The sequence below is a fragment of the Leptosomus discolor genome, chromosome 21 (assembly GCF_034619465.1).
Source record: "Leptosomus discolor isolate bLepDis1 chromosome 21, bLepDis1.hap2, whole genome shotgun sequence".
NCBI lineage: Eukaryota > Metazoa > Chordata > Aves > Leptosomiformes > Leptosomidae > Leptosomus > Leptosomus discolor.
The window spans coordinates 2,094,528-2,197,732 of NC_141411.1; the positions used below are offsets into that span (position 1 = coordinate 2,094,528).

The 103,205-nt window shown below is 49.9% G+C and overlaps 7 protein-coding genes across 7 annotated transcripts; all 7 read right to left on the reverse strand.

The window, feature by feature from the left end:
• Nucleotides 1-18,588: 18,588 nt before the first annotated feature.
• CD46 (CD46 molecule) lies at nt 18,589-29,765 on the reverse strand. Its single transcript, XM_086476553.1, has 13 exons — nt 29,576-29,765; nt 28,303-28,494; nt 27,992-28,088; nt 27,194-27,279; nt 26,547-26,753; nt 25,562-25,748; nt 24,961-24,971; nt 24,397-24,570; nt 23,587-23,778; nt 23,241-23,267; nt 22,502-22,568; nt 20,551-20,656; nt 18,589-18,625 (listed from the first exon to the last, which is right to left on the reverse strand). Exons 1-12 carry the CDS (start codon nt 29,763-29,765, stop codon nt 20,566-20,568), a joined length of 1,521 nt encoding a protein of 506 aa, XP_086332679.1. The 3' UTR covers nt 18,589-18,625; nt 20,551-20,565.
• Nucleotides 29,766-31,409: 1,644 nt separating this feature from the next.
• On the reverse strand, nt 31,410-50,763 carry CR1 (complement C3b/C4b receptor 1 (Knops blood group)). Its single transcript, XM_086476733.1, has 37 exons — nt 50,691-50,763; nt 50,298-50,314; nt 49,348-49,414; nt 48,636-48,818; nt 47,740-47,922; nt 47,392-47,568; nt 47,017-47,199; nt 46,486-46,550; nt 46,173-46,353; nt 45,825-46,001; nt 45,450-45,632; nt 45,010-45,234; nt 44,519-44,710; nt 44,165-44,264; nt 43,755-43,840; nt 42,597-42,791; nt 41,726-41,917; nt 41,458-41,557; nt 41,199-41,284; nt 40,436-40,630; nt 40,006-40,188; nt 39,485-39,664; nt 38,763-38,945; nt 38,430-38,612; nt 38,063-38,245; nt 37,619-37,801; nt 37,194-37,385; nt 36,851-36,950; nt 36,202-36,287; nt 35,278-35,457; nt 34,827-34,874; nt 34,538-34,660; nt 34,075-34,257; nt 32,247-32,426; nt 31,984-32,013; nt 31,744-31,819; nt 31,410-31,473 (listed from the first exon to the last, which is right to left on the reverse strand). Exons 1-37 carry the CDS (start codon nt 50,761-50,763, stop codon nt 31,410-31,412), a joined length of 5,217 nt encoding a protein of 1,738 aa, XP_086332859.1.
• A 2,096-nt stretch (nt 50,764-52,859) lies between these two features.
• LOC147413975 (C4b-binding protein alpha chain-like) lies at nt 52,860-60,043 on the reverse strand. Its single transcript, XM_086476734.1, has 10 exons — nt 59,989-60,043; nt 59,155-59,340; nt 58,442-58,538; nt 57,644-57,726; nt 57,037-57,228; nt 56,417-56,599; nt 55,760-55,945; nt 54,749-55,180; nt 54,335-54,358; nt 52,860-54,082 (listed from the first exon to the last, which is right to left on the reverse strand). The coding sequence occupies exons 1-10, from the start codon at nt 60,041-60,043 to the stop codon at nt 54,039-54,041; spliced, it is 1,482 nt and encodes a 493-aa protein (XP_086332860.1). The 3' UTR covers nt 52,860-54,038.
• A 1,722-nt stretch (nt 60,044-61,765) lies between these two features.
• On the reverse strand, nt 61,766-69,991 carry LOC147413976 (uncharacterized). The gene is made up of 15 exons (XM_086476555.1): nt 69,922-69,991; nt 69,297-69,488; nt 68,459-68,650; nt 68,057-68,153; nt 67,815-67,900; nt 67,192-67,386; nt 66,540-66,611; nt 65,972-65,998; nt 65,217-65,280; nt 64,928-65,038; nt 64,483-64,674; nt 64,117-64,212; nt 63,357-63,462; nt 62,258-62,450; nt 61,766-62,098 (listed from the first exon to the last, which is right to left on the reverse strand). The coding sequence occupies exons 1-15, from the start codon at nt 69,989-69,991 to the stop codon at nt 62,094-62,096; spliced, it is 1,698 nt and encodes a 565-aa protein (XP_086332681.1). The 3' UTR covers nt 61,766-62,093.
• Nucleotides 69,992-74,264: 4,273 nt separating this feature from the next.
• On the reverse strand, nt 74,265-80,043 carry LOC104348526 (complement decay-accelerating factor). Its single transcript, XM_009953830.2, has 10 exons — nt 79,908-80,043; nt 79,467-79,655; nt 78,723-78,914; nt 78,020-78,119; nt 76,262-76,344; nt 75,564-75,758; nt 75,303-75,362; nt 75,055-75,180; nt 74,757-74,945; nt 74,265-74,421 (listed from the first exon to the last, which is right to left on the reverse strand). The coding sequence occupies exons 1-10, from the start codon at nt 80,041-80,043 to the stop codon at nt 74,330-74,332; spliced, it is 1,362 nt and encodes a 453-aa protein (XP_009952132.2). The 3' UTR covers nt 74,265-74,329.
• A 1,977-nt stretch (nt 80,044-82,020) lies between these two features.
• LOC147413977 (zona pellucida sperm-binding protein 3 receptor-like) lies at nt 82,021-87,850 on the reverse strand. The gene is made up of 8 exons (XM_086476735.1): nt 87,775-87,850; nt 85,800-85,979; nt 85,106-85,285; nt 84,430-84,612; nt 83,660-83,848; nt 83,169-83,348; nt 82,436-82,635; nt 82,021-82,191 (listed from the first exon to the last, which is right to left on the reverse strand). Exons 1-8 carry the CDS (start codon nt 87,848-87,850, stop codon nt 82,021-82,023), a joined length of 1,359 nt encoding a protein of 452 aa, XP_086332861.1.
• Nucleotides 87,851-88,429: 579 nt separating this feature from the next.
• On the reverse strand, nt 88,430-96,737 carry LOC104346306 (complement component receptor 1-like protein). The gene is made up of 13 exons (XM_086476554.1): nt 96,650-96,737; nt 95,948-96,139; nt 95,310-95,409; nt 94,760-94,845; nt 94,134-94,346; nt 93,453-93,635; nt 92,708-92,896; nt 92,032-92,229; nt 90,813-90,995; nt 90,293-90,481; nt 89,756-89,935; nt 89,427-89,596; nt 88,430-89,238 (listed from the first exon to the last, which is right to left on the reverse strand). The coding sequence occupies exons 1-13, from the start codon at nt 96,735-96,737 to the stop codon at nt 89,083-89,085; spliced, it is 2,127 nt and encodes a 708-aa protein (XP_086332680.1). The 3' UTR covers nt 88,430-89,082.
• Between the last annotated feature and the right edge of the window lie 6,468 nt (nt 96,738-103,205).

Here is a 103,205-nt window from a genome sequence, read left to right on the forward strand (position 1 = left end):
CCTTGTGCTGCGCGCTCTTACTGTTAACGTTCACGTTCCCCTGCCCACCTCTGCCTGCTTCTTTCCTTCTTCCGTTTATTACCAACCGCTCCCCGAGGTGATGTGCCAAGACGTCATTTACACGGATATTGAGGTCGAGGGGTTATAGATTTACAGCTGCACAGACTTGCTACGTCTTGGGCAGGAATTTGTTTGGCATAGTCAAGGCCTCTGGATTATTTGATCTCAGCCTTTTAGTTGAACAGGAACATGCCCCGATTTTAACAATCGCAGTTTCCTGCAGTCGGAGGAAGGTGCGGCCGATGGCATTTAAACCGAAACCTGAGCCAAGGCTTCACCAGCAGGAAGCTGAAAGTGCGGGTAGGACCACGAGGGTTTCGTTTGTCATTAAAAAGACCAAGGCCCTTCCTCAGCGGAGGGCCGAGGCTGTTTTATCACCCACAATACCAATAACGACACACATGAGGGTTAGGTTTTTCTAACACCAAGCTTCACGTGTTATTGCTGTTAAGGTCACTGTAGCACGACCGCAGAAAACAGCCTGGGAGATGCCAGAGAGCTCAGGATGCACCTTCACGTACAGTTCGGCCCCTAAGCAGTGGCCAGCCCACACCTCTTCTGCTCCTTGATGAATTGCTCCCTGGTCCCTGCACGATGCTGAGGGCAACTCAACTGACAGCGGACTTGGCAGTGATGGCTGAGGGGTCAATCCCTCCCAAAGTCCTGAAGAAATAAATTTTTTTTCCCCTGTAACATCCAGCCTGAAGCAAAGTTTTGCCTCCTGCTTTTAGACAGAGTTTGGAGAGAAAAAAAAAAAACAAAACAAAAAAAACCCAAATAAACCCAACCCCCCAAAACCCCAGTAACAAAATACGTACATGGGCTCCACTTAAAACAGAAAAACAGCCTAGATTTTTATTCCGTGGAATCCTGGCCTCTATTTCCTTACTCAGAAAATGCTGACCAATAGTGTGAGAAGACAACTTTCCTTTGGGGGGGCCTCGTTATTCAGTTCTGTGTGCTGAAGCTTTCCATTGTACTTAGTTTTCTCAGTGCCGTGCGGCTGAGTCTTCTTGGGAGCCTGAGTGCCACCATGAAGTAAATACTTACAGTCAGGTAAAGGTGGAAACGTTCCACGGCTGGTGATTTTCAAATGAAAGTAAACCATAAAGTAAATGCCGCCTTTCCCCTGAAAGCAACCAAAAAGATACAATTTGAAATAAATCAAAGCTCCATTTTACTTTCTTAGGATACCGCCAAGACTGACAAAGTCGCTGTGAGCTAAAAGCACCAGTCAGCTGTCCCATTTCTGACGCTCCGAGTCTTTTATCTCGCTCCGGCGCCGCACGCCGTCACGTTCAGAGCTTTGCTGGGTCTCGCGGGCCCAGCGAGATGGCCCCTGTCTCGCCTGCACAGCGCTGGTGTGCTGTAAATCAGCCGCACGCCGATGGGGAAAATGGGGAATGCGGAAAATCCCCTCTGACCCCGCATGCTGGAGCTTCTGAGATAAGTCAGGGGTAACTGAAACCAGCACAGACAGCTTAACATCACATAAAACACTGGCCTACTTCAGCGAGTATCACTGCTGGGTGACTCATTTAAGTAGTCGTAGCGCTCTCACAATTTTACCTTCATTAGCTGAAGTAGTTAACGCTTGCAGCTTTGGCCACAAAGCATGTATGCGAGGCTTGAAGTCCCATGAGTTTGATTGCATAAGAAACCATGTCTTGTGGCATTCAGTTGATCAAGCACTACTTCTTCTGGTCACGTGGAGGTTTGATTTCCCCTTGCATCAGCTACAACAGACCTTTTCCATTTTTTTTTTTTGCCCTGGCATCCGACTGTTCAGTTCGCAAGGGTCATCCCCTTCACCCCACCCTGAGAGCCTGTGCTGCTCTCCCAGTCCTCAGCTCATCGGATCTTTTTCTTTTTTTTTTTTTTTTTTTCTGTAGAATCGTATCTGAAAACCCGGGAGCTTGCAAATCTTCTCATTTGTGTCTGTGCGTAACAGGTGTCATTTTCAGTGTAGTACAGACAAATCCCAAAATAGCTCAGGCTCTTCAGACGCTGCGAAGAGAAGAAATAGTGGTTACTTCAGCTTGGGTTGTAGTGAAAAACGCAAAGCTCGCAGCCAGCTCTGAAGTCCGGAATTAAAATGGCAGATGTAGCTGTGTAGTAGTGCTCGCTCGCTCTCGGCTCTGTGTTTTTCAAATGGACTGCTGGCTCTCTCGCTCGCTCTTTTGTATATGCAGACTGACACATGAACTCCCTCACACCGCGCTGCCTCTCCATTAGCTGCTCTTTGATGCCCAGATGCTGTAGCTACCACTGATCCTCCTCCACATTTTCCGGTTTTTGAGGCTACAAGACGGGAGAGCGCTGCTTCCCCTGCCTGGTGCCGGAGGTGACTGAAGGCACCGGCGTCGACTGAAGGCACCGGCGTTAATGCCAGGGGCGGTCTTGGGGGGCAGAGGCAAGGGGAGAGCGTTCAGCTGCAAAACTTTTCTTGCCTGGTGAAGCCTGCTGTGCTGAAATACATAGCTGTTTGTGGACCTTCTTTGACAGAGATTACTGGATTCTGGTGACTCCAGGAAGGCAGTTGTTAGTTCCCCTGCCTACGCTGAGCATTTTGAATCTGTGTGTGTGGTTACAGTTATTAACACAGCGCAGACTAAGGAGAGCCTATCGCTTTCTAGCGCTTTCAGTACCTTATCTTACACCACGCACCTGCCCAGCGGCTGGACCGCATTCAGATCGATGTCTTGTGGCCGCCACAGCAGGGTCTTGTGGGTCCAGCAGTAGCCTCATGCTTTCATGCCCAGAAGACCTGTGTGCGTTCCCAGAAGCAGTGCCTTCTCAGTTGTCTTGTGCTTCAGGGAAACTGCCTGCCGAGGGTGTGCAAAACGTAGGCCTAAAATACTTTATTTTAGAAAGTCAAGTAGTGGCTCCTGTCACCGAAACAGTTAATCAAAAAGCACTAACTCTCGACTGGAACGTGTGTGTGTGTGCGTGTGTGTTTTTGTTTTTTAGAGCCAAGAAGATTTGCTTTGGTTTTTTAAAGCAGAAACCACCACAAAGTTGGCTGTGGTTTCAGCTGCGCTTGTTCGAGATTTGTATTGCTGACTACCAATCCTAAAAGAGTTAACCTAGTAAGTATGACTCAGAAGCAGAGAAGGAGATGCGAGGCTGAGAGCCTTGGAGGAAGTACAGAAACAGAGGTGAGGAACATAATAATTACCAAAAAAAGGTGCAGAGTCCAGGAGCGACGTTCCCCTCGGTTTGCCTGGCCCTGGCACCGCTGGCACGGGCTCCCTGGAAAGCTGCAGTTCCGCTCTTATAACACAGGGAGCAGGCTGGAGAATTTAGAGCTGCGTCACAGAGCTCAGCGAGAGAGTGAGAGAGCAAGCTCCGTCGATAGGTCTACCAGCAACAGCCCTGCTGCAGCAAGAGGGGAGAGAGGCAGCAAGAGAGGCAGAGAGGGCTCCAGAAAGAGAAGTAACACCAACATCAGGGACTGGGCTCCTGCCACCATCCGGTGTCATTTAAAGATGGTATTTGGGCTCGGTTGGCGTAGGAGGTTTCACCCATTGACGATGCTGGAGACCCGGCGCGCTTAATCCCGCGGGGAGGGAGAGTGGGCAGACACCGAAAGGGTTAACGGAAGGGAAATTTCTGGAACCTTCTATTCTGCGGCGCTACACAGCGAGCGGAGGGCTGAGGACTGCGCAGATGGTGCACGGGCAGAGCTCTTCGGTCCGGTTCGTCTTTCCCACGTACGTACCCTTTGATCAGGATGGGGCTTGAGCTGCATCTACGTATTTTAATTATTTGCAGGGCATCCCTTTCCCCCGGCGTCCCTAAGTTCGGATCCCAAAGTGCCTTTCTTATTATTTTGGCTGGGTATGATTGCTCTGTTCTGCGTCAGAGCTGTTTTCTCAATGGAACGACAGCACAGGTTGTACTAATGTGACTCTTGCCGGCATTGCTGTACTGCAGAGGAGGGTAGTAGTCGTGGGGGAGAGATGACAACTTTGCAAAGACTGCTGTTTGCATGTTTTGTTCGGGCTTTTTATTCCCCCCTGCCTCCCTAAAGGCTGGCGTGTTGGCGAGGGTTTGGTGGAGGGGTTAACAGGCGCTCTGCGTTTCAGGGCTTGGAGGTTTGTCACTGCGTAGTTCGGAAAGTGGTAAACGGTGACGCAGTGATCATTGCAGGGCATGTCGTCCAGTTTTTAAAAGCACTGGGGACAGGTAGACGGTGCCTTCCAGACGCTTCCACCCCAGCTGAAAGGGGTTAAGGATGAGTCGAGACGGGAAGCTAGCATTTAGGGATTAAATGTCATCATTTTGGCGTTGGAAAGTTGTTTACCTTGCTCTCTCCGTGTCTCCATGTTGGCAGCCTTCCAGCTCACATGTGATAGTCTTCCCTGTACTGCTGCATCATTAACTAAGTGGCAGAGCCGGCTCCCCATTGGCCGGGGAGGGCTCTCAGCCCAAAGGCGCCGTCTGATTGGCGGAGGAGGTGATGGCAGGTGAAAAGCCCTCCCGGATTGGTCGGGGACTGGGTGTCAAATCTCAACGTTGATTTCACTTGCTTCAAAGTGCCGGCAGCTCCCTGCCCGCTCCCTGCCCGCTCCCTGCCCGCTCCCTGCCCGCTCCCTGCCCGCTCCCTGCCCGCTCCCGGGGCTGCTGGGTGCCCGCGGGCAGGGGCAGCAGGCAGGGGAGGGGCCGTTTGCTCCTCGGTGCGCCGGGCGCCGGACCTCGCACCCCTGGGTGCCCCGCCGGGGTGCCGGGGAGGTTTCGTTTCGCCGTGTGGTTGTGACGATGACGTGTCCGAGCTGCAAACCACGGGGAAGGGGAAAGTACTGGGGTCTGGGGCTTTTCTCCTTGCTTGCTCCCTTTCTTCCTCCTCCTTTAGAAGGTGGTGAAGCGTTGGCAGGACCGTAAACTGCTTGGGGCAGGGCTGGCACCTGGAAACGATGTTGTGGGAATCATTAAAGACGTGAAAAAGACTCTTGCCCAAACTCGGCTTTTGTTTGCATTAAGCGTGAGTTTGCCGCAGGCGCGGTAGCAGCAGGGAGAGCTGAAGACAGCCCTAAGTGATGGGTCTGTAAAGGTTTGCAAAAGAAATAACAGCGTTAGAAAGCAGGGACTGAAGGACTGGGAAGGACTGGGTGAGGCTGCATGGGAGACTGAGGGCAGGGAGCAGCTCCAGAGAGAGAGGATGAGGAAGTGAAGGGGAGAACGTTTTTCTCTCGTAACCATTTACTATACTATTTTTTCACCTCTCTTCTTAAAGCGACCAGCAATGAAGATGGCAGCTCTGCCTGGAAGTGCTGAGGACACAACCAGCTTTGAGCTTGGTCCTTCTGGCCGAGGAAGTCTCCCGATTATGCAGTGGAGTGGTAACTTTGCTTTCTCCTACGGCAGGGAACATTATTCCATAGCCTTTCATCATACCGAGGCTTAAACAAGTTTAAGGTTACGGTAGCATAAGCATTTAGTCTGTATTACTCACTCGTTGACATCTCAAGCGTCAGGTCTGGTTGTTTAGCAACAACCGCTGGGTTCAGACCCGGCTCAAACATACCGCGGCCGCCGTCTCCATTACTTCAGCAGCAGCCTGTCCTCTGCACGGCAGCCTGAGAGAGAAGGAGACAGAGAGAAGGGCTGTATTTACACACGGACACCCACCCCGACCGAATTTTGGTTCTTCGGTTACAAAGGCCGCGCGCACTGCGGTTTTATCCCCGACTCCATTCTTTGCGCAGTACTGTAGAGGGGAGGACGCCATTTCCAACGGCAGTGCGGTGGTAGGAACAGGGAGGGAAGAAGAAAACAGGCAGTAGGTGCCACTCCCCACTTTTTTTCCTCTTTCCCATCTCCACCTTGGTTGCCTCCCCTCCTTTTCTGCCAGATCCCATAGGGAATTTCAGACTCTCACTGCAGTCGTCACAACCCCTCCTGACTCACTGAGCCTTCGCTGGCTGTAGCTGGCTCCCTTGGAGCATCCTTGCCTCCTGCAGCGCCAGTTCCGCAGAGCAGGGGAACAACAGGAATAGCAGCAACAACGGTGGTCCCTGCAGCAAGACGGACAGACATAAATACACCCACAGATAGGAACAGTGCAGGGAGCCGCGGAGGTAATTCTGTATAGCCAAGAGCTGGACGAAGAAACGATGCTCGGTTGCGTGGAAGACGGGTGGGTTGAGTTGTTTTGTTGAGTGCTGTCTGAACGGACAACCCTTTGCATTTCTCCCCATCACGGTTGTGGGGCGGAGGACCTCATTAATTTGCAAAGCTAGCGCTTCTTAATGGCATTTCTCCGTCCTTTGGAAGGAGATGCAACTGGCAGGCAGTATGCTCGCTCAGGCAGCTGTGGCCTTTTTGAGTATCTGTGCTCAGCGTAGGGATGCGTTTGCTTTTATTCCTCTCGCTACCATCTCTTTGCCACCACAATAGTTTAATTGTGACTAAACACAGGGAGGGTAAGGCGACAGAGATAAAAGAGGAGTCATTTCAATGTTAAACTTCAGCTTAAATCTCATTACTCAGGAACTGAGGTTAGTGTCAGCAGGTAAATCTGTGGGACTGGCAAGAAACAAGGCTAAGAAGGGGACAAGGCGTATTTCTATAGGACAGTAGCGATTTTGCGCATAGGGATGGCGTTGCCGCACGTTAGCTGTACGTGGCTAACTGTTCCGTAAGGGTTTGCTGCGTATTGCTGCAAAAGGACTTGGGAAAGGTGTGATTTCTTCCTCCCTCTGACACTTGTGTGCGTGCCGTTGTGTAAGCTGATTCATTTTTCTCTATGTTGGTTTCCTTCCTTTGTAAAGCGGGGTTTGTTGTATCTCTCAGCCTTAGTGCGGCATTATGACGCAGCGTTCATTAGTGCGTTGGGTCTGTTGGCAAAACACAGGCAGTTTTCTTGGGAGTTTTGACTGTTCAAGGACTGCAAAATTGGGTAAAGGAAGTTAAGGATTGCAAACGCTTATGATATACATTTAAAAGCGTTACCGTCTTGCTCTTCTCTGGTATCGAAGGAAGGCTCTTTGCCTGACGAGACAGCCATGATCTCCTTCTGCACTTGTTTTGCCGATGGTCATGTTACATCTGTGACGCAGTCCGATTTTGCTGTTGGTTCCTGTCTGTGCTTTACGGAGTTGAGCTGATGGGGGCACAAGCTTGAATACGGTTAGAAACATTAATTTAATATTGATGTTAAAGTTCACCACCGTACCTGAAGTGGCAGGGCTATCGGCAGCCACCGATTTCACCACCCGCAAATGGTGAAGGAATTGGAATGAACACGACAGCACCCCTAGCCATTTTGTTGCTCGCAGAGTAGACTCTAAGCCTGCAGCGCTGCTGCTGCTGCTGCTGCTGCTGCTGTTAATTTCCATGTCACACAAATACAGCGTTGGGCTCTGTGTCAGGAGCTTTACTGATGCTGTGAGAAGCTTAAAGTCTATGGCAAATGTTCTTCTTTTCTTATTTGGGTAAATTCATTAAGATGTCCAAATGCCAAGTATTCTACCCTCACTTCTCTTACAAATCACTTCCAGACCTATCCAGAAAACTCACTGCTGCCGTGTATTTTTTCTAAAACTTGTTCACGATGTTTTCTTACAGTTTAATATGGGTGTGGCTTGGGGGGAGGGTAAGATTTAAGTCGGTTAAGCGTCTGTATCGCTGATGCTAATGGACAGAGATGTAGGCAAGAGATAAGAGTTGCCCATATCCTCTATATACCTGTATATAGACACAGATAGTCCCAAGCCTTGGTTGCGAAGATGCCCTTGTTCTGGAACAAGAAGGGAGTACTCTAGTCTGTTCTCACCCACCCAAAAGTTTTGGTGCAAAGGCAGCAGTAGAAAAAAGGCCAACGCGGGAATCTCACAAAATGGTTTCAGCAGCGTTCAGAGATGCCAGTGCTGTTTATACTGGCACGGCTCCGAGAGAGGTACCGTGAGCTGCCCGCTGCAAGGTCATTCCCCTGACTCATTGTCAGCGACCAGTTGGTTCAGGAACTCCCAATCCACATTTCGTGAAACTGTGGCAGTGTTCGAGTCCTGACTCTGGAGGTGAGGCTTGAAAATGAATGCTACTGCAGCAGTGGGCCACTGAGCCCAAAACTGTAGGTCCAAAAAAATCCTGTATCTCTGAAGCATTTTAAAATCCCTATCTATAATTTGTTTCTTGAGCTAACTACAAAAACTTTGCGCTAGTTCCCACATCCCCTTCTCCCCCAGGACTTCCTCTGGACTGCTGGGAATCAGGAGTGGCATGTATTTAAGGACTAGGCATCAGCTTACACCGTGCTCCCGAAAAAAAAGAAAAAAAGTGTCTGCATATATTTGCATTTCTGTTCCTGTAACTGTTATCAGGTGGACTCCATAGGCTGCTCTAAGTTCACCAGTGTCTGTCAGGCTAGTGTTGCCCCTCACGTGCTTTCAGGTTCCAGGTACCTCAGCTCAGCAGCTGTCTTGCACCCTCCCAGGTTTCCACATTTTTCTCTGGTGTTCCCGTTTGTCCATGTCACTAGTATTTTCCGTTGCCTCGGGGCAACATCAGCCGTGGAGATGTTAGGGCTGGCTCTAGTCTTCTCAGCTTCAGAGACAGCAGTGGAGTGGTTAATGCCTCAAGGATCTCCAGCAAAGTAACTGACTTTGTCCCCATCTTTGCAATAACAAAGTTCAATTCGAGGGCACGTTATCTGGCTCCTTTTGAACAGAGAGGAACACGGGGGTCAGTGCCGGCCAAGCATGGACACGAGTGGGCCCTTCCGGCTCACAGTGTGGCTAGCCCACCTCCCCAGGCCTCCAGCCCTGGGCAGCCTCCTGCCCTGACCATGCTTAAAGTCCGCCTCAGCCTTCACTATCGTTATTCTCTAGTTTTCAAAGGGAAAGAACCTGGCTGCTAATCCTGATGCCAGTGACGACTCTGCGCCTACAGGGAGGCATATGTGATAGCTTGTCTGCTAAAAACTGAGCCAACACAGTGTGATTCAGACTTTAAGCTTTCCAAGGAAGAGAGCTATTTCTGAGTTAAGCACATCTCTTCAGCTCCCCACACAAACACTCTTTATCCAGCGCAAATGGTGCATAGTAGGTGTCCAACAGCAGCCACTGGTTTTGTATTTGGATATACAGCTCAAATGCTTCTTAAACATTGACGATGGCTCTCAAACAGTTTCAGTGATAGACAGAATGACGGAAATCCCGGGAACAGGTACAAACCAAACAGCTCACGTGCTCAGGGGAGTCAGCCAGGAGTTTGGTCAATGCTTTTCTCCAGCTTTTTTGCCGGGTTCTTAACACTCCTGTGGATAGCGCTAGGATATGGCAGGGTACTGAAGGCATGTTTTCAAATGTCCGGTCCGAGGGCAGGTTACACTGCAGTGAACATCTGGCACGATTTGTTTCCTTATGCTCTTCGCTGGCACAGGACATTCTTTTGTCTCTTGAACAACACAAAAGAAAAATATGACTTCCCTTGACATTACCTAAAGTAGCTGGAACAGTGGTGTTGGGGGAACACCGTGTTCCTGAACTGACTATACAAATCACAACAATAATCTCCCTGTGACTGCTTTCAAGACCTGCAATCAATACTTTATATTCTAAGGTGATGCTTAGGTACAGAAGTTAAGAACATAAAATTACTTTCCTGGTTTCAGCTGCTTTGGTGGATAATTTTTTTTAGTGTAGTTAGTTTTGAAATGTGCTGTTCAGTCAAGCTGTGTAGGGCTAAATTTGATGGGGTTTCATTGCTGCATCTTCCTACTACTCTTCCATGACCCAGGTCATGTAAGTGCAACGCTTTTCTTCCCCTGTGTATGTTTACCCAGTTTCACCTCATTGCTCCCTGTGAAATCTGAAATCCTGTACAGGATTCAGTGGTTCAGTAGTTCCTGTGACCTCCAAACAGGCTGTGGTTTTGCCTAGAAAGTCTCATGAAAACAAAGGTGGAAGAAAACTGTATGACTCCAGGCAAGACAAAGCAATTTCAGATGAGCAGACAGGAATCACAAGATTAGAAACTGTAACCCTAATATCTAGTACTCCTGGAGCGGTCACCATGCTAAAACTGCTCCCTTCAGCTCAGAATAGCTTTGGGTCAAGCAATAGCAAATAGCAAGTTAAGTAACTGTTACGTTTTACTTAACAGTCTGAAACAAAGTTCTTGGATTTAAAAAAAAACAGGTCTTGTGGTTTTAGGGATGCTGTGCTGTTACGAACGATCTCCAAGTTTCTCCAAAAGATCTGTAATCTGCAAATTAAAGGTCTCTTGCACTTCTTTTTAGCCTCCTTTGTTAGGCCCAAGCACCACAGAAATCTGCATCGGTACGGCAGAACCATAAAACGAAGGCTGGTATGGCCCATCGCATCCCCCAGCGTGCCTGGGTCGATGCTAGTGTTGAGGTTCGCTGCGTCCGAACCACCAAGACCTGTTTGCCAATGCTGACTGCCAGACCGTGGCTCAGCATTGTTTAGGAGAATCCTGGTTGGCAGGACTTGAACCCACGCTGGGAACGAGCTCTATCAAAACTCCCTCAAAGCAGCACAAGTTAACCACACACGAGGGGGCCTTCAGAGAGGCCACCATGTCAAGAGAAAAGGCCAAGATGCACCTCTCGGACCCGATCACAAGCCAAATCTCAGCCATTGCGGACATTACCTATCACCTGCCCTAAATTAGCTGGAAAAGCTCCTTCTCCTCCCGACGTTAAACAAACAAACGAACAAAAACCTGGCCTGCCCCTCACCCCCAAACCCTTGAACAATCGGACCATTTTAAAAAATGGGTTAGAATGACAGGCAGCTTGCTGACAGTCCAGCACAGTTAGACAAATGCTAGTGAGCGCTCTGACAGACTACCCTTAATAGGAATTGAAATCAGTGACTCAACTGTCAAGCAGGTCTGACTGTCCCATTGCTCAAACAGAGCTAAATGGGACAAAAGCTCTACAGGCTTCTACCCGCAGCATGCCACAGCGCCAGGTTCAGCCTGCCTTTGGTTTTTGGGGGTGCAGGGGCAGATAGCGCAAGGGCTGCGGACGCAGAATGCCTGGCTTTGTTTATTTTACTGTTTATTTACTAGTTATACTGCAATTGTAAGGCTACAATAGTAGGACTAAAGGAACAGGCTATGTTCAGCTCAGGAATGCAATCTCGAGTTTTTATTCCGGTCCTAATCAAGGAAAAAATACCTCCATTATGCTTTAAACTCATGAGGGAAGTACGTGTTTTTGCTGCCCGTAAGAGCAGTAGCATTTCTTTCTACGGCCATCTTCTAGTCACCAGCATCGACTTCACTCAGCAACGCAGCGCCTACCCTACCTCCACTCAGCCTAGGTCAGTGCTGCTGCTGACACAGAAAGCGTTACACACCAAGGACTGGCTCAGGCGGCAAGTTAGGGCACATTTGTCCATACCTGACCCACGCAACACCACACAGTAACAGAACCGCACAACAAACAGATGCAGTTACACGCTCCCCCGGGCTGAGGAAGCTTTTTTGAAACCTTAGAAGTTCACTCATTTCAATTCCCCTTACAGGTCACCACTTGTACTGTCACACCCCTCTGTCCTGCACCTGGCCTTAGTCTGACTCATTCCTGTGAGGATGAGGCATCAAGCTTAAATTTTCTGCATGTAAAATAGGAATATGTTCTCCAGGGGAGACCAGCATCTGATGAAACATGAGCTTCACTCCATGATTTGAAAATGGAGGAAAAAAATTTACAATGCACGCAGAGATCCGTTTTGCTTACTGTGGAAGCCCCAGAAGTGCCTTCATTTATAAGCCGTGGGTTGTGAAAAACCAGGTCTGTGACACCCAGGCTTGCCTTGTTCCTGCAGACCAGATTAAAGGTCCTAGGCTGGGGAGGAAGTTCGCTTTCACGGGGGAGGCAGGGATTTCTTCCCTTTCTGCTTTTGTCTTGTGTACTATGTATAAAGCAGCGTGAAGTCCAGGAAGGGCTTTGAGATGTTCCTCCGAAAGAAGCTACAAAACAGTACTGCTACTAAAGTGTGTCTGGAAAAGGAAGAAAAAACCCAGAATAATACTGTACTTTTCCTACTATTATTTATTGAAAACTCCAGAACACTTTGACAAAGCCAACTACAGCTGATAGTATTTGCTTGTCTCCACACATATGTGTGCATCCATATGTACACATTCAACACACACCCAGCAAACATTTGAGACAAGCACCAGTTTATTTTCCTGCATATTAATAGTTGAGTGCTGTCTATTACAGCATCTTGAACTGCTCTCTTTTCCTCCTCCCCTCTGCCTGCTGCCTGCCCAAGCATGCTATGGGGTTTGGGAAGAACAGCATACGCTGTCACAGACGTATCCCTCGGAAAAGGTGTACCTGCAGTTTGGCAGAAAGCGCTGACACCTTCTGGCTGCTTGGAGGGAAGGGGAGCTTGTTAAGGCAACAGGACAATCTTCAGGTAGCCTGAAGGAGGGGCAGCAGCATCTTGATTATGCTGAAGTGAAATCTAGTTTTATCAAACTATAAATAATGCATAAGCCATTGGTCTTCAGCTGCTGCGTGGTACTTCTGGAAAGGTTAGTCTCCTTTGGAAAGGGGAGGGGAAGGAATGCATAGGTGTTCAGACCCAGTTCAGACTCTCTAAGCCTCATACCTCTAGAGAAGCTCTCACTTTCAGCAGCACAAGCGTAAGTGACATTTCCACCAACTGGTTTTGAAAACCCTAATAAATATTTCTTTTTACTCTTAACGCACATGCTTACTACTGAGACAAGAAAAAACAAAGCAACCCTCACTTTGAGCCTGTTTCTGAGGTGACTTTATCTGTGCTGCAGTAACTCCAGGTCCAGCTTTTCAGGAGTAAATCTTACACTGATAATACAGGGTGCCTCATAAATAACTGTGCCAGCAAGACAGACACTGGGGAGGGAACCTGCTTTCCACTTGCCTTTCACCCTGTTGCCCCAGATAATGGATTTAGAAACTACAGTAAATATCCAGACACAGGAATCTAGTACAGTCCTTTCCCCTTCCTCCAACCCCCTTCCTTGGAAGGACATGCTCTTTGTCTCTGAGCTTTTCCTCTGCTGCCCGTGGGTGTGCATTAGGATGTAGGCACTGAAGCAGATTCTTGGATCTAGTTACAAAACTAATGCAGAGAGTTGCCAAAAACCAGGGCATCAATAAGTGAAACTCCCAACTCCCCTTCTGACAGACTTCATTCCACTTTACATCAGCTTCTGCATCAGCACAGGTTAGACACGGTGGCCAGGGTCTGAATTCCTGAATTACGTGTGCCTGCAGTCGTTCACGGGCTTCAAGACACCCCATCTGTTCCCGCTGTACTGGGACACACAGGCTCAGGTTAACTATGAGAGCTGTGCTGCACCACAGCACTGCCCAGACCTATTCCGTTCCCAATAAGCGTCAGCCACTCCTTTGCTCACTCTCCTACTTCCTCGACAACTTTCATTGAACCATTTAGAGCTGGATTTGCAAATCCTCCCTTTTTAGGTTTCGCTCTGACCCACACTCAGAGTAGTTTCCGTGCAATCTATTTTCGCTGTCCCCACAGAACGAATAACCTGTCCCACAAAAACCTACAACCCCTTGCTTACCAAAAGCGTGCCATTTACAGGCCGTGCCACACAGCTGACAGAGGAAGGTCCATCCTGATAGTCATGTTCCCTTTCCCTGTCACAAAAAGCACCTGATCTGTCCTGTCCTCTCTGGTGATGCAGAGATCAGAAAGCGATGGGAAGCCAGAACACTCTCTGCCTTGGACAGAATGAGGTTTAGAGCCTGGTTCCATCTGCAATGGCATGACAAAAGCGTTCCCATGCAACAAACTTCCCCCATCAATACCATACTCTGCACTACAAAGAAGTGAGACCTTTTTCACTACTTGCTGGTAAAAGCTTCGGCATATTCCATGTTGCTACGAAAGGAAGTGACATTCATTGCCAGAGTGGTGGGTTTCTTCATCACATATTTCATTTCTCCTACACCAGCCTCAACTATTCACAAGACACCAAAAAAAAAAAAGTGTGTGTCAATAAAGTAACTAGCCCGAAGTTAACTTGTCTTACTTTCTAATGCAATTAAATAAATGAATTTTTCTCTAGGTACGGTGGACATGAAGGATTTTCTCTCTCAGCCTGCAACCATGCACAAGATGTGTCTTCCTCTGGAAGCTGGTTTCACATGGTGGCTTAGATTTTCCCACTTTGTATCTAGCACCATTTGAAATCAGTGTTCTAGGAGCAAGAATTACAGCGTGGGAGGAGATCAAGCAGCTGCTAACTTCACCGATGGCCTCTACTCCTTAAACCAGCACTTTTTCTAGTGGTTATTTTTTTGCCAGCCACCCACTTTGTAACATCATCTGATTTCTAGACACTTATACAGCCACTGTATACACCCTCTCAAACTAGGGCCACAACAGGAACAGCTTCCTTCAAATGTATTTCTACTTAATAAACAATGGATATTGAGTTAAAGTTGTCCAGAGTAAAGTGATCCGAAAGTTGCATGAAAACCACCGTAGCACTTCTTGCATCTTGACAGGCAAAGTGCGTTTCCTTTATTACCCAGTCACCAGGACCCTAGCATTTGATTGACTAACTTGGAGCAAACGTATTTGCTTGGGGACTATCGCCATAGAATTATCATCCCATAGCTCCCAGAGACTTGCTCTGCAAACACAGACACTCCCTCCAACAATTTCATCTCGGCAGTTAAACACACAAGTGCCTTCAGCAATCATGATGATGTCACTAGTACACACAGAATCCCCTCCTTTTTCTAGAATTGTTTAAGTTTATTGCTGGTAACTGCTAGTCAAGTTTCAGGAGACTTCCATGCCCTTGCACCCAAACCACTAAAATGAAGCTCAACTATTTTTGCTTGACCTCACTATTGTCAAACATGTTATTATACATAGAAAAGATGATCGCTGTGTGGATGAAGCATTTGATCAGACCACTGAATAGCCGTCTTTAAAGAATGCGTAGCTGTCATCTACAAGAGGATTCTTCTCTGAGCCAGGAAAATGTCTCTTACACAGGCTGACCGATTTCTCTTGGTGTTCAGAGTCTCAGTTTTTGTCTAGCACCATTTGAAATCGGTTATGATGTAGGGGGAAAAGCAACAGTAATGGAAAACTTCATTCCCCCGCCCCCCAAAGTCCTTATAAACAAACACCACCAAAAGCATGACCTTGCTTCACAAACACGTACGGTATGCTTTCCTGTTCCGTGACCTGAAGTTACACCTACAGGCCGAACTTCCTGCACAAAGGAGGACAGTCAGCTCAGCATCACGTCCAACTAGGAGGGATGCTTAAAGGGAAAGCGAAGCATCTGTTCAAACACGTAACTCAGATTCTTCAACTCCAGCAAGCCAGGGCCCACGGGTGAGCGCACAGCCACCTAACCTTCTGACCAGTTCTATTCCATGTGCTATTTGTTTGCCTTAACCTGTTATTTACTCACTTTTTTTTTTTTTCTCCTTTTCAATAAAATTGTGTGCTACTTTGTATTGGGCTCTGCCTCAGGTAGACAGATTACATGTTTCCCTGCTGGACAATATCTAAGTGCTCCAAGTCTCTTCATTTCAGTCCCCAGCTCCATTTTCACCGCCCCGTATGAACGGTGCTCAGAAGCGAGCATTTACACGGATTTCCAGTGTCACACCGAGAAGCCTGCCAACCACTGACACTTCACCCTACTGAACACGAAACTAGGTAACGCTGTACCTGTTTTGCTACTCCCACCGCCAGAACATCACTTGTTTTACCAGTAGATGGCAACCGCACATTTCTTACATGCAGCCTTTTCCTTAGCACAAAGTTCATGTGCTCATGACTCTTAATTATCAGTTCGAGATTCGAAAATGAAGTAATTCACGTGGGACAGTTTTAGAAAAATGGTGCCGAATTCATGACAATTAGGACAAATTCATTTGTAGCGTCTAAGTCAAACTGCTGAGTAGTTGCCTTTCCCGTCAATGCTCCCTGCAATCCCAAAACTTCACAGGTTGTAAAGCTGTGTGGTCTCCACACTGTCATCATTTGCAGTCCACACCGATTTTGAGTATCACAACCACAAATTAAAAAAATATGGCATATTAGTTACTTTTCTATTCCACCCTCTGAAAGGCTTCGTTCTGTAACGCAGCTGACTCCACACATTTCTTAGCAAAGAAAATTACGTACATTTTGAGTGTGAATCTCATACAATTAAAAAAAAAATAAAATCACATTCTACTTAACACGTTACTTGAAAACACCCAAGCTATACTCCCTAAGGATTACATCTGTCACACACTGGACAAAAGCACCAGAACACTTTGCTCTTGACTTAGTGTTACATCAGAAGAGCCACATGATAAGTTTTTAACCAAGTTTTTCAGGAGTGAACACTTAAAGGTTTTGGAGGTTCTGGGAAATTCTCTGCAATTCCAAAAGAAAACCAAAAGGCTGCTCAGCAAATTAAAACGAATTCTCTGCACTACCATTAAGTAATTCTGGGCACAAACTGCAAGCCTCAATCTCCAGGTACCATCTAGGGCAAGTTTGGTACATGAAAAATCATCTTAACAACAGGAAAATAACTGCTTACCACAGGACGAATGAAAGACAAACACTTACTGCTAAATAATTTAACATTTTTATTTGTAATATTACAAGTCATCACTAGTCTTTACATCCAAAAGTAGTGTAAAAATAAGGCCATTTTTTACAGTTATTTCACTTTAGCATTAAGTGCATTTCAGCATATTTTAAAACATTGACGATGCCATACATAGTCAAGCTAGCTAGTGACCACCACACTCAATTCCCAGCACATCATCATAGTGTTTACAAACAATTATCAAACTAGGTATCAGCCAGGCAATGAACACAAGGCATTCTGTGTAGCCAAACCCCCTTTTTCATAAGCAGAGACTATTATGATATCTGACAATACAACTGCTGGGATTGTCCCAAAAAGCCCTATAAAGACCTAAATGGTTCTATGTGATTCAAACAATCTGTTCACGACAGCAGAGAGCACTGCCAATCTACCACAGACAAGCAAGAGCAGTTTAAATGCTGCCTCAGCCCTCTGAAGTGAGGCAATTTGTGTTTTTTCTGGGAAAATTGGTTCTTACAAGCTGCCTGTATGTTGATAGCAAACTCAGATACTCACAAAGCCAAAACCCGTCCTAATTAAGCTTTTGATTTTAATAAGGAATTAGAAGTATCAAGTATGCATTTAAAGTAACAGCTACTAATGCACATCTGAGCCTCAGTTCATGGCAAGCGCTGTGAGGGGAGCTCTTGGAGTCACAGTCTTGACTAACACACTTCATGAAGCAAGCCCTTAGCTACAGAGACAGCACCCTACCGCCACTGCCAGCACCCCCGCTCCTTCGCTCCCCCAGCTAAGCTGGCTTGGTCTCCCCTTAACACGAAAAGAGAAGGGAATCTGACAGGGAAAGGCTTCTGTTTCTCAACAGGTATCTGATGCTAAATCTAGCATGTCAAATCTCTGTGTACGGACTACAATGCTGAAGCTAGCTAGATTTATAGTCCCTATACAGAGGTTTCAAATGCTGTACATGGAATATAGGATTTCAAGTAAAAAAAAAAAAGCAAGGAAGCCAGCTCCACACGGCACTGTCTCTATCCTGAAAAGCAACAAAATTATCTCCGCAACTGACATCAAGGCTCAATAAAAATCAACCATCCTAAGGAACTTACACCGCACTCCTGACAGGAGAGAGCTACCGCTGATTTCCCAGCAGTTCCTTTAATTAGGTACCTTCTGTCAGAAGGCCACCGAACTCAAGGGCAAGGGATACCTTTGCTACAGAAACCTTCAGTTTTCCATTCCAGCAAATCCACTGTAGTCTTTCTGGGACTGTATCAAAGAGCCAGAAATATATATGGCTTTTTTCCTTCTTAAAGGCAATGGAAAAGCTATCAAACTCTTGACTTAAAGGCACATTTTAATTCATTAGATACAGAGAAACCAACTTTGGCAAACAAAGAGGTAGTGTATATATGGTCTAAACTGTGATAGTTTCAAAAAGACATAGCCTCAAATGGCACCAGCCTCTTCAGGAAATTAATAATAGAGCATTCCAGAAAACAAGAGACAACATAATGATTTATACCTCCTCAACTGCAAAAATGAATGACAAGCACATTCAGGTTTTAGTGAGCAGAACTAGCACTGGACAGTCTTCTGTAAGAAAAGAGGTAGCACTGAAGGCAGCAGGCAGCAGCATCTGGTACTATGACAGTGATACATCCAGTACTCCCACCGACACACTCTCGTGTGCTACACGTACGCGTCTTTAAGACCATTTCACACACACACAGAAAAAACAATATGAGCGGCCCATAAGGAAAAGTAGATAGATAGATATATTCTTTTTACCCTATTAATGATCTCCTACTACAGTCAATCAGTAGTATAAGACGTGGTACAATATATTTAGAAAGTCAATGCCAGTGCAATCATTGTCCATTTCTGATGGATATATTCAACTGCAAATTCCCTCCCACCCCCCAAAAAGGTCATTCATGCTTTACAGATCTTATATTCGGCAGTACATGGAGCGCTGTCACGTTTCCTACAAACAAAAAAACAAGTCAAATCAGAGATTTTACATTTAAATAGTTTTTACATTTATTCTGAAAGCGCATCCTTAATTTTATCATTAAATCAACAGGTAAAGTCATGAAAATAAATTATTATTCGTCCTCTTCTTACTAAGCAACTGCTAGACTGAGGAGATTTTTCTTCATTTCATCCACTAGACTGTTAAGAACGACCCACAGACCAGAAGAGCATTTGATCCAAATGGATCGTTTCAAGTGATGAACGGACCATGCCCGAGTACTATCAAAAACCAAAAAGACAGAATAGTTACAGGATTCCTAACTAATTTGGAGGCTACATCACGAGCATCCCTTATAATTAGTTTTAAATACAGTATGTTGTTTAGTACATATTTTATAACGAGAAGCTGAATACTAGTTTGTGAGAATTTTGATTCTGCAGTCTAAAGCAAATTTACAATACTTAAGCATATGAGGATTAAAATTCATAATTACATCCATATATATGTGGTTTAAGTTCTTGAGTAACTCCTGTTTTGCTTTACAGGAAAAAAACCCATACCAAATGTCTGCACTATTACTCTAGGTCTCTAGGGAGTTCTAGATACCGTAAGAAAAACTCAGGGGTTAATAGTGCATACACATACCAGACCAGTAATTTCTCTTATTATTGTCATGTGCAAAAGGTAACATCTGAAGTAAGAACTCTATTCTATCCTATCTCTTGAGTCCTTTTTTCCTCTCTCCAAAAATAAGCCAAACTAACCCAGAAAACTAACCCTATCTCAATTGGAAACATCTTGCTTCAGAGGTAAAGATGATATTCTTTAATCCACACATTATTCTGGAAGAAACTCCAAGCGTAATTTTCATATATGCCATCTCAAACTTATCAAAAACACAAAACCAAGTCACTTGTTCCGTAAAAGTATAAATAAAAATCAAGACTATGCATTTGAAGTGACCTTTGCATTTGAAGTGACCTTTACATTAAGTTAGAGACATAATGTTTCAACCACCTTCTCAGAATTTGTGCAATGGAAAAAAGTGACACAAATGAAGTTACTAGTTTACAAAAGCATTTGTAGTGCAAACTAACTGTTAGGGTAGTAATGACAAAATACTGACAAGGAAAGTCACACTAAGCTGTCCTGTCTTAAATCTGCTCTGTTGTAACAAGGTTTGAAGAGTCAGGTTTTTCAAAGAGCTGATTTGACCCTACGCGTCACCAAATGCATCTGACCAGTGCACTAAGCACTAGTTTAAAACATAGGGGAGGAAATCTGTTCCAAATAAGCCACTATACTTTGACTCTTTTTAGGGCTACAGAACTCTGAATTTGAAAGAGAAATCACCTTTCTATAAAAAGGTTTAAAAAAGACCTTGTTTAAACCTTCGTTTATTTTTTTTTTTCCCAGAAAGCTGAAAACGCAGATGAATCAGTAATTCTGAGAGACGGGTAATCTGGTTTTCTCTGAAGGATGCACATTCCCTTTAAAATTCTAGTGTCCACGTAATGCAGCAAAGGTGGTTTCCAGCTCTAACAGTCTTCTAATTATAGGCAATTACACTATCAGCTAACAAAAGTAACACACCACTGGAATCATTTCACATTACTGAAACAGGTGCAAGCATTCTGAGTACGTGTGTAGTTTCCATCTTACGGAAAAAGATGTTACTTGTTCTTTAAAGACAATCCAAAACTACGATACACAATCACTAGAAGCTATCATTTACAACACTGAAGGATAATCCTTTATGGAATATATCCTATTCTCCCCAAAATGAATGGATAGTTATTATAGTCTTTCCTACAGAAACTGAGGTAGCTAGCTACACTCCACACTTCTCCTGAAATTCTAAGTAAACCATAACAAAACAAAACAAGACACTTAAGCTTCATTGAAAAAGTCCAAATTAAGTGGAAAGCGTATACCTTTTTAAGATTGAATTAATTCATTTGTGCAGTTTCTTCCATCTCAGCTGGTACATTAGTTTTTAAAATACATGTTTCCTTGCAACTCTCATCAACTGTATACGAGCTGAACAGCAGAAGGGGAAAAAGGTCTAATTGAATGTCCTATAAAACTGGCAGATTAAACACACAAGAAAGAGAGGGCAAGAAAAGATTTTTGCTGTAATTTGAGGACTACTGCCCAGCAAGTATGGAGGTTACTGGAAGCACAACAGTTCATGAAGGCTCAGCTACATCAGGAACCCAGAAAACAAAGTAGGGAGATCCAGGCCTTAGTAAGAGGAGATGAGATCAGGGTTTTCAGACAAGAAAGAGGTTTAACAGTCAGACGTTCACAGTGCGGCAGCTTAAGGAAAGCACTGGGCACAATTAAGACTTTTCATGTTGTAAAATTTTCAGGAATATAACATTCTTGTAATTTTTGATGACGCTGCTTTAGATCCTTTCTCCTTTCTACACCCTGGAAGCCTCTCCACAGATGAAGGCAGAAAGCGGTGCCCTCATACTACTAACTCCCACGTACTCTGATTTGGACCATCCACACTGCAGATTATCCACGTCATGGACGAAAAGCAACTGCTCCCAAGTGCTGAATTCCTCGGCAGCACATCGGTACGCAGCCGCTCTGCTTGCAGGGCCACGGTGGCCCTCGTAACGATCCTGTACTGCCTGTGTATAAGTTACTAAGGCCAAACCCTTGCTGGATATAAGCTAGCTTCGGGGTTCTCCCGAGTAGTACTGTGTGTGCTTCATCACAAACATGAAGCACGTGAGTATTTCCTCTGGTTTGCTTTATTTATAACATCCCTTCCTTTGCTTCACATACCCCAGATCAATCCCAACAGATTTTGTTTAAAAGGCAAGTCAGTTTTGACGACGTGTTTCGCATAACATTCTCTGTGTACCACCTAACTTGCTCCGAATTTCCAGCATTTTGCATGTTACAAACTATTTCTCCAACAAAACAGGCTTTTTTCAAGAAGATAAAATAAGACATCACTGCAAGAAGCAATGCACTAAGAGGCATTTAAATCTCCTGTCACCCCTCCATGAAAAAGCATACATAGCCATCAGTTGTTCTGGAGATGAAGTTCAAAAGGCCCTACACGTCTCATGAAAAACAGAACACTACTATTATGCATCTAATATTTTCCAGTTGATTTTGCAAGTCTTTAACATAGGGACACTGATCATTGCTGCTGCAGGAGAAAATACTGGGGTGGATCCACACATTAAACATTCTAGTGGCAAAGCCGACTATTTGCTGTTTCAAACAGCACAGGAGCACCAGTTCAGGCCCTTTCTTATTCAAATTTTCCTTGTAACTAAGCCCATAACATTTTATTCAAGGTGCTTCTGGTCCAAAACACAAAATAACAGTGGTTCTCCAGTTACCCTCCGCTAACATCGGTACATCTGATGTAGAAGAGAGGAAGCTCCTTAGTTCACCTCCAAGGCTTTCAGTTCCGTAAACCACAGGCTCTTACAGCCTGTGAGACCTAGAGGCGCCAGAGGGTATATCCAAGCAATACAGTAAGACAAGCCCCCACAACCCAACCCTACCGCTGGTTTTAAGAAGTAAACTGGCATGTTTTAGAGCAGATGAGAACAGTACTTTCCTCAGCAAGTGTACCTACACTAAATACAAGCTTAAGAACAGGAGTTTTCTTTCCCTGAAATTAGTGCAAGTGTTAATTAGCAGCTTATCTGAATAGCAGACACAAAACAAAGTCAAATATATTGTTAGGCACTTTAGTTCCCCATCTGTGATAAGCTCACACAATCATCAAGCATTCGAAACAGAAAGGGCAGATAAAGCTTGAGAAACTTACGTACGCGTTAGCACTGCTTTTGCTCAGTCAGGTTGCAATTTGTAATCATAATAATAATAATAAAAAGTAGGCTTACTCACCCATTTTGTGAAAAGAATTTCTTATAGACCCAGAAGGCTGCCAGGAACACCACAACTGCCACAATCACTTTAGAAAGAATTAAAAAGCGCCTTAGAGTGATAAAGAGCATCCCTAGCTCACAAAAAAAGCCTCAAAAATCTTTAGCAGGAATAGCACTGCTGTCATCCACAGCCCTATACACACACACCCCCCAACCCCCTTAAAATTTGCATGGCTTATTTCACAAATGTGCGTGTCAAGACTCTTCAAGATAGTTCAGCTGAAGAACAGTGACCACCGACGGGGCAAAACCCCACCAGCTCAGTAACATTAAAATAGACTTGTCGACACCCCAACATTGTACAAGTTCATGAGAAAGTGGCAGGCTTACAAAGCTGGGCAGCAAATGCCAGGACAAAAATGGACTAAGCACTTTTCACCAGCACAGTTATTTATTCACACTTCCAGAAACCCAAGCTCTGAAGTTTTTGAAAGTGTCAACATTGTGGAATACTGCCTTTGGAATCTGACCCCTCACACACATGAAAAAAATACACATTTTACATGAAATTAATCTCTAATTGCTAAGTAATCTTAACTTTTCTTGAACTATGCAGCTTTAGGAGTAGACAAGCATTTTGAAAAAACTCCAAAATCACGTCATATTATGCAGCCACAGGATGACCAGAACATCAATTCCGCGTAAAAAACCCAAACCAACCCACATCGCATCTTGTTCAGGTTTTGTAAGATACTTACCGCAGACGATGGCCGTAATATACGCACCTAAAAACAGAGTGAATCAGTATCACAAAAGGAACACGTGCGCTTCTTATTCAAATAAAAATATTCTCAGAGTTCTTTCAAATAGATCAAGCACTTTGTCAACACAATCCTTGCAGCAGGCCAGTTGGTACAGCAACATTTATTTAACTTAAAATATTCCTATTTTTAAGTGGATTTTACCAAACCCCATTTTTCTTATGTCAAAAATAAAGAAGGAACTTTGCAATAAATCATTTCTCCCGAATACGAAACAGTGTCCCCAAGAACTTCTGTTACATGTATTTTCATTCTAGTGGAAATTCTTGCGGTTCCTACTTACTTAACTGGCAAGCTGGCACTCCAGGAACCCATCGGTTTTCTCCAACATACTGAATACGAGCTTCGCCATGTAACGTGTAGCCTGCATAACATTCAATCGTAACAAAATCCCCGACAGAATATGAAGACTTTTGTCCATCAATTACTCGACCATGATTTATGACTAGAGTGAAACCAGAACTTTCAGGCTCACCTGGAAAGGGAAGCGGGGAGGGAAAAAAAGGAAAGGAAATAAAGCCCAAGAACAGAGCTGGTACATGAAGCAGATTCAAGAAGTTGCCATCCAAAAGTCACTACGTTTGTGTAAATATCAGAAGCTCCATCAATCCTTAAGACATTTGACATGCAGAGGCTTCCTAGAGGCTGCAGATACTTCTGCTGACGGCCACAATTCAGACCCATGAACAGAAACACACGTCACAGATTCATTAGGACAAACAGTTGCATCAAAGCAGCAACAACCTCTGTTCATACTGTCACCAGCGATCACGTGGTGCAAAGCGAGGCAAGAATAAAGCCTGCCGTCAAAGGAAGATTCTCCAGAAAACACTCCCAGAACAGATCTTTCACACCAGCGTCTGAACTTTACCAATTCCCACAAAGAAAACCGAGGCTGAACGAGGACTCCAACTCTGCCGACGACTTTCCTCCGTTGCTGAAACGCCACCCGGTGACACACACAACCCTACCAGCACAACCTGTTGGCGCCCTGCTGACAGACCTCTGGCTTTCAGGCTCTGCACATTACTTTGTCAGACATTTGGAAGTTGTTGCTCTGCCCTTCATTTTATCAATTACGACATTTAGTCACACGCAGAGTTTTGTACAGAACTCCACATATGCTGTCCTTGACAAGTTACTGTCATCTCTTCAGCATCACCAGGAAAAGTACAGTAACCACTGCCCTTTCTCTGAACAGACTCTTCTCCTTTGTACACAGACTCCTCTGGAATCACTACTCCCTGTGTGATCTTTGGGGCACCACGTACATATTTCGGTAACTAATACATGAGCTTAAAAGCAAGCTTAGTGATAATAAACTTTAAACATTTCATAATTCATTAATTCACTCCACAAATATAAGTTGCCTTTGTACAAGAAAAATAGATCAGCAGATTTGAGTAGTTTAAATTTACTGCCATTTTAAGTATGTTTCCTTTAGAAGACTTAAAAGAAACATCACTGTAGGTATTTATTAAGGTAATACGATCTTACGATGTGGTAGCTAAGAAATTAGTATTTGTTGGCTAATTATTTTTGTAAGCTCTAAGATTTCCAGGTGCCTCAGACTCACTCATGATGGAACACCCAAACACACTCTTTGCAGAAATGGTTCTCGTTCTTGGGAACTCACTATTAAGAGTACACATATAATAAATTCTCTCACTGTATTCTACAACAAAATTCTCTCACTGTATTCTACAACAAAATTCCCTCTAGCACAAAGAGGGAGGAGAAAGGTTACAGAAAGACCTCTGCAATGTCCCCAGCCCTGCAAGTTAGTCCTGACTTAATAATTTGCCTGATCAAAATCTAACAACATACCACACACCCACCATACAAGATGTCTGGAAAGCAAGAGTTGAAGAGCTGTGTAAGAGAACACAGACATGTAATGATTTAATTATTCCAGAAGGACCCTATAGGTTTCCTCATCGTGCATACTCCTAGTTCTTTCTATCAGAGAAACACATCTTTTCTGCATTTACACACGAAATCACTAGAACAAACACCATGATGCTATTACAGTACATCCACGTCACAACGGCTGTACGCATGGCTGTAACTCACTCTCATCCATCAGGTCTCTGGAGTTAAGAGTCACTCGAGCACCTAAAACGGTTGCCCACAGACGAGGCTCCATGTCAGCTTCCTTAACTTTCAATTTCCAACTAGTGTCATCATTTCAAATTTTAGCTAAAAGAGACTTACAACATTCTCAACATATAAGAAAAGTTGGATTTTTATTTAAAGGCTTACGTTTTTCACAAACTGGCTTTGGAGGAGACCAGGTGCTGTTTCCTTCACAGGTAATCATCTCCGATCCAATCAGGAAATAGCCTGGATTGCACTCAAACACGACTGAGTCCTTATATCCATAGGAAAGTCCAAATCCAGATTTTTTTTTTCCATTTTCAACTTTTGGGTTATCACATTTGACCACTGAAATAGGTGAAAGAAAAACAGCTCTGAAACATTTGTTAACAGTATCTTTGCCACAGACACAGCATCCTTTTACTACCTGCAAGTTTCCTCATCTAATTGCTTGAACTGTTTTGGAGGGGCTTTGTAAAAAGGTTATTCTCTTGAAGGTGCAGAAGATCCTTGTTTTAAGCTATTGAGTCTCAATTGTACACAGTCAAAAAAGTGTAATAATTGATATAATCACATTCCGCTTCCAAAAGACACGCTCCTGTACAGCAGCAGAATTTCAGAAAACAAAGTGGTATTGGTTAGGGTTCAAATGACAACGTGCAAGCATCTGGTACTGCTCCCTACATCGGCAAAGCAAGACTTTGTGCTTGCTGGGCTTTGCATTTATTCTTGCACTTGAATAGTAGCTGTGTTTAGAAAAAGAGTTCTTCCTTACCTTTGTACTATTCATAATCTAGCTTCCACATCCCTGCTTTTTACACAATTTTTCTTCAGCTACCCAGGCTTTATGGTCTCCCAGCTCCTTCATTTTGTCCTTGTCACTTCTATCAACAGCACGCTCATTCATTTTTAAAGCTTTAACTTAAGTTTTCGTCATATTTAGTGTCATAATCAAACAATATCCATAATGCAGTTGATCCGATCCCCGCTGGAACTGTATCAAATCTAGTACCAGAGGACCTGTTTCTTCTTTTCTATAGGGAAATCCACACCCCCCACACCCCCCCTTCCAAAAAAAAGGGACAGATACTGAAGTTTTGGAGTCACAGAGGCTATATAAAGTAGCATATTAAAAATTCCAACAACCTCTACATTGCGGAGGTGGCTCACTCCAAACTCCGTTTAAGTGTGCGTCAGACGTGCAGAAAATAGTAGCTGGGCCAATCAGCGAGAAGGGATCTGCGCCTCTCGGGACCTCGTCACACGTGTAGGTTACGGACTCTCGATAAACATAGTTGGTTGCTTCAGTATAGCGCCCGTTGGCTATGCTTGGGGGTGGCTCACAAGGAATTACTAGAAATAAAATCACAGAAATCAGTCAATAGAATTTTGCTGTTACCTTGTTCATCTCAGAAATAGCGAGCTTTGATTTTCAAGTAATCTAATTTAAAATCTGACATATAGCTATTTCTAAGACAAGCTACAGTTATAACCAGGAGTCACCGACAGTCATTTATTATAGGGAGTCTTAATTTCAAGAAGTTGACTTTAACTGATATGAGCTAATTACCACAATAACTCATATTTTTCAGTGCTTATTCCTCAGGCACATCCCCAGTAGTTCCAAAAAAACTAAAATAAAAATCAGTCCTATTTTACCACCATTTCTTATACTGGAAAGTATACGGCACAGCTGTTTTTAAATGAACTACCACCATCTGAATATAAAGACAGTATTTACTTAGTAAAGTATTTCCTAAGTAAAGACTTGAAGACAGTAGCAATTTACTTACTTTCACAGAAAGGAAGATCTCTATTCCAGTCAACACCTTCATCCTTAATTACACAGAAAATTTCATCAGTCCCACGTAATCTGAATCTAGACAGATAAAAATTTTTAAAGACATGAAACTTAAGAAATCTCTAATTTCTCCAACAAACAGGTAGAAATTTTGTTTATATAATTCTGGTATGTGATTATGGGGACACAACACACCAAGTTTTTGTTCTAATGAGAATAGTATCTTTTTTTTTTTATTTTGCTAACAGTCTCAACTTCAAAAACACAAGCACAGCAAATGAGACATCACTAGAGGAACTGATGGGAATCTTGCCATTTTAAGACGGGTACTCTATAATACTAATGTCCTAAAGTTACTAATACTAAAGAAATAAGCTGTTAAAAGGAAAAGGAGGAAAAAACCTTGCAAGAGGTTAGTGCTTTTGACTTAAATTTCCCACACACAGACGGGTGGGCCATCATTCAACATAATAATGAAGGGTGATGAACATAATATATTTATTCCCCCTCCCACAGGAGCATCAAAAGAAGTCATTAGAGGTAACACCCTAGTTTTCGCTCTGCACAATCTCACTACAACAACTTAAGCCTTGCTCGATGCAAACAGCAAGTAAAACCAGGGAATCAAATCAAATTTAGCTGTAATTTCATTTGCTCCAGGTAGAATTCAGGAAACTTTTCAAGTCAGAACTGGAATGGAACCTGCATAAGAAAATTTGGGTTTGGTTCAAATGTAGTCTAAACAGAAAAAAAATCTAAAAAGATTCATTAACTTCACCAAAATACTTACCCTTCTTCACAAGAAAAAGTAGCTTTTGAACCAAATGTAAGACCTGTCACACTAATAAACCCATGTTTTAATTCTCCTGGCTGGTTACATCTTCTCTCTAGAGAGAGGAGGGGAAAAAAAAAAAAGGAAAGAAAATCTACAACTTTGTAGTTACATACAAGGACTAGGTCTTCTGCATATACTGCTCTTTCAGTCATCAGCACTTTTCAAGCTTTGTTTAAAATACTACCAAATGCTAATTCTCACTTGAAAAACAACTAAAATTGCTAAATACCAAACGGAAAAGGCACAAGAGCTCATGCACACATTACCTGTACAGAACTGCTCTGAAGGTGACCACTGTAAGTCTTCACCACATGTACGATTTGATGATTTCCCAGGGATTTCTACATACCCTGGCCGGCAGATGTACGACACCGTGGTTCCAACAGGGAAGCTCTTCATCGTGCTAAAACTCTCCTTGGGCTCTGCATATGGCAGCCTCTCTGGAGTCATACACGTGCCTGTCAGAGCAAGAGGAAGGAAAAAGCAATAGGCAATCTTGTCAACAAGAAGAGGTACAAGTTGAGGCATAATGGCATAGAAGCCAGGCTAAGTCAGTAGGATTTAAGGACTCATCGGTAAATCACAGAGGTGACATTCACAACAGCCAGAGCTACCTGTATGTTTAGCTAGGTTTCAATGCTACACTACGACAGGTTACTTATTTGTTTTCTCAAGTTCCTCTTTAGCGTTCTACCCAGACAATGCGCTTCCTTCCAGTTCCTATTTTTTGTCCATTTGCCTTGTTCTTGTAAATACATGACTCAATTCACTGTATACCCATCTGCAATGAAACGCCCGTTTATTTTGCTGCAGGAGAAACAAACCAACCCGCCGCACTCACGTACTTCATTTCCCTTCCCAAGACAAAGGGCCAGGCAGATCATCGAGGGGAGTTTAAAACCCACCACACAACCCAGCAGAGACCTACAGACCCGAGGACATTTTGAGATGCGGTTAAATGCTGAAGATGTAAAACTCCTCCACACCAGAGGACTCAGAAAAACTCACTCAAGACCTCGCAACCCTGCCACAAACGCCCGACCCGCCCAGCCTTTGCACGACTTACACACGACCGAGGCCACCACCTCTTCCACCGTATCTGTTCATCTCCTTTCCCGTTTATTTATTGTCTTGTTCAGAGACTTACCAAACCACAAAAGAAATTCAAACCGAGAACTCTGGGTCTCTACCAGCACCCACCAGCACCAAAGCCAGCACGCCTATTTTTGCAACACAACCCTTCTCTCACCTTTTCGCCCCAAACCCCACCGAGGCCGCCCGCAACACTCGCTGTTTCCGCCACCGCCTAAAGCCATTTCCTTCCCCCTCCCCGAGGGGCCCCGCAAGGACCCCCTCAGCCCGGCAGCACCCTCGGGGCCGGGAAGGACAAGCTCTCTCCCTCCTCCCGTTGTTCTCCGGGCCGGGAGGCCGCAGGGGCTCAGCGTGCCCCCGCAGCCCCTCAGCTCGCCGCGCCACCCTCCCCCCCCCAGCCACTCCCCCGCCATGGCTGGCCAGGGAGAGCAAGCGCCCGTTCCTCACCCTGAGCCCGTGTTCCACCGAGCCACGCCAGCGCCAGCACCAGCACCAGCGCCAGCGCCAGCAGGAGGCCCGGACCGCGGGCGGGCGGGCGGCGCGGCGGCCCCATGACCGCGGCGGCGCCGGCGGCAGCGCCCGCTCCGCGCCCCTCACTCGGGCGACAGCGGAGACGCAGCGCGGGGCTGGGGCGCATGCGCGCTGCGCGGCCCGCCTCTTCCCTCAGCGGCCGCCGCCATGGCGGGGCCTTTCCGTCCCTCGGGAAGGGCGGAGCAGCGGCGAGCGCGGCCCGTTACAGGGCGGCGACGAGGCCGCTGTGTCTCCCAGCAACAGCCGTGCCGAGGCCGGGCTTGCCTTGCCCCGGCCGGAGGAAACCGGGTGTGAGGAGAGGCCTCGGCCTGAGGAGACTGCGCCCTTTCCTGGGCAGAGTCCCCAGGGAGCCGCCCGCCTCTCCGGCAAAGGGGAAAAGGTTCAAAGCGGGTTCGGTTGCGCAGCTGCTGCGCTTTGAAGGCCAACAAAGGCTAATTAAAAAGAAAAGTGGCCGAGCGCCAGCCCCGGCCAAACAGCCCTCTGCGGGGCCGCATCTCCTTTGAAAAACAAACCCGTTGCCGAGCAGAGCAGTATTCAAAATAAATAAAAGCACTTCTGACTCTAGATGGACGAAAAAAGGAGGGGGAAAACCGAAAGCAGTTGTTGTCCCATGTTCAGCTTTTTATTAGGTGAAGCGTTTGTAGAGGAACACCGCAAATGAGCGTTCCTGGAAGACAATACAGAGCAGCGTCTCCTGCCGCTGCAGGTGTGAATACACGGGCGATGAAGATGATCTTTGGTTCAACAAGCTGTGACCTCCACATGTGGGCAGGAATGCTTTTGGGGAGGATACTTATCCCAGGGTTTGCAAATAGAGAAAGGAAACGTTCTTCATCGGACAGCAGCAGTGTGCAGACATCCCTCTGCAACAGCGTTGTGCTGCGTGCCGTCTGCACCTTGTTAGACCCTTGCGGTAATTAACGGGAGCAGAAGGAGCATTAATGTTGATTGTACAGTAAAGTGCCTTATTAGCCACCGAATTTCAGTCTCAATGTGAGCAACATTTCCATGCAACCTGCAGCCAATCTGTACGGAGAGCGAGTCAAATGCCTGGACAGTGGCAGCATGGATGCCCAGCCTAGGAAAAAGATGACATTCTGATGTTAAAATTAGACTTTTCCTCTTTCTACATGCCTGTCTAGAGGTTACATCGTAATGCAGGGAGGGAGGAGAGAATTTCTGGGAAATGTGTTGTTTCAAAGGGGGAATTATCTCAAACCAGCCTCAGGTGCCATTGTGTAGTCAAAGCTGATTATGTTCAGAGTGCTGCTAACAGTGAAAATTATCTGCCATAGATTCAGCATAGAAAGTAGATTCACGTGTAAGTAAAAATGGTGTTGCAGTAAGTGTAAAAGCAAGCAAAACCCCCCAAAGGCCCAGTTCAGTGTCCTTTTCTTATGCTGGTGCTGTTAAGGCAGTTTTTCAGAGAGCAAGTTCTCCCATAAGACTTACAAAACAAAAGCAAGTTTATGTCAGAAACAAGGCCTGGAAGTCTGAGCCATGGATGTCATTTATTCAGATTGCAGGAAAGGAAACACACACATCGAGGGTGGTGTCAGAAAGAAAAATAGTATGTTTTTTTTAAAAAAAAACCCAGTACTTTTAAAACAGTCTCTTTTGTTCAGCAAAAGAAAGCACCTTACCAGAAGATTGAGGGGAAAGTGTTTTCTGCTTGAATGACTATATTGGAACAACTCAAGTTGGCAGCTATAACTGATATTTTATGTTGAGGAATATAAATCCATACCTTCTATGGAAGACATGAACATTTCTGTTCAGTTTCATAACTGTGGTTTTCATATGTATGGTAATAGCTACATGAAAAAGAAGAAAACAGTGAACTGTATTGATTTGTGAAAGAACACTCAGGCTGGTTTCCACTAAGGAATAGTCTTGAAATAAAATAACACAACCACACCATCGGTTCCGGGTTGCTGAGCCTTGTACAGTTGGCAAGCGTGAGCTGAAGATACAAAAATTACAAGACCCAGGCACACTCAGGCAAATATTCAATTGTATGAAGTGTACAAAACTTGGGACTTGACAACAAAGGACACGAATGAACACCCAGAAGACCACCTTACCCCTTCTTCTGCTGAGAAATAATTTTCCAGAGAATGCCTGCCCCCAGGAGAAGCAGGGCTCCTGCAGCTGCGGCTCCTGAGAGAGGAGAGCGCGTGTTATTCTCACGGTGTGTTTTGAAGCACATCAGTGCAAAAGACATAACGGTGCGTGTCTTCAAAGCAGGCAGAGGGAAAGAGTGCCACTGGTGCCACTGCATGAAGTTAAAGATCTGGCCACAAACACGTCTCTGAGCTGCTTACCTAGGCCCACTGAACCAGACTTGGGTGATGCTGAAGGGAAGAGAAAAAGAAAAATCAGCAAACTATTCTATCGAAATTCAGTGTCTCAGCTGCAGTTAATCGCTTCACCCGTAAAGCTGTTACTGCTAAGGCCTACAATACAGGATTTCTTAAAACCCACACCATTATCTACTGTGGGGGTTTTAGTACAGAAAAGCACTTGCATGTTTAAAATGCATCTGCATGTTTGTGTTTGGTCTTTGCCTCATTCACATTCCACTCACTCAGTTTACAGGCTGGTAGAGGGGGGTCCCAGCTGAAGTCCTCTTGGCACTGAATCTGACTGATGCCTTCCAACGTGTAACCATCATCACATTCAAGAGTGATGTTAGTCCCAGAGCGATAAGTATTTCCTTTTATGTCTTTCTTAACACCTTGAACTTCTGGGAGTACACATCTGATCTCTGAAATTAGAAATAACAAAAAAAATAAGGACATTTAGTGAGAGGGAACATAAAATACAAGAAATACAACTGTGGGTTATTTAAGTCATTGTTCTTGAATTCTTTCTGAATGTGACCAGAAATTAATTCTTATTCCACAGGATAATTTGTGGCTTTTTGGCTGCAGAAGAGGGTAGGTGTCTCACTCCCACATGTGAATATTTGTAGAGATCAGCCACTCCACACTGATAGGGCAGACGGAAAACCGTGTGCAGTAGGGCTACCTTGGGAGAAGCCTGCCAGAGAAAGAGATTTTTCTGATACTGGGCTACCAAAACATTTGGAGAAGAAAGGTGTAGCAGGGAAGAATTCTGTGGGAGCTCTAGAGACAACTGCCTATACCCCACTTCTAGTCTGTAGAAGTCCTTTGCCCTTAAAAGATGTCACCAGCCGTATTGTTTATCAATAATTATTAATTAGTCCAGCCATCTAAGCTACTTATACCACTGATTTCAGTGAAGTGAGTTGGTTGTTTCAGTTTAAGCATCTAATCACCTTTGACAATCCAAGCCCAAGAATTCTGGAGAAGGTTCTCAGTGAAGACCAAAGGAGTAAAGTCAACATGTAACTTTTATCCTTTGTTTTACGGCTTTTTTTAATGTTTATTTTTACATTCACGTGTAATAGTTGCTAAGGACGCTTCGAAACCACAAGAATGTGGAATGGCGCTGAGAATTTCTCTGTGAGAGTGCTTCCTTTAGAGAGCCTCTGACTTATTTGCATAAGCATTTGGTACGTTATTTCCTCTCACTGTTATCCTTATCCAAGCGCGTTTCAACTCTAGAGTCACTGGGGTGGGTGCGACTCCACCAAGGAAGCACCCCGCGTGGGTAATGAATGTATTCCAGTGAATGTCCAGCTTTCTGTGCAGGAACACCCACAACAGGAATCTTGTGACATTCATGGAATTGCCTTTAGTCACATTTTCCTGATGACTGACCTTCACAGTGGCACAGAAGTGCCAAGTCACACATACAGAGGCATTTTCCGAGAAGGTGATAGGCAGGCTCCCCCGTAACCTACAAACCGCCCATCGGAGAGGACAACTCTGATAGAATCACCTCCTCTGTTTCCTGTCATTGATAACTGGGGAGTGAGACACACAAAAAGGGAACGACAGGGAAGGGGAAAAAGTTCCCACTCTTCTACTAAAGGTAAAAAGCATTTAATGCAGGAAAGTTGGTATACAACTCATTCGTAACAAGAGCAGAGATGGAAAACATACTCAAATTAAAACTGCCTTTCAGAATTGCCTCGGTTGTACTCCTGTCCTTCTGACTGTTAGCGTGAGATTCCCATCCTGCTTCTTTACAGCAATATCATACTCTTCCCAGGGATAGCAAAGAGTAGATAATTCCATAATTGACAGATCAACACTGCCTGGCTATGCTATAAAAGTAGTTCCCAAGCAAAATCAGAGGATGGAATTCAGTGTTAGCTGCACGAGATTTTACTGTTTAGATTTTGTCCCATGAATCTCTCCGGAGATTTAAATTTTTCCCAAAGTAAAACATGTCTATCAGCATGGCTGCATGTCTCCTCAGCCCAGTTCTGCTTCCGCCGCCACCACAATTTCCAATCACCACGAGCAAACTAAGCACACACACACCTTTGCAGCGAGGAGGAGGCTGGCTCCAGGTTCCTGACACCGTGCAGTTGATGAAAGCATCCCCAACGAGTGAATAACCAGGATTGCAGCTGTAGGATACAGATGCTCCATAGGAAAAAGCCTCAGAGATGTTGCCTTTGAGCTTCCCGTTGGTAATGTTTGGAGGATGGAGACACTTCACAACTGCAAAGTCAGGGAGAGACAAACGAGTGTTGACATGAGGATCCTGGTGGACTGCCGGAGTGGCTAAGGCACCGTACCCTTACAGCCTTGAGTGTCCCCTTTTAAATTTCTTCAACAGGCCCAACAACTCGTTTTGTAACCCTGTGACTCCATCAGGCTTTGGAAATGGGTTTAATGCATTTAGAAAGTTGAGATTTCAGTGGAAAGAGCACAAACACACCTTCACACCGAGGAAGGGGACGGCTCCAGGCTCCGTAGCTTGTACAACGGACAGACTCACTCCCAACGAGGGAGAAGCCGTGTTTGCAGCGGTAGCGCACTAGTGCTCCTACATCAAAAGTGTCCGACAAATGACTGCTGTGGTCTCCGTTCGCAATGCTTGGAGGAGGCAGACACTTCACTGCTGAAAGAGGAGAGGGAGAGGGTGTGAAGGTGATGTTCAGTTGTAAAAAAGGTGATAACAAGAGAGGAAAAAAGTGCAATTAACCCTCTTCCCTGCAAAAAGCAGGACAGGTTGGGAGGAGGCGTTAGTGTTTAGTAAATCTTGCCTCTTCTTACAATAGACCTACCTGGCTTCGTTGTGGTATCAGGATGATGATAGTGTTCTGCCACTCCATCTAGATGCAGCATTAAGAGTTTAAAATACACATTTGGTTGAGGAAATACAATGCACAAATTTACTTTGATTTTCCATCACGCTGCTTTTACGTTTCCAGCAAAAATTTCACTCATCTCTGATAGTCAGTGTCCTGCCATGAAGCTACAAAATTTCTCACTTTCAGGAAATGAAAAGAATGTGGATTGTGTGTGAGGGTGAGAAAAGTGCAAATCATGCTTCTCCTTACAGCGTCACCCAAAACCTGGCTCATCTCCTGTGTAAGATGAGAGGCATAAATGAAAGGAACAATTCCTGGTTTCTCCTTCAAGTAGTTGGAGCAAACAGGAAAAATAAAGCCAACTTTGGCTTCGATGAGTGGGTAGGACTCTGCAGTGCTAACAAGTCAGAGTGCTGACACTTACCCTGCTCACAGACCGGTACAGGTGGATCCCATGTTTTGTCGGCTTGGCACTGGGCTGTGTGATGGCCTCGCAAGGTGAAACCTTTATGGCACTTAAAGCTAACAGTATCTTTGTATGTGTAGTTGTATTTAAGAACAGAGAGTCTCCCATTCTGGATCTGTGGGACTGGACATACCACCTCTGAAAAATAAATTCATTATCTCAAAGAGGGAGCCATATGTATGCTGTCACTGATTAATATATAAAGTCCATCCTTAACGTGCCACTGCTCAGAGCAGTTTCACAGGTAGTACTTGGAGACTCACAGAAGAATAATTTCAAGAATTGAGGGCTTTTTAGTTCCTTTAGGTACCCTAGGGTTACTACATTACTGTATATGTAAACATAGTTCAGTGCCTATAAACAGAATAACGCAAATACATTCCAAGAAATATATTAAATGGTGTAGAAATCGTTAGTCATTCTCATGACTGCTTTACTGTACCGAGCTCATGCCTTCCAAAGCGATCCCATCTGAAGGAAAGATTTATTGCAATGATCATCCCCTGCAAAACAGCCTTGAGGTCTGGATAACAGTACAGTATTTGGGAGACCCCGGTTCAATTCTACTCAATATCCCACTCTTCTACTGCAAGGCACATTTTTTCCTTAATTTATTATTTATGTTTGTGAAACAAAAGGGACAAATCCCTGCAGGCATCTCACAACTCTTCAGTCTACACGACTGTGAAAGGTGAAAAGCTAGCAGCTGGAAGGTTTTTAGAAGAAACCAAACAAGCAAGCAAGACAAAACAATCCTAGAGGAGTATTATGCTTAAAAAGTCTTATTCCTCTAGGTTCTGCTTATTTTACGGAAATGCCATTTTTTAATTTTAATGACTTAATTTGGCAATTCTGGGCCAGATCTAGTTGTGACCTACTTACTCTGACAAATGGGAAGAATGCCACTCCATGCAACATCTGGCCCAAAAGTCTCACATCGCCTATGAGACTGTCCAACCAGCTGGTGCCTGGAGTTACAGAGAAAGAATTATTAGTCGATACCAAGTCATTCGGCTTGGATTTTGCACTCCCACTCTGACGCTACCCCCAGAGGTTTCCTTCTGCAGCCTCCTGACTCTGGCTGGTCACCAAGGTCTTTCTGTTGGTTTGACACATGGGAGTGAAGGACACCAAGTTCCTTCTTCCCAGATCCAAGAGGAACAGCAATGATCCCAGATTGCTGAGGATTAGATTGATCAGGTGCTAAATCAGGACTCAAACCCATTTCCAGACCGCTGGAGCCTCCTCGCAGCACGTGCTCGCTTGCACTTCCAGGTCCTGCTGAGTGCCCATCTGAGAAAGCAGACTGAAAGTCCCGTTTGCAAAGTAATATATTGAGCACAGGCAGGGAAAAATGAGAGACGCTTCTCCCTTTCCTGAGCAGGCAACGATGGCGTAACTGGAATCAAAATACAAATTCTGGCTTGTGGTGGGAGAACGGCCACTCAGAGGAGTGGGCTCTGAGCCTTTACTGTAAGTTGCCCAATACCGAGCTCAGACATGGAGTCAGCAAAGGCCGTGTGGGACTCACCCTTCTTCACACGTGTGGCTCACGGTTGACCCAAAAAGGAGATCTGTCAGAACAACAACTCTGCCGTTCTTTGGTGTTTCTGGGTATTTACATTGCTTCCCTGGGAAAGAACAAGGCTGAGTTTAAACTCCTCTCTTGCAGTTTTGTAATGCACTACTATCTTAAGGATCTGTCCACGTTCAGACACCAATAAAGACGTGATTTTTAAAAGGCCAATAGCTGCCCAAAGTATGTGACTAGTGAAGCCATGTATGAATCACTATTTAAGAATTGCTTTAAGAAACCCACAACTGTAACTTAAACAATTTTCAACAACCAAGACAAAACTGATGGAGCTATTCACTTTTACAGAACGCTAGCACTTCAGACCACGTGTGGTTTTTGAGGCATGTCAGAGTTAGGGGTGCTCCGGGGTGTCTTATGTATCCTGGCCGGCAGCTGTATCGCACAGTGTCCCCAACAGGAAACTCTGTCAGATTTTTGTATTCCTCAGTTAGCTCAGCAGAGGTTAAGTTTGGAGGTGCACCACAGCCACCTATCAGGAAAGAAAACATGGGGAGAAATAGAGATATCAACTAAACAAAGTTGTTTTAAAATGTATGTTTAGTATGCATAGATAAAAGTTTACAAGCAAAACTGAAAAACAAAGGGGAAGGACTGGAGGATTCAGCTTTTTGGAAAGATTAAGGGAAAGGGCAAGTCCTACAGGCTTTCAGTGGCAGAAATTCCCTGACTGTCCAGAGCTCCTGTCTTGGAACCACAGTGTACCTGCACACTGAGGAAGAGGGAGGCTCCAGTTTCCAGAGTCGGTGCAGTAAATCGATGCCTCTCCCAGGAGGCGGTAGCCAGGGTCACAGCTGTAATTTACAACCATCCCAGTAGTGAAAACTTCCAAGTCTTGGCTGTTGTGATTTCCTTTGTCAATATTTGGAGGTGAAGGGCATTGCAGCACTAAAGAGAAGACACAACAAAATGAAAAAAGGGCAAGAACAGGGTAGCATGCAGGAAAGATGCATACACAAAGCCACCGGAGTGAACACAACTCCTGCATGGGCTGGAAGCTCGCCTGGTGTCACTGGATGCCCAGTTTCCCCCCTCCCCACGCCAGTTCTGCTGGTTGGCAGCTTTGCCCGCTCCGGGATCAGCCGAGCACGGGACGGGTGCTCAGGCAGGCACGGGTGCACGGGGAGCCGCAGCAGCAGCCGGCCCCACCTGCGCAGCGTGGGTACGGGAGGCTCCAGTTCCCCGCGGCCGTGCAGGAGACAGAGGGGTCTCCGAGGAGGGCGAAGCCGGGCTGGCAGCTGTAGCTCACGGACATGCCGCTGGTGAAGTTTGCCTCGAGCTCCGCGCTGTGCGTGGCGTGGGCGATGGCGGGAGGTGGAGGACAAGGCAGCGCTAACAGGGCGGGAGAAGACAACAGCGTTTCAGTGGGTTTGCCCAGCGGAGGAGCACATGTGACACAACAAGACTGTCACACCTGAAGCGACGCGAGTGAGGCAGAGAGCAGGACCTCAGGGCCCCCCCGGCACAAGGACGGCCCGAAGCATCCTCCTTCTAAACCCCCATGGGCCCCACTCACCTGGCTCGCAGGTGGGGACAGCGGGCACCCAGCGGCCATCGGGATGGCACTTGGCTTCACGGCTGCCCCACAGCACGTAGCCCGGGCGGCACTGGAAGGTGACGTTGGCCCCGGGATGGTACACGGCGCTCTGTCCTTCAGCCACATCTCCGTTCTGGATCCTGGGGCTTGTGCAGGTGATCACTGGAAGTGAAAAGCAGCAGAGCATGGGCTGGGGAAGCAGCTGCCAGCGGTGGGGGTTTCCCCTTGGGTTTTGTGAGGTTAAAATTCAGGAAAGCTGTGTGAGCACCGTGGTCTCCCTTTTCACTACGGGTAAGAGCATTTAAAGCTCACCTTCACACCGGGGGTAAGGGATGCTCCAGGTTCCAGAGGTCAAACAAGAAACTGTTGTTTTCCCAGTGAGAACATACCCCGGGTCACAGTAGTACTTCACTGATGTTCCAGGGATGAACACTTTCACATCCTTGCTCTCATGCTGGCCGTTTTTGATATTTGGAGGGGAAGGACACTGTGGCACTGCAAGGAGCGGAAGAAGTCATAACGGGTGAAGAGCTGCTACCACAAACACCCACTGTAGTGTAAGGCAGCCTTTTAACTTCTTTCCCATTAACTTTTCCCAAATAATAGCTAGGTCTGTCACTCTTTGAAATTTGTTTCCATCCTACCCTCACTTATCTTCCAGTTTTCATGTTTTTCAAGCTTATTGACATCAAGAATGATCATTTCTTACTATTTAGACATTTACAGTGGTTAGTTTCCACCTGTGGCCCTAAGAGCTTGCTCTGGCCTTTCTGTGGTTGTCAGCGAGATCAGACACCAGCCTGGCTTGCTCACTCTTTGTGGGTTCTTTTTGAAGAGATGAAAGCCCTGCATAATACATAACAAGGGCCCGAATGGGGATTATGAAGATAGGACAGATATACGCATGTTTTTCCTTTCCAGTCCTGGAGAGGGGCCCCTTTACCTCCAGTGCAAGTGGTTGCACCCTGCCAGGTGCTCTCACACAGTGGTTCAGAAGAAATCAGCTACCACCCACCGCCTCTATTTACACTCACTTTTTTCACAGATGGGGACAGGAGGATCCCATGTGCCCCCAAACTTGCACTGAGACTCTTGAGAGCCCTTCAAGGCATAACCAAAATTGCATTCAAAGACAACGATATCCATGAGTCTGTACGTGGTCTCCAGCCCAGTTGCTCTTCCGTTCTCGATCTCTGGTCTTTTGCAGCCGGTTGCTGGAAGTGAAGAGCACAAGGCACTGCTGGGGACGTGAAGCCCATCCTGGGTGTGGAGGGACACTGACCAGGGGCAGTACCTGCTGCTGAACCTTGCCATCACTGTCACAGGCATTTGAGCATGTGACTCTTACTCTTACACAAAATATCATTATTCAACTGAGAGTCTGTCCTTACTGGAGGACAGAAAGGGAAATCCACAGAGGCAGATGGAGCTCATCCTGCCTGGGGGACCTTTGATCTCTGCCTCTCACTGAAGATTTGATCTGCGGCGATTAGATCAAGAGACAAGAAGGAAGAAAGGGTCCGGGGAAAGATAAGAGAAGCCAACACAAACACACCTTCACATCGGGGCAGAGGCCGGCTCCATGTTCCCTCGATGGTACAGCTAATGGAGGCGTTCCCGATGAGGGAGTAGCCATCCCTGCAGGTGTACTGCACAGCCGAGCCTGGGAGGTGGGTGTCCGAGGGCTGGCCGCTGTGCTTCCCATTGGCGATGCCTGGAGGGGGAGGACACTTCACCTCTGCGAAGGAGAAGGAAAGGCAGGTGAGAAATATGGACAGGGCAAGAAAAAAATTTTAAAAATCCAAACTTCAAAAACCATAGGAGGAAGACAACTCATTCTATTAACTCCTTTGGTAAATATCTGTCATGTTAGCTGTATTCCGATCAGTGGGCGCAGCCCTCATCGCAGCCACCGTCATTCCTTCTGCCACTCACAACCAGATCTCACCGGCGGGGTCGGACGCCCGCACACCGCAGAGCCCTACCTCTGCACCGCGGCGGCGGCCCGCTCCACACGCCGTGCTGCCCGTCTGCGGTCGTGCAGAAGATGGAGGGCTCTCCTGCCAGAGAGTGGCCGGGGTCGCAAGTGTAGGTGACCACGTCCGCGTAGGAGAAGGTGTCCATCGAGTGCCCGCTGTGCCTCCCGTGGGGGATGTCCGGAGGCGGATCGCAGACGACACCTGCGGGTGTGTACAGGGTGGCTTTTAGCATCAGCGCTGCAGCAGTGCCTGGGGTCTGCAGGACACACGCGCTTCCCAGGAAGGGAACCGACGGGGATGAGCCTGTCTCAGCGGTGATGCTCTCTGGAGACAATGACCCAAATTATCCAGAGATAAACCTTGTATGGAAAAAAATCACATACAGGAAAGAAAACCTGTGCCCTCCTGTGAGTCACTTGCTGCCCATGTCCGGAGGTGGTGGGACAATTCTTACCTCCCTTTCCGTAACCGTTGGTGACACATGCAGAGAGAGACTGCCCACACCATTCCTACACATGACCAGTGAGAAATACTTACCTTAGTAACAGGCAGTTTAAAATATTAATGGTTTTCCCAGTTTGGACCAGGATAAATAAAAGACCTTTGGAAACATTTTCAGAAGCATCCAAAACAAAACAGAATGAAAAGAAGAATGATTTTACACATACAGTGACTTGAGAAATCTTTTGCAATAAAATCTTTGTCTTGAAAGATGTGACACTTTCTCTTGCAAGTCACCTCCCAGGGCCTTTTGTTGTGGCCTACTTACGCTGGCAGACAGGAGCATCTCCACTCCACGCGACACGTGTGCCGGATACCTCGCATGTTCTCTGAGACTCTCCAACCAACTTGTGCCTGGAGTCACACAGAAGGATTTATTCATTTACATTAAGAGACTTGAGATTTCTTTACAACCCTTGTAAGTGGAAGCTAAGACTTCTGGCTTGGGAACGAGGTTCCTTCACGTAAAGCTGAAAATCTGCTTCAGTCTCACTTGGCAGCTGAATTCAGCTAGTGGCAAGACTCACCCTGTGTCACAGGTGTAATTAACTTTGGACCCGAAGAGAAGGTCCGTCAGGACGACAGCTCTGCCATTCTCCGGATCCCCTGGGTTAGCGCATTGTTTCCCTAGAAGGGAACGCCAGCCACCATCAGCCCTCAGCTGCTCGCTCACATCCCAGCCAGGGATGCTAACACAGGCAGCAGACCGCATGAAGTAAAGAAACCCATAAAGCTAGACAAAATGTGCAAATCCAGCCAAGCCTGACACTTTTTTTCAGCACTTGCAGGACGTACTTTTGCAGAACTCCGGAGCCACAGACCATGTCCGATTCCTGAGGCATGTGATGGCCGGTGGCATCCCCAGGTGCTGGCTGTACCCAGGCCGGCACACGTATTCCACCGTCCTCCCCACGGGAAAGACGGTCTGGTTGCTGTAGGGCTCCTTCAGCTCAGCAAACGCCAGTCTGGTAGGTGCATTGCAGCCAGCTACCAAGAAAGATAAGCCAGCCCAGTTGTTGAAGGAGTCAAGAAAAAGCAGATTTGGGAGAGCAGGGGAAGGTCAGCATTCGGAGCACTGTTTGAACACTTGCCCTGATCGCAGACCGGCACGGGTGGCTCCCAGGTGTTATTTAGTTGGCATTGTACCACTCTGTGGCCGCGTAGAACATAGCCTGGCTCACACTCAAAGGCAACCGTGTCCTTGTGGGTGTAGGCAGTCCTAGGGGACACTATTCTCCCATTCTGGACCCGTGGGACAGGACATCTCGCCTCTGGAAAAGAAGCGCACGCCCTCAAAACAGGCGCTTATGCAGCGTGCAGAGCTGTGCAGCTGCCAAGCCACTTCAGGTTGCAGTCCCTCTTAAGAGGCAAGTCTGAAAATAATTTTCCCACAGATGATGCACTGCTGTGTCCATCAATGTCAAACATTGAGAGAGAGACCCAAGATGAACGGTGAGGCTGGGGCAGCTGGAGGTCAGCGGGGTGGTCCTCCAGCCTCCTCGCCTCTGCCTGGTCTCAGCTGCAAATCAGCCCTTGCAAATCCTGCCCTGGCAGGCACTGGGGCAAGAAGCACAACTGGCTGGAGGTTTCCTAATCTTTCCAAAGACAAAGCGGGAGGGCCGGGAGGGCTGCACCCGAGCATTTGCACGTGCACACGCAACCCTACCTCCGCACCGCGGGGGCGGCCCGCTCCACACGCCGTTTTTCCCGTCCCGGCTGGTGCAGTAGATGGAGGGCTCTCCGTGGAGCGGGTACCCGGGGTTGCAGGTGTATGTTACAGATGTGCCGAAGTTGAATTCATCCAGCAGCCTGCCCGTGTGCTTCCCGTTGGGAATGTCTGGAGGCGGCTCACAAGGGATCCCTGCAGAGGTGCAGAACAAGGCTTCTGAGTTCAACAGCAGCACCAAAGGACTTGAAATCCCTCAGTCTGTCGGGCATAAACACTTGTCCTAGAGATGGAGTAACTGCAATGAAGTGACCTGCTAGATGAGGCCTTGTAGGCGACTGGATCCCGTCTCCCTGGCCAGCAATTTCTATGACAGTTAGAAAGCAGACCAGTAAGACAAACCTCTATGGCAGAAACACCTACATGCTTTATTTTTTCTGCTGTTCAAGAAATAAAAAAGCAAATACTTATTTTACATTGCCTGTGTAAAATCCTGACTGTTCAGCTGCACACAGTGCAAAGGCAGCAGTCTGTGTGTCACCTTCAGTTAATGTGTACCTGGAGAATCTGCAAAATGCTTTAAAATCCCAGAAGGTACCAGTAAATTTTTCTTTCTTCATATGAAACTGTCGCCTAATCAGCCACACTGCTTTAATCAGGAGAGAAACACCCGGGTGTAGTTGCTGAGGTGCGGCGCAGCAGCTCTTTGGGTACACACCAGTTGGCCATGCTTGGAGTCAAAGAGAGAGCCTGCGGTTTGCGACTTTGGGATTCCCCTTCTCGCCCTCCCACAGTGCTCTGCCTCTCCTTAGGGCTGAGCCTTGGTCTCTCTGTGTCTAACAATAACAACCCTTGAGCTTAAGATAATATTTTCTCTTCCTCTCTTGTAATGGGCTTGTGATGTTAGTCAGAGACAGGATACCCAAGTACTGCTGAAAAAGCTCCAGCTCAGACTTTGCTTTCTATAATCCATTAAGCTTTGAGATCTTGTACCTTTTCCCGGAACGTTTTCTTATGACATCAAAACCTTCTGATGTTTTTCATGCCCACAGAGCAGAGAAATTCCCCGTGAAAGCTTTGATTGGAAAGATTTGGCAGTCTTTGCTGGAAAATATTTACCAAATCCATGCAAAACCGCCGAGGCTGTAAGCTACTTACGCTGACAAATGGGAATGTCACCACTCCATGCAACGTGTCTACCAGAAATCTCACATCGTCTGCTGGATTGTCCAATTAACCTGTGCCTGGTGTTAAAAGGATTGAACATTCATCCCAAGTTGTTGCAGTTTGAGTTACTACCTCCTCCTAACCACCCCGGACCACATGATCAGTCCTGCTGGCAGCAAAGCCGTGGCCCTGAAGAAGTTCCCTTCCTAGCTCTGCCTGCCCAATTTCACAGTGCACACATAAGATAGCAAACCTTATGTGTTATATAGGTTCAGAACTCTATACAGTGTCTTCTAGATAGAATCCATTTACTGGGAGTGAATAAATAGGAGGAACAAAGGGAGCCTGACCTAATACAGCTCTCCTTGCTGTTTTAAGCAGTAGCCAAAACCAGGACTTACCCTTCTTCACAGCTGTAGCGCACTGTTGACCCAAACAGGAGATCTGTTAGGAAAATAATTTTCCCATTCACCGGTTCACCAGGATGATTGCATTGTTTCCCTGGGGGAGAAAAAACCCTCATTTTAGGCTTCTGTCTATCTATACCATGGTACAACAGATGCAACTATTACTCCAGTAATCTGTCCACATTTCCCGTTAACCCCAAAATGGGTTTCGAATAGCATAAAGTTACATGGCTTTACTAGTCACATACTATTTGAACACCAGAATAACATTAAGGTTTGTGCAGCATGGACAGAACCTAGCACCTATTCCTCCTCGAACAACGGACACCAAATCAAGGAGCTATTCACTTTTACAGAACTCTAGTGCTTCTGACCACAGTCCGCTCTCAAGGCATGTAATAGTAGGTGACATTCCTGGGTGTTTAACATATCCAGGTCGGCAAGTGTATTGCACAGTCTTCCCAACAGAAAAATCAATCTCATTTTTATGCTGCTCATTTAGCTCAGCAAAGTGTAACCTTGTAGGAGCACCACAACCACCTATTGAGAGAGAAAACAGACATGAGAGTCAGGCAGGACAGGCATGCTGGGTGCAAGCACAAAAAGAACACTGTTATGAGGAAAGGCACTTGGTTTGCCTTCAAAAATTGTTTATTTTGATTAATATAGCCATTATTAAACAAACACAACATATTTTCCCAATGGATTCCAGAGTATCATGTTCTTGTTCCCAGGATACACTTAAATCTTCCACTCACAAGGTTTAGACCCCTTTTTTTTAATGGGATTAGGGGACATGAAATAGTGGTGTACTCCCAGGCAGCAGTGTCATGATTTACCTCGAAATTCAGGCCTGCTTGAGAACTCCTGGTAATGGTACAGTCTGTCGCAGACGGGAACAGGAGGGTGCCAGCTGCCATCCTCCTGGCAGAAGACCTCAGCACTGCCTCGCAGGCTGTAACCCTCGTGACACTGAAATGTCACCATTTGCCCAGGTGCAGAGATAAGTCCTTGACCCTCAACTGGCCTTCCGTTCTCTATATCTGGATTTAGGCAGACAGTCACTGGAAATGATGAAAATGATGATGTACATCAGCGATAGGCAAAGGAGTCGGAACAAAACAAAACAAAAAACCCGCAGGTGTTGATATTGCAACAACAAAACCTACATGACATCTGCATGAACCACTCCAGCCCCCCCTTCACAATAGAAGGGTCTCTCCTGTGCTCAGAGCCACACTAGGAGATCCTCACGTGAGAGGACAGACCACAGACGCACCTTCACAGCGAGGGCCGGGCTGGCTCCAGTTCCCAGACACTCTGCAAAACACAGCGGCGTTTCCGACCAGGTAGTAGCCAGGATTGCAGGTGTACGTTACAGACATGCCCTTGGTAAAAAATGCTTTGCCTCTGCTGTTGTAATTTCCATTGGGGATCTCCGGAGGCATGGGGCATGGTCGGACTGCAAGAGGGAGACAGAAGGTCTAACTCAGCGAGAGAACAGCGTGCGAGGGGAAGGCAGCCGGCGCGATGCTGCGTCGATGCGTTAAAGCCCATCGCAGGAGCAGCGCTGCCTGCACACGCTGCTCCTGCCTGCAAGGAGCACCCGCTGGGCAGGGCTGCCCTCAGGGAAGCGGTGGGCACCCGCACTCACCCCTCTCGCAGATGAGCACCGGCGGATCCCACGTCCCCCCTGGCTGGCACTGAGCCTCGTTGCCCTCTGCGGCGTAACCGGCATTGCAGTTGAACCAAAGAGTGTCTCCAGCTTTGTAGGTGCTCTGCAGCTTGTAGACCTTCCCATTCTGCGCCGTGGGTGCCTCACAGCCGATTGCTGCGGGGAACATGGACAACACCTTTTAAACCTCACTGCATGGGCCAGATCCTGCACATGCACAGCCCCATCCCTTCTCATCACTGCTGTAAACCTGCCTGCACTGTTCCTACGGGACATCCAGCATCCTTTCCACCATCCTCCCCACCCAGCAGTGAAGCATCTGCCCACCTTTGCAGCGGGGCAGGGGCCTGCTCCACACCCCGACCTCCGTGCAGTTGATGGACACGTTCCCAACCAGCTCGTAGCCATCCTTGCAGCCGTAGTACACGGTCACTCCCCGGGAAAACTTGTCCAAGGACTGTCCACTGTGCAGCCCGTTGGCGATGTTCGGTGGCCGAGGACATGTCACCTATGGAGAGGGAGGGGAAAAGCCCATGAGTGCGTCTGGGAGAGGTGATGCCTGAGAGACAGCTCGACTCAAACCTCCTGCATGTCAGACGCGAGGGAAGGTGAAGGAGGAGGGAGGGCAGAGGGCTCGCACCCCAGATACTGCCAGGTCTGCCCTGACAGCCAGCCTCTGAGTGTCCTGTTCCTCCTCTGACTTTTCTGGACAAAGAAGGTTGAATTGATTCATAAAAATCCATCTGGTCTCGCCCCAAAGGCTGTGTCATGCCCCATGTCTGTGCCTGGGCACCAGCACTGTCATCATGGGCTGGCTCTCCATGGGCGTCCTGCAGCTGGGCTGCTGCTGGAGCACTGGGAGGAGGGTGCTGGCTCTGAAGACCCCTTTGCACTTGGTCTCACATTAAGTGATGTGACAGTTCCTGGATACACACTGTGGGGTCACCAGCACCCAGCCCTAGCGCAAGAGGTGCAGAACGTGCAGCCACGGTTACAGAAACGCCTAGCTCCGGGTTCACGGAGTTAAGCTTTACGTATTATAAAACAGTACACTTTACCAAAGGGGAATTGAATCCCCCAATGAAGGTCTCAGTGACAATGATCAGGGTCTCTCCTGTGCTCAGAGCCACACTAGGAGATCCTCACACGAGGGGACAGACCACAGACGCACCTTCACAGCGAGGGCCGGGCTGGCTCCAGTTCCCAGACACTCTGCAAAACACAGCGGCGTTTCCAACAAGGTAGTAGCCAGGATTGCAGGTGTACGTTACAGACATTCCCATGCTAAAATCTTCTTTGCCCTCGACGTTGTGATTTCCATTGGGGATCTCCGGAGGCATGGGGCATGGTTGGACTGCAAGAGGGAGACAGAAGGTCTAACTCAGCAAGAGAACAGTGTGCGAGGGGAAGGCAGCCGGCGCGATGCTGCATCGATGTGTTAAAGCCCATCGCAGGAGCAGCGCTGCCTGCACACGCTGCTCCTGCCTGCAAGGAGCACCCGCCGGGCAGGGCTGCCCTCAGGGAAGCGGCGGGCACCCGCACTCACCCCTCTCGCAGATGAGCACCGGCGGATCCCACGTCCCCCCCGGCTGGCACTGAGCCTCATAACTGTCTGCGGCGTAACCGGCATTGCAGTTGAACCAAAGAGTGTCTCCAGCTTTGTAGGTGCTCTGCAGCTTGTAGACCTTCCCATTCTGCGCCGTGGGTGCCTCACAGCCGATTGCTGCGGGGAACACGGACAGCACCTTTTAAACCTCACTGCATGGGCCAGATCCTGCACATGCACAGCCCCATCCCTTCTCATCACTGCTGTAAACCTGTCTGCACTGTTCCTACGGGACATCCAGCATCCTTTCCACCATCCTCCCCACCCAGCAGTGAAGCATCCGCCCACCTTTGCAGCGGGGCAGGGGCCTGCTCCACACCCCGACCTCCGTGCAGTTGATGGACACGTTCCCAATCAGCTCGTAGCCATCCTTGCAGCCGTAGTACACGGTCACTCCCCGGGAAAACTTGTCCAAGGACTGTCCACTGTGCAGCCCGTTGGCGATGTTCGGTGGCCGAGGACACGTCACCTCTGGAGAGGGAGGGGAAATTGCCCTGTGGGTCAGCTGTTTGCCATTTTGTGTGCTACTAGGACTGTTTGGGTAATATCAGGGTAATATCCTCATTTCTGCTCAGTCTTTGTTCCATTTGCTGGACCAAAGTATTAGTTAACAAAAGGTACAGCAACATTAAGATTACAATTGCATTACAGCCAGAGGAAATTACGAATAGTAATGACAGTCCCAACAGGAGAACTCACAGGCACATCATGGGATTTGGCAGAAGATGCACATGGACATGGAAGCAACAAGAACAGCGAGAAGTTGGATTACTTCCCCTTCCAGGAGGAAGATGAAAACATCCCGCATCTGACCAGAAGCGAAGTCACAGAAATCCCCCTGGGGCAGCAGATACTGTCATCCCCACAGCTGGCCTATGGCCCCCGCTCATGCTGGGGAAGTTACAGCCTCCTGCCACACAGCAGCTCAGCCCCAGCGTTAACTTTTCCCCATCCCTTGCAGAGCCCAAGGCAGGGCAGGCTGCAGCCATCCCTGTGTCCCACCCCAGCTCGTTTCTTCTGAGCTGTTTCCCTCCGAGAGCCAAGCTGGCAGCACTTTGGTTTGAGAGAAGAAGTGAGGAGGACAGATGCATCCCGGCTCTGCTTTCCCACCAAATTTGAGAGGACATGAGAGGGAGCTTTCCCCCGCGGCTGTCACCGCTCGCACCGCGCGCTGGGACACTTGCCCTTTTTGCACACTGGCAGAGGTGGGCTCCATCTCAAGTCAGCTCCACACGTGGTGGTGCGGGAGCCCTGCAAGGTGTACCCTGCGTTGCATGCGAAGCTTATGGTGTCCCCAGTCCTGTAGATATAGCGAGCGATGGATACTCTCTTCCCATTCCGGATGCGTGGGAACGGGCATTGGGTAACTGGAAAAGGGAGAGAAAGAAAACGTTGTTAACCTACGCACTCTCAAGCTGTTCCTGCCTGTGATGGCTGCCGTGCTGATGGTGTCCACGCAGCCTGTTGATCCCTGAGCGCTGGGACCTGGCAGAGGTTGCAGCAAGGGCAGGTGCCCCTGGGGCTGCAGGGCTCCTCCCTGTACTGCTGAGGGACCCTGCTGCTTCCTCAGCTGGCAAGAACTGGATGTCCAGGACTTCATGTCAGTCAGCGAGGGAGATCAAGGGCCTTTCGTGGCCTTTCTGCACACTTCTAACCTGCAGGCTGGGCAGCACATCTCCTGGGTGCGATCCAACACGGGGAAATGTTAGCAGGACCATCCAGGACCGACCTAACAGCAGTCCAGGGGTCTGTGCTACCAGGGACATGCCGTCATGCAAGAAAGCCAGGCAGGGGGTGCACAGCGTGGGCTGGGGGTGCTGTGCCACGCTGCCCATGGCACCGCCGTGACGGCGTGTGACCTGTGCCAGTGAGAGTAAAGGCTCTGCTGCACCTTACAAGGGACTTGCCCGTGAACCTGCTGGTGTGCTTCCAGGGGTACCTGGGGGGTGTTTGCATCGAACCCCTGGACACAGAAAGAGGGAGACGGAGAGGCAGGCATGCAGAGAGAGTGGCAGGCAGACAGACATTCAGAACCAAAGCCACAGGGAAGTAGCTTTTTGTTCACTAGGTAAATATTTGCTCTAGATATGGGAATGCAGAAAGAAGGTAAAAGAAACACGTCTCACTGCTAATATCGTTTGGGTTACTGAGTAAAGGGCCACAGCTCGGTCCCTCACACCCCTTCGTGCAGCTCTGAGGTCAGCTTTGCTGGAGAACCACAGCTCTCCAGCATCAAACAGCACGTGTGAGCAATGACAGTTACTTCCACAAGGCTGGAATGCACCTGAATGAAACCGAATGCACATACATCAGCTGAACACACAGAAAACCAAGTATAATAGAAGAAAATACGACTTAACCTGTTTACATAGTGTTAACTCAGTGATATTTTTTTGCTTGACTCCCAGCCTGCCACTGAGCCACCGCAGCCAGCTCAGGCAGGAGGGTCAGCCTTTGGTCTCTCAAGATGCAAGTGAATAATTAACATGATGGAGGATATAGGCAGAAGTCCTCTCCATACAGTACCAAACCACTCCTCAAACCTTGCCAGGGCTGCCAGGTGGCAGCACCTACACCTACAAGATGGAAAGAGGTGAAGGGAACCATACTGCAGTGATGGAGCTGAGTTTCTGTAGGTTTTGGCTGCCCTGACCCAAACAAGAGGGCACCTCGGGCTGCCTGCCAGGCTTTCATACCCTGCAGGCTTTCAGACCCAACATGCCAAACAGCACAGTCTTGTTTGCCATTTTACTCTGCTGCCTCATCTCAACGCATTTCTGTTTATCATGGCAAGTTTCAACTTGACAGAGCTCAAACACAACCTATTATTGGAACAAGCTCCTCACCTCACTGCTGTAAGATGCTGCACGCATAATCAGCTTTACTTTGGCAGTTTAAATGCGTAGGTCAAGCCCCTTGTTAAAAGAAACTGGGCAGGTTGTGAAAGCTCTCCATAGGCCCCCGTAGCCAGGTTATAACTCCCTTTCCCCTGGCCGCTGAAGGGCACAGCGTGGCCCCGGTGCTATCCCAGAGGGTCTTTTTATTAGCAGAGAAGCTCAGAGGCTCTGTGATGCTCAGGGTCTGGCATGCTGAGGGCCACCTGGGACGAGCGCAGGGCTCCTGTCTATCTGCCATCACAGGGAAAAGCAAAAGGATCAGCAAGGAGAGGAGCAGAGACAAGGAAGAGGATGGCCATGAGAGGAAGGTCCCAGAGGCGCAGACCTGCCGGTCTCCCTTACCTCGAGCCCCAGCCGTGGTGGCCAGGAGCAAAGCAGAGCTGCCCAGGAGGCAGAGGGCGAAGGCGAGCACCATGCTCCGGTCCCCGGCGCAGACTGTGGCTCCCGGGGGGCTGCAGGAAGATATGGGCACCCCAGTTCCCCCCGCCGCCCCCCGCGTGCGGAAGGAGCTGCAGCTGCGGGGCTTCCCGGGGCCACGGGACAGGAACCCGTGGGCTCCCCGGCACAGGGTGGGCACAGCCACCCCCGCCAGGAGGCTGCAGGTCCCACGTGCTGCTTCTGTTGCTATTTTTGAGAAGGGAGGATGGGCCCCTGGGACCCACCACGGGCCCAGAGGTGCTGTTAGCTGCTAGCCAAACTGTGCCCGTGGTGGAGAGCATCCTTGGCTGGGGGAAGTGGCCTGGGCTCTGCCTCCGGTCCCCTGGCGGTGACAGCAGCCCTTCCTACGAACCAGCTGAAGGGGCACAGCTTGCCCGCCCGGGTACGGGAAGGGCAGAGCGGGGCATTCCCTCCTCCCACGCACGTGGGACGGGCAGCAGCGGGGGGACACGTCTGTTCCTCGGGGCTGTGGGTGCTCGGGCCAGGAGGAGCAGCGCGCAGCCAGCCCCGCGCGCCCCCCTGCAGCTGTGGACCCGCGTCCTCCTGACCTGCCCCTGGCTGCTCTAGGACTCATCCAAGCCGGCGTCATCCCTCGCCGCTGGCTGGAAGAAGAAAAATCCACAGAAAGGACTTTTTGATTTAGGAGCAGCCACAGGAACCTCCAGCTCCCCACCTCACATGGCAGAGGATGCTTTCTGAGCCTAAAACAAGCAGTAAGACATGCATTACTCAAGTCTTTTTATCCTTTTTATTGACAGAGCTCCAATATTTACATATCCAACATTTGTATTTCAGACTTGTGCTTGATTGTTTACGCTCAGATTATAAAGTAAAATTCTGTACAACTCAATTGCAAACACAGTGGATTTCGGTAAATCTGAAACAGTAAATTTTGGTGATTACACCCATAAGCTACGTCACAGCATTCACAGTTCCTTCCATTTGGTTGCAGGGAGATCATTTCAACCTGATCCCCAAATCAGGTGTTGAACCATTCAGAAAAACCACTCTGGATTACGCAGTAGGAACAACTGTGCTGGGATTAAAAGAACAAAATGGAACACAACACCAAGCTACAAGGCTTTACATTTGTGTTTTGTTCATCTCGTCACTCACTTGGCTTACGGCAAGAGATACGTAAAAACAACGAGGAATCTGGAAGTGCTTGTTCTGCAAGACTGGCTTCCAAAAACAGTATCTTGCAGAGTCCCAGTGACAGCAGAACAGGACAGTGCTCTGCTGGGAAGGGAGAACTTTGTGGGTTTATTTGGAACAAAACTAATGTGTTGATGGAAATGGCTATTTGTACTTTTCCCCTCTAATTAGATGTGTGTTCCTGTTAACAGGAAAGCACTGGTGAAAATGCAGAAACAAAAAGCGTGTAGTAGACACATTTCAAATACTTCCCACTCCCAACCGCACATCGCGAGAAGCTCACAGGCTTCCTGCTGCGTCAAACAAAACCCTGAACCTCAAAAACTTGCTTTGCCAGCAGCTCAAAGTCCTAGTGCCTCAAGCTGGATTCAAGCTTAACAAGGTTAAACCCCATCACAGTTTTGTTTCCCTTATAAACAGGATTCCCTGGAAACCTTCAAATCTTTACTTCATTTTACGAGATGCTACATAGCTCTTTAGCTCCGTAAGCGATCATTTAGCGAGGTCAAGTTAAAACCAGGAAAGGACACCACACCCCAACGTGGGCTTTCTGTCAGCCAAACAAACCGAGGGCACGTTCACCTGTGTCTTTGGTTGCGACAAGGTGAGCGAGGTCCCGTCCCCCGAGCTGTCCTCATGGCACTGCCAAAGCCTGACTCGAGTTGGGGACAGCACGTTTCCTCACCCACCTCTACCCACCCTCGCCAACAGTCCTCAACACAATGATCTTGGTCAGGCTAGACAGGACGAAACAAAGTGCACAAAAGACGTGGGGTTTGGGTCCCGTTCCCCATAGAGGAGTAAATTAAGGCTTTGGCTTGATGTGCATCTGCACCTACTTGGGGCGCAGCGTCAGAGCTACAGTCGCCCTGTGCAGCCACCCACCAGCCCTGCTGCGAGCGGAGCAAGAGGCCAAAAACCTGCTTTTCCTCCCCGGGATCACGGCAGCCCTGAGGCATCCTGGGGCTGAGCCCCCAGCCGACCCGCAGTGGGAGCCAGCATGGTCAGGGTGCCCAGCACCGCCTGAAAAAGCCTTTTAAGTCTGAATTCAGACAGCGATTCCTGCATCAGTCGACCCAGGCGGGCAGCATTTGGAGCAGAAAGCAAAAAGGTTCCCATGCAGCAACTTTCTGATGTTTGGTGGCACCTGCCAAGACACCTGCAAGTTCCGCATTCGGCCCGACCAGCATCTGCCTGCGGACAAGCTCCACTGCGCCCCAGCACCCACCCAGCTGGGTTCCTGCTTCGGGACTTCGAGAGAAGCGTTGAGTCACCGCAGGGACAGGAAGGGCATTTTCACAAGGTACCTGCAGAAAAGCTTCGACGTGATTCAGAGACAGCGTCAGGGCAGAGACCTTCAGCTGAAGTTTAAAACTAATTTTAGGATGTGCAGGAACAGTCAGAATAGTAGTTCTTTGTAATGAGGCGTTTAAATTTTTTTTCTCCCCAGTAAAATTACTGATTCGTAAGGATGCTGTTTGCACGATGGTTCAGACTCGCCTGAAGTAACGGCTGTAACTGCGCTTTTATATGAACATTTTCAATGCTTTCAGTACTCACAGATCATACCCGACTTAGGCACCCTATTTGTATCAAAAAATTTTAAGTACACATCACTCACGTGAAGACATTCACTGTTAATCCTCATGGCGGCAGCAGCAGCACTTTCCACCCCAGGAAAAGAGACCCCTGCCTCCTGATCAGGAGCAGGCACGACATGACCTTAGTGGGGCTGAGAAACTGCACATGCAGAGGTACCCAAAGCACGGGATTTTCCTGAGTCTACTTTATTGCAGCGGGAAGGCCTTTGGCATCATTGTGACTTAAGGTGGGGACAACTGCCCTTGAGTTCTCAGCTGGGGGGTGGAAAGTCTCCCGGCCCAGCCCAGCCCCGCGCATGAGCTGCTGCATCTAATGTGACATGCGGCTGCTGCAGCCAAAAGCACGAGCGCCTCCCGGGCAGCGAGCGTCTGGGCTTTGTCATCCGGGGTCTGTGGGTTGCTGCTTCAAGGCCGGTTTCACAGGACGGAAAAGCAGAGCACGGGGATCAGCATGATCGAGTCCAAACGTCTACGAGGTGCCTCCCAAGTCCCTAATTTAGATGTTCGTAATCAGCACTGCCAGAAGGATGGGGAAGATTCCTACAAGAGACGAGTAAGAAGCTTCAGTCTTCACTCCACACTTATTCAGCCATCTTTTCCCTCCCTGGTCCCCTTTACCGCCCCTGCCCCCTGGCCTTTTCACAGCATCATCTTAAAGCAACAACAATAAAAGTACGACAAGAGACTGTAGCAGAAGGCTTTTAAGCTTATTTCAAGCAGAACACACAGGAGACAATATAATAAAAACAGGCCAGAGGGCAGTACAGGGCTTCAGGGATATGTATTACTTACCAACAACGATCATGTTCGCTCCATCTGGAAAGGAAGTGAACCAAAACGTGAAACTCTGCACCCATTCAGCACCATGATTCACCAAACTCCACCACATGCAGTATCTCAAATCAGAGCCAATGCACATGGAAGACAATTCAAGCAACAGGCAGAACAGGACCCCTGCACAACCCACCACCACGGATGGTCACCTGCTAAAGCCCAGGTGTATTTACCAGCAGACATTTCCCTTAGCCTGCGAGCCTGTGCTGCAACCTAGTCATGCCCTTTTGGCACCAGATTTTAACAGAAGCTGTTGCAGGAAGCATCGCTTACTCCTTAGCAGAATTGGCTGATTTGAGGATTCACAGAGAAAGGAAAACATAGGTATTTTGAAGACAGAGAGAAGGCAAGACAGACACAGGAGACAGTCACCTCTGCATTCAGGAGTGGGCTTACTCCAGACTCCCTTGTACTGATCTTCTGCAACACACTGAAGAAAGGCCTCTCCAGCAAGGGTGAAGCCATCATGGCATTTATAAACTACAACCGAGCCGGGGACAAAGGCTGTGCCCTCTGTGCCATTGTGCATCCCGTTGTCAATCGTAGGTGGCTTTCTACAGAGGACAGAAGGGAACTGTCCCGCAGGAGGAACATCACCTTTGCATTCAGGAGTGGGCTTGCTCCAGACTCCACGGTATTGACCATCTGCTGTGCAGTGAATCGAGGCTGCTCCAGCAAGGGTGAAGCCGTCCCTGCATTTATAAACGACAACCGAGCCGGGGACAAAGGCTGTGCCCTTCGTGCCATTGTGCATCCCGTTGTCAATCGTGGGGGGTTCTTCACAGAGGATGTCAGGGAGCTGCCCTACAGGAGGAACATCGGCAAGAGAGTCTGAGTGCTGCTCCTACTGCAAAGGTGAAGTGCACGGGGAGGAGGAGGAACCACCAAACGCCGCGCATCCAGCAGCAACGGAAAATACTTTGAGCTTTCGTGCTTGGTACTGGACCTCAGTTACTGCCCATTAGCCCCAACTCCAGGATCTCACCCCATGAAATGAGCCACTGAAGTGCCTAATCAGGCTAGAAGAAACGCTTCAGCCATTCGTAGCTTCACATAACACTACTGCACTGACTTCATAACACTTGATTTCAGCATTCTATCAAATGGAGCAGACAGAGTTCTAACTTCCAATTATCTTCATCTTTCCCTGGTAACTACAGGAAGAAAACTTTCCTCCTGTGACCTTTTTCTATAATTTCTGCTCTTCCCTTGCTCCTTGCACTTCGTGAACTTAAGTTCTGAATTGTACGAGAATATTGCACCTAAGGCCTCACAGCATGAGTTAGTATTGAAATCCTGAATTTCACAGTTGATTGAATTAAGAAGCACAAGTAAGAGCACCCACACCATCAGTCAGGACAGGAGGGGAACAGAGATACTCACGTATACAGAAGTCTGGGTCTGCAGACCAAGTTCTATCCTCCAGACAAGTGACGACAGGAGACTTTCCACTTGCTGCAGTATAACCCGGTTTACACTGATACGTCAGCTTAGTTCCAGCAAGAGAGGAGTCACCCACAGCCCTTGTTAACTCAGCGAAAGGGAAGTGTGGAGCAGGACCACAGAGGACTAACAATTGGAGATGAAAGCAAGGCTAGTTACAGGCGTACCCAGAGGGTCCGCAAAACAACAGCAAACTGTACATGTTGGCACAGACGACATTTTAACCTGTTTGAATGTCAGTGTCTGGGATACCGTTTGCATCCAACCCATTCAGCAAACAGCAGCATGTATCAGTTTGCTTAACTGGATAAAAGATGGAGATTGGGCAGCATCTCGGTTGGGAAGCCGCTGAAGCAAGCGTGTCAGGTGTAGAAGGCAATTCTCCCGCCTTTCAGTGCACTTTGGGATCATTTCACAAATAAATAGCTTCAGGTCTAAACGTGTAACTGGCTGGGGCTGCCCCACTGAGGGCCCAAGCCAGCGTGTTCTGCAAGGGCATGGCTACAGGTGCACGAGGTTCCGAAGCGGATCTGCTCAGCAGCTCTTAAGACCTATTTCGTTGGAACTGCTCACGGAAATAAATTTGTTTGTACTCACTTGGGTCACAGGTTGGCAGAGGCGGCTTCCAGGTACTGTCCGCTTCACAAGTAACGACACTACTACCGTTCAATAAATGACCAGGATTACACTCAAAGACCACGGTATCTTTATACGTGTGCGCCGTGCCGAAGCCAGATAACCTTCTCGCATTGTTCACTTGTGGATTTACACATCTGACCACTGGAAGTGAAGGTAAGACCACAAGAATATTTACTACAAGAAGGAAGAGCCCTGCAGTGACACCAGAGGCGTTACAGGAGCAGCTCACAGAGAACTGCCGCTCTCTCACTTTGAGAGAGGCAGGTCCCCAGCGGGGTGCAAGTACTCCGTGAACAGAGACGTCATCAAGAAACTGCACACGGGAGAGCTTCATTTTTCATTTGCAGGAAGCCCTGGGCATGGGTGGGGAGAAGGAGGCTTTCTGGGGGCTGAAGAATCCACTAAAGCAAGGCCTGCCCCTGCCCCTGGCTCGGGAGACCACTGCATTAAGCTTTCTGGGAATCTTTTCTTAGCCTCAGATCAACCTTCTCCCGTTTGGCAACCCATGGGGAAAGTACAGATGGGGACAGGGATGAGAAATAAAGTCAAAAGAATAAGGAGAGAAAGAAAGCATTTACCTTTGCATTCAGGGGCTGGACCGCTCCACGTTCCCTCGAGGTTATCACCCGTCGTACAGTGAATAGTGGCATCTCCAATACGAGCAAATCCGCTGTTACAGTGGTAGGTGACAGCCGTGCCGAAGGTGAAGTCTCCGTCCTCAGCGGTGAACTGCCCATTCTCGATCGCAGGAGGTGGTAAACAGCGAATAACTGCATGGAAAAGCAACAGCAAGAAGCTGCAAGAACATTTCCATCGAACATGAAACTGAGCTCTAGCTACTAAAGAAACCAAACCAACCAACCCACCCAACAAAAAAAAGAGCCAAAGAAAACAAGGAAGCAGCCCTAAAGCAATCATCTCAACCTAAAGTCTTAAAGGCGCCTTTAAATTCTGAACATTTTCCAGGGCTTTTTTAAATGGATAAATGGTAAAACGGCAAAACAGCATCTATTGTCCAAGAGTGCTTGTTTGGGGGACAAGTAGGAGTCAGTCTCATTAAAGGCTACTGTAATTTGCACTAGGTGCCAAGAAGAGAGCATCCACCCACCGTTCCCCAAACTACCAGATATGTATTGTAACAGCTTTGAGGAAGAGTTGTACACAAAACACTTAACATCTGCTTACTGGCACAGTATGGAATTTGATCCCAAGCAACTTCATTGTCTTGAAGCACACATTGTGCAGACGGCCTCCCAACTAATTGGTACCTAAGGAAAGAAAAGGTTGAATCTCCTTGAAAAAAGTGAAAAAAACTTTGGGAAATCCAGAAGGTTGTACAGCTTCTAATGGTATTGTCTGGAGGAGCTGAACCCTAGGGGAAAAGCAGCTAGTCCTCCTATAAAATACAGTTTTCTCAGTACCTAAGGAGATGCAGTACATGGTACAGACAGAGGGAACTTAATACTTTCAGCGGGTCTGCGAGCAAGACGGCATCCCCACCCTGAGTCTGTCCAGCCCCGTGCCGTGCAGTGGCAGATCCAAATAGCACCTCCTTTTCGGAGCAGAGCCAGGTGTCACTGACTACCCTAACTGCTCCCTTCCCCTCTCGCCCAGCTCCCGGCATCCCCAGGACACCACAGCCCTCTTTTCCCGAGACCCCTTAGCTAAGATGTCGACAGCCGGACCCACTGCACAGCGGCAAACGCTGAATTACGAATGAGCACCAACAGGAAAAGAATAAAATTCTTTGCAAAGCAGCCGAAAAGCGATCTGCAAAGACTGCGCTCTCATGCCCAGAAGATAACCTGTTTTGGCAAAAGCAAGAGCAGGAGAGAGCCTGACCCCCACCAGCCCCCCACCCTGAACACCTCCCGCTGTGCCAAAGCAACAGCCCCCAGGTATTAAAAGCCTCCGAGTCTCCCGCAGGTGCTGCCTCCCAGACTTGGCTCCACAGACTCACCGGGAGCCTGGGCCAGCACTTACCCGCTGTTACAGGTGAAGGTTATTGTCACCCCAAACAGGAGTTCAACCGTGTGGTTAAAGTTGCCATTGGCGATGTCTGGGGGACCGCAGGACTTTCCTAGAAGGGCAAGTGCTCAGCATTAGCTTTATTTCATAGCACAATAGTGAAATGCAGGGGACGGCGCTGTTCGGTGGCGTTACAGACTCACTGACCGTTTATAACTCGCCTCATGAGCAAGTACCACTGAAAGTTAAATCACAAATAGAAAGCAAATAAAAGCACAAATAAAGCCGAGAACAAATAAGAAGAGCCAAGGTTTATACGCTTACTGAGAAAGGAAACTGATAAAGGCGCCGGGTCTTGGTCCACAGGGAAAGGAAACAGCGCGAAGGAGAAGGGGACGGGGGAGGGACCCACTGACCGCCCTAGGGACCACAGACTCCTACAGCCTTTCCCACCCCGTACCTTGTTCCTATGTAAATATATCACAGCACTTACACTGTACCACCAGATGGTAAAGTAATTAAAAAGGGCAGAGATCATCCCCAAGAGATTAACGTTCCAAAGTGGAAAGGGCAACCCCAGGCAGGCAGGCAGGGTACGCACTTGCTCTCAACCGCCCTAAAACCAGCCACGTGGGGAGCACCCTCCGCTGTGCTGGGGTCTGGGGTGCAGCAGGGGATGTGTGTCTCCCCACCCCCCAATCCCAGGAGCCCCCGAGGGGGGAACCCACCGATGCAGAAGTCGGGGTTCGCCAACCAGGTGGAGTCAGGGGTGCAGGTGACCACGGGGGACTTGCCCATGGCCGCCGTGTACCCTGGGCGGCACCTGTACGTCAGCGTGGCCCCCACGGCGTAGGACTGCTCCAGGGGCCCGGGGGGCTCCGCAAAGACAAACCTGGGCGGCTGCTGGCAGTCACCTGCGGGCAGGGGGGGGCAGAGGGAGGATGGTGGGGGGAGCTCGCCTTGGCCCTCCCACACACACCCACAGCCCCCTCCCCACGCACCCACAGCCCCCATCCCCACAGCCCCCTCCCCACGCACCCACATCCCACAGCCCCACAGCCCCCTCCCCACACACCCCCAGCCCCCAGCCCCCTCACCACAGCCCCCTCCCCACGCACCCACAGCCCATCCCCACAGCCCCCTCCCCATGCACCCATATCCCACAGCCCCACAGCCCCCTCCCCACGCACCCACAGCCCCCATCCCCACGCACCCACAGCCCCCATCCCCACAGCCCCCCCCCACGCACCCACAGCCCCCCCCCACGCACCCACAACCCCCCTCCCCACAGCCCCCTCCCCACGCAGCCACAGCCCGCAGCCCCACAGCCCCCTCCCCACGCACCCACATCCCACAGCCCCCCCCGCACCCACAACCCCTCTCCCCACAGCCCCCTCCCCACGCACCCCCAGCCCCCAGCCCCCTCCCCACGCACCCACATCCCACAGCCCCCCCCCGCACCCACAACCCCTGTCCCCACAGCCCCCTCCCCACGCACCCACAGCCCCCCCCCCCCCCGCACCCACAACCCCCCTCCCCACGCAGCCCCCCGCCCCGCTCACCCCAGGCTCCGGGCAGCGCCAGCAGCACCGCGCAGAGCCACCGCAGCCGCCCCATGGCCGCCGCTGCCGCCGCTGCCGGTGCCGGTTCCGCCCCCGCGGGCGGCGCGCAGGGACGCGCAGGGCGCAGCGACACGGCGAGTTCCGGGGCGGGGGCAGCCCTGGCCGTTGTCACCGCGGAAGCCACACGGTTCGGTTGTTTTTTTGGGTTTTTTTTTTTGTTTTTTTTTTCCGGGGAACGGAGGTTCCGTCTCCGGCGGGTCCCTCGGCGCGATATCGGGTACGACATGATACACGGGAGGGGTTTACCCGAGCGATGAGCAGCCCGGCAGCAGCGCCGTACCCCGAGCCTTGCTGGAACCGGGGGGGGGGGATGTTGCCGTGGGAGGGGTGCTTGCTCTCCGTCGGTCCACCCCATCATCGCCCTGCCCTTGTTCCCCAGCTCAGGGGCAGCCTGAGGCCGCCCCAGGCTCCGCCTTGAGGAGCGCTTGTCCCGCTGCCGCACCGCCCTGCGCCGTCCCCCACCTCTGCTCTTCCTTGCACCCCCCCTCTGCGTCAGCTGGGCGAGGTTTGGCACGCTGGGGTACCGCTTGGTACCCCTGGGGCGAAGTTTGGCATGCTGGGGTACCGCTTGGCACCCCTGGGACGAGGTTTGGCACGCTGGGGTACCGCTTGGTACCCCTGGGGCGAAGTTTGGCATGCTGGGGTACCGCTTGGCACCCCTGGGACGAGGTTTGGCACGCTGGGGTACCGCTTGGTACCCCTGGGGCAAAGTTTGGCATGCTGGGGTACCGCTTGGCACCCCTGGGACGAGGTTTGGCACACTGGGGTACTGCTTGGCACCTCTGGGACGAAGTTTGGCATGCTGGGGTACCGCTTGGCACCCCTGGAACGGCCCCTGCTGCCTCCAGCCCCCTGTCCGAAGGGATGCTCCAGAGAGGACAGTGAGGGATGGCAGCTTGGATGCCCATTTCCTCTCCCTCTCCTCAAAACAGTGTCGGGGTTGCACCCATCACACCCCCATCACACGGAAACACGCTCTGTCCAGTTCAGTAACACATACCACAGCAGAACCAGGTACCTGCGCAGCCCCTTCCGTCCTCCCCGCAGCACTGCCTGTCTCCTGCCACGCCACCCATAAACTCCAGCTCTTAGCACACACCAATAAAGCAGAAAGGCAATTTTTTGCAACTTCTGCATTATCACTGTGAATTTTGTCCCCACGCCAAAACAAAACAAGGAGGGCAGCCAGCCAACACCGAGTGGGGAGCAGGTGGTTTAATCCTCTAACTCCTTGCTGGAGCTGTAGCACGTTTTTTTAGGTAGAGAATATGGTGCAGGAATGGTTGAGGGACGGTTATACCTGGAGAGGAGCTCACACCTTCCCCGATACTGCCCTGGTGCTGCCCGGGGTGGAAATGGCCTCCACTCCAGCAGTGGCACCTTGCCTGCGTCACCAAGGCCAGGCGGGCTGCTATGGACAACAGTGCAACATGACAGCAGCAATTAGCCAAGCAGCAGCAATTAGCTGAGTGGCTGACTACATCCGACAAAGAATGAGACTGCAAAATCATTTAAAGCACTCCATGAGAAGGTTTGATTAGTAAATAGGGCAAAAAAACCCCACCCCAAGCCAGGATACCAGTATTGCTTATTTTATATTCCTTTTATTTATAAAACAGTTTTACGATAAATATTGCAAATTTTGCACTTGTATCTGCACACTAGTAAAGGAACCTCAGTAAAAAAGTAGTTTAAAAAATACAAGTAAATCTTGTAAGATTGTGCAAAAAGGGTGTTTACTACGAAATTATTTTCCTAGTGGGAAGAAATGTTTACTGAATTTGTTAAGAGCTGCAAAAAATCGTTTTTTCTTACCAAAACAAACAAAAAAGTAGGCATGACACCAACATGGAGCTGGATTTGAAGTATGTTTGATTTTCCTGCTTCTTTACAAAGAAATTCACCATTGTGGAGTCAGACACTTGACCCCAGGCTGCCTTATTGCACTTCGAACTTCATCCCTGACGACGTCAGGAGTTACCGCAGCCCCTTCCCCTCCCCTCCGACCAGCTTCGTCCCGCTCAGGGCGCTGCGGCTCTCGGCGTTTACGCTGCAACAGGGAAAGGAGCAGTTAGTCAGGGTTAGTGGCTCCGTGCTGCAGCCCCTTGGCCTCGGGAGGAGTGACCTTTGCAGCCTCTGGTTTGCAGCCCCTTGGCCCCCACCGCGGTGACCCCAAGGGCGCTCTGGGTGCCCCCGCGCAGGTCCCTACCGTCGGGTGCCCGGCACAGGTGCGCGTGGGTGGGCGCCGCGCAGACGGGGCAGACGTGGCAGCTGGGGGTGCGGCGGGGGATGAGGTGAGCCGGGGTCCCCTCTCCGGCCAGGGGACACACGGGGCAGCTCGCCCTGTCGCTGTGGACGAGGGAGAGGTGCAGCTGGTCGGCGCAGGGAGGGCAGACGGGACCCTGCAGGCTGTGGAGAGAGAGCCAAGGGTGAGCCCCGAGGGGTTCGTGTGGAACTGCTCCTCGCCACGCCACACCACACCACACACCCTCCAGCACCCACAAAAGCCAGTTTCGTCAACAATTCCAAAGATGCTGACTGCTTCAGCTCAAACAAGGAGCAATTCCTGAGCACAAACTGCAACAGCTCCTTCAGGGTTAGGGCTAACAGCAAGTGGAACAAGCACTCGCAAGCACAGCGGGAAATAAAGGATTGGCAAAAAGAAGTTCGTGCTTACGAAAGCTAAAGCAGGCGGATGCACACCTCAGCCCATGTTTATTTTAACCAAGTATTTATTTGAATTTGCCTCCGTCAATGATGACTCTGTTAAGGAACTCTGTGGGCCTGAGTGAGCACCAGACTTGCATGGGCAAATACCAAAAAATAAACCGAGCCAACAGCCTCCCTTTGCTCACCTTGTCGCTGCTCTGCCCCAAACTAACCGTGCCTAGAGGTGGAAAAAGCACTGGGCAGCTGGGTGAGCAGAAGGCCCACGCTGCAGGGTCTCTTACAGCGCCCGGGCTCTTTGCTGCTTAACCAAACCAGAGCTCCTTCATGGGCCAAAGAAAACACGAGGCTAAGCCGAGTGGGGGGAGCTGAGGAGCACAAGCTGATTCAGAGACACCCAAGGAAACTGCACAGGCGTCGTCCAACTAAACCTCACACCAGCTTCACCCCTCTCTGCTCGCAAGCAGGCACCACGCGTTCACCCTGATACAGAGCTACGAGCGAGCGGAACCAACATTTACGCACCTCCGTTGTGTTTCTACTGTAAGTTAAGCGGTTAACTGCCGGCGAGGAGTGCTTAACCAGAAGAGTCGCCTGCACCAGCCGCATCGCACTCACCTCTCATCCTGCTGGCGGGGCACCCCTGGCCGCTCCCCCGGCCGCTCCCCGGGCGCCGCAGGACGGCTTTCGCAGCAGCCGAGGTGGGCGCGCAGCCAGCTCTCACAGATGGGACAGACGTGGTGGTTGCTGTGGAGAAGCACCGTGGAGGACGTGCGTTAAGTCTCTTTGGGGAGATTCAAAAACCACCGTGAAGTTCAGCACCTCCAGCTTCAGGGAAGGTCCGGCCCAAGCAGGATGAAAACCTGGAATTAGCTCTCACAAACCTCCCTCGCTTTGCTAAAAAGCCGGAGACCTTTGCCTCTTCTGAAACACGCTGCTTCATCAATCCACGCTCTCCTTACAGCTAGACCCCCAGTTCCCCACCTCACCTCATGGAACCCCATCACGCCCGGTATTGCTCACATGGAGCGGAGGGGGCGCAGAGGGCAGCTCCGGGGTACAGTGCGGCTGCCAGAGAGCAACGCAAGTAAAGAACCCGGAGAAACACGTGCACGTGCTGAATGCCTTTTAAAAGCACTGAAAGAGCAAAGCACAAAAATTGCCCAGAGCTCCTTTGTTTTAGGGGGGAAAAAAAGCAGAGAAACGAGTGTTTTAGGAGTGATCAAATGCTGTAATACTCAGTGCAATATCAAGACAGGAAAGAGGTGGCAGTAAACAAGGAGGCGTAGATTACCCTTATTTTCTACTCAAATAAATACAGTTCTACTCTACTCTGAAATGATTTTTATTCAAGCCCACCGTGGCATCCGTGTGTTTTTAAGTGGAAGATGGAAGACAGACCTTTCATGGTCCATGGGCTGCTCCGCTTCGCTCTGCTCCAGATCCGCTTCTCCTGCCCCCTCACCCCTCAGCACCTCGGCAGCTTTGGCAGGAGAGCTGAATGCAGAGAGACAGAAGACAACCTGAACCCACCCGAGTGCACGGCTTCCCCAGAATGACTACTGCCCTGCGGAACCCCTTCCTTCTGGACACCAAATACTTTCTACTGCTAAAACGGGACTTTCAGGAACCAGAGGAATTCCAACTGCCAACCCTGCTCTGCCCGTGTAGAGCTGCTCTACCCCCCTAAATTGCCCCTTCCCCTGCTTTGCTTTAGGTGGCCCCGTGGAAGGGGAGCAGGAGCAAGCGCCTGATCGGCCACGGTACCTCGCACCTGCCAGGCTTTGGGTCTCGCTGTCGCCGATGCTGGTGGCCGAGTAGGTGTGCGGTGCGCTGGGCTGGGCGCTCAGCCAGGCCTCGCAGGCGGCACAGCCGGGGCGCGCGGGCCCGGCGCGGGGGGCCAGGGCGGCGTGGAGCCGCTCTTCGCAGGTGGGACACACGTGGCAGCTCGTCGTGTGGCTGCGGATGAGAAAGACGGGGAGCGGGGGCAACGCCAAAGCCTCCCGTGAAGCAGCCGGCACCTCTTCAGCGAGCGGCGTTCACCGCAGAGGCAGGGGTGTTGGCGTTTTGCAGTCAAAAACCGCACAAAGAGGTGCCGTCCCGGTGTGGGCAGGCACGGCAAGGTTTGTAGCTAGAAATGACACCGGTGAGACCCGTGCGTACGGTCGTAAAAGCAGCACAAACTTTTGGGCAGACGAACGAGCAAACCTACCAAAAATAGGAATGCCACGGCACGGGCTGCTTGTCTTCATCCGTCATCTTCGGGTGCGTCAGCAGGTCCCCTCCGTTCGTCTGCTGCTTTTGTAGGTGCATGTTGTAAGAGCTGAAGAGACAGAAAGAAGGAAATTCATAGAATAAAAAGCATCTTAGCAACATGGAAGGAGCACTAACCATGCAAATACGTACTGGAGGTATTTACTATCACTCAGCGCTTAAAAGGAAAGACCCAGTTATCCTTAGGGAAAGTTATGATTTATGAGGGGCAGCTTAGGCTCACTTACTGTTGTTTATTGCCTTTCCATCTCATGATGATCCCAGCTAGAATTCCAAGGACTACTGGGGGAACTAACAAACAAAGAAGCAAAAAAAAAACCAACCCCAAAATAAACAACAGATTTGGTATGTAATTGAAGTGAAATACTGCAGTTTGGTAAAAGACTGACAGCACAATTCTCTGCTCTGGTGCTGCCTGTCACCACCCAGAGGCTCCGTCTCAGCCAGAATAATGCAAACCCCCTCTTATGTCACAGAAAGCACCGCTGAGGGTGGTGCGGTGTTGAGCTCGTTAAGGGCGTGATCCTCATTTATTTAGTGCTTTTATAGACAGCCTCCTGTTTCTTTTGTACTGTAAACACGCTCACCATTTTCAGTACTTGATCTCTTTTGCAACAAGGATGCTCCAGGCTTCACTGATCTCTCATCTTTCAACGTCTGTCAAGGCCTTTTAAAGTAACTTTATCAATGAAAGAGTGACAGGACGCACAGTTTTTGGTTGGCTTCTTACACTGGCTCCTTTGGCTTCTTTCATTTCATCCTCAATTGATGTCATGTTTTATACTAAGACAGACAATCCACCCAGTTGCTTGCCGTGCCGCTGCGTTACCCCACAGCAGAGAAACCCCTGAGTCCTGACCAGAGACACTCAGGACTAGGGGCAGCGAAATGAATCAACCAGAAACACTGACGCCAGGTATTTACCAGCAAATAACGGCTTTGCATTAGGAAAGTGTATTTTCAATTTTAATCCACTACTTACCAATGCAACTAGGGATGAGGATACTTGCTGGAGAAGAAAATAATGACACTGATGTTAGAAAAATGAAGCCAACAGCGCTCATAACTAAACAGCGAAGTTCCTTAATCTGTGCCCACAGAACAATACTATTCAAACCCAGACAACCATAACACTGCTGAGAAGACAAAATGCTATAAACCAATCTGTTATTAACCATTACACACCTCATTATCCTCTTTTTGAGTCCCGCACCCCACCTCCCTCCACTAGCTCCAGGCTACCTCAGCCAAGGTAATGTCAGTGGTTTCTACCGAGATGCTTGGCTGCACAGAGGGAGATTCAAGCATCAGAAATCCCACCCTGTACCATGACAGCTAAGGAGTCACTCAGCTGGGAGCAGAAGAAAAGGGGATTAGACAGGGAACAAGCCCGGGCAACCCCCTTAGAAACGGGACGATGGACCCACCAGATGAAGGTGGTACAGCGAGAGCAGAAAACCAACCGGGCGCGGAGTCACAGGCGCCCAGTGTGGGTGCAATTACAGCCATTAGGAGCACTCAGAGGCAGAAAGCCTCCCCTGAACTCTTACCTAGCCAGTAAGGATTCTCTGCTATCTTCTCTTCCGAGGGTTCAGCTTGGTTTGTCACTACTGTAGTACTCACTGTAGAGAGAGAAAAATAAAGGAAACCCACTCAAAATTCTATTATATACGTAATACATAGAATACTTCAGCGAGGAGTAAACGTAGCACGGGCAGGTGACTTGTGCATCTGTGGCTACGACAGTGAGAGCTGTGGAAGACACACAGGGACCTCTTGGTGACAAGACAAGCCTTATGGACAAAGCTGTCCCGCTTGGCTGTGTTGCCTGGGTGCTGTTGGACACGAGATGTAAACCCATTCTGAGGTTTAGTTCACCAGCTTTGCAGTTCCTGATACACTTCACACATTGTTTATTAAAATTCTGCCTGTTCCTCTTGAAGGGAAAAGCGTAGAACTGTGTACAACCGTGCTCATAGTGTTCTTCAGCAGAGCTTGAGTCCTGCAGCAGCGCACCTTGCCAAGCACAGACTTGCGAACCATCACGGCTGTAAGCAGGTGCTGCGCCCCTGGAAACAAACCCTACGGGAATGCCTGCCCAGGCTGCGGTCCTTCCCTTTCTGAGAGAAGGGAATTAGCAGTAATTAACGGCACAGCAAGAAAAACTGCTTGAGAACAGGGTGATGACCCAGCAGTGCTCACCCCTGCATTCGGGAGGAGACCCGCTCCAGACACCATCAACCCCGTTCTCCGTTGTACAACGAAGAGTTTCATTTCCCACAAGCTGGAGCCCAGGGTCACACGTGTACACCACGACCGAGCTGTACGTGAACTCCTCCGTGCCGTTGCCGTTGTGCTTCCCATTGGGAATAGGTGGAGGTGGACCACAAGAAATAGCTGGGGGAGAAAAGGAAAAGGGTTCAGGAGGTGACCCCGGGATGCTCCACTCCATGATGTGAAGAGGGGAAAACCCAAGGGTCCCTTCCACACCACTCGCATTGCACCAGTTGCGGGACCAGGGGCTGAAATGGGAGCACTGGCTGCAAGCAGTGACTGGCAGGTGCCTCCCAGCCTGCTGTCCTGTGTACCCAGGGGCAGCGGGAGCCCGCAGGGACACCAAGGCCACCGCACCGCTCATTTATGTCCATCCTTCACGTGCAGAAGGCACCAGCGATGCTCCTGGCTAGACCCTGCTCTCATTGCGGCAGCTGTCTCCCTTCCAGAGATACTCCCCTGACCTCACTGAGTAAAACCAACCCATGATTCAGTATTTCCGAGCTGGAATGTTTGGCATTTCCAGTCAAGTGCCAGACAAACTCACTTACCCCAACAAGCTGGAAGTCGACTCCAGGCAACTCCATCTCCCCTTATGGAACATGAGATTTGACGCGACGCTCCCTTTAACGTGTACCTGCAGGGGTAAAAGGCAGATCAACAAACCAGTTTGTGGTCACCAGCCAAGAACGTGCCACCCCACAGAGTGCCGAGGGCTCGACAGGCAGAGCCCCGCGTCCCGGCTCGCACGCCAGGCGGCTGGGACACAGTGGGCAGCTGCCCTCACACTCACCCACGGTTACAAACTACATCTGCTTTTGCGCCGAACCGATGATCGTTTGCCATGACTTTGCCATGTTCTGGATTTGCTGGAATACCACAAGATTTCCCTAAAAGAATAAGATTATCCTTAGGACACTACAAGGATGGGGAAGAAACCCACAGAAATACTCTTCCTGACAGTGCGGCCATATCAAACCAGGTGTCTGACGGTGTTTCATGCTAAATGCCATTAAAACCCCCCCAATTCTAAAATACAACTCAGACGGGGCACTCGGACCACAGCGCAGCTGTAGTGCTAACTGTAGAGAGAAAAAAATAAAGGAAAACCACTCTAAACTATATTTTATAATATAATGGTGGCTGCAGCTGTGGGAGGGCATAGGAGAAAATGAAACGAGATGGAGACACTCACTCCGACATAGCTCAGGAACTTCTGACCATGACAAATTGTCACGACAAGTGCTGGTGGGGAGCTGGTCTGTGGTATTCTCATAGCCCGGGCGACAAACATACTTCACCGTGGTATCAACAGCATAAAAATTATGCATTTCGTCTTCTTGTGATACTCGAGCGAAACGCACACGTGGTGGGCTGGGGCAGCTCCCTAGCAACGACAGGCACAGCCAAAGTGTTCAGTTACAAAGCAAAAATAAGGCTATTTTGCACTCAACTATGTATAAACATAAAAACAAGTGATAATGCACAAGCCTCCCTAAGAATATGGCTGCCTTTTAAGGTGTTGATAGGTACTTTGTGTAACTCAAAAATATCCCTAGATGACCATTAATGGAAAAAGATTTTAAATGCTAAAATTTGCCCTCCTTCAGTCGTTCCCAAGCGCAGGGCTCACCTCCCTTGCCAGTTCCACCGATGAAGCTTTCGAGGTTGGGGAGAGCAGCCAGTTCATCCTGCGCAGGTTTGCAAATCCCCAAAGCCAAACCTTTCCCGTTAGCTTGCTCTTGCGTCAGCAGTGAGCTGTGCCGGCATCTCCCCACCGCAGCTCTGCTCCTTCCCTGCGCTTCCCCGAGCTGCTCATCTACTTTTATTAACGCCCAAGCGCCACCATGTGGCTCCAACGGACCAAGGAGGGTTTGGAAAAAGGGGCAGTAAGAGATTCTCTGACCAGCACCGCGATCATGTGTCACTTCGGATGAGGAAACCCTTGAAGCAGCAATTGCCAAAGCAGAAAATGTTTTCACAAGCCACACGCTTCTCCAGGCAACGCGTTTCAGAGACAGTGAAATACTCACGACCACAAAACTCGGGAAGGTTGGACCACTGGGAGTTCGCCAGGCACTGGATGGTGTCCGACAGCGAGGGGCGCTTGATGTAATCGCTCAGGCACCTGTAGGTCACTTTGGAGCCCACCGGGAAGCTTCCCTGATGTTTCGTGTCCTCTGGGGGCTCCGCGTGGCTGATGTTTGGCAGCGGCCCGCAGGCACCTGCGGGAAAACAAACCCGGGTTCCGTGGGGCTCCTGCGGCCGCCGCCAGCTCCCCGGGCCGGGCACGGCACGGGTGAACGCGCGGGGTCCGCGGGAGAGGCCGGCACACGCACCCCCAGCACCACGGCCCACGCGTGGAGCCCACGGAGCGCACACACGCACCCGGGGCACACGCGCACGGAGCGCGCACGGAGCGCGCACACACGGAGCGCACACGCACACACAGAGCGCGCACACACGGAGCGCACACGCACGGAGCGCACACGCCCGCACCCGCAGCACCCGCACGGAGCGCACACGCCCGCACCCGCACCGCACACACGCCCGCACCCAGAACGCGCACACGCACCCGGAGCGCACGCCCGGGGTGACAGGGCTCACCGCACACCGCACGCCCCCCTCATCTCCCCCCACCCCTCCCCGCGGGCTCACCCCACGCCGCGGGCAGCACCAGCAGCACCAGCAGCGGCAGCAGCAGCGAGCGGCGGCGCCCAGAGCCCATCGCTGCCGCGGGGCGCCTGGAGCGGGAGCGGACCAGGAGCGGGGCGGGCAGCGGGGCGGGCAGCGGGCAGGGGGCGGGCAGGGGGCGGGCAGCGGGCAGGGGGCGGGCAGCCGAGCCCCGCCCGGGGTGCGCAGCCGGGGGCCCCCTGCTCCCCGTCGGCTGGAGGTGCCCGAGGGGGGAGCGGGGCCGCTGCCGGAGCCGCAGGGAGCAGGGGGGTGGGTGGGTGGGGGGTCTCGCTCACGAGCACCCGTGGGTGCTGCTGCCACGCGTGGGTGCTGCTGCGAGGAGGCGGCTGCTGCCGTGGGCTGGAGCCCTGCCCGCCCCCCCGCGGCTCCCCGCTCCCCTCCCTGCGGGCTCATCTGCGGGAAGTTTTCCGACGGGACGCGTTATCTGCGGGTGGGGGCTTGGGGCGGTTCTCCTCGTCTCTGCCCCCAGAGGCATGCTCGGCAGCCAGAGGAATGCGGTGGGGCTCTCCAGACACCCGCTGCCTCAGCCTCTCCTTCAAATCGTTTCTCTGCACCTACCAGTAAAGACACCCCTCTCTCCAAAGCTACCGAGTCCCAAAGGAAAAGAAAAATACCAAAAAGGGCAGCACATGGGTCTTGCCAGCTCTGACAGTGAATCCTGCAGCATGGCCCAGGGCCAGGAGGGGTAGAGAAGGTCCCATTTGTCCCCCAGCACTGGCTCTGCTGTGTGCAGGGGCAAGAGCTGCATCTTCATCCGTGTCTCAGTCCCTCTCCGACAGCATGTGGCCCAGGGAGCCCAGCACAGCTCGGGGGCACCAGGCCCCTCAAACCACCTTCAGATGTCACCTGCCCGCCCCTGGGAACAGACCCCCGTGAAGAGGGATTTTTCTGCAAGAAGAGAGGTTTTTCTATAAGAAGAGAGGAGAGGGCTTTCCTCCAGCCCGAGGGGTGCACGGGAGACCAGAGGGCTTGTAAATCAGCCCCACTTTGAAGCTGCTAGTTAAGCTGCTTCTGTTAACACCTTTGTGCAAAACGAGGCAGCGGGGATACCAGCATTTCCAGTGTAACTCTCCCAGTTAGACACAGAACACTTTGAACAGAACGCTGTGCTGCCCGTGGAGGCTCAGGGATGTCCTTGGGCCCAGGCAGGCACAGGAGCGGTTTGCCTCCGCTCCGTGCCTGCGTGGGAAAGCAGCACTGCTCCGGGCTCCCTGCCCACAGGGCTTGGGGGAAGAGCCAAAGGAAAGGTTGTGGCTGTACTTGCTGCCTCATCCCCCTCTGCTGAGCAGTGCTGCCAGAAAGGGGCATGTGTCACCCCACCCCGAGGAAAGGGCAGCCGGCAGCAGCCTGCCTCCCTGCTTCCCTCTATCTGGTTATCCAGGAAACAGTGGTTTCCACTGGGAAGCTCAAAGTTATCCTTTTTACTTTTTCTTCCCACCCCCACTCTATTTCCAACACAATTTAAGCTCCGAGCACATGTAACAAAAGCATTTGCAATGAGGCCAAGAGCTGTTTTCTTAAGGGAGGAGTCAAGCAGCCTGGATAACGTTCCTTTAAAATACTTAACTTGTGAACGTGTTGACAAATTACGTGGAGATGTCTCATATTTTTACAGGTCACTGGTCACCTGAGGCCTGAATTGGGATGGTGGCTGCGCAATGCAGAAGGAAGTCGCTAACAGGAAAAAAAAAAGCTTTAAATTCTGGGGAATTCTCTTGGAATAGCTTACAGCAGTGACCTCAGCGTGGGGTAGTGAGATGTTGAGAAGAATTTAGCAAAGACTTCTTGTAATATTGAGCCTCCTCAGGGAGTGGCTCGGTTGGCGTGTACATGAGAAGAACCAGCTCAGTGAAATCCCCCTGCTCCAGAGCCCAGATTAACCCCTCGAGCCAGGGTGCTTTCCTACCTGAGGCCACGCAGGAGACATCTGTACCTGCCCAGACCGCCAGGCTCAGCCCAGCCCCTGCCTCTGCCACCCACGTTTGCTGCCCCTTTTGCCCCGTATTGCCCCAGTAACCGACCGAGCACCGAAACCTCCACAGCAGCTGAGCTCTGCGATAGCGGGTCTGCGCCTGCTCCGCTGGAGCCACCGCGGGCAACTTGCTTTATCTTGCTCTGCCACCCCTTCGCCGGGCTGCAGAAATCAGATCAAGCAGATGGCGATGGCAGAAGGGAAAGCACGTGCAGGGGGGAGCCTGACCCGTGCGGCTTTGTGCGCCTACGCGGCCAGGCTTGGGCTGGAACAACATGAGGTTTCCAGTGAAACCAGCCAGCAAAACCAGTGGTTGAGCTGCTGGAGTTGCTCTTGGGTTTCCACAGAAACCTGTCCTCGGCTCCCTGCCCGCTCCCGCATGCTCTTGCCATCCCGGTGCAGGGCAGCACCCTGGGACGTCGCCCGCAGCTCCCAAAGTCTTTCCGGGACTGACCCCCCGGGTCTGCCTGGACTGAGCAGGGGGGCTGCAGCAGAGGGGCTGCGGAGCTCAGGGCCAGGACAGCTGAGTAGCTTTAAGGCAGGTACACATTGCTCCAGGTTTCTTTTTCACACCACTTACTAGAAACACCCACATTCCCAAACATTACTGCTTGGATTTTTCTTTCTCCCTTTCCAAGTTAAACTTGCATAGGAGGCCATTTAGAAAATCAATAAGAGTGCTGATAAAGAACTGGTTGAACAGCGAATCTGAACGTTATCAAGATATCTATAAAAGCTGATACCTTCCTGAAAAGAGCATAAAACATGAAAAGGGAACAGCAGGCAGTTGAATTCACAGGCTACCCTTTATAAACAATTACCGTTTATTATTAAATGTAAATAAAACCCCAGAAAGGCACCCAAATAGAAGGCAATTAATGTGCTGTACAGGACAGAGACCGTAAGCAGCCCACAGCATAAACCTGACGTTTCCAGTTTCTCTGTTGCAGTACGACAGCACTAAAGTATATTTAGCGGTTACTTCTCCGTGTCTGTGCGTAGTCGATGTGCTCACGGCCTGCAGCGTCACCGAGCTGCCTTCCCCCCTGCGGAAAGCAGAAGTAGCTCCTTTGCAGTATGAGGTTAGTAAATACCCAGACTGCTGGTGGCTGTTATCTTTCGTACAGTCCAAACAGAAATATAAACTGCAAAGAACTTACGTATGATACACAAAAAAGCTTTTGCTAAACAAAGTGCTTAAAGTACTGAAGATGTAAAGATCAACGATCAATTTAGCGTGTAAAGTACTATGGTTTCCTAAAAGAAACGAGCTCATAACTTTGCAAGACGGGGAAGTCAGTATTTTGCTTTCAGCACGACCCTGCTGGCAGCTGGCAAGGGTGTATCGGCAACTGGGCCGTGCTACAGCCAGAAATTCCCGGTGAGTTAAAGGAGCAGCTCCGCTCGGCAGCGAGATGTGGGTCTCTCACAGCCCGTCCTGGGAGTCTGTATTTACGGTGACTGTTGTGGCAGCAGGTCGGCGTTGCTAGCGAGCGAGGAAATGGGCGGTTGTGGAAATACCGAGTCAAATGGGTTGTGACATAACCGAGCTCGGTCAGAAATTCTGCAGAAAGCCTGAGGAGTTTCTGAGAAACTGCAGCTTCCCACCCCCACCCTGAAAAAAGGCTGGTCAGACCAGTAGGGAATCGTAACTGGATTTGGGATGTTGGGAGGAAAGTGCTGAAAGAGAGAAAAACTCATAAGGGAGAAGGAACTATGGAATTAGCCAACCCTTGCGTGAGTAATTTTCAATCAATTCATTGGTACGTTAAAACATAGCACAGTGAAAAAAATGCTGTATGTGGGACAGACCTGATCTAGCTCATTCCTTGTTTTAAAGCACTGATGCCACTGCAGTGTCTTTCCTACAGACGCTTCCACAAGTGCCCAGCTGTGCAGCCCCATTGCTCTGCCTTTAACCCCGCAAGTGGGATTCTTTGGTTCTTGTTTAACAGTCCAGACAAATACCTTGGGGTTTTGGTCCCAGCCATCACCCTGGAGATGGTGGGCGGCTGGAACAAACCCCACCTTTGAGAAAAGATGCAGCAATGGGGGAAATCCCCCCCCCCCCCCCTTCCCCCTCGGCCACGCTGCACCCGCACGGGGCATTTCTGGACCTGGGCTTAACCACCAGCCTCATCGCACTTGTGCAACAGCCCCGGGCTGTGCGGGTTCACACACCCCACAACAGGGGTGACAGATTGTCTGGTTTTGACCCAAGAGACGTGACTCGGGGATGGGCAAGTTCAGCCTGACCCTGACACCGCAGAAATGCTTTTCATCCGCTCTCCCGTTGGGTGGCGAGACCCTCCAGTGGGTGTTCTGTCTTCATTACCTACAATTACATGCTTATAGTTCCCACCCAGACTCCGTTTCCAACGCAGCTGACACTCACCCTTTTTACGAGTAAAACAATCCTTTGCAGCGGATGGGGAATCTGTTGTAGCAGCACTTCTGCCACGTCCAGCTTCTCCTGGCTGCCCGCGACCTCGCTGGTGTGGAGCAAGGTTAGCGTTAGGGCATTGCCTCTCGCTGCCGGGACAAGGACGGAAGCCCCGGCACTCTTAAGGCAACGCGGTACAAAGTTCCCTCTTGCTTTTCAATATGGCAAAAAATGAGATAAAGTTCGTAACACCGTGAGGGCAAGGAAACAATTGACAAGTGAAAATATATTTCAGACGAAGCAAAGCTTTTGTAAGGGGAGGAGGTCAATGCAGTCAAACCCGAGCTTTGAACCAGGTGCCCAACCAGGGAAAAATACAAATTATACAGAGAAAATTTATAGAAGAAAAGAACATGACAAAAAAAAAAAAAAAAAATCACTCACTTCCACAAAACGATGCAACTTTAGACCATTTTAAGTTTGCAAAGCAGCCAGCTTGGGGGCGGATGCCAGAGATCCCCATGTACTTTGGAAGACACACAGATCCTTGGCTGGTCCCGGGAGAATAGTAGTTTGGGGTTTTGTACAGAGGTACAACAAATCTGAACGCCGAGGTAGCGCAGCTCCTCGACACTGAATAGAAACACATGAAAAAACGGAAACTCTGGGTATAGGACTGGGAATAACCAGGGAGTCCCATTGATGAGTTCTCTTGAACTCCAAATGAGCCTCCAGGACTGACCTGGTATCCTGGAGAAAGAAGAATGGGAGGAGGAGATGGTATTTTGGAGTGACTTTTTATAAAGGCTGAGCTTCATTTCCCACCTGGAAGCCTTCTTAGACGGTTGGATGCCATTTCCACGGAAACCTGAAAGGATGAAAACCACAGCGTGACATTCATCAAATGGCTTTTTCATAGAAACGTTGTAAAGGAGCAAATTAAATTGGGAAATGTGGGACTCAATTCGATGTAGAACCGTCTCAACTCACTTTGGGGAAGAGGACTCCTTTCCATTTCTTTTGCTCCAAGTTTGACCGATGTGGTTTTCTCTAGGGCACAAGGAATACGCGTTGCTAGGAGCGCTGTGCCTTTCTTGCACAGGCCGTTCATTCTTTAGCAGCACCGCATTTTTTTCCTCTTTAAAATTGCAACATGACTTACGCCAAATGACCTGTACTGAGCAATCACAACGTGTTAAGCTGGTGCATGCTAAATAATAAATAATAAATACTAAACTCCGATGAAACCACCTTTGCACTCAGGCACAGCTCCGCTCCAGACTCCGCTGGTTTTGTCCGTACTCATACAACGGATGCTCGCGTTGCCAACGAGCTGGAAGCCGGAGTCACAGCTGTAAGTCACTGTGGAGTTATACGCAAATTTTTCTACACCATCGCTGTCGTGCTTTCCATGGCCGATTTGAGGAGGCGAAGAGCAGGTAATTACTGCAGGAAAGAAGGTCAACGTGAGTGTTGCTAAAAACTTCAGTAACAATGAAAAGGCAAAGTGATTCTTAAGAGTTCACCTAAGACTCTTGAAGGGAATAAACTTTATGGACAACTGAAGGGGGGTAACGAGCACTGCCTTCTGTCTGGATCATCTCTGTTTCCTTTCTGAAGTGTTTCTATTGTCATATTTTTCTCCCTCTCACTCTAAGGGTCACAAAAATAAACAGGCATCTTGCCATGCCCTGGCTTGCGATTCCTCAAACTCTCATCCCATCACCTTCACTGCTACCTTAAGCCGCGACAAAACACGTTGATCTTGTGGGAAGAAAACCGCAGAAATACAGCGTCAGCAGCAAAATGGGTATTTCTCTGCTGTGGTGTTGGTGACAGATCCCCCACATAATATCCACAAAAACAATGTGTGAAGACAGGTTTAGACTAGACGCTAGGGTGCAAGATCTACTGCAGTGAAGTCAAAAGTAAGGTTGGGTTAATCTTACATTCACAAGTTGGAAGTTTACTCCATCCAACGCTGTTTCCTTTAAGCTGACACTGGATGAAACTACTCCCGTCTAGTTTGTACCTAAATGAAAATACACAAGAAAAGAAAGATTTGCGTAACTATCCAGAAATTGAGAACAATCTTTTTCCCCAGTACCAGTGTGATCAGGAGGGTAGAAAAGGCAGTTCTAGAGCAGGCAGTTGTGCAGATCCAAGCTGGTTGACAGGAGAGCTCCTTCACCTTGCTCTCTGCCAGAACCCCTGTGAGCCTCTTTGACTCTTTGCAGGGCGCATCTTCCGTTGCAGGGGTGGGAGAAGTCGTAGCTGGTGGCCAGCAGAGCACACCCTGAACGCCAGGGAATGCTGAGGTGAGGGGTGGATTCCCACACGGCTGCATCGGGCTCAGATTTGCTGACCCAGGGACTATGTCCCCTGCTGCTTCCTGGTGGAGAACAGCGCTGGGATTCGAGCTGGTGGCATCCAGCGCCTCTCCCACGCCGCTGTCACCCACCGGGACGAGGCGAGGAGGTGAGGGGCTCCCTCCTGAGCACACTCAGCATCTCTAAAGGCTCTGGCGCAGCCCCTGACGGCTGCTCCTCTTCACAGCGGTGCTGCATTGCCGAGGTCAGTGAGCTGGGGGTGCCGAAAGCCTTGGCGCTGTGGTAGAGGACAGGGTGCCCAGTGTCCTTCAGTGCCACCTCCTCCCTAGGACATCGCTTTGGGGTTGTAAGGGTGTAGCTGGTTTGCTGATGTTTTGCCAGAAAAGCAAACGACAGCAGACTGCCAGCGCGCGTTCTCAGCAAATATTCAAGTGCATCCACTGCAGGCAGCGGGGACCAGCGAGGGGCAAGGGGGGATCTACATTTCCCGAAAGTGGCTTTTGGGTTGGCTTGCTGTAGGCTAACACATCTTGTTCTGACAGCACCGACACCTTCCCCAATCTCTGAATTACATCTTCCTGTTCAAAAAAAAAAAAAATCATTTGGACACGATTGATAGTATCTGATCCTGCTTAGATGGATGACATTATCCCTCCACCCTGATGTGTATTGCTGAAGACATATGGAACCCCAGAAGGGTGGGCCATGCTGTCATTTCCCCAAAGTCCGTCCTAAGGGAATATCTGGAGAAAAGAAAACTCTGTTACATTTAAACAGCTGCAAAGACTGACAGAACAAGCCAGGCGATGCCAGCTGGTTCCTGCTAGGGAGGGAGGAATACTAGCTGGAGTCTTAAGAGCTTAATTTTGCAAGTCAATCTACTGCATATGTGCCCTGATTGAAAGCAGGCAGAAAGCGTGAGTCAGCTCGCTGCCTGACGGGAAGTGTGCTTCATTGCAGTTTTCTAGCTGAAAATCATTCAATTTTTAAAATTCAAACATAACCCCTTTTTATTCAATATATCTCAAATATGTTAAATTGAAGTATGTTTTGAATTCTATAGTTACAAACCGATGGCACAACCAGCCCTGTTGGGATCAATACCCTGGGGCAGTTAAATTTCCTCTGGATGGCACTTGAGGGAAAAGGTGGCCATAAATTCAGACCCCAGTCTGTTCCCTCCAGCTGTGTCTTACTCCTTCCCGGCCCAAAGCTGTAAAGAAGTGGGAAAAGCAGCCCCGTGCTCTGCACTCGGAGCGACACGCTGTGAAACAGCAGCCCAGCCCGTGTCCACGAGTTCATTGTGCTGGAGCAGGGGTTTGTGTTCCGGCATCGGCACCGGAGTGCTGGAGCTCGGGGCATCGCCCCGCCACTCACCCGTCTTCGCAGAACACGTTCACCCTTGCGCCGAACTGCAAGCCCCTGGGCGCCACCAGCCTGCCCCCGGGCAGCGCTCCCGGCTCGCCGCAGGATCTCTCTGCCGGAGAACAAGAGCAGCGTCAGCAGAACACACCGTGACGGAGGAAGGAAAGAGGCTGCGTAAGGGACAGACTCGGAGCGTTGTACCCAGAGGTACCAAAGCGTTTTACTCCCAGCTGGCAGGAGGCTGCAGGTGAAGGTGTGGATCCCTGGAAGGGCTCCACGCTCACCGCGGTGAGCTTCTCACAGGAGGGCGGAAGAGACTATTTGCAGAGATATTTCCATCGCAATAGATTGGCAATAAGTTACTCGACTGTGAAAAACGTACGGCTGCCACATCATCAGTCCTAACGTTACATGGATTTCACCAAGAAACATGCTCTGTCTGCATTTTGTAGTTCAACACTAGGATTGCAAATTGGCATTTGCCCTGTGCATGCGCCGTGTCTGGATGTGAACGTATTTTCTAACATAAAAATCAAAACAGATCTATTTATGCCAACAGAAAAGAAAAAAAAAGAACGTTACTGATACTCCTGCTGTTCTGTCTTAAATAGGAACGTCAAGGAATATCCACCTAATTTTGTATGAAGCGTGTAGCTGTTGGGATAATAACGACCCGGCTGCATTCCAGCACGCGGAGCGGAGCAGAGACACTCACTCCTGCACAGCTCAGCAGCTTCCGACCACGTCAGGTTTCCAAGGCAAGTGCTGGTGGGGGAACTTTCCGAGGTGTTCTCATAGCCGGGGCGACAGACGTAGCTCACGTTGGTTCCAACGGGAAAGAAGTTGAGTATCTCGTCCTCCTTGGAGAGGGCAGCAAACCGCAACCTGGTCGGGGCAGCACAGCTCCCTGGCAGTCAAGGAAAGCGGGTCTGAAAGAGCCTCCTGCCAGGAGGCATGCAAAATAAACCTTGGAATCACAGAAACGCTCTCACGACGGCGCTTTTGGAAGGCTCCTCATGTTAACCGCAGGTTAATTCTCACTACGGCGCTTTCCTCCACATGTTAACCGCAGGTTAATTCCGGTTTCATGCCAGGCTGCCGTTCTGGTGAAGGCATCTTTTGCGAAGCGCCAGTGAAGGTGCATTAACTGCACCGGCAAAGCCGTTAGCGGGGTATCGGCAGCCGCGTGCCCGTGCCGTGGGGCAGCCTCTGCCAGCCGGGGCTCGGGAGGTACACCAGCACCCCGGGCTCCTCCAGCCGCCGTCCGACTGACCCCCTTGACGGCAGGCATGGATCCCGCAGCCGTCAGCAGCTCGGGGGAGCAGCAGCTGAGGGAAGCGGGTTTGCACCTCGCCAGGAGGGCAGTGCCGTCGCAGAGGAGCCACCGTAAGGGGCGGAAATTTTAAGCCAAGCAAGGGAGAGGGGAGGGAGGTGTGTTTCAGAGAAAGGAGATATTTACGGCCGCAGGGCTCGAGGAGCTTCGACCAGCGCGAGCCGGGCAGGCACTGCACCGTGTCCGACCTCCCGGGGATTTTGCTGGCGCCTTCGGTGCACGTGTACGTCACCCTGGATCCCACGGGGAAGCTGCTGGTGTGCTCGTCGCTGGACGGTCTGGAGTGGGTCACGCGAGGTGGGGGCCCACAGTCACCTGCGGCAGGAGAAGACCTCCTCAGGTGAGGACCACGTTCTCTGGCCCCTTTCCCGGCCCCAGCGAGAGCATCCCAGGGCAGCTGGGCTGGCCCAGGCTTCCCCTCTGGGCAAAGGCACCGGGCAGGGCTGTGAGAGCATCAAACAACGGGTCCCCAGGCTTGGGGGTGGTGGCATCACCCACCCCAGCACCTGAGCAGCAAGGTGAGGCCTGGGCAGGTCCCCCCCATGCATCCCATGCCTCCGTACTCACTGTGAGCCACAGGCGTGCCTAGGAGCCCCAGCAAGGCCAGGAGCAGCGCGAGGTGGACAGACCCCTGCGTCCCGGCAGGTGCCTCCCAGCTCGGGGTGCCTGGGTGCTTCCCCCGTCCTGGTTCTCCAGACTTCATTGCAGCAGGTTTTGTGCTCCTCTGTCGAGCGCTGTTGGCTCCAAGGGGCTATTTCTGAAGCTGGGAGGAGATGCAGCACAGCAGACTCAGCCAAGCCCCTGGGGCATGGAAACCTTTCCGGAACACCCATGGAGCTAAACGATCTGGCAGGGACACGGAGAGCAGGCAGGAGGGAGTACAACTGCCATCCACAGGCTCGGGTAAAGCCTCCTGGTCCTCCTGCCCCACCATAAGGGATGGGGGAGTAACTCAACAATTTTGTTCGCCCCGAGACTGGCGGTGAGCGCTGACTAGCACAGTTTTACCAAAACCAAAGCAGAAAAGACTGCCACCCAGCCCCGAGCTGTATTCAGGGTAGGAAAATGCCTGCTTAGTTATTGCTGGCAGGTAATGCAACACAGATCTTCCATAAGCAGAGTTAGAGAAACAAAAACAAAAAAAAAACCATTTCGCTTTTTCTGTGTTAATATTTTTCTTGATTGCCTGACTCATTTGTAATTAGGAATGGGTGTGAGCCAGTACATCTGCGTACTGACTAACACACTGAAACATCCCGTCTGACATCAGTCAAGGCTACTCAAACACACTCTCAGATACCCGTGGGACGTAACACCCAGTTCTTATTCGTGCTTGTGGGTTTCGAGCCTCGCACAGGGAGATAAGGCGAGGCGTCACACCAGGAGGGCGCAGCCCTGCTCTCCCCAGGGCACAGGGAGAACTGGAGTGGGTCTGAGAGCACCTCTCGTCGCAGATCTCCTCACCGGGGCGTGGTGACGCACAGGGTGCATTATCAAAGCATCCTTGTGTGTAAAGATGGGAGATCGCATCTCGTCCCCGGGTGTTGGGCTTTAGGCTCTAGCAACATCTAAAGCAACTGTAATAACGCGTAAAAGCGTGCCCCTGGCAATGATACACCGCTGCAAATGGCTTGAGCAGGAGATGAATGCTCCCCCTTCTCCCACCGAGCCCGGGCAGCAGCGTCCTGCCGTGCTGCGCGGTGCCCTCAGCCCCACGGCTGCCGTGCCGTGCCCGCTGCAGCTCCCCGCACGCCCCGAGGACCGCCCCGGGCTCTCAGTCAGAGCAACCATCAGACCACACTGGAAAACTGCCTGATTTACAGCCAACGACAGATTACAAGACACCCGTGGTTACACCTCCATCTTTATTGTAATCCTGCAGGGAAGGAATTATTGCTGCATCACCGAGCGACATAAACCAATGGTTGTTTATTGAGTAATAAGCACAGTCTTTGCTGTCTGATTCTCTACATTTAAACTTACACCATGTATTCTTAACATTGGCTTGCTGGAAATAGGGACATGGAAGATGATACCGACACGGATACCCGTTGAGCACAGTGCTGGGCCAGCAACCTGTTGGGTTGTTTAAATCCAGGGATAAGCGAATAGAAGCCTTTACAAATGCACTTCTTGCATGTAACCGCCCTTAACTAGACTAATAGAAACCACGAGCTAGATGAACGGGAAATCACGTAGTTAAACACCCACTTCACTGCTCTTTCTAGACAGAAGATGTGTGCTAATGCTGTGACAGGCTGAGTTAGGAGTTTGGCACGGGAGATTACAGCAGAAACGCCTTCAGAAAGAACCACCAGCCACTCGTCTCAGCTAGAAGTTTACTTCTGTGGACTTCAGTCTCCCTTCTCTCAGCTTAGCACAGTTTATGCAGTGACGCAAAGAAGCTCAATTTAATTTCTTACTATGCTTCCTAATACAAAATGGGAAACAACACTTTTGTTAAATAGCGAATCAAGCTTGTCAGATTTAAGGAAAAGAGCAAAAATCTCTCTATGCTTTAGCATCTAGCATGACAAGAGCCATCTCCCATACATTGGTTATTATTCCTCTGGCTATAGGCATGCAAGCACAAACCATAAAGCCACCGAGAGCCTTCTCATAGATACTGTGACTACACAAACTGCATGTTCACCAAAGGAAAGGTGACAGTTACGATGCGTTACAGGACTTCCTCGTTCAAGTTTTCTAGTTCCACCTTCAGTTTTTTAATCTCCAGAAACAGTTTTTGTATTTCCAGCAGAGTTTTCACTTCTGCTATAGGCACATCGCATTCAAAGACTGATTTAATATCAAGAACCTCTTCGCAAACTTCAGCGCCACCTTCTTTCTTCTGTTAAAAAGTAAAACAAAAGAAACAAAACCCAGGAAAAAAGGCATGTAAGATTGCACTGCAGCAGATGGAGAGCCACCCACTCCTCAGCTCGGAGTCTGAACTGTCCTGTTGGCCATGCACCACCCCAACACAGACTGCATCCCTCGTTGGCACCATAAAGCAAAAGCCTTTAAGAAGTTCAAGCAGTTATTAGAAGTCAGGCAGAATCCATCCAGGAACTCAGCCAGACTATGGTACTTACACACTTGGGCAACGGTGTCCACTTGCCATCAGGCAAGCACGTGGCTGTCCAAGAGTCTTCTAAAGACACGTCTCCATCGTCTGAAAACTGGTATCCGTGAAGGCACTCAAAAGTAACCGTTGCATTTATTTGGTACCACATTTTACCATCCAAAGCGCTTTTCAGCCTTCCATTGGCCACTTGTGGTTGTGGACACAGAACTGCAAGGAAAACCCACAGCAGAAGGCAGCTCAGCAAGAGGGTCATTATGTAGGTAGAAAAAAAACCCCTACGAAGTCTGCAAAGACTGAGCTAGTGCAGGTGAACTCAGATCTGTGGAGCTGCAAAACCAAACGTGAAAGCAACGTTACTTCCACAGGCCCTTTGAGAAGGGAGGGTGAAGGTCAGAACAGCCCCTGAGAGGTGTAACGCATTTGCTGTTTTCTGACTGTCTCCATTCAGGCATCCCCTAGCAAGAGCCTGCAGATTGGCGTTGGTCAGTGAGAATGTGCACTGAAGGGAAAGTCAGTAATGATGGTGCCTCCTGACCTGTCTTAAAGCCTCCTTTATAAAGGAACGACAAGAAAAGTTCAGCTGTTGCCTGGCAAGCGTCAGCTTTGGGAAGTTTGTTTCTTCTGCAAAGAGGGGAAGGCGCTAGGGGAGCCCCGAGGACAGACACAGCTTGGCAACGCTGCACCCCAACCTCTCTGCACCCTCGTAGGTGCCGCTGGCTCAGCTTCCAGCCGGTACCCACCTGGCTGGCAGGCGGGCAGGGGAGGGTGCCAGGCGCCGTCGGCCAGGCACCGGCTCTCGGCATCACCCTGCAGCGCGAAGCCTTCGTCACAGGAGAACCGCACGGCCGTCCCGTAGGGAAACGTGAACCTCTGCAGAGTCATCCTTCCCCTCTCGACGGTGGGCTTGGGGCACCAAACCGCTGCGGGAAGAGAGCAGAGGGGGGGAGCGGTGGGTTTGGCTGCTGCCCTTCCCCGGGGACAACGGGGGACCAGGGCAGGGGGCGCAGAGCCGCTCTTCCTGACCGCCTGATGGCTGTTGGCGTAGGAGAACCAGAGTCTCCTATTTCCATGTGGCTCATCCCCAGATGGAGCTGCCTAGCCTGCAAAGAAGCCTGCAAAGGAAGCAAGGTCTCCCAGCATCCCTGCTCGCTTTTAATCCCGTTGTGCCGAGCGCTGATGCTGCACCCAGGTCCCGGCTTCAGTCTCATCCCGTACAGGAGAAAAGCCTCACCCCTGCACTCGGGGGCAGGTCCGCTCCACGTCAGGTTCACCCCGTCGTCGGAGGTGCAGTAGATGGACTCGTCCCCAATGAGGGACAGACCCTTCGCACAGCTGTACTTGACCTCGGAGCCGTAGGAGAACTGCTCCGTCCTCAAGCCAGAGTGCTGCCCGTGGGTGATCTGTGGAGGGGGGCCGCAAACTGGGAGAGAACAGAGAAAGGAAAAATTCAGATTTTCTTCATTCAATCAGGGAGGCAGAAGTGCAGGGAAGTAACAGAAGGAGCCAGTTCTCGATGTTTATACTTAGGGCTGCACTCATCAAACTTGTTCTCACTTCTTGAGAGCTTTGGCCCTGGCTCTACCAGTGATCCCAGACTGACCCAGATAACCACCCCAATCCACCAGCATGGCACGGCCCCAGTACCACAGCATGTGTCTCTACCCCCTCCCCTTCAGCTGACCTTCCCTTAATCCCCTCCTCTTTTCCCTGAGAAATCATCCTGCTCATAAACAGGGTCAGGGAATCGTGAGAATCATAAACCCCTTGAACAGTCCTCTGAGAAATGGCCGCAAGTCCCATTACTCAACACGTTTAATCAATTACAGTTTTGACAGAAGATGAAAACGTTAAAGCCATTTAACGGTGTGACTGGGAGCCCATTTCCCAACGCTACCATCTCTGGGCAGTGATGCTCAGGTCACGCGGTTTTCTCACGGCTGTTCCTACCCCTGCAGAGATGCAATTCCCGGCACCCTCCGTGCTCACGCCGTTCACGCTCACCCTTGTCGCAGTACGGCACGGGGGGTCTCCACGTCCCATCAGACCAGCACTGGATCCTCTGGCTGCCCCTCAGCACATAGCCAGGCTTGCACTGAAATTCCACCTGGTGCCCAAAGTTGTATTCGGCTTTCCTGGGGCTGATCTCTCTGCCGTCGCGGAGAGCCGGGCTGGGACACTGTATCTCTGAGGAACACCAGCATCAGAAAGAGCTTCCACGGTTTGGGTCAGGAAGGGGGAGCAGGAGATATTCACATGGGGGTGTTTTCCCACAGTGGTCACTTGCTGATCCAGAGAACCTACCAAGTGGCCTGCTAACGCTGACAGACATCCCTAACCAACCTGGCGTGTTCAGGGATGGTAATTGTGTGATAACAACCATTTCTCTTGGAAGGCAGAATGACCTGAGCCCCATGATTAGCTATAAATTGTGTGGAAGGGATGATACATTACTAGCTGCAGCGCTGTTTGAACAGCTAAATAGTCATCGTGAGCTGCAGCTCTTTCTTTTCAGCCATGCTACCCTTTGAACAGCAAAATTATTATTGGTGAGAGCCAAAGCACTGCTCAATAAAGCCCTTATGGCACAGCAGCACTTGCGGCTGTTTTTCAAATGGTGTTATTTCCACACCATTAAATTGATGCCTTGTTGGCAAAGCGAAGGAAACGGCACACTTACTCTGGCAAAGCTTTGGGATCGCGGACCACGTGAAATTTTCAAGACAAGTAATTATTGGAGAGACTTCGGGGATCAAAGTGTATCCAGTTCTGCAGAAGTAGGTCACGGTTGTCCCAACTAAAAACTCACGCTGAGGGTTTCGGTCTGCGTGGTCGACAGCAGGAGGGTAGGGACAGCGACCTGGTGACAGAGCAGGGGACAACAAGGACCCTCAGAGCTGAGAGGTCTCCCCCAGAGACCTGCTGGGGATGGAACTGAGTCCTGCCTTTGGGGGAACCCAGCCTGCCCCTTGGGCAAGGGCAGAAACCCCAGAAAGAAGCACGGGACAGTGGGGACCCTGAACATCGCTGGGGGGTAGAGGGGGGTGTGTGAAATGAAATGGAAAAAAAAAAAAAGTGACAAATTCACCAAGTGATGTGAATCTAATGAGAGTCTTTATTGTCCTACACCTCTGCGCCTCAGCGGGTGTAGCCTGCGGTCAGGCAGGGCAGCCTGGTCAGGACAGCCCTGCCACGTCACCCCGGGGCGATGAAAGAGCAGGGAGGAATCCTGCCACCAACGTCAGGCAGGGCAGCTCGCTGTGGTTCCCATCCTCCAACCCCTCTCCAGCGAACGCTGCACGTGCTCCTGGTGAGGCACAACCAGGCAATCACCCGTGGGAGACAAGGGACAGGGAAGGGAGACCTGTGCCTACCTGGGGTGCAGGCGGGCACCCGCGGGTACCACCTGCCGCTGCTCAGGCACTGCACGGTGGTGGTGGCACTCACGGGGACGTAGCCAGCGTCGCACTCGAGCGTGGCTGTGCTGCCGTAGGTGAAGTTCTGCGCAGGTTTCAGCTGTCCGTGGGCGATCTCTGGGACGGGACACTGACGCTCTGTGGAACACCAAAACCCAGGTTTTTTCAGGGTTATTCTTGCTGAATACAGCTACGGCGACCAGCTGTCACTGCACCACTGTCTGGTAAGCAGGAGAAGACAAGTCAGTTTACAAATGCAGCAACTGAGGCAGAGAGATTAGGGGTTTATGAGCGCACTTGAGCAGCCGTCCTCAGGAGGACTCCAAATACGTAGCGTTTCCATTGCATGCAATCAAACTCTTTCTGCCCTCTCCTCGGAGCCCTTGCTCTCGTAGGTCACAGTAACAACTCACCTGCGCACTCAGGGCTGGGGTGACCCCGGGGTGCTGTAGCCCACCTCGAGCTTTAGAACAAACAAGAGGGTCTCCAACAATCGCGTAACCTCTACCACGCACACGTACATCGCTGCTGTCCCAGCAAAAAACTCCTTTGTCCAGCTACTGTATCTCTCACGAGGAATATTTTGGGGCTGGTCACATAGAGATAACTGGGATTTCCTTACAACAGCTGCTGGCAGGTCACCAAGACACAGCGCGCCTCTGTTCGAAACACACCCGGCTCACACCGTGGTGCAGCAGCAGCCCAGGCACCGTCTCACCATCACCGCACCGGAGCAGCGCTGGCGATGCTGCCTCTGATACCAATGCCCATGGAAAGAGCATCTCTGTACTCCTATGTGTCTTCCCCAGGCCCCAGCTTAGGTCCTGGGACATGGGTACTAGGTATTATGTTTGAACTGGGACAACGGACTCCTGAGAACCACCGTGAATTAAAAAGGGGAGAAAGAAAGAAAGAGGGGAGAAAGAAAGAAAGAGGGGAGAAAGAAAGAAAGAGGGGAGAAAGAAAGAAAGAGGGGAGAAAAAGAGAAGAAAGAGGGGAGAAAAAGAGAAGAAAGAGGGGAGAAAAAGAGAAGAAAGAGGGGAGAAAAAGAGAAGAAAGAGAGAAAGGGTGTCAAGGCGGTGCTGGCAGCCGGGGGGCAGCAGATGCCTCTGCAGGAAGGCACCGGGGCTGCTGTGTACACTGGAGAAGTCTCTCAAAAGGCCTGTTTTTAAAGGAACTGTCATTTCCCAGGCAGAAACTGAGTTATTCCTCTTCCTAGAGACATTCATTAGTCAGCAGACCCCCACTTCTCCTGTACTGAGACCAGCCTGCGGGGTGTATGAGAATTCACCAGCTACCTTCAGCATGTCTCCAGGCTGCCTCAGGGCTTAAGCATCAACCTTGCTATCGACCTGATACCACTCAAGTTGCCAACTATGACCCTTTTAATTAAATGGTAAAAACTCTTACCTGTTTAATTGACTCTCCCCGTCTTACCACCATCCTCATCTGGAGCCCCAGACCGTAAGGACATCCTCTGACCCTGAGAACAACTTCTCAGCTACTGCACGGATCATCAAGGTGACAAAAGTTCTGCACTTCAGACCGGGAGAAGTTCTAAACTTCAGACCAGGAGAAGTTCTACAAGCAAATGACCTGGTCCCGGGCTGTCCCAGGGACAACCTTGTAGCCTCTGAGCCAGCGCAGGTCCCAGGTGGGGGGGTCCATACCCCAAACAAAGGCTTTTGAAAAGCATCGGGAATTTTGAGTGGCTCTTTGCAAGTATCTAGAGGGGCAGCTAAAGAGGAGAGACGGGCAATTGGCAGCAGCCACTGAGCTCAGAAGAAACATCAGGCGCAGGAAGGGGTCAGCAGCGACTTCGGCGAGAGGAAGGTCTCCTGCTGAATTTTACTGACCCGACCGTTACAGATTTGATCCGTAAGCAAAGCTGAGCCGCAGAAGCAAAGAAAACGAGCAGAGGAGCGACACTCACCGAGACTCCCAGCCGGCTCCAGCACAAGCACCACCACTGCCAGGAGCGGCCCCGGCCAGCGCAGAAACACCAGCATGGTGCGGGGAGATACTGGGCCAGCGCCGCGGGAAGGCGAGAACTTCTCCCAGCCCAGAGCCCACTGGGGAAGGGGAAGCAGCTGTGGGAAGTTGGGGACAGGCCAGACAAGCCACGCCGACACTGCCACCCCCCAGCCCTTCTGAGCTGCCCAAGGCGAGGGCTGCCCTCCCTGAACTCCCCAGCGAGGATGTGCTGGGGGAGGGAACGCTGCTCTGCCTTCATCCCCAGGGTGGGGGGACAGTGGGAATAAAGCTGGTTTACAGCTGAAACCGCTCTGCAGCATCCTGAGCGCGTTTCTGAAGCGCAGGGAGCGGCTGATCGGCGTGCTGGGCGGTGCTGCTCGTCCACTTGGCCTCTGTACCCGGGGGGGGACACGTGCGAACGCTCCCCACACACCCCTGCACTGCAGCCCTCCGTGCCTAATGAAGCAAAGGTTATTGAAGAGCCTCTCTACTACAGGTAGGACAGAATTATTAAAAGCCAGACACAGCGGTCATAACAATTGCAGCTTTATTATAGCCTCGTGGCGAGGGAGTACTGCTTCAATCACAAGATGCGTGCTAACAGAGCACTTCCCCTTCACTGGATGTTGCAGAGAAAATTCAGCCATTTCTTTCTTTACACTTTTATTTCCAACAACTGCTCTTGGTGCATGCACAAAGATGCAGCAAAAGCCACTGCCGTGGCCTCCGACACATTTGTCCTACTCGGGAAGAAAACCTGGTGGTTTTGTTTTGCTAGAAACAGGCTTTGAAATGATCTTCATGGTGCCTGCTCTGAAGGTCACAGCTAATTAGGCAGTTCAGCGCTTGTTCGCAATAACGAATGCGACATGAGAACAGAGTAGCGACGGGCTATGCTGGATTGCAGCAGTTGTGCGGTGAGCGTGGGCTGGGGGCTCTCCCCGTGTTCACGCTTGGGTCTGACAAAAAAATGCTTCCCACTCAGTCCCCTTCCAGCTGCACACTTGCCAGCGTACCTAACGTACCTAACTGTAAAGCTCTAAAATGTAGAGAGGGATGCACAAACCTGACCCATGAGCTCTAAAGAATGAGCCAGAAGCCACTTTCTGACTCCCCATGTGACCAAATCTCTTCCTTGACTCATCGGAAAATTTTGTTCTGGCTACTTAAGTATTAGCACGAACTACAAAGTAATAAAAAAATTCCTCAGTCAGCACGATTATTGAACACGCAAAGAGGATGGTTCTTATGGTACCAGTGACGACAGTCAGCCATATGTTGTGGATTTGAGCTCCTTTTCAAGTTTCTGGATCTCCAGGTACAATTTCTGGACTTCCAGCAGAGTTTTCAGTTCTGCCAGAGGAACTCCACACTGGAAATCTTCCCTGTTGCGAAGAATCTTCTCACACGTATCACGCTTTTTCTTTAAAAGAACCAAAACAGAGGGCATGAGACCCTGCTGCGGGGACCTACGTGCTGAGCAGCCCCCTCCTACTGCAGCCCTTCAGTCAGGCCAGCCCTGCTGTAACGAAGCAACCACATTCATGGAATCAGACCAGTCTGTAACTGGGGCAAGAGGCAGATGAAGCCTGGGCAGGTGGTGGTACTTACACACGTGGGCGGTGGTACCCAAGTGCCATCAGCTGAGCAGGTAGTTCTTGAGTTTATTACTCGGCGGGCATCACGGTCGCAGTAGATGGACAGAGTTTCATTCACCTCATACTGTAATTTTAAAGGGTGAACCCGTAGGCCCTCCTGTCCCGAGGGTCGGGGACAGAGAACTGAAAGGAAAAGGCATGCCAAAAAAAAAAAAAAAGTAATGGGAGGAGATGGAGGAGAAAACACCCTCCAAATGCCACCTCTCACTGGTGATTCAAAGGAGCAGCATCCCCGGCCTGTGCAAACCAGCTGTGGGGCATCTGCCCGGGTCCGGTACCCACCTGGCTGGCAGGCGGGCAGGGGAGGGTGCCAGGCGCCGTCGGCCAGGCACCGGCTCTCGGCATCACCCTGCAGCGCGAAGCCTTCGTCACAGGAGAACCGCACGGCCGTCCCGTAGGGAAACGTGAACCTCTGCAGAGTCATCCTTCCCCTCTCGACGGTGGGCTTGGGGCACCAAACCGCTGCGGGAAGAGAGCAGAGGGGGGGAGCGGTGGGTTTGGCTGCTGCCCTTCCCCGGGGACAACGGGGGACCAGGGCAGGGGGCGCAGAGCCGCTCTTCCTGACGCTCTCTGCATCAGGTTTACACTCAAACGCAAGAATTGGCCCTCAGCTGCCCCCAAGGAGACTCTGCCAGTCCCTGGTGTTGCTGAGCACCTCATGGTGCTGAGACCTTTGCACAGGAGCTGGAGGAGCCGCACGGTCACTAAACCATTCTGGGTTTCAAGCTCCTGGACCCAGACAGGGGGGCTGGGGCTTAGCTCCAGCATCGTGCCCAGGTCCTGGCTTCAGTCTCATCCCGTACAGGAGAAACGACTCACCCCTGCACTCGGGGGCAGGTCCGCTCCACGTCAGGTTCACCCCGTCGTCGGAGGTGCAGTAGATGGATGTGTCCCCAATGAGGGACAGACCCTCTGCACAGCGGTACGTCACCTCTGTGCCGTAGGGGAACTGCTCCTGCCCAAAGCCAGAGTGCTGCCCGTGGGTGACTTGGGGAGGGGGGCCGCAGGCTGTGGAATAAAGGGAATTGATAAGAAATGCTCAGTTATGTTCAGGCAAAACATAAAAATCGCTTCTGGGAAATCAGTGCGAGAGTTAACTTCATGTTTGCAGCGCGGCAAATTCGCACAAAGTTGCTTGCCTGGCTTCTTGCCCCTTGGGCCAGCTCCAGGCTCCCACTTCTCGCCCACCTGGGTCACATCTCCAGGGAAAGGACGCCTGAACCCTTTCAGCTCAAGAGCCAGAGGTCACTACAATTCCCCACAAGAAGGCGCTGAAGGCAGGTCACTGTTTCTGAGCACCGACGCGCAAGATTCCTTCTCAGCCCTGCGTTACATGTACCTTTTTCACAGAACGGCAACGGGGGAGCCCAGCTGGCATTAGCCTGACACTCGGTCAAGTCCTGGCCCCTGAGGATGTAGCCCGGATCACACGCCAGCCTCAGCTGCGTACCAGCTGTGTAGTCATTTTTGCTTTTGTAAACCTCTCTTCCATGAGCAGTATCTGGCCTTGGGCAACGAGGTTCTAGAAACAATGAAAAATTAAGGATGTCATGTATTTTCAGAAAGAACTCCAATGAAGATGCTTTCTGGGGAGAAGACAGTTATTAAGAACATCTGAACCCAAGGAAAAAGGGTGACTATCATCCAGATGCAGGTTCAGCACTTGCTTTGTAGCTCTAAAGGAGTTTCTGCTCCTACAATCATTTTCTTCTGAGGCTGTTGGGAAAGGCCCATGCTGCAGAGCTCAGGCCATGCCTGATCAAGCCTCCTCTTGGGGGGGGGGTTTCAACACCACCCACCATTATTGTCCCAGGGACTGCAGCCCTGCTTTCCCACTGAGCTGCACTCGACGGGTTGCTGAGCATCTCACAGCCAACATAAGGGCTGGGACTAGGGGTCGTCCATGATCTGATGCTGGCTGCCCTGCGAGGTGGAGCAGGCTCTTTCCTCCTGGCAAGGTTTTCCTGAGCTTTTGGGCTGAGGCTGCTTCCAGCAGCTCGCGGATGTTGCTATGGTGCCCCACCGCTAGGCTATGAATTTCAGCAGTTACTGACGCTGTTGCCTTTTCTTCTGAGAGGTGAAAGGCATTGAGAACATCCTCTGACCCCAAGCCTCATGTCAGCAAACCAGCCCGCATGTGGTCCAAAGCACAAACCACATCCCCTTCCAGCTGGGCAAATGTCTCCCAGGCTTCTTAGGAACCTCCTAAGCCTCTAGAAGGTACCAACACCCAACCCTTTGCATCCCACCTCCCCAGACATTACCTCAGCCCCCTGCCAAAACCCCATACTTTTTCCACAGCGATCCCCAGGCAATACAATGATCCGTCTGGATCTTCTGCTGCCTATTTCTTCCCAGTTAACACAAGAGGACTAGATCTGGAGATACATGACAGTGGGGCAGAATTCTCCTTGGCCACTACTGCCGTCATCTAAGGCCATGTGTAGATTTTCTTATTTTTTTGCAAGTGTCTACAGCTATGCTGTAGAGTGACCCAAACCTTTGCAGTCAAAAAGAAGCAGCTGCCAAGTCAAGATGCTTCACCCACTCTCACCTACCTGGAGTGCACTCCGGTACTGCTGGGTCCCAACTACCATCACTTGTACACCGAAGCACCATGTCACCACTATGACCTTTGAGAACATGCCCGTCGTCACACTTAATTTCCAGTCTGTCTCCATACGCATAATAGTCTTTCTTTCCCCAAAAATGTAAAGGCTTTCCATTCCTGACGTCTGGATTTGGGCAACGAATTCCTGAAAAATACCGAACGTCAGCAAGGGTGAAACCGTGGCAAAGCGGTCTGGCAGGCAGGAGGTTCATCGTAAATTGAAGGACGAACGTGAGACAAAGACACACCACAACACTAAATCTGCCCCAGCACTGTCCCTGGGTGCTCCTGGGGAACGGGGTGTTTGCAAGGGACTCTGCAACTGCACCCTCTCCTTAGATGGAGCAAGGGGTCCTCAACACCACAGTGACTTTTCCCACAGGTTCAAGGGACCAGAAAGAAAAGCTGGTAAATAAAGCAGAGGAAACTCTGTGGCTGGGGAAGAAATCCAAGGAGTTGAAGAGTCACAGCAAAGACCAGAGACGTGCCAAGCTGGGCACCTGAGGCATACCCGCTCCCCCCACCCCGCAATCTGCACCACAACAGACCACATACAGTTTCTTCATTCAGCAATAATTTTGCCAGACCACAGGGGTAAGCAAGCCAAAGGAACAGACACTTACTCTCGCAAGGATGTGGAGTTTCGGTCCACGTAAAATCTGGCAGACACTTCACGTGCCGGGTGGTTTCTCCCGGGCTGAACTGGTGGCCCTCCCTGCACTCGTAGGTAATGACAGTCTCCGCAGGGAACAGATTGCCAGCAAGTTTTGCTTTAACAGCATTACGCACGTCTGGAGGGTCGTCACAGCTACCTAGGAATGAAATACAAAGTTAGGGACGTCGCCAGTGACAAATCAGCGAGGCCCAGAATGCTACGTAACATGAGAAAGAATTTGGGTGAAAATTGTGGGCTCGTATTGTTCTTTCTGGGATGCACTTAATTGCCTGAGCTCAGTAATGCTAACGAGCGAAGGCAAAGGAGACAAATGAAAATGTATGAATAATTTCAGACTGCATGGTTGATTTTCACTGCTACAAGGAGATGTCATTTTTAATAAAGTTTCTACTGAGGGTCTACCACCAAACTTTACAAATATTAAATACAGAAAGGTTCATTTAGTCCCTTTGAATTCTACTGAGAAATGATCACCGGCTGTAACGGGGACAAGGCTTTAGTCTCTACGGCCCCAAGTCATAAATTCCTCCAGTCACCTTCGTGCTGCGGATTGACTAGCCAAAAATAACCCCAAAAAGTTAAATCTTGGAGCCATCCCTTTCCTGACCCAATGCTTTTTCAGACGGGTGGGAAACTTGGCTGAAGCGATGCTGCTGGATCGGGTGGAGCAGCGCTCGGACCCCCGCACTTACTGCGCTGACAGAGCGGCAGCGGAGGGTCCCAGAGGCCGTTCTCTCCACACGTGGACGTGTCGCTGCCGTTCAGGGCGTAGCGGAAGTTGCAGTTGAACACGACTCTGTCACTGTAGGTGTACTCAGCCCGGTGCCCGCTCAGCAGCTTCCCGTTCTCCACTCGCGGGTACTCACAGCTAACCACTGCGTCAGGGAAACGCCACCGCTTAGGGAAATCAGCAGTTACGCTCATAAAAGCGTCCCCGTAGCACGAGACGTGTTCATCAAAAAGGCTCAAAGCGGACATGGCGAGGGAGCAGGCCGGCGCGAGACTTTTGAACTCCTTACTCCATATTACAGCATTTTTATGTTAAGGCAAAGCGTGAAAAGGACATAGGGAAGGCAGCAGGCACCGCAGCAGGTTTCTGAATTCTTTTACACAGGCCGGCAGGCAAGGTGCATCGTCTGGTCTGCGAGCGCTGATAAAAATCCCACTCCCATGTCCCCTGCTGACCTGGTGAGCAGTCGTGCTCCCTGCGATGGGAGACCCTAATTCCTGCTCCTGCTACCAAACTCGGAGGGACTCATTTGCAACAAAAGCAGCTCCAAGGAAGAAAACAGCTCTAGCAGACGGGGCAGGAGGCAGCGGAGAAGGCGCCACAGCTGGTGCTGCCGCAGTGCCCGTGCGTGGGAGCAGCTGACCTTTGCACTCCGGGGCTGGTTTGCTCCAGACACCGTTTACGTTATCTGTGGTCGTACAGAAAATAGAGGCATCTCCCACCAGCGAGAAAGGTCTCTCTCCCCTCGGGGCGGTGTGGCACCAGTAAGTGACGGACGTACCGTATTCAAAGAGCTCTTTGTCGGCTCCGCTGTGGTCTCCATTAGCTATTGCTGGAGGGGGTGAACATGGTATTGCTGGGGAGGAAGGGGGGGGAGAAATGACAGAGGGAGGGAAGAACAAGAGAGAAAAGAATTTAATTCGTTCTGAACCAAAGGTCTGGTAAGAAAAAACATTGAAAGACGAGGCGCCAGAAGAGGCAGAAATTAAGGGCAGGTCTCAAGGGAGCTGCACGCCAGCCCACAGGTAGCAGAGCTGTCACCCAGGCACGGGGTGGTTTTGGGATATACCAGTCCTACATGCAGCTGCCTTACTCCCAGTGAATAAATTTTTCTGCAGGATGATGCAGGAAGAAAAACGGCTTAAAAAATGTCTTTCCAGACTCCACCATGCATCCAACTGCTGAAATCCTCAGCAGGGCGACATGACTGCTTTTTTATCCATCCCCAGTAACACTTCAGCAGCAGATCAACTAAGGAACTCTACTTACGCTCACAGATGGGAACATCCCTGTCCCAGCTAACACCACCATCTCTAATCACACATTGAATTTGAGAATTTCCAACCAGTCTGTACCTGTGTGAAACAGGGGAGAGGGAATTACTTCACAATCAGGATGGCTTTGGCTTCTTTATCATAATTAACAGCTGATCAGAAATTTGCCATCGATGTCATTTTTTCCAATGACACACTGGCTTTTGATGCGGTTTCTAAGGAAAAAACCTACTTTCTCAGCCAGCTGTAGCTCTCACTACAGCTTTAAGTTCAGCATTGATGTCTTTTCTTCAAAAAGATATTGAGACATTGGAAATGGGTTAGAAAGGGCCAGGAGAGTGAACCTGAGTTCATGAAGAACTGCCTCGAAGTACGAGATTAAGAAAACTCAGTCCCAAAGTTCTCAGAGGGAAGCTTAAAAGGTATTTCAATCACAGCCTGCAGTTACCTACACTGGTAGGCACAGGCTTTAATCTAGAGGGAAAAGACTTCAGAAAAACCACTGGGGAAGAAGAGGACCTGTGCCCTAAGTGTTCCTGCCTTACCCAGTGTTGCAGACGAAGTTTACTGTTGAACCAAAAGTGAACCTTTCTGCTAGGACGAGTCTGCCGTTGGTCGGCTCTCCAGGGTAGAGGCATGACTTTGCTGGGAGACAACGGGACGGGAGTTAGTTCTCATTTCAGTTTCTCAGAAAATGCAGCAGGAAAGCAGAGGACTCCTCCAATAGTGAGCAAGGGAGTGGACCAGAGACCTCCAGATTTCCCCTCCGCCCCTAAATTATTCCATGATTCATGATGCTGTTAAGACTTGCATCAGGACCTGCAGCCAGCCTCTGCGGTCTAAGCGGGGTTTTGCAGTAAGCCTGGCAAGCACGACAGCGTCTCTTCATGGCTAAAGGATTCTCCCACTGCAAGTTGGAAATACTTTTTTTGAACCAAGAGTTAGAAAGTGCCTGAGCAGAAGAACATCCTTTGAGTCAGCAATCGAACAGCCAGCATCAAAGCAGGTTCCAGCCTTTACCATCACTACCAGTACTTAGTGGAATACAACCGGTGCTTCATGTCAGGTCATCCATCTCCCACTATCCCACGAGGTGACTTTGGATACTGCTCCAACAAAATGAGCTGATAGCACCAGTGAATACAAAAGAAATAAACCAAAAGTCAGCCCAAAAGATACTCACGTGTACAGATCTCCTGTGGTCCATGCCATTCGTCGTCCCTTCCACAAACAAGGAAGTTTTGGACATTAAAATTCCTCACATAACCTGGACGACAGATGTATTCCACCACTGACCTATGGCGAAACGTGGTAATGCCACGGTGCTGCTCTTTGAGTTCTGCAGATGGGAGACGTGGCGGGGCATCGCAGGCACCTACCGACAGAAACTCCATCAGAAAGACGCTGGGAGGAAAAGTAAAGGGAGCCCAGGCCTGATTTGCTCTGAAAGTCCAAGAAAGGACCCTTCAGTGGCCTTAAAACTCCTTAAAGCTAGAAACAAAGAGGAGAAGCGCAGTCTGTGACTGGGGATGGCCAAGGCTGGCAGGGACAGGGGAGGAGCATCACCCCCCCCGAGGTCCTGTTTGCTCCTCACACCTCATCCAGCAGTTTGAAAAGTGGTCAAAAACTCCAGATGGACTGTTTCCTCTCAGTATAAATCATTGCACCTTTTTCAGCTGGAATAATTTTACGTTCATTTTACACAGAAAGGACAAAAAAGGCAAAGGAAGATGGATTCTGACCACAAAAATCTACAATGATCTCGAAACACAAAGGCAGCAAAGAAAAGCAAAGGATCCAAGTCCTGTGAACCCCAGGAGAAGGTTTTCCTTTGAGGGATCTTAGTTCATCCCGACAGACTCGTTCCCTCCTCGCATTCACTTACTCTTGACAGCCACAATAAGAGCAGCGTTGAGGAATAACCTGAGGACAGTGGCACGATCGCTCTGCCTCCCCGGCTCTGAAGCTGGCATCTTTCTTTATTCCAGCCCCCTTGCCTGGAGATCCCACAGAAGTTACCACATGCTTTTTCCAGGCCAGAGATCTGTAAAAATAGCAGGGGAGCATTTACACTCAGGATAACCATAGCCCAGATGGACAGGCCGCGTTTTTCCATCCCTGAGCAGTTCCTACAGTCATGGCTGAGGACCAGAAGCTGCAGGAGCTATTGCAACACTCTGCAAGAGAGCGGAGCAGCTCCTCTGCTGGTTCCTCTCTGCCAATGGGACCAAGACCCAGCATGGAGGAGCTGGGCTGCTGGGGCAAAGCTGGATTTGGGTGAGGAAGGCTGACTCCAGCAGACCAGACTAGAGACAAGAACATACAACATAAACAGGACAACTGATTGTATATGTTAAGCAATTCCCACAGGCTTTATTCCACTAGTCTCCTTTACTTGCATTTTTCAGAATGCAGCTTTCAATTAAAATTTAAAACCACTATATTGCCAACAGAGTGTTCTCCCCAGCCAACCAGCCAAATTAATACCTGCAGGGCCACGCCTTTATTTATGCCTTCCAGAAAAAGTCCCCTTGAAATTTATGAGTAAGACATTTTGGTTTAGTAATAAATCTCTTGGAAGCAAATTCATAGTCAGATGAAATCCTGCTGGAGTCAGTACAGTCCCCCAACCAGAAGTTACATACAGAGAGAAAGAGAGGGAAGGATCTAACCAAAAAGATACATCAGTTTTGTGCAAATAACACCAACTGGACTAAAGCTATAAAGCATACAAGTCATTCAGGAGACCAAATTGCTTTACAAAATGGAATTTAAGTGCAATGTGGACTAGCCTGGCACTCCCAGAGATCAGCAAGAGTCCTCTCTGCCTTTGTCATCCAGGATCATTATTTATGAGGCCAAACCCTCCCAACGTTATGTACACCCCAAGTGCCTATCTTCCACCTGGAAACAAGAGTCTGTCTTGATGCTTTCTGCCCTAAACCTAACACTTCTCAGGGCTGTTTCACTCCTCTGGCTTTCCTTTGACCCTTGTTGCAGCTCTTGGTTTAATTTACTAAACTTTGTGCCTGCCAGAGTTGCAAGAAAGCTCCAATCCAGTTCCCAAGAGCAGCAGTGCCTAAAGCTGTATGGCTCGAAGTTGTCTTACCTGGAGGTCTGGCAGCAGGAGATGGCGAGATCCGGCGTGTTCGGCTCTCACAAGGCAAAGCGATGGCTGTCCTCGTCCACTGCCCCCAGCTCCAGGCACTGCAGCACTACAGGAGGGGTTACGATATGCCTACACACTCAGATATGGCTCTACGCAGAGAAGTTTAAATCCTGCAGAGACCAGAGTTGTGCCAGTTGACCCATAAATCATTAACTCCTCCCCCGAGCAAGGAGGAAGCAAGTTCATTCAACCCATAAAGTGAAACACCAGACAACTGAACGCAACCCAAGCAGATGTTGAAATTATTTGTTTTCTGCACGGAGCTGCCAACTCTTTGTTGAAATGATCCTTGCAGAGCAGGACAGTGCCTGTTCCACCCTGCAGCAATGGCACCCGGCCAGTGTCGGTCCTCAGGCGATGCCCAGGGACCTTGGGCACCCCATGGGGGCCTCCTCAAGAAGACTGCTTCACCCTGGGCCATGTCAACCCTTCTGACCTCAAAAGCCTATGGTCAATATTCAAAACATGGTTTCTTCAACCAGCTCCACCTAATCCCAACTAAAGCAACACCAGCCGGAGCTCAGCAGCACACGAGGTCCCAGGGAGCATCGCTCGGAGCTGAACACCCAGGTCCATGATGGGAACCCAGCTGCCCTTCGTCTCATGGAAAGCTGTTCCCCAGTCCAGCTGCCACTGGCGGGCCATTTTCCAGTAACAAAGAGTTTTGGCAGGAGTTGCAGCCATTTGCTCCTTTTGCACTTTGGCTGCACGGCTTCATCCAGGCTTGAATCACCATCAAGAACCTGGCAATGGCCTTTTTACCCCGGGTGGTGCTTCTTGAAAGTATCGGTTTGTTCTGCCAAATCTGAGGGATTTTTTGCCAGAAAATTTTACCACATCCCTCTATGAGCGGGATATATTATCTTCCTGAAGTTCACCTGAGCCCATGCCAAAATGCAGTGAAAGAGATTTAGTTCTTGCTCTGTGAAACACAGCAGAAGGCTGCCTGCCCTCATCCTACGAGCAGGGGCTTGCTCACCACAGGCCCCTCGTCACTCCTGAGCAGGCACTGACCTCCACTAATAATCCAGTTAATCACAAACACAAACACAGGCTTCCTAGATTTATTTTTTTTTCCAGATGACTCAGAACAAGCAGATTTGTATGCTGAAAACAGCAGCTTCCCCGCAGGTACCCCAGAAGGTTATTTAGCACCTGCACAGGGTGCTCACAGCCACGAGCATCAGCCAGGGCACAGCCACGCCGAAACCCACCTCCTGCTCCGATGGCTGCTGAACACCCCTAAGCCCTCCCCAACCTGCAGCAGGATAAACAGGACAAAAAGGGGTTTTTCCTTGATCACATCCAAGGTCACTTCAGGACCAGCTGGGCTGGTTTCCAGCTCCAGATGCTGGAAATCACACCAGTTGCTCCTCTTGACTTTTTTTCCTAAAAAGAGATGTGCTTTAAAAAAAAAAAAAAAAAAAAGACTGTTCCTACCCTAACAGCTCCACACAACCCCTGCAAATCTAAATTCCAAAGCTCCAATAAAAACACCCTTAAAACTGATGAGGGAAGGGAACAGCAGCAGTAACTCCGGGGTGCAGGGTTCACTATTTGCAACCCAACTCCCAAAAGCCAGGGACACCTCCTCTCCCCTGGAGACCCTCTTCCTCCAAACGCTTTCCACAGACTCCCTGAATTCACCATTATCTCACAAAACCAGCCCACAACAGGCAGCTACAGTAAACTAGCAGAAAGTAACAGAGGAAACTGGATCTATGTATTTTTAAAATGTCTTTATTGCAAATAAATGTTCATGCGGTATTTATGCTCAAGTGCACAGAGTACACAACATACAGCAAAAGCTTACATACATTACACTTTTTTCAAACCTAAAAAACTCTTAGAAAGCAGGTAGCATAGCAAGTAGACACGTAACATCCACCTCAGCCAACACCAGATACAGAGATGCAGTTTGCAAACACTGTTCAGAGACAGAGGAGCAGCAGGAGGGGGGGGGTGGCACCGGCAGCGCTCACCCAACGCCCTTCAGAGGAGCACGGGGTGAGGGTTTGGGACGTACCCCCAGAGCAGGCCGCTCCTGGAAGTGCTGGTGGTGAGACCTCTCCTCCTCAGCCCCGTGGCGGCTGGGCTGGGCTTCCCCGTCCCGGGAAGGGGACGCCTTGCCGAGGTGGCAGCTCTAACGTCACAGCCAGCGCACACAAACTCAAGCCACCCGGCCTGGTTTTAAGTCTTTCTCCTCACTTTCCAGTTTTCCCCATCGCTGGCAGCAGAGATGGAACAGGTTTTGCCCGAGCAACCAGTTTTCCCGAAAACAACCCGTCAGGCTGGTGGGCCAGCCAGCCAGCCCCCGCCCTGCGGCTCAGGGACAGCGACGCAGCTCCCACGGGTGGCCCTGCCACTGCTCACTGAAGGCGACAGCAGCCCCCACCACCTCTGCTGACAGAAATGGGGAGAAAGTCAGGGAAATACAGGAGAAAAACAACCCCACTCATGGTGCAGTGCCCACAAAGGCCCCAAGCCCACTTCCACACCTCCAAATTCACCACCCCTGCCCGCCCAGCCCGAGACGCCAGCTCCAGTAGGGCCAACAGCACAAGCCGCTGCTAATCCTCAGCTCAGGCCCATTGTGCAATCGTTGTTTATTCTGAGGTATTTGCCTCCACGGTGCCAAGGAAGTCAGGTGATTTCAAGGAATACCTGGCACAGGGACCCGCCAGCCCGTTTGGGGCTGGGGAGATGTGGGGGCTCACTGGCATCACCCCAGCCCTGCTGGCCCCGAGAGCTCCGGGCTTGGCAGGACACCGGGACCTGTCCTGTCAGGTATGATTCACCCGTGGGGCAATGATGAGGATCACAAATCTGCTGCTGCTCTGCTCTAGGCACATGTATTTACACCTTTTGGAAGTTAAAATGCAGGAGGAAAAGGCTACAGTTAGGCTTTAATTAAAGAACCGAGGCACAAATGCTGCTGTCCGCAGAGGCAGCTGAGAGGCTCCATCCCACGACCAGAGCAAGGACCCACTCGATAGGAATTAGAGACCCACAGCCAGTGACCCAGGACTGCAGACCCGATTTTTAGCAGTGATTAAAAAAGCTACAGCCACCAACATATTAGCAGCTACATTCATGAATCTTGGCAGGTAAAAATACATATTTTGTCTCCTTACAACCATTAACTACTCAATGATACAAATACAATTAACTCCTTCACAAGTTATTACAGCATATTGTGCATAAACATCCTACAGTACATCTCTACTCCTTTTTCCCTGCAGAGCAGGTTTTTCAGTAGGAGCAGCCAGCCCGATGCAGCATGGGTTTGTGCGTCTAGAGCGTTACTGGAGAGTGACAGCGAGTATTACCATGCAACAGGCCACAAATCCCTTCCTTCGACATTTTTTTTCCTCCTTTTTTTTCTGGCTTATCTCTAAGCACTGTCACATTTAAAGCCAAAGAACAGTCAGCCTGGCTCTTGCTGAAGGCTGCAGCAAAATCTGCACCTCGGTGGGAACAGCCTGAGGAACAAAACTAATAAAACTCAAGTTTTCTCACCCACTGAATGCCACCCCTCTGTGGCGCAACTGTTTTAGATCCACACACACTTCTGCTCCTCAGAAATCCTAAGGGGTCAGGATTAGTGCCTCGGCCTTTGCCATGGCTCTCGCTGTCTCAGCTTTATCAAATTAAAGCTCTGGGAGTGTTTATAACAATCAGGTTTGAGCTCAGAATCCCCAGGTAAACCCCAGGGTTCAGGGCTGCTGAGCTCCTCCACAGCCAGGGCACCAACACCTCTCAAGCACAGATCCCTTCTGTGGGTATGGCCAATGTTTATTTCCACACCTAAAACAAGCAAGCTGGGTCCCAGAAGCTGCTCGTATAAATCCTGGAGTCAGCTGGAAAGAGCAGGTCCAGGACAGCCTCCTGCTGCGTACCTAAATGTTCCTTTCTTCACCCAACCTGAGGATTTTGCCCTTAGTGCAAGAACAGTAGGAGTGGGGCAAAATGGAGTTTGGCAAAACACAAAGTCAAGACTCGGGGGACAAAACTGTAAATTTGGGGTATTGCTTCCCCTGCACCTTGGCGGGGGGTTCAGTAACACGCAGCCATCGCAGGAGCTGCGCCGCAGGGGAGCTCCACCATCTATGCACTAAATACTAAAGCAGCTTAAACTCTATTAAAAGCAGCATTACACATAGGTAACGTTCACAGCTTATTCATAGGCAAGTTAAAAACTTGTTGTGGGCCTAAAATTTGGTACATTAAAAAGCCAACTGGTAAAAGTCACGTCCTTCTTACAAACCCTGCACACGCGGCCCCGCTGCTCCCAGACCCCGAGCCAAGTGATGCTCTGATTTGTTGTTGTATTAGAGAAAAGCACCCACAAAAGCCAGGAAAAACGAGAGGATGAGGCTTAGATGAGGGTGCAAAGCGAAAGCAGGACTTGAGCTCAGACCCAACAGCACTGGTAGCTATGCTGTTTCCAGAGAGCGACAGGAGCTTTTATTCCCTTCTGCTCCTCACAGGGGGCATCCCGCAGGAATTGCTGACCTGATGAGGATCTCGTGTTCCATCACGTGCAAAAGCCTTCCCAGAGCAAAGGAACAGGCCCAGATCGGGGCATTCAGATCAGCAGTCAGGAAAGCAAAGTCAAGCGATACCCGGAGCTCTTTCGACACCACAGTCACCGCGTTTGAACTTGGAAACAGTAACAGTTAAAAGAAATAAAAATGGGGATTTGGTCTGGTAACATGTCTTCCAAACAAAAGCTGCTTCAGCGAGTACGGACACGACCATTTCGGCCTCACATATGCAGCAGTTAATTTTGCCATCTACCCAGGAGGACAGACGGGGGACGCTATTTTAATGCCCCAGAAAGCCCAGGGATACATCAGCTCACACAGATTAAAAGCAGGTTGAAAAATCTCCATAATAAATTTTTTCCAGGCTCACTGACAGACATTTCAGCATTCAGAAAGAAAAAGACACAGACAGACTCTAAAAAACACATTTCAAAGGAGAGTACTGGCCGAAGCGGCACATGGCTCACTGTGCTCCGGGGATGCTCGAGTCCCATCCGCAGGGCTCTTCCCGGCCACGGAAATCCCAGCTGAATCCGAGAAGACAGACCAAACCTCTACACCGTTAAACTGGCCATCCTCTACAAAGAAGAGATAAATGGTACAGGTTATACCCAGGGTAAGTCAGAAGATGGTGGAGCAGGCGACAGCAGAGCTCAGCTCCGTGCTGGGGACAGAGACCCTTCGCAGCACCGGCGGCAGGTGGATCCAACCGGCTCCACGTAATC

Coding starts and splice junctions, on each gene's coding strand:
- CR1 (XM_086476733.1), bottom strand. CDS start 50,763: ATGGTGCTCGCCTTCGCCCTCTGCCTCCTGGGCAGCTCTGCTTTGCTC. Junction 47,569..47,739: donor GCCCCTGCCCCGCTGCAAAG/GTGGGCGGATGC, acceptor TGTTCCCCGCAG/CAATCGGCTGTGAGGCACCC. Junction 46,002..46,172: donor GCCCCTGCCCCGCTGCAAAG/GTGGGCAGATGC, acceptor TGTTCCCCGCAG/CAATCGGCTGTGAGGCACCC.
- LOC147413975 (XM_086476734.1), bottom strand. CDS start 60,043: ATGGGGCGGCTGCGGTGGCTCTGCGCGGTGCTGCTGGCGCTGCCCGGA. Junction 57,229..57,643: donor TCAAATTCCATACTGTGCCA/GTAAGCAGATGT, acceptor TTTTCCATGCAG/TTATTCGCTGTTTACCACCT. Junction 54,083..54,334: donor AGCGAACATGATCGTTGTTG/GTAAGTAATACA, acceptor CGTCTCTTGTAG/GAATCTTCCCCATCCTTCTG.
- CD46 (XM_086476553.1), bottom strand. CDS start 29,765: ATGCGCCCCAGCCCCGCGCTGCGTCTCCGCTGTCGCCCGAGTGAGGGG. Junction 28,495..29,575: donor CGGTGGAACACGGGCTCAGG/GTGAGGAACGGG, acceptor TTGCTCTGACAG/GCACGTGTATGACTCCAGAG. Junction 20,657..22,501: donor AAATTCTTTTCACAAAATGG/GTGAGTAAGCCT, acceptor TCTGCTGTTCAG/CTCGTATACAGTTGATGAGA.
- LOC104348526 (XM_009953830.2), bottom strand. CDS start 80,043: ATGAAGTCTGGAGAACCAGGACGGGGGAAGCACCCAGGCACCCCGAGC. Junction 79,656..79,907: donor AGGCACGCCTGTGGCTCACA/GTGAGTACGGAG, acceptor CTCCTGCCGCAG/GTGACTGTGGGCCCCCACCT. Junction 75,759..76,261: donor TAAACTTCCAACTTGTGAAT/GTAAGATTAACC, acceptor TCTTTCCTGCAG/TAATTACCTGCTCTTCGCCT.
- LOC147413976 (XM_086476555.1), bottom strand. CDS start 69,991: ATGGGCTCTGGGCGCCGCCGCTCGCTGCTGCTGCCGCTGCTGGTGCTG. Junction 66,612..67,191: donor GTCTCCTCCCGAATGCAGGG/GTGAGCACTGCT, acceptor CTCTCTCTACAG/TGAGTACTACAGTAGTGACA. Junction 62,451..63,356: donor GGCCGGGGGAGCGGCCAGGG/GTGCCCCGCCAG, acceptor CACAGCCTGCAG/GGTCCCGTCTGCCCTCCCTG.
- LOC147413977 (XM_086476735.1), bottom strand. CDS start 87,850: ATGCTGGTGTTTCTGCGCTGGCCGGGGCCGCTCCTGGCAGTGGTGGTG. Junction 85,286..85,799: donor GGTGCCCGCCTGCACCCCAG/GTAGGCACAGGT, acceptor CTCTGTCACCAG/GTCGCTGTCCCTACCCTCCT. Junction 83,849..84,429: donor CGTGCCGTACTGCGACAAGG/GTGAGCGTGAAC, acceptor GTTCTCTCCCAG/TTTGCGGCCCCCCTCCACAG.
- LOC104346306 (XM_086476554.1), bottom strand. CDS start 96,737: ATGCCAGCTTCAGAGCCGGGGAGGCAGAGCGATCGTGCCACTGTCCTC. Junction 93,636..94,133: donor ACCAGCCCCGGAGTGCAAAG/GTCAGCTGCTCC, acceptor TCCCTGACGCAG/TGGTTAGCTGTGAGTACCCG. Junction 90,996..92,031: donor AGTACCGGAGTGCACTCCAG/GTAGGTGAGAGT, acceptor CATTGTTTCTAG/AACCTCGTTGCCCAAGGCCA.